Source organism: Gallinula chloropus (assembly GCF_964237585.1).
Source record: "Gallinula chloropus genome assembly, chromosome: 8".
Classification (NCBI taxonomy): domain Eukaryota; kingdom Metazoa; phylum Chordata; class Aves; order Gruiformes; family Rallidae; genus Gallinula; species Gallinula chloropus.
The window spans coordinates 10,745,801-10,889,979 of NC_140093.1; the positions used below are offsets into that span (position 1 = coordinate 10,745,801).

A 144,179-nucleotide genomic window follows, 5' to 3' on the forward strand; every position below is an offset into this window, starting at 1 on the left:
AGTCCAGCAGCCCTGGTCAGTGGAGATGTTCTGCAGTGAAGAGCTGAGGGTGCATCTCTCCCTAACTTGCTCTGCCACCAGAATGCCCCCAGCCATTCGATACTGGGCATCCCCAAAGTATCAGGTGAGCTGAAAAGACACATGAAAACACATGTGAGTACCAGCTGGACCCACACGTGGGAGCTGACAGCTTCCCGCTCCTGGAATGAGTTTGTAGAACTGGTGTCTCTGCAGACTGCACCAATCGATAGGAAAGATCTGCAGGAGTGGCTTTCAAATTAGATAAGCTTTGGAGCTGATGTCTGAATGATAGTAACAATATAAACACTTGACTGAATGCCCTCCTGTCATTGCATCCCTAACAACACTTGCATAAGACCATTTGTATTTTATGGGATCTTATTTTCTTTCATTTTATTTAATGATACCACTAAATAAAAGCACTCAAGAATTGTTGTTGCTTGCTTTAATTCATCAATTAAATGAGCAAGGCTATTAGGGTAGATATATTTTAAGATAGAACAATTAGCAAAGGTTAAAGGGAAAGTGCTCATTAAAAAAAAAAACTACTGAGTGTGCATCAAATATCTCCCCAATCTTTTAAAGGCTGAAAGCATTGGTGCTACAGAAGACAGAAAGGGTCTCTTGGCTATGCTATCACAAGCTGTGTCACACCATCTTTTCACGGTGCCCACTAGTCCTATTGGAAGTGTCTTACTCCTCTGATCGCTAGAAACCATGTCTAATTTCTAGTCTAAATTTATTCTTGGCCAGTTTCTACCCATTTGTTCTTGTGCCAGCATTGTCCTTCAGCTTATCTGTCCTCTGGCTGCTGTAATTTATGCCCTGTTTACATTTCTTTCTGCCTGGGCAATGAAGATCTATGAAACATGTCCATTCTGCTTTAGTTTGTAGCCAGTTTCACTTTCTTAATTGCTCTGGTGCCAGGGTTTCAAGCAACACAAGGGAGCATCCTTTGTTTTAAAAAGAAAAGCTTTCATTCGAGCTGTACAACATTGTGGGCAGATTTTCTGTTTGATTGTTTATGAATGCTCCATAGTTTTATCCCTCCCCACCCCAAACTGAGATGCTGAGGCAAATTTAAGCAAAGTCCATGTGAAATGCTTAAACAAATACCAAGAGAAAGAAGACTTTTCAGACCCTACGTTGTGCCGGGGGTCAGGAAAGAGAAGTGAGAGAATGGCATTAGACACTGGAGCCATCCAAGTGCAAGCAATAAGGCTGGGAGTAGCATGTAGCCTTTTCTAGAACAAATGCCTGGTGCCTGCCTCCTTGTGTCAACTGCTGGGTTGTTTTTGCAGGGAAACTTTGCAGGAGTCAGTCTGGCATGTTTAATTGGGATGAGAGCGGGTGCAGGCTGCACAGGGATCTCTTGCACACCCCATGTTCAGCACAGAGCGTTGGCAGTGCAAGGGGCTGAGGCTGGAGCTTGCAGGGGGATCCCTGGAGCATCAGTGAGATCTGGAAGTCTGGCTCATTTATGTCCATTTTGATAAACCCAGCTCACATGACAGTTGAGACTTGGTGATGAATAAACAAGGACCTGAAAGTTGTTGAAGGTAATGAAGTGTCTATGAAATATGCTCCTCCACAAGGACGTATGCTCCTTTCACTGCTACTGTCTTCAAGCTTCTTTACCTGCATCTTTAATGAGAAGGCAGACACTGCCCTGGAAGCTACAGATCTTCACACTTAATTTCCTAAGTGCTTGCATTTGTCATGAGGAAGTTGCTCTATTTTTCAGTCACTTCATTGTCAAATCAGTTTTTTCATGTGAGGGCAACTTCTTGCACCACTCATTTTACAGCAGTTGAGGAGGGCTGGAGTGGGTGTTAGAGGCAACAGTTTCTAGAAGTGTCTGCTACAGTCGACTGAAGAAATAATGTGTTTGGCATTTAGTGCTGAGAAGAGAACATGTATTATTTGCTTTCTTTAAGAAACAGAAAGATCCCAAAAGCCAAGCAAATGGGGGTCAGTTTGCAGGAGGTGTGTGAAAAGAAGTCAGGGAAGAGAGAGAGCATCCTTGGAGCCAGGTCACAACTAAGCTGCCCACGCTGGTGACGGGAAGCATAAGCCAGCCCTCCTCAAGGCTGGAACTGCCCATCATATTTTACTTAGGTTCATTTGGATGGGGAGGTTTTCCAGGAATTTGGGGCCTCTGGAGATGCTGAAGACAGAAGCATCAGCAGGACCCATCTCTGCTGGGGAGCAAGGACCTCAAGAGCTAGGTGGCTACAAATAATTTCGTTCATCCTGTTTCCTGGTGCAGAGGATCTGAAATTATCAATCATGATTTCAGCCCCTCTACTGCCCTGGCCCTCTTTCAACTCTGAAGGATGTGCTTTGGGCAGAAAATCCAAACGTGCCTTTGCTGCTAATGGATGGCTGGTCATCTCTGTGTGAAGTGCTGATGGTGTCTGTTGCCATATTGCCACCTGTACCCAGCACAAAGCCATGTTCTCCTTAATTACTGACAAAAATATCTCTTCAGAAGCCTCCCAATAATTACTCAAGTACCCACTTAAGTAGCTTTTAATTTAGGCTCCCCACCCCCACACTCATAATTTTCCAATTGCCAAGCACAGCTAGTCTTGTGTACAAGCTTCTGCCAAAAGAAAATGCAAATAACTTGCCCCCTGGTTTATACTACCTTGCATGAACTTCAGTGAGCCCATAGAATCTCAGGAGATTGTATTTTCAACAGGCTAGAGCAGGAGCATTCAATCATAATGAAAGATGAAAGCTCTTATTGTGAGCTTCCCTGCATCCAACAACACTTGGCAATGCTACAGCACCTTTTGGAGTGGGAGTGCTGCTGGCTGCCTTGCCAGTTCATCTCGTTACCAGAGGCTGCCCCTTGACCCTGCGCTGGGGTAGGAGTGTCACACAGCAGACAGGTGCCCCAGGAGTGCCCATGGGCTCCAGTAAATGCTGTGGGGCAGGTGGGAAGTATGAGCCATGGCCATCGTGCTGGGTGCCAGAGGAGGGGCAAGCTGACACTGTCCCTGGGGCAGTGGGGAGGGAGTGTGCCCAAGTTTGCAGACGCCTTTGTGCGGGTAGAGAGGGGAACTCGAGGCATCTTGTCCTGTCATCCTGAAGGACCTGGCTATGTTCAAAAGGGAAGGCTTCAGGACGTGACTTCGATTGGTAAGCAGGGTCCGTGCCTGTTTCTCCATGCCTGATGGAAGGCATTGTGCTCTCTGCTAATTTCTACTGTTTTACAGGGATAGTCTCTGGACACCAAATTCAATCAATGACTTGTCTGTAGCAGGCTCCAACAGCCATTTAACTGAATAATGTTTTTTGTGTTACGTGATGGAATAAGACCAAAGAGACACCAACTCTTTCCCTGAAGTGGGAAAAGAAACGTGCATGTGAAGTGGGAGCAAGCAAGGCCCGAGATGAAGAAAGAAATGATATTGTACAGGAATTCCTTGTCCAAAATAAGAGCACCAGAGAGGTCACGAATAAAAGAAGCAAGGAGACAGCGTTGCCTACGTCCAAAATCTATTCTTGGAAAGCCCTGGAAGAGTCTTGGAAAGTGGTTAGAACAGCTATTGCAGCTTCTGCTTTAAGCACTTCTGGAGTTCAGGAGTCTGAGTGCAGAAAAGGCCAAAACCGTAATTTGTGTCAGGGAGACACGTATGAGTGATAGAAGCTGGGAGGCTGTGATGGATGCCTGTAGAAGGAGTAGCCAAACAAACAGCAGTGGTGCTTTATTCCTTTGAAAAACGCCCCTTTATCAAAATTCTGGGAGGGAGAAGGGGAATAGGAACTTTAGAAGAGCTCTCTGTACAGGGACTTGAAGACCCAGTTTCATGCCCCTGCTCTGTCTAGTGCAGAAGCAGAGACTTGGATCTTGGTCTTGAAAGCATTGAGGCCACTGGTTGTACCACAGCAGTGTGCTTCCCTGCTCCTGTGGTGTTTCCTAGGGAGCTCTGAAAGGTCTCGTTTTCATCCCTCGTGGGAAGAAACATAACTCTGAACCCAAGATTTTCTGCAAAGTGGATTTCTGTTCATATTAGCTGTAATACTGACTGATGCCAGGTGAGTCTCAGAAGTCAGGCTGAGGGGGCTGTTTGTGCGGTTTGGTCTCCTGCTTCACTCAAATCAGGACTGCATAGAGCAAGCCTGGTAAGTCCTCTGTGACAGGCACATCAATAGGGCAAGAAGCTTCCAGATAAGTGGGATTTGCACTAGATGCTAGGAAGAGCCTTTCCCAGCTGAGGGTGGTGCAGAGCTGCATTCCTAAGGGAGTTGTGGGATTTCCACTACTTTGAGTCCCTAAGCAGGGATCAGACCAACCTTGTCAGCAATGATGAAGGTACTGCTGGCACAGTACAGGGGTGACCTCTCCAGGGTCCTCTGTGCCCTGTGTGCTGTGATATCAGCTCATCTGTTTTTGAAAGAGGTTGGCTCTTAGGGTGAAATGATAGAGAATCCATCACAACTCTTGTCATATTGTTCTCTTGATGAATACCTTTGCTATTAACAATAAGCATGAGCTTTGCATTGACTGATAGCTTCCAGATCTCGTTCTGACTTTGCTGGATTGAAAGAGCCCCTCCTTTTGAAAATGTTCATACTGGGAGGTGAGAGATTTATCAGTCAGGGCCAAGTCTCTGCTGTCATTCTCTTGGATACAGAGAATCTCAACCATTTTTCTTCTGTGGCCAGATTTGCAGCAACAGCAAACAATCAGTGGCCACAGGATGAACAGGCTAAATACAGCTGAGTGCCAAGAGTATTTTCACAGGGTGGCCCCATGCGAATCCCCTGTAGATGTGCTTATTATTGCAATAAAGAGACGTAACTGCTCGAGTCTCTCACTATGCCCGCAGTCTTCATAGACCTCAGACCCTCTTGGACCTACATTCTGATCCCTGACACTTCTGAAGTGTGGCAACCAGGCTCTGCCTTTTGTGGGACTGGTGTCTGCTAGATCAGCTGCAAATGTGACGGAGCTTTTCTGCTTCTGCGCCCTATTGCTCCACACATGCACCAAAGGGAAGCTTGGACTCTCCTATGGAGAAAGCTCCTGTTCAGCTGTATCTGTCTCATGATTCCCAATTCTCAGAGTAACTGCTTTCTGGGGTTAAAAAAAAAACAAACAGCCCAATCTTGAAGTAATATAAACTGCATGATTTCTCCCCAGAGGTTTGATCTGGCTGTGTTAAAATGAAACTTGTTTCTATGAACTCAGTTTCCACATCAGTTCAGTTTAGTCTCTTCACTAGACCTGCTGCGATCATTAATTACTACTGCATTAGTCTTTGTATCCTTGGCAAAGTTAGATTTGCTTCCAGTCCATTGATATTTTTATTGGTGTCTGGATTGCAGTAGCTGTGAGACTCCAGGGAAAGAGGACATGGGATTTCATTTTGCTGGGGAGATAGTAAAGTTGATTTATTGCTGGGGAGGGAAATAAATTACAATGCAAATAGTGAGAGGTGTGTTTGGAGGCCAGGGGTATGAGAGGGAAGTGATGTATTCACCCAGATCCTTTTTACCCAGCACTTTAGGTCAGCAGGGGATGAGGGAGTCTTCAAACCTTGTCCTAGCTATATGACAGCAGTAATCTCTTATTTACACTTAGTGTCGAGTATGCCCTTGTAATATGTGGGAGAAATAAGCAGGTTTGGTAAAATAAGATGCAGTCTGGATGTGTGTAACTTGAGGCATCCTGAGGGCAGGATTAATGTCCCAGCACTCCCGTTCTGCAGAGCTGGATGGCAGTGGGAGTACCAGGTCTGGTCAGAGTCACTGCGTTTCCTGTGAGCTCTCTGAACTGCGCAGTCTCTGCGTGGTGAGGGAGCAATGGGCTGCCCGTCTGAAGCGTTGTGCTTCTGACCTGGCAGCGTTTGAGATACAACCTGGCTCAGGATGCAAGTGCTGGGCTTCTCGTGGATTTGGAGGCTGGATGAAGGGACAAGCAAAGTTTGGGGTCAGGGAATTTTCCAAGGTTTCTTTAGGACTGGCAGATTCTACTGTGTGCAGGTAGAGAGATTTATGGGTCTAGAGGGAGTTTGTTAGTTCTCCTTGACAGTTTCTCTCCTTCCCTCCCCCTCTTGGCCTATACCACTGCGACATAATGTGCATTAAGGAGGTTGGTGTCTCCAAGCCTTGACTTGCTGGGGAGCAGACGATTCCACATCCCTGCTGGAGGAACGCGATAGGGGTTGCGTTCCCCCTCCCTTCTTTTTATCCTTCTCAATCACATAATCGGGCTGTTTTGCCTCAGCCAAGATCTAATCAGGAAGGATCTGTTTGACTTTCAGCAAAGTCAGCTTGATGGAAAGTTTAAATTGAAAGGCTTTTCCCGACATGCTTGGAAATGGTTTGGGTTTGAATCAGTGCATGTTACTACGTAAGGAGGTTTCAGAGCGTGGGCAGCTTTCCTTCCTCCCAGAGAGGGGTGAGAATCATTGGCAGCCCCTTAGACATCCTGAGCCCAGGGGTTTGGATGCCCTTTGCCTGAAACTGCACCGTGGGATCACACTCCCTTCTCCACCCAGACCACATCACTTTCAAGCAGGTGAGATGTAAAGCCAGACATGACCAGGTCATTGTCCATGGGAACTGGACACCTCTTTCATTATTTAAAGCATAGGCCAAAATTGGCTGCAAGTTGTCATTAAACAGGATTCAAGGACGTTGATGGGGATGGTTGCCTTCTCCTAGAGAGGGGAAGATTGTAGGAGTTGTCTTGTTCATGAAAGTGCTAGTACCCTGAGGTCTGAGAACTAGGTCTCTGATTCAGAGAGAAAAGGGCATGATGTGTGTGTATTCAGTCCCAGGCTCACAACTGGGGTGGTTCTGTGACAGCTGTTTCAGCCTCAAGCTCCTGCTCTGCATTGAAAGCACAAGGGATGTGGTCTTTTCCTCTTTCTTGCATGCTGTGAATGCAGATGTAACCTGGGATGAAATCTTAAGTCATAGAATGTGTTAGGTTGGAAGGGATCTTTAAAGGTCATCTAGTCTAACTCCCACACTTAGTTCTTCCAAGTCCACACTCTTGCTCCCAGTTCCTTACAGTTACTGTGGATCAGTGCCACGAGATGGGTGGCCAGGGGTAAAAAAATCCCTGAAGGAGTGAATGGAGGAACTTGCTGGGTGTTCGGAGGAGAGCAGTGAGGAAGAAGTGGGGGAAGGGAGGCAGATATTGGCAGGAGGCAAGGAGATACACTTAGGTGGGTGCTCCTCAGTCTGGAGCAGCTGGCTGTCTGTGGGTCCCTCTCTCAGGAAGACAGGGCTCAGCTCTACCTCGCACAAGGTTATCTGCAAGGAGAGTACCTATTCTTTCATTGTTCCTTGATGGGACACCCTTCAGAGGGGCCTCCTCCCTGCATTGCCTCGATGACTGAAGTGCGCTGTGGGAGCTCTCACTGGGGAGGTGTTTGCAGGCCCTTTCCCTTGGACTTCTGTAACCAGTGAAGCCACAACGGAAGTGCATCACTATGAGGACAGGAATGTTTCATGTCCTGATCCCACTGGGGAAGGCACTGGCAGAACAGATGATGAACAGGACTGTTGGGGTGGGAGCAGCTTTGCGATGAGCCAACCCATCTTGAACAAGCCCCAGGTCTTGCTCTGGCATGTCTGCAAGGAGGTCTCTCTTCATGAGTGGGAACAGTTTCAGGTGCCCCTCTGCTGCTACTCCTTTTCAGGCTGCGTTTCAGGGGGACAACCTTTGCAGCAAAGTGAGGGCAGCAGAATTGGCCCTGGGTGGTGACCCATCCTAACTTTTTCAGCAGATGCTTCCAGACCCCAGGAGACAAAGTCTGTTCAGTCATACAGGAAGCTTCTTGGAGAAAAATGCATCATGGATTTTTTCATTCCTAGACAGCCACTGTTGCCTTCGGTGAAGCAGAGCTTGCTTCTGTTCCCTGCCCCCACTGCTATAGGTGACAAGTCACTGAGGAGAAACAAAACCTGTTAAGTCCTCTCTAGAAGAGGAAAAGCATATGTATGAACATGTAAAATCTGAGTAGACGTATTTTTTTCTAGGCTCTGGTTGGTTTTGCTGTGTTGGTGCTGCTCATGGCCCAGTTTTTGCAGCAGTTGTTGCATTTGGCAACGCACGTCACTGCCTCCCTGCCACTTGCTTCAAGGCATGGGCAAGCCCCACTTCTCCCTAGGCTGGAGCTGGTGTTAAAGGCACGGGCTGGGCTGATGAATATTCCTCGTGAGGAGTTGCAAATTTTTTTTTAATTGAATCTTTGAAGCAAAAAAAAAAAAAAAGGTGAGGGGGCCCATTAAATAAATTATTTTAATATAGCAATCAGATGATGCAGCCTCTTCTGTGATTATTAAAGGGCCCAGTCAGCTCAGAGCTCAGCTGTGGGAGAAAAGCCCAGAAAGCCAGCCAGCTTTCCTACTCTGCTGCAGTTTTAGGGCTAGATCTCTCTCCCCAAACAGCATATTTTTAAGTGGCCATATGAATTCTTTACTAGGCATCCAAACGTACATAGAAACCCATGCATTGTAAACAGAATTACCCTGCACGTAAAACAAGCAAAATACTGTGAGGTCTTTTCTTTATCAGGTTATCCAGGCATGGATTTTTTTAAAAAGTCCACCCACGCAGAGACTGGGGAATGCCAAAGCTGCATGAATTTTAATTATGCTAGACATGCAACAAGGGGCTACCTTGTAAAGAATAAAGTTAATAAAACATGGATATGGGCTTAATTCTGCTTAATAAGCAGCCCTGGCAATGCACATTTTAGATGTAATTTACACAGCGTGGAAATTGGGTACAATTCTTAAGAGGTGTCTGCGTGCAGACTTCCAAACTCAACAGTGCCTTCCTATTGGAAGAGATTTGTTGCTATGCTGCTGTAAAACAGCGAATTAGGCCATTCATAATTATTGGCCAGAGATGGGTGTCTTTCTTTTCCCCATTCAACTACAGCAATACGCATGCACATTTTAAAGTGGTATTAAATTTAAATCTCTTCCCTAACTTTCATGGGTACATTTTCAGCAGCTATGCAGATAAAATGGCAAAAACCTGCATACAGTTCCATGAGTGGTTAGCTCTGTGTGTGTGGAATTAGGAGAGCAGAGACATGCCTAATGACTGAATCCGCAGAACATAGCCCATGGCTTTTGAAGGCTCTATGAAAAATAAACAGGATATTCTGTTAGCAACCCTGCGGGAATTATTGCACTTCGCTGAGGAAAGATGCCAATAACCTCCGTTTTGACCTAGATAGATCATTCTGTTTAGGAAGGTAAGGGAATGCAATTCTAGATCTCTTCTCTGTTGAAGCCACCAAAGCCCTGAAATTCAGCCAGGCCTTCATTTTAAACCTCAGCACCGAGGACAGAAGAGTTTGTTTATGAAGCGAACAAAGCCTTAGAAATGACAAGCTGTCTTGAAATGCTTATATCGGCCTCCTCCCTTAGTGAGTGCTTAATGCTCCTGTATGCTCAAGGTGAGTCTGATTGTCTCACATCCATGAGGAGTCTGACCCTCTGCCTCCTGCTGTGTGCAGGATGGGGCCTTCCCCCATCCACAAACTGCAGGAGAAGCCTTGGCGTGTCTCTCCAGCATGATTAAAACCCTGTCTGGCTTGTTCATTTTATGAATCAGTGCTGTTCTCTCCTCCCCTCTTCAAAGTGTGCACTGTGCAGCTTTCCAGACTGGGACGGGAGGTCAGGAGGGAGTCCAGGGGACAAGAGGCAAGGCAGAAAAAATGCCTTAATAATTATATATTATGTATCATATTTAGGTAAAGATGTTTTCTTTAAAAAAGGTGCCTTAAGGAAAAACGTCACACTGTCCCAGTTTGGTCAAACAATGCAACTTCCACTGGAGGCAGTGAGGGATGAATGCACCCCCTGGGTTCAGCAGAGGCTAGACTCTTACTGAATGGAGAATGCTGCACTAGCCTCAAAGAGGAATACCTGATACAGATGAAAATGGGAGATGTTTTAAGTCCTGTTTACCCAAACAGATGCTGAAGGAGAGAACTTCCACAGGCAGAAACCAAAGCACACGGAGGCTTTTCTGTTTCACTTGGCAGTCCACCTAAGGTAACACTTCGTCTGCAAGAATGACAGTGCAGGAGTATGATGAGGTTGGCATTCAGTTTCCCAGCTCATGTCAGTTCTGGGCGTGCCTGATGTTTGTGAAAGTGTGGGCTCTTCAGAAGATTTCGTGACATGGGGGTGTGATCCAGGGTGGTGCAGAGCAGGTGCACGTGGCAGTAATGTCAGCCCGAGTTCATGGCACTGTGCCCGCATTCAGAACCACACCCCTCAGACTCCTTGGCCATCTATAAATAACAACAGACCTGTGTGATAGCAAATGCAACGTTATGTTCAGTTTCACAAACTCGGTTTTCATTTCACTCCATCACTGCAGAAGTAGAGGGACCTGGGAGAAACATTTCTCTTAGAGTCACAGCAGCTTTCTTTTCAGGCCCACAAACCATCCCCAGAAATAGACTGTGATGCTTTATCACTGATTAAGATCATTTTAAAGAGCAGACCTGGTGTTCCTAGTTTACAGCTACACAAGAAAGCAAATTAGTTGCATGTCAAAAGAACTGAAAATTATCTAATGGGGGCGCGGGGGGAATAAACCTCTTTCACCAGAGATTTGAAGACTACAGGCAAAAAAGTATCTTTAAGTATCTTTATATATAAATGGAAAACCTCATTCTTGGGAAGATGTCAGATTTGCTCACATCCTTTGAAGATGAAGCTTTGGATAATTCACTGGCAGTTCAGACAGTGATTCTCTGTCCGCAAACAGCTTTCTTTAGGCCATGCCTGTACCTTGTGCTGCAACATTCTTTGATGTCAAGTGAAATAATCCGGCAGAGAAAATTAAAATATGAAGCATTTTAGTTACAGGAAAGGGAAGAAAAATCTTTATTGATTGGGAGAGTGAAATCTGCTCAAAAACGTTGGCAGCAGTTAAAAAGAGATCAACTGCCAAACATTTATATCTCCCAAATGGTTTTGAACATCTTCCTCCCCTGTTCTCTCCAGGAGAACCTGATTCCACCTCATTTTGGCATGCATAAGGATTAAGAGTGAAAATCAGGAAGTAATGCCAGAGTTTAGTTAATCTTTATGGACGTAGGTGGGTGGTTGCTTCAGTTGCCTTTTTTTTCAATAGTAGTTTAGAGCTGAAGTTCTTGCCATGAAGTAGTTAGTTACAAAGATAATTTTTCTGAAGTTGATAATTCCCAGGGGGGCACCCCCAGTTGGTTTAAAATGCCCACTTCAGATGGGTACATGCTTCACCCCTCCAACTTTGCAACTAGGTTGGTCTCCTGCTCCTGGTGCTCGCCGAGGCGTAGCCGGGGGAGCTCTCCTCACCCCAGCCGAGAACCCCTCTCCCCGCACCCTGACGGCCCTACGGTCCTCCAGGTACATCCTGCACGTAACTCGCTAGCTGTAACTAGAACCTGAAAGCTGGAGCACGCCATTCTTAGGGCAGCAACAGCAGTTACTCATCTGGATAACCACAGACGTATTCCTGCACCTTAAATTCTGTTCGGTGCAGTTTTGCGGCTGGAGGTGCGAGGGAGCCCAGCTCCTGCGGGTTGGCCCGGGCAGTGCACCTGCTGAGGGGCTGGTGCTCTGCCTGCCCACCGTTCCTGCCGCCCGGCAGTGCCCGCCACTGCAGTGGGCTCCCCAGACGAAGCACCGACAACGCCCCCTCATGCCCCGGCAGCGCGGCCCGTGGGGTGCCGGGGGCTGTCGCGCTGTCTCTGCTCGCAGAGACATCCATGGAGATGTTCGGCAGCTGAGGTTGCGCGGTCGGGAACCCACAGCAATGGCCGAGAAGGTGGCCGGGGTGGCTGCGCAACTCTCGGGCGGCTCCCTCGGAGGGGGCGGGCGGGGCTGAGGCTCCGGGGAAGCCCGGTTTCCCGCGGGGGGCGGCGGCGCGGCCCCGGGGCTGCCCGAGCGGAGGGGTAGAGCCGCCGCGGAGCTGCAGTTGCCTCCCTCTGCCTGCGCGATTATTCTCATCCGAACCTCGATCACGTAGGATTGCGTAGAGGAGGACGAGCGGGAGCAGCTGCAATTCTCCCCGAGCCCGGAGCCCAGCTCCCGCCCGACACCGACCCGCTCGGCCGCCGCGGGGCTGCGGAGCTCCCTGCCGCCTTGGCAGCAGCCCCGTGCGGCGTGGGCGTCCGAGGGGGCTTCCCCGGCCCCTCCCTCCCTCTCCTCTTTCCCTCCCCACCCCCTCCCGGCTCCCGGGCCGGACCGGAGGATGCGGACAGGCGGCGGGCGCGGCTCGGCTCCTCCTCGCCCCGCCGCCGTCGGGCGGCACCGCGGAGCATCCTGAGCCCCGCACGGAGCAGCAGCAGCAGCCGCACCCCCCCGCCCATCTCCTCCTCCTCCCTGCCTCGCATCGCTCCTCCCGCTGCCGTCTCCGCCGCGGCAGCCGGGCCCGGGGCTGCCCCGGTGCCGAGCGCTCCGCGGCCTCTCGCCGGGTCGGACGATGTGGGTTGCTGCCGTCGGGGAGAGCCGCTGCCGGGGCAGAAGCGGCGAGCGAGCTGGGGGAGCTGCGCCAGCCATGGCGTTGTGAGCCCGGGGCGCCGAGCTGCGGCGATGTGAACCCGCACCCGCGGCCGGGGCGCTTCTTTTTTTTTTTTTTTTTTTTTTCCTTTTTTTTAAAATTGAATTTTATTGTCTCCTGTCTCTTTTGCTTCTTTACTGGCCTGGTGCTTTCTCCCGTGGCTGCTTTTTCCTTCCCCTCCCGCCCTCTCTGCGAGCGGAGTGGGAAGGGGGGGAAAAGAGGAAGAGGAGGAGTGCAAACAGAAATGCAGCGCGGCTCGCCCTGAGCCCGGCCGCGGGAGCGGAGCCGCGTCCATGTGCGCGCACTGCCGCGTCGCTCCTCGGAGCCACCGCGCTGGGGCCGGGGCTGGCCGCGGCCCGGGGGGCCTCTGACTCACCCCACGGCCCCTCGCCGGAGGGTGGCCGGCTGGAGAAAGCGCCGCTGCCTGAGCCCGTGCGGAGCGGAGCGGCGCTGCGCCGCAGGGACCCGCGGATCCTCCGCGCCTCCCCTTCCCCCTTTGGACACAGCTGCCGCCGGCGGACCTTTGCAAGCGGGGCAGCCGCCTCCCGGATTTACAAGGCGCGGGGGCGCTGCCAGCCCGGCCGGGGGGTCTCTTGCCGACGGCCGCCTGCGCCGGGATTTGCGCTCCCCGGGGACAGACCCATGGGCGGCGGGGTCCGGCGGCCAGCCATGGTTGTTAGCCCGGGCGCCCTGCTCCGCCTGGCCGGCTGAGCCCTCCCCGGCGCAGGGACTCGGGGCTGCAGCGCGTTAAGCGGGGAGTGCCCGTCCCCGCGGGGCGCGGCGGCGGCTCAGCCCCAGCGCGCCCGGGCGGCGCCCCCCGGAGCGGAGCGGAGCGGCGTGGGGGGCCCATGAGCTGCGATGGCAGCGGCTATCGCCAGCTCGTTGATCCGGCAGAAGCGGCAGGCGAGGGAGTCCAACAGCGACCGAGTGTCCGCCTCCAAGCGCCGCTCCAGCCCCAGCAAGGACGGGCGCTCCCTCTGCGAGAGGCACGTCCTGGGGGTCTTCAGCAAAGTGCGCTTCTGCAGCGGCAGGAAAAGGCCGGTGAGGAGGAGACCGGGTGAGTACGGCTGTCCGGGCCGTGGGGCCCCGCTCCGCGGGGTGGGGCAGCCCCGGACCCGCCGCGCTGGTTGCTCCGGGGGGGGGCCAGCCGGCTCCGGGGCTCTCCCGGCACCCACGGGTGCTGTCTGGGGACAGGCTTGCTCCGCGCTCAACTTCTGCCTGGGTCGTGGCGGGTCTCCTGCCCACGGCTGGTAGGATGGGTGGGCACCGACCTGCCACCAGCATCCTGCCGCCAGCATCCCTCCGCCGCTGTCCGAATCGTGAATAAAGTGGGTCCTGTGTCAGGAGAGAGCCAGCGGCTCCATCCGTGCTACTTTAAGCTAGAATTGTATTTTTCCATCTTCCTGTAGGTATGCTAGTCCTCCAGCCTTTTCTGTATAGCGACAAGGAAATCAATAAATTGAGGATCAGTTAGAATTGTGGCCATTTGGTAACTAGATCCATCAAGTGTTACTTCTCAAGCAGAGTTGCATAGGGAATTTCATTAGCTCAGAAAGCTTTCCAGATGGCAGCTGCACGTCTGTTACATCCAACACTGAGCCTGCAAGGACCCAGAAATACATTTCAGGGTAGTCTTTTTCCCCCCTTTCTTTCCTTTGTGTGTGTGTGTGCTTAGTCTTGGTTCTTTGTGGAGAACTTCAGTCCTAGCATACGTGTTGCTCACATTTCCACGGTGAGGTCCCACCACCCACAGTTCCAGTTCTGAGCAGTGCTTTGTGCTCTCAGCTGTCCTTGGTAGGCGTGAGAACTCAGAACCTGGCAAGAGTACGCCCTCCGTGATTTCTCAGTGGAACAGTATTTACTTCTTCCTGCTGTAAATAACTACTCTAGTAAGAAAACAGCAGTTGGTTTGAGAAGCTGCTGTGAACATGTACTTTTCTTGGGTGTCAGTATCATGGAGCCATGCTCATTTACTTAGTTCTTAGCAGCGTACCATCAACCTGTGCAGTCCTCCTGTGTCTCCCATATACATTAATATTTTATCTGTTAATTAGCATCTTCGTGAAGCCCCTTCTCCACCTCTGAAGCCTATCAGTCATGACTCTACAGCAAGGTGTCAGACCTAGCTGAGGGCTGCTCTTCTGGTCTTTAGACTAAGGTACGTGACCTGTACTTAAGTGAGGAACAAAAAGAAATAGGGGGGAAACCTCTCAGCATAGAAGGCCACTTACCATTGTTAAGAACGGGGAAGGAACAGTTGCTCTGATGGATTGCTATCAGTGCCCCTGATTCATAGGCTGTGGGGCAAGGTCTCTATGTAGCCATCAAAATTCTTCAAGGCTTACAGTGCATGGGATTAGGCTGTGAAAAACAGACATTTTAAGAGTCTGTTTTAAAGCAGTTGCCAAAAGAGGATGCAAAACACCTGAAATACAGCACGACTTGAAATATTCAAAAGGGAAAAAGTTGCCTTTATATTTTAATTCTCCAGTTATGATGAGTGGTGGCTTGCTGTACCAGCCTATATATTGCTTATCCTGTGAGCACAGACTAAAAGATGGCTTTTACCCAAGAAGTATGGTCGTTTTGTCACTCTCTGTAGGATTAAGAGTGGGACCTGGGAGCCTCAGTGATCAAATCTTTTCCCATTCCTTTTCCTCTCCATCTGCTGTTGGATGAGGTACCTCATGGACTAAAAGGGTTGGGAAGTCTCAACCTGTTACCTAAATTTCAAGATGTTTTGTCTCACTAAACTTGTGAGTGACTTACAGCAGGGTGTGGTTGGTGAAGCTTTTTGTTGGTCCCACCGTAGTGCTCCCAGCTGCACAGATCCAATTCTGTTTCCTTTGGACTCACTAAATGCCTGTGAAGAATTGATGAATCCTAAGAATTCCCTCAACTTGGATGGACTTTCATGCTGAGGAAGGTGTTGAATAACTTACAGACCAGAGAGATTTTAGGAAGAATTTTTATTGATTTAGGAGAAGGATCGATGCTACTCAGTGCTGTAAAAATAGAGCTGTTCAGTCTTTAGAGCTGTCAGTCAATCACTCATCACCACTACCGTATTAATTTTATAAAATTAAAAAAGCAGAGGAATTAAGTTGCTTTGAAAAAAAAAAATCAGGTGTCCTTTTCTAGGCTAAGGACTGTGTCTGCTTTAGTTCCCTGTACCCATCTTTTAATCAGAGATTTATTTCACTGGTGCATCCCATTCCTGGACTGAGGTGTGCTGCTCATAAGGTAGCATGCTGATGGGTTTGCTGCTACTCAGGTTGTTTATTCAGGGAGTGTATTGTGCCCAAATAACTTATTCATTGCAGAGTCGCTCTTCTGCATAGGAAATGACATGCAAATGAATTGAAACTGGTTTAAAGAAATGTGCATACGTTGTGCAGTGACCCACAACCCCAGTGATTATGTCTACTTAATGATACACTGGCTCAGTAGTTTGCAAGTCAGTGAAAGGAACATGAGAAACATCCCTGTTCAGAAGGGGTACAATCCCATTTGGAAGAGGTACAATACTAGGGGAACTGACTTTACCTTTTTAAACATGACCTCATTTTGTGGCTATGGGGAGTAACTGTCAAAATACTTCACGTTCACAGAGCGATTTTCGTCTGTAGTACTCAAAAAGCTCCACCAAATGGGAGAGGATTCTCACCATTTTACAGAAGGCGAGACCAAGACATGGAGCAGTTACCTGACACAGAGACCTAATTCCTGATGCTCGTTCCAGCACGCCACGCTTTGGGATCCCCCCTGCCAGTGAGCTTACGATGCGGCGATGGTGGAGCTGGAGCAACTTGAACCATTACAGAAATATAACTCTGATGGTGGCTCATGTTCCCTTTGCTCTTTGTTTTGTAGAAATAACCCTGTGAGTTTGCATCAGTGAAGTGTTTTTAAATCATGACTCAAACAGCGCTGTAGCTGAAATAGTCAGTAAATATGTGTGTGAGCAGAGTTACTTTGCACTGGTTGGCACCTTGTGAAGCGGGAGTGACACTCTCCTGCGCTCTGATGGGAAGGAAGAATTTGCACCCGGTAGCAGGTCAGGTTTGCTCAGCGCTGGGCACGGGTATTTGCAGGTTTCGGCAAGCTATGGGGAGCTGGGTCCATGTGAGGACATCCTGTGTGACCAAAGCTGTGAGTTCCAGGGAAAACAGACTGCAGAAACGCCTCATCTGTCGGCTGCAACAGGCGCTGCGTTGCAAACCGAGCACTTGCTTCATCTCCCTGTTCGATAGGCAAAGGCAGCTCACACACATGCTCTGTGTTCTTTTGTTTCCCTTGCACATACTGTACTCTAAGATAGGACTTAGCAGTTTAAAATAGGCCAAGTAAGGATGCTGAGTGCTGTGGACTCGGCTGAAGATTTGGATGCATGTTCTTAATCCCATTATCATGAATTAATGCAGGTCATTGTATGCAGTTGTGCAGGTGCCAAGCAAAGTATGGGTATGTTGAACAGCACCTGTACAGTTGTATGTATCAAGTACAGCTAGAAAAGATTACATATTCTTCTCTGACCTAGTAGCTTGATGGAGGACTGAAAAGAAATTGCTGTATGCCATGGTTTGTTGGGGCAGGTTCCAAGAGGTGGATCCTTCATCAGAGAATGATTGATCCAAGAAGGGAACGCAGAAGACTAGACAAAGCAGCTCTCTCTGCATGACTTCTCTGCCAATGAATGGTTGAACCAAGGAATTGTATCCCGTCTGCAGCTTCTTCATCCCCTCTTCAGTGTTCTTTACAGCTGGAAGCCCTGGGCTGGTGGGTCCAGCTTGTTTGTGAAACCGGTGTCTGTTGCTTCACTGAATGTCTTTCTCAGGCAGAGCTCAACCCGGAGAGCTGGGGTGGAGTTGGCCTTCCATCATGCCATGGCCACTGAATGGCCTAGCTGAGGTGTTTGGGGGCTTTGCATGAAGGAAAACAGACTGGAATATCAGGCACAGCACCCTTGGGGGCTGGTGGGGACTTGGAGTGAAGCCTGCAGAAAGGGTGTTGTTACTTGTGAAAATCATATGTGAGGTCAGGCAGTGCCAGGCCCTGTGTAGCATCGTCTCCATCCCTTCAGGCATTGCTTCTGTAGATGAGTTTCCAGCTCAGCCTGTGGAGCTCAGTTTCAGACAGGTTTTTACCCCAAGAAAGAGAAAAAAATACTCTGCGTTGTTTTGGGTTTTTTCCCCCTTTTTTGCTTTCCCTGTCAGACACATATTTTGTGTTCCTCTGGGGAAAGATGCTTTTCCTTAAGGAGATCTAAAGGCTTCTTCCAAAGTGAAGGAAATGGCTCAGGTGTAGAAAAATAGGCAGTAACTTTACAACATGTTTTCCCTTTTCAGTATTTCTAATTTTGAATAATAAAAGGAGATTTGGAATTTAAACTATACATATGTAGATATTTTTGCAGCAGTGTAAGTAAAATATAAGAGCAACTTCAGTTGAAGGACACAGAAGGACTTTGTTCATTCGGAGATTCATTTAAAACATTTGAGAAGTCTGTCATCTCTGCAAGCTGTTAAATTCCCCCAGTTAAATCCTGAAGTCTTTTCTGATTTCATGCAGGGTGAAAATGATGATTGAAGCTCATGGAAAAAACCCACCTTTTTAGCTCCCAGTTCAATTTGTTGTAGTCCTTGCCTGCTTTGATGGAGCAGTTCCTTTCAGAAGAGCTGTACTATCAGCCTAACCTGTGGAATTTGGCCTCTCTGCTGCTACAGTGTCTTGATGCCAGCTACATTATCTTAGCACATAGCTGCTGTCTGCAGGAGGATTCAGGCTGGATCCCAGCACTTTTCCATAGTGTGGGTATGTGTGTCTGTGTGTGCATCCAGCCAAGGGCGATCCATCGCATTCTTCTGCCTGTTCCTCTGCAGAATTTGGTGCTGTGCCCCATCTCTAAGGAGGGGCTGGAGTGCATGGAAATGCTTGGGAATCCTGGTGTTGCCTTGACAGCAAGAGCTGCTGGAAGTACTATCTGAGACGAGGGCATGTATGCCCAGTGGTCAGCCAAACGTCAGCTCAGGTAACATCAAGGGGCAGGGGCAGAGCTGTGAGGGTGTGCGTCCTCCTTGTCTGGGGCAGTCTGTCAGCGAGGTCTGCCCTTGGTGCTGTAAGCTCCTTCTGCACCCGCTGGTGCTAATGAATGCTGAAGTAATCAGGAGGGGGGAAAGGCTCCCTCCTGCTCGTGACAGCTCAGCAGATGGGTTTCATTTTATCAAATTGATCCCTGGGGGTGGTATTGCACATGTTCGTGACTTGCAGATGTGGTGACTGTCACGGTGTGCCTGTGCTCGGTTACTGTAGGGGGGATCAGGCAGCAGCCCTGAGCTCTCGGGCTCTGAAATCTGGGGAAGAGCTGCAGACTCCTGGCTTCCTCCAGAGCATGGAAAACTTAGTGGCCAGCCTGCTTCACAACACAGCTTGTGGGAGAGCATGTCAGTCAGTAAGCCACTTCATACTAGTTCTGGACTGGTTGATACAAAAAAAACCCCTCACAAAGAAAAAAACCCCAAAACCCTGGAAGTCATCCAAGCTCCTAGAGGGATGGATATCTTCTCTCCCCATGGCCTCAGGGGTAGCTGTGCTTGTGGGAGCAGTGAGAATTATTAGCCAGCAGAGGAGGTTTGCCATTAGAGCAATACAAATGATTGATTCCTCCGTCATCAGCCAAATGGAAAAAACAGGTTCATGAGTGATTATTTTCCCTCCCTATAAAATAAAAGATCCATATAAATCAATTTATCATTGACTGGTATAACTGGTTTTTTTGGGAGAAAAAAAAGGTGCAATTTCATTTGCATGATTTTTGTATGTGTAATTTTCTTTAACTGTCAGGTATACTTCTAAATGAAATGTTTTAGAATAAAACCCTAAAAGCTCGAGTTCCAAAATTATCAAGATTCCCCTTCCCTTTCCTCTTTTTTTTTTATTTTTGCTTTGCTGCATTCAGCACAACTTTAGAATAATTCTGGTAGACCACTGCATATTTTAACAGATATCTATTCCAAAAAAATTCAGCAGCTCGACTCGGGCAGTGGAGAGCAGAGCTGCCATGGGCGCTGCAGGGATTGTAAGAATCTCACTCCTGTGAGAGACAAACACGATGATGAGTCTCACTATGTTGAGGAGCAAATGCAGACTCCCTTGAGCTTATCTTCCTTTTTTCCCCTCCCCAGATAGGCACACTGTGAACTCCCAGGTAGCACCGTGGTCAGACAGGCGTTTGTTCCACCCCTCTGCCACTCGCTCCATTTGATCCATCCCTCTGAACAGTCGTGCATATGATTTCTGGGAGTTTCCTACTCCCGCACAGTTGAAGCCAAGCTGTGATTTATTATTATTAAAATCAAAGTGAGAATTTTAACCAGCAAAATGTGTAAGAGATTGACATCCCTTTCCTGTTTGCAAGCTCTGTGGCTCGGCAGAAGGTGACCGAGGGTACAGAAGAGAGCAGGGCAGGGAAGGCAGCTCCAAAGAGCTAACCTTTAAATACACATATATTTCCATATGCTCCATGTGCTGTCACAGCATCATTGCCATGACTGCATCATTGTTGTGCCCTAATTTTGGAAGTCTCTGGTGAAGTGACCTGTACCAAAATCATGTGTACCTGGGTTGCGCACACGTGGTCCATCAGCGATTGGTACGTTATTACTCTGTGCCCCTGGTTAGTACGTGGTTTGTCTCTGTCCTCTAGCTAACCCAATATTAATACGTCCCTCTTTCTGAGCACAAAGCAAACACAAAACATCTGATGTTTTACCTTTACCCTGTTCTGACATGTAGTGGAATCCTGAAATAACGTGGCCTTTCTGGAGGCTGGATTTACTTTGCATCTCTGTTAAATGCAGTAGTAGACCCACAGACACACTTTGTGCCCCATACCCCACAAACACTGCTGGTGGGGTCTCCTGGAATTCATTAGATTTGAAAGGGGGTTGTGTTTTGAGGGAGTCAATGTAGACACTGATTTTTTGCAGCATGGAAGCAGGGCTGTGGGACTACAGCATCCTGACTGTACTGTCTCTGAAAATAGCAGCTACGACACATTTTTAAAATGGTAAACCAGAAGGCAGCTTTCTAGAGAGCTGTGGAACACGACTGTGGTATTCACTGTTCAGGCAGACCACTCTGGCTTTTCCAGCCCCCACGCTGCAGCGGAGACAAATATCTGCTGTGTTCCAAGTACTGAATTTGGGCTCTCTGGAACCCTGATGCAGCTTATGTGGCTGCAGAGAAAATTCAGCTGATGTGCCCTGTGATGCCTGTCGGATACCTCTGCTATCCCATGATCATTCTAGGATGGCTAAAGGTGACTGAGGGACAAAGCCTCAGGCTTTAGAGACAGCGTGGTGGCCTGAGCCCTTCTTGTCCCCAGGGATGAGCTGCTGGCTTGTTCCTGGCGTGGTGGGGAAGGCTGGCTCCATGCAGCAGCTCCAGGTGTTTCTGCTTTCTGTGGAGAGCCCACGTGGAGTGGGCTGGGCTGTGGGGTGAGGGTTAATGCTGGAACCAGCATCATTACTGAATGGGGCTTCATTGCTGTGTTCCTGCATCTGCTCTGTGGTTTTGGGTTTGTTCTTTTCCCCCAGTACCACGGGGAGATGACTGCATGGCTGTGCCTGGGGTCCCTCTAAAGAGATGCAGTATGGGGTTGTGCTACTCCCGGCAGAGCTGTTAAGTTTGGAGGAGTATTGAGCTCTTGTGCAGACCCCAGCTTAGGTTAGGGCAGGGAGACGTAGTTAGCAACAGCAGCTCTTCTCTCTTTTCATCAGCATGTGTATCTGTTGTGCCTGAAGTTGTATGTGGGAGTAAGGGGGGATTTTGTCCAAGGGACACCTCCTTCAGAGTCTGCCTTGCATCAGTGCCCCCTTCTCCTTCAGTGCAAGATTGAACTCTGAGATGGATGGTTCTTGGCAGTGTCATGTTCCCAAAGAGAAACGCTTAGCTGGGAACCTGTGGCTCTTCTCTGGCCAGAAGAGGTGGGTAGACATGGTGAAAGGAGGGGAATGGTTGTACTGCTACCTGTCTGTGCTCCCTGACTTTCTTTCAGTGCCTTTTCAGTACAGTTTTTTATGTTTGGAGTGCTTGACTCCATGGGCAGTAGAAAACAGGACATGTGAAAAGGCTGGTTGCCTCCAGTGGCAGGGGCTGGATTTGATGATGAAGATCCAGGGATAGATACAGGAGCTGCGAGGATGGAGAGCACAGAGCTTCTCCCCTATACTGCAGAAGCATCCGTGGAGTGCCCTGTGCAGAGCTCTTCCCTGTGATGCTCTGGCCTCACTCTCCCTCCGGCAGCACGCTCTGTTGAGGGGAGGTGTTACATCCAGTGGACAGCTACATGCTGTGAACGAGCAAAATATCCACAGAGAGGCAATAGAAATCTGTTACTGGTTCCTTTTCCCAGCTGAAAGCCGACTGCGGTCATGGTAGAGATGAAAAAACCCCTCAAAACATTCCCTTTTTTTGAAATATTTAAGCATTGTGGATTGAAATGAAGGAAGAAAAGAACCAGGTCTTGGGGTTAATAGAACATGCTCACTTAATTGATGTTTATCGAGAACAGTGTAGTTTGCAGTCCCCTCCCCGTGCTGGCTGCACAGATAGTTTCTTTACTTAGCAGTTACCACCCCGATTGCCCAAACCGACAAATAAATACATTTCCTTCATTCCCCAAAGCAAAACTGTTTGCAAGAGGTCAAGCAGCGTGAGACCGCTGCGAGTGAAGCCAGGCTGTAAAACGTCGGTTCACATCTTCCAGGAAATTGAAAAGCAGTAAAAATTAGCAAAAAGACACAGTGGTTTTGGCTTTCCAGGGACCAGCTCGGGATTGGGGAGTACATGGTGGTTGCTGAAGGATGCTCCGTGGGGACTTGGGAGCCGTTGGGCTGCTGTAGATGCAGGGATCACACATTGGCAGGCGAGGGGCTTGGACCGTCCACCTGCTCCCAGCTGGTCCTTTCCCTGACACAGCTCCTGTAACCGGATCCAGGTCTGAGCTGCTGGCTGTCTGCACCCTCCGCCCCAGTTATCGATCTGCAGCCGTTCGTGCGGGTGTCCTCTGGTAACGCTCCTGTGTGGGGATTTTCTGTAAGGGCGGCTGGAAGAGCTGGCAGAGCCTGTGTTATAACCACCAGCTCTCTGCTGGCTTTTTATAGTTTGGTTTTATGCTCTGCAGTATGGGGTCTGCCTGCTGGCTAACGCACAGCAGCCGTATTTAAAAATTTATAAACATTTGGTTTGGCTTTTATTTCATTTCCTTCTGTGCCACTCCTTCCTTCCCCGCTGCCTTACGCGTTTCTTCTACTGTTTTTCTTTCTGGTCCTTCAAAAATGCGGCTCTACTGTCCTAAAATAAATTTTAGGTTTTGGGGCTGGGGCCCAACAGTGGCTCCTGAATGGGTAGAAATGACCAGGTGAAGTTTGAGAGCTCCTGAGCCCTCAGGCGACGAGTGGCTCCTGGGCAGCTGGAGGAGTGGGAGCTGCTCAGGGACCTGTTGGAGAGACAGGTTTTCTGTTTTCAGTCCATCTGCACTGTGTCATCCCGAGCACACGCATCCCTGGGGAGGGAGTTTGCTCGTCAACAGCTCTCCCCTGAGACGGCAATGGGGTGAAACCTGCCTGTCTTGTTGGAGTCCTTAGGGCCACCTGACATCAGGAGTGAGATATTTGTAGTGAGATAGGAAACGTGAAACACCATCCTTATTTAAAGCAGGTTTTGGATGGAGCGAGGTGGGTGATGGCTTTCTCACAGCACGAGTGTTTTCATGAGGTTGAAGGAAACCTCTGGCTCAGATGGAAAATTAAAATCATTCCACAGGTAAAAAAAAAAAAAAAAGGTGTATTTTCACAAAGCAAAGGAAAAAAAAGAAAGAACTTAGAGTCACATGGTGAGTTTTGGCCATTTTTAGCGTGATCTTGCTCTTTGAAGTGTGGTGTTTCAAACCAGAGTGGCACACATACATTTTCTTTATGCATTTGAGTGTTGTGTAAGAGTTGTTGAAATTTAGTAACATTATAATTTTGGGTCAAAGAGTGCTTGTAAATGGCTATGGAAAGGCTTAAGATGCATTAATGCAATAAGCAAAAAAAATCCTCTAATACAACCTGACTGATTCAAGTTTTTAATTTTTCCACATCACAGGTTCGTTACCTATTAAATAAAGAAGTCTCACACCTTTGATCCCTTTGGAAGAATGCTGAGGGAGTGCATGGGGAAGAATAGCAAAAGGGGACATTATTGACTAATGCTGTTGAATGCCTGCAGGGTGACACCGGGACCCAAATTTTACCCCGAGTTGCCATGCAGTGATTACCCAGGGCTGTTCTGTGGGCTGGTGTTGGTAGGACCAGATACCCTCCCCAAGCCCAATAGCATCTTAAGTGATTAATTTCTGTTCAGTGCTTGTCCATAGCATGTTCTGTCTGTTTTAACAAATTTACTTTTCTAGGCATGCTGAGCGGGGTAGAATAATGATGTAGTTATTCCTGTAGAGTGTTTTGTTTGTGTGAGGGACTTCTCGGTGTTTCTGCAGTATTTCAGGCCTGTTGGATTGGTGGGGGGGAAGCGGAGAGATTTAGCATCTGAGAATAGCACAAATCACAGTGCCCTGGCAGGCGTGAGCAGCAGGGATGGCTTCTGCTCTGCTCGCGTGAGGACGATTAGTGAGCTGGTGCCCTGTGTCGGGTATTTCAAGGTGAGGGGAGCTGGGCACAGTGTCACAGAGCCCTTCAACAAATCTGGGGTGCAGAAGTGTGATAATGTCACTAAGTTGTAGTCTCCTAGAAGCAAGGGTGAAGGGACCCCCAGGGTTGACTAGTCCAACCACAGCCCTGCACTGACACCAGACATACATGCCCCAAGCAGGTGGGTTTTTAAACTGATTTTTACATCCTCACGTGGAGCAAATTCCAGGTAGAAAGAATTTCCTAATATCTAAACCAAACCTTTGTTGGAGACCAGGAAAAAATCTGCTTAATTCGCAGTGAAGAAGTTTTATGTTGCACATAGGAGTCACCAAAACAAACCAAAACACAGCCTTTCTAACTGTACCCGTGGCAAAGCGCTGGCACAAGATTTCCTGGGATTTCTGACCCATCAAACAGATTCTTAGGACATATGTGGATGATATTTGGCTCTGTAGGAGACACCCTCCATCTCTGTTTGTAGGGCAAGAGGTGCTGCAGGTGTGGGGAGAGGCTGGGACTATTTTTCCATTTCTCCCTCCTGCCAGCTCCAGATGGCAAAGTGGCAGCTCCAGGCATCATACTCCAAGCCTGCCTTCCCAGTGCTGGTGCTGGTGTGGGGAAGATGTTTCCTTGTTGTGGCCACCCTCTCAGGAGCTGGCACAGCCCATGGGGACCAGGGAGAAGCCCCTGAGAAGGAAGGGACAGACGCTCTGTTGATTCGTGGCATCATGTTTGCATCCAAATGAAATGTGCTCTGTGATTGTGGGTTCACACATAATATTTATGCTATCCTCCGTTTCACTCTGGGTGAATATGCTGTAATTTTGGCTAATTACACAATATGTCAGGAATAATTGCAGGGTGTTCCTCAAAATAAATAATATATCTTGTGTATTCTGCTATCCATTCTTATGAGCATGCTTTAACCTTCAGTAGCCAAGACATTGACTGTGCTGAGAAATGACAGCTTGGGAGCTTTAGCTACAACTTCCTTTCCATTAAACATCTCATTTTTTTTAATTCCTTTAACTAAAAAAGCTCACCCTGCAAAAATTCTGGAGCAGCCCTACATCTCTCCTTTATGCTTTGTGTTTCTGTTAGGCTTTGGTTTTCTCCTCACCAGAGCTCAAGTCAATACAGGTGTAGAAGATTGCTCTTTAAAGGAAAATGTTTTGAAATTTTGACTGCTGGTAAAACACATTGGATCAACAGAGCAATGCAAACTGTGTCCTGGGGGAGGTAAAGACAAACCCAGGAGTGTAGCTGTATGAAGAATTGATTTTTTAGTTCTCTGGTCAAATAGAAGAAGCTCGTGGGGAGGAGGGGATTCAGATCCGATGCTATATTTCAGTCTACTAAAAAAGAAACTTTGACTTTCATCTCCAGCTCTTTCAACATTTTTTTTTCATTAATTTTCCAAACAAAGTATTGTCTCAAAAAAGAAAATAAAAATTTTTGCCCTTTTCAGATCTCCTTCTCTCTCCCCCACCCACATAAATAAGATGGAGTTCGCATACAGTTTGTAGTTTCAGCTGCTCTAACTCTGAATTTTTTAACAAAATAATTTGCTAGGCAATTTCACCCAGAGGTAGTCAGCAATTCTGTGCCAAAATAACCTGTTCTCTCCACTTGCCAACCCATTACTTTCACCTGTGGTGGTCTCTGAAGACCTGTTTTGGCCCTGCAGTGCTGGAGGTGGCTGTCTCATCCTTAGGTTGTGTGCAGGGACTGCTCGGAGTGCGTAGCTCATGTATCATGTACAGTAGTTTGACATTTACCTTCTAGGAAAACCCATCTAAGACTTTGGACCTTAGGTGGCTGCCACATGGGGTCTGGTGCTCAGAGGGTGAGCAAACTGCAGGGTGATTTCTCTAACTCCTGACATCCGTAGGCTCCTAGGAAAAGGGGGGTCTGGGAGAGACACATAGTAGTGGCTCCATGATGCACCCTCTCCATTTTCAGTGCTTGATATGATTTCTTTCTGTGCCACTTACCGCAGACGTGTGGTGCTATCTGTGTCAAGCTGATTCCCTGGATGTGGGAGAGCCTGCATGAACGCCAGTGCATTGCAACCACATTCTTCCACCTACTCTACAAGTGAGAAATAGACTTCCCTGGAGGCACTCGTCTTTGCAAGAGCAAAGCAGGCGTAGTACAGACCTTTGCACATGTCTGCTCCTTGGTAGAGGGTGCAGGCGGGCAGCTGTGCTCAGTGCTGGAGGGCTAATTATTATTCCTCCTTGCAGGCATCAGCAGAGAAAGGAAATCACTTCTCTGGATGCTCTTTTTGCCTACAGGGTGCCATTCTGCTCTAGTGACTCACTGATGGTGACAGGAGGCGATTGCTTTGATGGGTGCTGTCATTGGCTTGAGCCCATCATCCCTCTGAGTTAGGGAAATGTCATTTTTGGAAGCTTGTCCTTCAAAGGCAGAGGCCATCCCTGCCAGCACAGCCTGTTATTTCATGTAATGCATCCTGCAAACACCAGTTGTCTCTGTAGTTATTAGCCCCGAGTGGAGATTTGCACTTGAGATGAGTATATAAGCGAGTGTGCCCTCTTGTCCCAGAGTCATTTTCTTCTCAAAATACAATGGCTGTAATTATGGGATGACACTAACCCTGTAATCATGTTGATCTGGAGCTGGTCATGGCCTTCATTTTACATCATCAGGAAAGGAGTTGGCATCAATGTTTGGTGCCCTCAGAGTCACAGACCTTGGCAATACATTTCTTAACATCAGTCAGTCTGTCTGTTTACATCTCTCCGTCCTATTCACAGGCTGGGTGATGTGGCTGCCTGTTAAGCTGAATGGCTCTATCTAAATGGAAGAGGTTCATGGCAGCTTTGCAGGGTGGGGCTGGATGCCCAGCTTTGCTAAGGAGCCCATCCTCATGCCTGGGCAGCTGCCCTTGCCCACCATGATGTGACCTCTGTGCAGGCAGCCTGAGGATGTGTCCAAATGCAAACACCCACCAACACTGCTCACCTCCCTCGGCTCTGTGATCTATTTGCCCTCTCCCTGCCTGGTCCTCAGGATGCTACAGTCTGTGTTGCCCAGTCCATCCAGACCAGTTTATAGGCTTCCTAAGGGACAAAGCATGTCCCTGCTCCAAACAATTTTGCTGAGTTTAACCACAGAAATTATGTAAAACATTTTGTGGGGCTGGGAAACATCCTCTTTGCCTCTGCCTGTGTGCTTTTCTGTACTCAGTGACTCCTGTGGGAGCTGAAAATGCTCAGCACTTTGCAGCAGGATTTCCTACCTCCACACTCGAGTGACACAGTTGGAATGTCCTCCAGGATCCCAGCGTGCGGCTCAGGAGGCTTCGACCTGCTCCGTGCATGACTCACTGCAGGTGCAGTCACAGACACCCGTGCACAGCGACTGCAAAAGGTTCACACTCTGCCGTGGTCACAGGAGTGACATGGGAGCTGGGCAAGGTATTCTGCTAGGGAAAACGTAGCACTTGTCTTCAAGGGCAGCAGCTCCTGGCACAGCTGCAAGTGCTGTTATTCCTGAGCCTCCCAGTTTGGGTGGATTCAGTGAATCACTGTAGTGAGTTGAGCTATTAAACTTATGCCTGCAGTGATTTAATTGGAGACAGCCACTTACTTCATCTTAACTCCAAACACCCATGAGAACTTGGCAGTTTCTGTATGGGAAAAAACCCCAACATTTCTCTCCCTCAGTTTTTCATCTTCTCTTCCTCCCCAAATTCTGTGCTGATGCCTGTCACCATAGTAATCTGCACAGGGCTCACTGATGCATTCTCATGCCAAGTTAATACAAGCCTTCATTAATACTGTACTTCCAAAGAAGGGATTTCAGTGCCCTTCTCTGTCTGTATATGTTTGCAGTACTTGGCTTATGGAGTATTGTGGAGCCCATCCTTTTCAGGAGAGGGGAACCACGGGTTCTGTGGTGGCACTTTAAATGTGGAGTTAATCTAAGTAAATTAGGAGCAGTTTATGCTGTGAGTTGAATGCTGGTTTTGGTGTGTGAAGAATTTGAGTGCTGGTTGGGTGAGTCATAAATCAACCTCCCATTATGACAGCTGCAGCCTGAATGGGGGAAAATAAGAATAATGGAATGTGTAAATTCCAGGCTAAAATGTTTAATTGCAATAAACAAATGTTTAAAGAACATTTAGGTGAAATATGCTCCATGGATGTACTACAGGTCCTGTGTTTGCAGTCACATCCTCAGCAGAACTGTTGCACGGGCACAGAAGAGAGTCAGCGGAATGCCCTGCTGTGTTTGGGAGATGCTTTCTCCCCTTGCCCCCCCAGTGTCCTTAACAGGTACCAGAGGGCGTGTTTCGGGAGCCTGCTGCTGGCATTTCTGGCAGCCTTGCTGTGCTAAGGCCAGGCAGAGGCGTTGAGTCAAAGCATCTCCTGCTGCAGGAAGAGAGCGAACAAACAGGCAAGTCTCCTCTCAAAATTATGCAGTGGGTATCTTCCTTCTACCTGGTTGCTGAGTTTAAAATGGCTGCTTGCCATCTGAGCTAGCAGAGTCCTCTGTGTGACAGCTCATTGCACGGGGAACAGTAACCCTTCAGAGTTCATGCCACAACCAGCACAGTGCCACTGGCACCCAGCACAGTACTTCTGGAGTGGATTTAAAAGCAGTTCTGCACCAGCAGCCTCAAGCAGAGGCCTGGCTGCCAACCAGAGCATCGCTGCGAGTTGCAAGAACCCTTGGAGCCAGTGGCTCAAGTCCCTGAAAGGTCACTAAGCCCTTCATCTTTCATGGGATCACTGACAAGCGGTCCCTCTGAGATCCCTACCATTAACTTGGGGAGTTCAGGTTAAGGACTTCTGTGAGTAGGGTCTTGTTGAGCCCCTTTGGGTTTCCCAGCCCAAGTAAGCGGCTGGTTTGCTGCAGCCTTGATACATCTGATACATCTGTAACGAGGGGCGTTCTGTGAGTTGCAAGAAATGAAGCTGTAGCAGACTGACTCCCACGATGGAGCCTCAGCTGGAAATCAGTGTCGTGCCCTATTCCTCTGTTCTCAAAAGCACAGGGTTTGGATTGAGCCACTTTGCAGAGCTTGAGAGAGTACAGGATTACTCACTGTGAGGTTTCTGCTGCTGCTTTGCTGATGGGAATAAGCAAGAGGTAGTAGTGCCCTCAGTGGGGCTTTGCTGAACGTAGCACCTGTGAATAAGCTCATAGCTCCTCAGCATTAGGGGAGGTACCCTGCTTGTGTGTTCACCATTTTGCAGTCAGTGGGGTGAGTTCTGTATTCATCTTAAAGAAAAGGTTATCAAAGAGCCAGGGATATTTCTGGTAAGAAATTCTTCTGCCAGTGGCCCTGCCAGAACTCTTGCTCTTTTCCTCATAGCACACAGCAGATACCTGTGGGGGTGAGGGATACAACAGTGGGGTAGCTGATTTGGGCACTGTTCCCTGGCCTTCTGCAAACATGTTCCTGGAGATCAAACAAAGTTATGTATGAGCATTCTTGCACCTATGATGCCCTTGGCCAAGCCCCAGGAGAGTGAAAAATCACCAAGGAGCTGTACAATAAGACAGGAAGCACAGCAGCTGATGATGATGAACTGGGATGACTTAAGGCTCAGCAGCAGGACAGCTGAATTGAATAATGGCAACATCACATTACCATTTAAGTAGAGACAAGGAGATTTGCAATCAGATCATGACTTAGTTAGCCTCAGCTGTGGCACAGGACTCAGAAAGTTAAAAGCAGGGCAGGTAAAGCTGATAAGTTTTGCCTGTGGAAAGGGGAACCAGCAGGCTGTTCTTCAGGGGGATGTGCAGTGAGTTGGCTGTTGGATGGCTGCTCTCAGAAGAGTTGTCAGCTGAGAACTGTGTCTTTACCTTAGAGAAAACCTCTAGTTTGGCAGATGCTGCAGACCAGGAGCAGAGCTGTGGCTTGGCTTTTGCTCCCTGCTAGTCTTATTGGTCTGTTCTGCACTGTGACTGTGCCTGTTGAGGATGCTTTGTGAACAAGATCATCTCTATCTTCTGGGAACGCTACATCAGGATGAGGAGAGGGTATGCTGTGCCCTTAATCCTGAGCAGCTGTGCATGAGCAACCAGGAGAGGCCCTTTAAAGTAAGTATCCTGAAGTATAACGGTGTTGCTTATAAAATAAGGGTAAAGCTAGTACTTCTCATGTTGCGTGGGAATCCTAATGGCATGGGGTCTGCACTGGGAATGTATCAGCACGGTGTGGAAGTCTCTTGTGTTTAGCTGGTACTTTGCAATCAAGGCAGTCATAGCTTCTTCCTTAAATGTGTTCTGAAGTACTTAACTTTGTGCTTAGGGAGACGCTAAGTTGGTGCTGAAGTCTTGTCCACATTAGTTTGGTTCTGTGTCTCCAGGGAACGCTGCTCCTGCAGCAGAAGAGTGCACAGAGAAGCCTGAGTGGAAGGAATGGGTTTATCCCAAGTGTGTTATGCTATATTGCTCCTTTTAAAAGCAAGTGGATCTCAGCCCCTAGTGCTGTACAGGAATTAAGTTAGAGAGTAGGTTTGAGTTTTATTCCTGGTGAATTTTGAGAATTACAGAAAGGAATTGTGTGTGGCAGGGCTTGTGCTTATCTGGGCTGCAGTCTTTTTAAAAAAAATGTTTTTATGGTTTATTACTTTCTCTTATTAATTGTAGCAAGGAGCAGTATCTTTGAAGGAGCTTTAGATGAATAAAGCATCAAGGCTGTGGGGTTTTATTTTAATTTCTCCCCCCAAGTGCTCCAATAAGCACTGGGAATATTGCTTGCTGTGCAGGGTTGTTCTCTTCCTTTCTTTATTTAATTGTGGAAAGTTCTCAGTCTAATTCGTTGCCTTTCTGCCTTCTGTTCTGACTTACTGGGGTGTCCTGCCATCCTTAATTGTCAAGGAGACCTGCTGGTTTTGAGGTTTTTCTACAAACTGAGGTTTTCAGCATGATTGCTGCAGCATAAGGGATAACCATGCTGGAAGACTGTGATGAAGCTTCTGTGTAGATGGAAAGAAGTGGTGTTAACATAAATGATAGGAGAAAAGCAGGAAGCCTTGTAGAAGTCATGTGTAGAGTTTTGTCTCTGGCCTAGCAGGAAAAATTCTGTCCTGTGACAATGTAGTTCCCTTTTCAGGTAATGACTCTGAGCTTTGGGGTGAAAGATAGGTAAGTCTTTGCTGGTTTTGCTTAAAATCCTGTTTGCAGGCCTGCCAGCCATGTTGTTTGCTGTGTGAATGAAAAATCCCAATATCCCACTTCATGTCCAGACGTGAGACAGGCAGTTCCCTGGTAGGAAGCAGATCTTCTGCTGGCTGTTGTCACCAGTGTAGCTGATTGTGTTCAAGCTGGTCCCTCTGCAATCAGTGGAAGGATGCAGGTGGCTTCAGGACCTATGGACCTGGCCTGGCTTCCTTGTTGATTTTTGGGGTGCAAAGGGAGGAGCCCAGTTCAGGTGTAGAGATGGCTATACTAGGTGAGATTAAATCACATGTTGCTCAGACAGCTCCCTGACTCTCCTGGGCTGTGCTCTGCATTGGAGGAGAGCTCTGTGCTGGCTGTGTGTGTCTCTACTCATGCTTTTGTCTTTAGTTCAGATTAGCACCCAAAGGTGCAGCTGCTCACCAGCACTTTTCTCCTGTAGAAAGATACTCAAAGAGATGCAGAAACCAGGGAAGAGAGACCTGTGTGTCTCAAAAGTGCTGTCTGATCCTTGGTGTCTGGAAAAGGCATTCGTTTGCTAGCACTGCCTCCTAAATGAGTCTGGGGAGCAGGGATGCTCCTGCTGAAGAGGATCTGTGTAGTGTGGAGAGACAGGAACACTGCTGCTGTCAGACTCTGTTAGGGCCAGGAGGAGTGTGGTGGGTTTCTGTATGGTGTAGAGCTCTCTGTTTCACTCCCTTTGAGTTTTACTTTGGGTGTGAGTCTCAAACTTCAGCAAAATGAGGTCAAGTCAGGAAAAAAAGCATATGCAAGGTAAGATTTTTCCTCCAGCCTGTCCCTAGGCAGACAGTGACTCTGAAAAACCTGGGATTAGCAAGATGGCATTAGTTAAAGCTGGGATCAGACCTGACCATGTATTTGTCAGATCAGTAGTAAAAAGGGACGCTGGGACTTTACCTGTGTTTTACTATGGTGACACCCAGCCACCTGGTGCAACAGCGTATACCTGTAAAGCATGGATGTAGGATGTCAGGGGATCTTAGGTGATGTTTGGCTAAACTCTAAAACTAATATGAAGCTACTAATGATGAGCAGATTTGGCCTATATTTGCCTTAATGGGCTTGTTGTGGTTTTGCTCCAGCTGGCAACTAGGGACTACACAGCTGTTTGCTCACTCCTCCTCCCACCAAGGGGATGGGTAGGAGAATGGGAGAAAAAACCTGGGGGTTGAGTTGAAGCCTGTTTAATACAGTAGTAATACAAGTGATGCACAAATGCTCACCACATGTGAAAAGAGAAAACCAACCACTCAATGCTCAGTCTGTTTGAGCTGTGATCCCACCTCCCTTCCTCAGTTATAGCTGGAGTGTGGTGGTGTGTGGTAGGGAGAATCCCTCTGGTCAGTCTGGGCCAGCTGTCCTGGCTCTGCTCTCTCAGCTTCTTGTGTACCTGGCAGGGTGTGGGAAGCTGAGAAGTCCTGACTTAGTGTAGACACTATGAGTACCTAGCAACAAGTAAAAACATCAGTGTGTTATCAACAGTATTCTCACACCAAATCTGAAATACTATACTAGCTACTACAAAGAAAGTTAACTCTGTCTCTGCCAAAACCAGGACAAGGCTATTTAGTAAAATTTTCATGTCCTTCTAAAATAATTTGTATGATCAAAGTATAGTTGGCACCCTGAAGAAAAAGAGGGCCTTCTTTTCTCTTACAGAAAAGAAGAAAAGGGAGAAGGTCAGGGTTTCTTTTTAATCTCCGTTCCTCTTATCCTTGAGGAGCTTTAAGACAAGATCTCCCTTCCTCCCCACCACACAGAAAGCCTCAGGCTGCAGGAGACTCTTCTGAATCTCTCCTGCTGGGACCTCTTCCATTTTGTGCAAAGTGCTTAAACATTAAAATTTGACCGGAGAGTAAAAATGAACCTGAGACTCATTGAGGGACTCAAACATAGGTCTCGTATCAGAGAGGGCCTCTTAGTGCCTGTACTATTGTGATATTGGTGTGGTCACCTGTGCCTGAAAATCCAGCATTTCATTTCCTCCAGCTTTGGTGTGTTTGTTAGAAAAACAAGTTTAGTAAAACTTCTGTATTTAATTTTGGTAAGAAGAAAGCAAAAGCTTTAGCTCAATCGAAGTCTTGATGTGCCATACTGGCTTGACTTGATGCTAGCTCTTACAGATGGCCAGTACAATTGTCTTACTGGCTGTCCAGGAGTCGTCTTGCTGGGAGAAAGTCTGCCTGCAGTCTGTAACATGTTGGTTGCTATGAAATCACGTTTTTAAGACAGAGTAGAAACCAGCTAGCTGATATGGATTTATTCAGTGGCTTTGGTAACTATGAAATAGTACCCAAGCCTCCCCTGGCTGGTGGAGGGGTTGCTGCTGCTGAAATCTTTGCACCTGCAGCCTCTCAGCATCCGAGGTTCCCTGCTTGGGGGGTGGGGGGGCTGCCTGTGCAGATGTGCAGGCTGAGAGTGCTGTCCTCAGATGGAAGTTGTACAGCACGGTGCAAAACCGTTCGAGACGGGGGCTCCTAATGGAAACACTTAACACGCAACGTGACTGGAGTTACATAACGACCATGGCTTATTAAACAGCCTCACTAGAGGCATGGGAGATGGGAGGCTGATGAGATTTCAATATGCTACACTGGATTTTTCCCTGCCTATTGAGCCAGCAATAACTAGGTGTTATTTATTTACTTTTGGTGGGTAGTCACATAAAACTGCAAACTCCCATCACGCAGGGAAGATCTTTGCCATCCAGTAGCGTGTCTGTCTGTGTGCAGCCAGGGAGCTTGCTCTCCAGCAGCACTGCCTGTGACAAACTGAGACTCGCATGATTAGAATCGCATTTATTTTTGACCACTTAATTGGAGCTTGATCAGATGGATGGCAGGGTGACAGGCAGTCATACTGCAGACCTCTGTCATGTGGAATTGAAACTGTTCCTGCTTTTTTGGGGGTTTCCTTTTCCTCTTCGGCACAGGTATAAAACGTTGCAGAGGCAACGGGGAAGCCCCAAGCCAGTCCATGGCTGGCTTATGATGTATGGGACATGGGAGGGACCCTGCTAGAGTCAGTGATTCTTATCTACCGGCGTATGTGGCACATGCCTTGGGAGGGAGAAACATGCAGGGTTTTAAGAGGCGTTCTAAGGTGCCCGTAAATGCTTCAGAGGTCATTTTTGGGGGTGTTTTGCATCTGTTCTTTTCAGGATTTTGCTCCCGAGCCCCACACAGTTGGACTCATGCAGCCTGATTCAGCACTTGGTTTCTTTTGGTTTTACATCACCATAATATCAGTGTTTGAAATAGATTATTTTCTGTTGGCATAAAACGGGAGCCGCCCGGCAGCGAAGCAGCCATACAGAACACAAGGTAGTTTGCTTTGCAGGCAGAGTAAGAAACAATAAGCAAATTCTTTGCAACGCTGCTAGCAAATGCTCTTCTGAGCAAGTGGCATGTTCAGAATACAGAAGCTGCCTAAAGACTTTGATTTGGTAGGTAACTTTCAGTGAAGCGACGTTCCATAAATCCGTTACTTCTGCTGCACCAGCTATGCATTGCATTTTGCCTCCTCATCTAAACTCATTTTATTTGCCTCTACGTCTATATATGTATTAATATTTTACAACCATGCTTGAAAGGAATTACAGAAAGCTGTCTTACCTGCCAAGCACTTCTGCATTTACTCAGGGCTTAATGGGGGTCAAGCAAATTGGGTCTCTTGCTACTTGGTATATCTAATAATAATAATTATTTTTTTTGCAGAACCCCAGCTGAAAGGAATTGTGACAAGGTTATTCAGCCAGCAGGAATACTTCCTGCAGATGCACCCAGATGGTACAATTGATGGGACCAAGGACGAAAACAGTGACTACAGTAAGAAAAATTAGCCTGTTTTGCAACCCAATTACAATCAAATACATCACCTAGCAGGTCTCACTTGTGCAGCTTTATTTTTGAAAAGATCAAATTAGGGAGAAGCCAGCTGTTCTCTGCACATTTTTTTCTGTCTATCCTTCCCCTTTAAATCTTGCCTGTATAATTTCATATGTTTCCTCTCCGATCGTCTTCCCTCCTGCCCCGATTCTGTAACTGCCATCTGGGTGGGGTGGAGAATAAAACCCATGATTTGAATTGCTGCCAGAGAGAAAGGAGATTATATTTATACACATGCCACGTGGGTAAAGGATACGGGGAATTCTCTCTCCAAGGAGAAGAGGGGGGGGGAAAAATGCTTTCACTATTTTATCCAGAAAAAAAATTAGCAAGCATCAGGAATTTCCAAGCTGGAGAAAACCAGCTCTCCACTAAGGTTCTATGCAAAGGCTGGAGTATCGAATGACCTTTCCAAAGGAGTTCATCTTCTAAAACCCTGTTCAAAGGGGTTGGGCTCATGCTGTTCAACAGAGGACTGTGAAGTGCAGCAGAGCTGTGCAGGCTTAAAAATGATGCTTGTGTGCAGGAGCCATATTGGTTTAAATAAATGCAAAGCAGGAGCCAGTTGTCTTTTTGCCACAGTAGTAGTTTGTCAATGCCAAAGCTCCTCAAAAGGTGCCGAATATTTTCTGTAGCATCTTTTCATAGGTGCTCCTGAGTGGGCTGTAATAAGCTCAAATCCATGGTGCCTCAAACTGCATCAGCAGACTAGGACTCAAGTCTTGATTTGTCATCCTATGTTGGTTTGAAGCTCCCTATGCCACTGCTGAAGGAACATCTTATGTGGCCTGTCCAGCATGGAAGGTGTCTACCCAGTCACTACTGGAGATGAACAGAGGTTTATCTGTGTGGTAGGATTGAGGAAAGCAAACTTCATGTACTTTGAAAGGAGGAACCTAGATCCTAGCTGGATCAAAGGTATCATTCCTTCAGGAATACAGGGCTTGGGCTGCAGGTGAGGACTGTCTGCAGTGGTGCAGCATGCATAGCAGAACACTGACATGGTCCTGTGAAGGTGCACTTGGACAAGGGTGCAGGGTGGCTGCAGCCCCACACCCATGGTGAAACCTGAAATGACCCAAGAGGCTGCATTCACCAGAAACTTTACTTGTTGCAGATTCAGGTGTCAGATTTTAGTCCCCTTTTTCATATGCTGGTGTTGAACAAATGAAATACCACAGATGGCAATGACACAGGACAGTCTGTGGACTTCCACACATACTTTTACTCCAAGAGACTGCATGGGTCTAGCCTACAAGAAGTGATTTTCCCAGATACCAAGTTCTGAGCTGGGTTCAGTGGGCTTTAGTGGGTGAGTAATGACCCAGTCTTGGGTCGTATTAGCTGCTCTTTCTTAAAGAAGACAAAGGGTGTTCTCAATCTGCTGAAAATCCCACTGGAGGCCTATTTGTCAACGACATGGGAAGAGCTGCTAGAGATGACAGGGATTCATTACCCTCATCTATCAGTGAGGACCGAACAACAAAGTAATGGGCTTAAATGGAAGCAGGGATGAATTTAGGTAAACAGCAGAGGAGAATAAAATGTAAGAGCTGTTCTGCAGTATTTCAAGCTGGCAGGGAAATTCAGGGAGGCTGATGGTGGCTGCACTGTGGTGGGTGTAGAGTCCTGAGTCTCCATGACAGGGATTGGGCCCCGTTTGCTCAAACAGCTCTTACATATCCCATTAGAAACATTAAGAGATCAGTTTGGTGCTTAGTACTTTTGAGCCACTTCCACATGGTTGTCTTAATTGGAAATAGATGGACTGAAGGGCACTTCTAGAGTGTAAAAATTTCTCTGGTGAGATGGCAGCCTTGCCTTGGCAGCTTGGTGGGATGGGAGGCTTCTAGCTGAAGTGTGCCAAGCCACTTGCTGAAAGTCATGGACTATGTTGGAAACTTTTAAGTGAGGTTTCTGTGAGATTGAAACAAAAAAATTCCCTATCCTCTGATCTCAGGGGATATCAAAAGAGGAAAATATCCAGTGTGGTAATATTTGGCTCCTGAAAATGAAATGAATAATGTGCTTTATTCAGTTCTGTTTAACTTTTTTGCCACATGTTCTCCCTTATATATCTTCAGTTTGAGTCAACACTTTATATTATATGAGGCTTCCAGTTATAGCTTCAAAATAAAATCACATTCTTCACTTTGGAAATGCCATAATAAAGCATGCTGACTATATTTTTTTCCTGGTCTGTTCCTCCAAACATCTCAAATTTTGACCAGGAATAAAAGTCAAGCCTCATTGTCTCAGTGAACAGCTTACAGATTTACTTCATTGTTATTTTCTGTTTTAAAATACTTTTCCAGAAGATTCCTGAGCAGCCAGTCAGAGGTCTGTGTGCAGGATTTCTATCCAATGGCAAAACTCATCAAAGACTAGATAAATTATGTTTTCCTATCCCTGGAGAGGGCTTGGATAGTTCACATCCACTGGCAGGGAAGGGCAATCTTGATGGCCACAGCAGGATCCTTTCCACTCTGGATGACCATTTATTCTCCACGCAGAAGCCATATTAGCACAGTTAAATATATGGTGAACACTGTGTTCCATACATCGCCTTGTGTTCTGTAGCCATCCACTGATTGTTCAAATTAGCATTATGAAAGGAAGCTTAATTTTCATGGAATACATTAGGTTGGTTTACACTGGCAAAATAAACCTTTAAAATGAGACACGACATGTCCCTCAGATACGTCTGATGCAATTAAAAGTTCTAATAAAAATCCAGTTATTTATATAAGAGGAACTGCTAATATTTAAGCAATTTTTAAATTAATTATCTGGTGCCCATTTTATGTGAGTTCTTGAGAGGCTGATGGCATTTATTTTCCACCTCCTCTCACTTAAAGAAAAAGGGGAAAAAAAAAAAAAGCCCAGAAGCCAAGTTCTAATGGCATTTGAATGGGCAGCCAGCCAGCATCCTGCCAAACCACGCCTGGGACATCTGTTCCTTATCCCATGCAGTGAAAGGCACACCATCTTGATGCAAGCGAGGAGACAGGTTCTCTGCCTACTTGCACTGGGGTATATGAAGGATTCTATTTTAACTGGAGCGCGGTTCCTTGGTGTACGAGGCCCTTGGTTGTGGTCTTAATAATGTTATGTATGAACCTGAATTTGGGGCAGCGTCTTTAAACTCCAGTGATCTCAAATGGGCTTTTGGAACTGACTGTTGCTGCCAGTGCTTGCATCACTGTTGCCCTTTCTTGTACCGAACAGGGTTCTGCCCCTTCTTACTGAGCGCAACTGGTCTGTCTTTGCCAGTGTGATCTTGCTCAAAAGCCTCAGCAACTGGGTGGCTGAGGGCAGGCCAGCTGTTTTGAATGGGTAGAAACAGCCCAGGTATTGCTTAGGACTCTCCAGCCAGAAACACAGGAAGATTAAGACAGGGGAAACCTCTGGCAGTCTCCAGTCCAACGTGGTACTTGGAGCTGGGTTATCTTCAGCTGCACAGAGTCTTGTCTAATTGTTTCAAGTGTCTCCAGGAATGAAATATTCCATAGCTTCGTGACAGTTCTGGTGCCAGTGCTGCACTGTTCTCATTGTAGAGAGTTTTCTTTATATCTAGTCACAATTTCTTTCTGAGGCTTTTGTCTAGTGCCTCTTGTCCTTTCATTGTGATCCTCTGCAAAGAGTCTGTCTCCAGTTTTTCCTTTTTTCAGCTGAGCAAACCAAATTCCTTTAGTTTCTACTCTCATGCATGTTGCATTGCAGCCTCTTGATCATCTTAGCAGCCTTCCTCACGCTGCCTCAGGATCTTAAAGCTCCCTATCTCCTGGTATACCATGGCTGCTGCTGCCTATTGCACCCTCCATTAGTTCTTTCTTATTCATGTGCCACACAGATGTCATGCTCCAGAACAAATCACCCAGTAGAAATGATGGCTCCTCTGGCTTAACTACCACTTAAATCAGCTAAGCATATGGACCACATCTTATATATGGCACATCTTGTTTTGCTCTTCCCTTTCTGTAAATAAGTTAGCCCCCACCCCATAGCTGAGTACGCCTTCAGATTTTAAAAACGCTATGCAGTAGAGTCCCAAGGAGCCTGAGGGCTGGCAGAGGTCTTGCTGCTCGAACACAGAGCACAGCAGGGTTGTTCCTGTGCTCCCTTAGCATGTATAGGTGGAAAGAGAGATTCAGAGACACGTGGGTATTTACAAGTGGAACTTATTATCACCTTCTGCCTGATGAATGCTTTGAATGGTCTGTCACAAGTTTTCTATGCAAGACAAATTGGCTGTTGGGAATGAATGATGATGCCCATTTTGTTTCATTATTAACAGTGAGATGCTCCATTTTTCAGTGGGGGGGGGGGATATTAGGGAAGGGGAATTGCTTATAAATAGACTTGTTAATTGCAGAGGGTGTTAGACCTTGATGGTAGTCAGAAAGTGATAGAAATATAAGCTTGCTTTGGTTAGTGAGCATTTCAGTGGTAGAACTGTGCTCTAATGCAGCTCTTTAATAAGGAGTAGCTATGCTGGGCTGTGTTTGTCTCATCGGACTAGCACTGTCCCTGACTCCAGTTCTTCACAGACTGGTACCCAGGCTGGCATTACCTGATACATGCTCACCGCTCTTTGGGACATGGAGCTGATGTTGATCTGGACTCAATTCCCTCCTGTCGTACCAGGATTAACACTAGCCTGGTGCTATGGCATTTTGAATGGGCAATTTCAGCAAAAGCTTCTTTATCCCTCAGGGCTGGTGTTAAATTAGCAGTAGTTTACTTCCCAGGGAAAGAAGGGTTGGGAGATGGCACAGTGAAAAGGATGACAGTTTCTCCTACAACTGTTACATGAAGACCCTTTTGTGCTGTGCTTGCTCCAATGTGATGTGTCAGGCGTGAAACTTTGTAAATGATCTATAAAATGAAACAGCGAAAGGATGATGTCCTTAACGGTCAGCTGGAAGATAGGAATGCTTTGCTCTGTGCTCTGTCACTCAGTCTTTCCTCTGCACTCTGACGATTAATGGGTCCCTGGGCTAATTTGAACACCCCAAAGCTTTGAGAAGTTTGAAGCAGGCTTTTGAATAGTCAGGGGCATTAAAAAGCAATGAGAAAATGAATGTGGAAGGGGAAACCTAATCTCATGACTAGGGAGTCAGAAAAAAATCTTGTTTCTGGGCAGTTGTGTGGGAAAAGACCTTGACTGAAGTATTTCTGTTGTGTCTGCATCTATGTTTCTGCCTGACCCTATGTTCATGTCTCTATCCTGAGCTTCCTGGAACAAGGTCTTAAGTTAGCTCTTTGCAAGCTGAATCACAAGGGGTCCTACAACATCTGGACACTCTTGTCCTATAAATTTCAGTGAAAATAGTCATGCCAATGCCTCAGTGCAGTCTATCAACAGTGGCAGTCCTCTCCTTGTTTGAGCCCATTCTGTCAGAAATGTAGCAAAATCCTGATAATATATTTATGTATATGCTGATGGGAAAGGTTCTTCAGTGAGAATCAGGCTGTGCTTGGGATCAAACAATACATTAATTGTGAGGAAGCAATTGCAATGATTTAAGTAAGATTGCAGTAGAATTGAGCATTGAAAGGTCTTGTCCACTTCCACCCTATACAGTTCTGCTTCTGAATGAGCATCAGTGCTCTGGTCTGGGGGTGGAGCAGTATCTCTTCCTCTTAACAGCAGGGATCCCAGGGGCAGACACACAGTCAAGTTAATTTTCATCCTTCTGGCCATGGTTGCTCTCTGTATACTCTTTTAGCACATGGCAAATGTGACTACTCTCAAATCTGTTTCAGGATCAACAGAACTGAATTGTGTTGTTGCGTTTGCCACGGGCAAAGACGTGTATGTGTGCAGTTACTGCAGCTCAGCTGGCCTGTGGAAAGCTGTTGAGATGTGCTAGCTCGAGTGCACGTCTGAGCCCTTGGCATTGTGCAGGCAGTGATCAGACAGACTGATGGGTGTGTTAAGGCTTCTGGGACACAGCCAAATTCAGTACTTTTTAAAATTTACTTTCAACATTGGCCTCATGGCTGCAGACCTTTCCTGTAGCCTGAAGCAGGACTTTTGATTCTAGCTCAGTATCTTTTGTTAAGAGTCAGGACTGGGATGGGCTGGCCCTGGGGCAAAAAGCAGCTGTGGCCACGCAGGGTCATGTCTCCATAACCTTTGCTTTTCTTTTCCTTCTGCAGCCCTTTTCAATCTAATTCCTGTGGGTCTTCGCGTGGTGGCAATCCAAGGGGTGAAGGCAGGTCTGTACGTTGCCATGAACGCTGAGGGATATCTCTACAGCTCAGTAAGTACTTTGCGCTGTTGGGTTCCTGGAGTGGTTTGGTTTTGAGGGTGGAGAGGGAAGAGACTGTGTTGGGACTTACAGCTTTTTCTGAAAACGGTCACGTATCATCAGACCTTTAAAAGCAGGAACGGGGGGAGCTGCTGCAGCGCCATGCAATATTCACTTTAAAGTGTCTCTGCAGAGATTCGTGGCAGTATTTCCTGACCTGTGAAGATACACTTTCTGTTCCTTTGAGTAGTTACTTAATGTAGGTCACGTTGTAGAGGAGGTTGTGTGGTTGGCTGGTTATATTCTGGTTCTGTATTTGTGAAATGCTATGGACTGAATGGAATTACTTCTGAATTGTGCCTGGATAACTGATCATAGGTGGTGCCTCAGTGGTCCTTGTTCTGCTTTTGACTGCAGTGTAAATACACAGACATACTCTGACTTCATTAAAATGGTTCTGGACTATTCTGTTGGCAGCGTGTTTCAGCAGGGCAGAATTTTCCTGTATTTGTGTGGTCTCTTCAATGCACATAAAAGATAAGTGAGGCATTTTTTACTGACTAATTCCCCTATAACTTTCTTAGATGGCATGAAAGGGCATGAGGTTATTCATAAGATTCTCATTTGAAGTAAGTAATTGATTTTCACAGTGAATAATTGATTCAGTGATTTATTAAATATGGCAGCCCTTTGCCAGAATTTTTTACGCTTCAAATAACTTTCCTGTAGTTCTACATAGTAAAAAGTGATAGTTAATAATACACTCCTCATTTCTGTAGTTATGATATCTTTAAAGTGTATAACCGAGATTCTAATCTCATCTGCCTTGGTGTAAAGTTACAGTGCAGTGGTTCTGCACTTGTCTGGGCATTTACTTTGCTTTAAAAGTGTACATGAGGATGGAGATAGGACAGCAGTTTGAGCTCTTGCTCTCGCACAGTTTTTCCTAACTCTTACCATCTGCCTTTGTTCCTGGTCAGTTTTAAAGTGCTTGCTTGTGTGGTTGTGATTTTTTTCCCCCTTTCCCTTGGGAGGTAACAAGGTTCTGTCTCCTCAGCAGCTCAGGGTAGAAAATGGCAAGTGGATGTGTTAGTATGCCTGGCGAGATAGGTCTCAAAACTGGCTGCTTGTCAAGAAGAGACAGAGAGATCAATCTGGATCTCTGTGGATGCCAGACGCTTCCTGTTCTTTCATAGCCCAGTAAACATAAATGACTGCTTCTAAATAAATTACATTGGTTTACTAACAATGAAAACTTCCTCTTTTTGTAAAGCTGTTGGAATCCTAAAGGTAGTACAGACCATGGTGTGGTGTTGCATTATTGTGTGTGCTTCTCTCCAGGTGCACCATCACAGGGTCAGGACTGATCTTTTGCTCTTTGCATGTGTAGTGCTGGGCATAAAGGGTTCTGTCCTGGTGACTAAGCTCCTTGTACCACTGTTGCTCTGTAAATGGGGACTGGAGGAAAGCAGTTTGTCAGCTACATCCAGCCTGGAGGAGGGCTCTTTAGAGCAATGAGGATTCAGCATTTTCTGTGAGGGAGGGAAGGGCATGGGGCTCAGGGCAAAAGTAGAAATGGAGAGTTGGAAACATAATGTTTGACAGCTGAGAAATGAGAGAGGATGCAAAGCAAAAGTATCTCTTCCTGGAAGTAGTGAAATGGTACAAATAGCAATAGGGACATACCAAGAGATGGTGGGCATCAGGAGGACCATGTGTCCAGGAAACACATCTGCTAGTCCTATGTCCTAAAAGGCACCAGAACATACATGAGGGTGATTTAATGGAGCCTGCTTATTCACAGAGAAGTAGGCCTGCCTTAAGTAGGAAGGTTCATCAGGGAAGTCACTATGATGGCTGGTGGTTACGAGTGGGCCTCACTACATGCCATGGCTTGATGACATTCAGCCCTGTCTGAGTTAATAAGAGTTAAGTTGTTCATTTCAGCGACATGATCCTAGGTTTCTGCTTGCAGTGAGTGAATGCCACTGTCCTGTTTCATTGTGCTTTGGAGGAGACCCCAAGGCAAAAAATAAGACAACGTGTGGATGAAACATGCTAGAAGCAGCCAGTGTGGGTCAAACTGCTTGTAGCATCAGAGAAGGGATGAGACCAGGTTGCTGTTAAGAGAACCAGACGTGACTGAGAGGAGCTCAGCCTGTTGAAGCACTTTAATTTGGATGCTGCAGCTTTCATTGTGGGGCCAGGATCCCACTGCAAGCCAACATTTGGCATGGCTCTGTCGGTCTCAAAGGCTGTTCCAGGGAATTGCTTTGGCAGGACTGGGCGGTCTGTTCCTCTCTGGGGCAAGCAGGGCTGCCTGCACCTGATTGCTGCCCACACCAAAGGACCTGTCTCTGTTCCTTTACTTAGCAGACCCTAAACTACAGCTTGGCTCAGTCTTGGGCCAGGTTCCTTCGGTGTTGTGCATGTACCTGGGTTGTTTGGTTTTTTTTCACTAGCCTTTTCTGAGGGATTTCTTTTTAAAAAAATGGGTCAATATTCCCTACAGATACTGTTCACTCACATGGATCCATTGATAAATGATTTTTTTTTTCTGCTGCTTGGCTGCCTCCCCTGCTGTCTGTCTGAGGCCTGTCCCTGCTAGGATTTCTTATAACACCCTCAAACCCAGAACTGCTTTTAGATAATATGTGACTGTCCAGGGAAATGCTTGATGGGTTGGGTTGGGTTTCTTTTCCCCCCCTCTTGAGCCCAGACTGTGGCTGTAACTGAACATATCACCACTATGGGTTTGTTTTGTTTTTGTTTGGTGGGGTTGTTTTTCATGATATTTAATCTCTGTGCGTCAGCTGAGACCTTGGCTGACATCCTCTGCCCTGGATAAAACCAGAGGCTATTATCAGCCTGGTCTCTGAGATGGCTTGTGCCAGCTCCTCCTGAATTTGGGCCAATGGGCTCTTGAATGAATGGGTTTAGAATAACCAGCCCTTGGAAAAAGTATTCCTCGTGCTGATCCCAAAAGCAGGCATGAGTGGGGTACTCTAAAGCCAAACCTGGCAAAAAGCTCTTTGCAAGATCCTCCTATGTGCTCGGCTACATTGGTAGCTTAAGCAGTGAGTTTCCTTATTTCTTCTGTTCAGTTAGGGATGGATAAGCGATGGTTAGGTCCCTTATATGGACAGTTAGGTCCTCAGATGGGTAAGGGACAATGGGGTTAGGTTGCTGGGTTGAAGCCAGCCATAGATCCCTAGCCAATGCATTTGATGCCACAATCTTTGTTTGGGCAGCAGCTGTTTATGACTTTTGTGCGTTGTTTACTTACACTTGAGACGGGATTATATTCCCCCACTTCTCCACGCAGACTGGTTTATTGCTACTTCTGCTAGGGAATTCGGTGCTTTTAGTAGGAAAGAAAATCAGGTCTTGGTCTGAGGCACCTGGCCTCACAGACAGTAGGGTACAAAACACTATCTTCATAGCAAACTTGCAGAGTCATTGGTGTGCTCCCATTTGAGATTTCTTGTAATGTAGAGCAGCTCTAAATTCCCTGATGATGCCTGAAGGTTTTTATCAGCACCTGTTCTGGGGAGTGACCCGACTCTCTTGAGAATCCACTGTTAACATCTTATGCCAAAGTAAAAATATGCAGAATGAATGAAGGGCAGTGGGTATTACTTGTACTGTCTTAACGCTTGGGAAGCCGAGACTGAGGGCTGGTTGTTGCAGAGGAGAGGAAAACATAGAATAAAGAGGTACGTCCTGCTCCAGTGAGTTTACAGCCTAATCGTAACAGGAAAGACACAGAACATGCTCTCCTGTCTGGGTCTGGAGTTAATAGTTCTACCACCAAATTAATTCCTACTCCCATATAACCTTTCTCTGAAGTTTCTCTCCTGGCTGCCCAGCGCTCTGCATTATCCCTGCTGCAGCCCCTCACAGGAGCATGGGGAAGGGAGTGCCTGTGAAGTGGTTTGCCTGAGAGGCAGATGCTCATAATGGGGCTGTAGAGCCTGTGCAGGCCCACCCAATCACTCCAAGAACACTGAAACTACAGCTCTCTGTACGATGGTATGTATAATTCAGTGGTGTTACAGCTGGGATTGGTTTTGCCCCAAGTGCATAACACTTCTCTTCTAAACGTACTGCTCTCAGATATTCCTTGTTGTTTAACTCAGAGCTCTAATTCTTTTTGAAATGTCAAATTGTGATACATAATTTATTGGAAAGGCTGAGGAAAACCCTAGCAGAGGTACAGAATAGGGGAGAAAAAAATGGGTCGCTGACGAGAGCTCAGTATGCTTTTACAGTACAAACCTGTGAGTTTGAAATGCTGAAATTAGAGCTCGAATCACTTCAAAGGTTCTTGCTAATAAGGGAATGATTATGCACAATAAGAAAAAACCTAAACAGCATTGAAAAAACCCAAGTCACGTTAAGAGCTCAGTGTGTCTTTGCATTTTCTTTTTCTCTTTTTTTTTCCTGCTCTATCATTTTGCATAATAAACACGTCTTGCATAATAATAAACAAGCATCTGGGGGAGTATGTATATTAACTGTAGTTTTTAATCTGCTTGCGATGCTATAACTATTTTGCTGCAACTCCTCTAGGGTTGCTGCACTCTTATTTACATCATTTCAAGGTCAGGGGCTGGAATTGATAATGCTGCATTCTCTCCCCTTATAGGCTCGGGCTGTTAAACCTGCCCCTGCCAATGCCACTCCTTTAATTCCTGTTTAACCTCCACTGGTGCTAGTTGATGTAGTCAGAAGCACAGGTAGGCAGGTATCCTGAACTTTTCTCCAGTTTGCAAATTTTGCAAGCAAGCAGGCTTGCTGGGGGGATTCCCTAGTTTACATGCCTCATTAGGGAGCCAGGTCAGTGGAGAGAGAGAAATGTCTCAAAGGCAAAGCACAGCAGGAGCCCAATGTAATGTGCTTTTAATTTCCCTCCAGAGTATCTACTCTTCACTGGCTGCTTAAAAGGGGCTCTCTGAATGAAGGCATTAACGGGGTGATGTAAAACTCCTCCTGTCCCCTGGTTTATTCATAAATGTGGAGGGAGCAAAATGAATTCTCAGGGAAGCAGCTGTGCTGAGGGGAGCCAGCCCCTGGAGCAGATTCCTGCCTTGCATGGAATGTTCTTAAAATACAGCTCTGGGCAGGGACCTGGGCATGCCACCCCTGTAGCATGGAAACTTACAGCTGTCTGTAGCAAAGCGGTCCTTCTGTCCTCAGTGAGGTACTGCTGCCCACCTTGCTCTGCTTGGCTCTCGGGAGATCAGCAGCAGCCCAGCTCTCTTTTCATGCCAGCAAAGCGAGCTCCCACCTCCTGTGTGTCACCGGTGCAAATTGGGCAGGACCAGTGCTGGCCCACATCAACTCAGGGGTTATTCAGAATGTTGTAGGAGCTAGAAATGGGTATGACCTCATTTGACATGAATGCCTGGACTGGTGGTCAGATGAGGAGAGCTGGGACAGTGCAATACTGTGGCTCTCTTTTTGAGGAGGTTTCCCGTTTGGCATCCTGTTGAGGGACTGCTATTTCCTGAAATTTCCTAGCACAGCACCACGCTGAGGCTCCCATGGGGAGGGAACTGCTATCTGCCTTGTATCAACATCTGGAATGAGTTGGGTCAGACTTAGCTTTTTGCCTATTCTGGCAGGAGATGGTTCAGAGGACAAAATCAGTAACAGCAGGACCAAATCCTGTTTTTCTACCTCACTATTCCTTGTCTTACATGATTGTGGTGCAAATTACAAAAAGTATACTTCAGTAAGGAGTGCTTTCTCTCAGCCTTGGCTGTGCTGGATATTTAGGAATGTTCTATGTTCCACCTGGCGTCAGGCTGGAGGAGCAGGAATCACACATGTGAGGAGTGGTCTGGTGTTGGAATACATTATCTTTGCTGAAATTTCATTTTGGAAGAAAACTGGGGAAAATGCTCCAGTGGTGCTGACTAATCTCATTTTGATGCTTCCCCAAGGAAACGTTACAGGGTCCCATATTGAAAGAACTTGAGTGGCTTCTATTGCATTACTGCTCCTAATAAAGTAAGGACAAAATGTATGGATTTTGGTTGAGTATTTTCATACAACGTGATTTTCTTGAAGTGTGGAAAGGGGAGGAGGTAAAACACTGGCAGAGGAGGGGTTGCCCTAAATTGTAAGGAAGGCAAGAGTACAAATTGCTGAGATGAATCAGTTGTAGCTGTCATCTTGTGCACAGCATTCCTTCTGCTGGTTGCCTTGAGATCAAATGTACAGGCCTGATCTTAGATAAGCAGGTAGACAAAGTCTTTGGGTAAGGTATTAAGCAGCAGTAGAGCTGGACCATCTTTCCCCTGTGCCTCATGTGTGATCAGTTAACCACTGTAGGGGAAATGATGAGGGGCTAAAGCAGAGTAGTCAATGGCAATACAATGCTTGAGTTGGATTCTGTAAGGAAACACCAGGAAATATCTAGATTGAGGTTGGGGTGGTGTGTAGGGAAGCCCCCAGTTAGCAGAGATGACGTGCAAGTGGAGCACTCATCCCAGCAAACACGAACCAAAAGCTGACTGTCATGATGTCTCTCTGGAGAGGCAGTCACAGCTCAAGTCTCTTTCACTGCGTTCTCTTTGCATCCTGTTGGCTGGGGTTGCAGGAGTCAATATCTGAGCTCCTCTCCTGTCCCTGGGCTAATATTTAGCTTTTCCTCAGACTCTCCAGCCTGCTTTCCTTATTTTTAATGCCACTTGTCCTGTGTCTTGTTTTGTGTAAGGGAAACCTAGAGAAAACTCCAGGACATGAAGGATGACAGTGGGACTATTATTACCATTTTATTTTTTAGTAGAGGGAAGACAAATATTTGGATTCCTGGGTCCAGGACTCTGATATGAAAAGAAATGAGGGAAGTTTTGAGCAAGGTTGTGCTTGGCTGAGGTCAGGTGTGTGTTAACGAAGTGATTTGATCTGTGTTCTGATAACACCAAACTCAAATATAGAAAGGATAAAACTAGTGAATGGTGCTCCTTTGCCAAGCAGTGACTAATGGCTCTGGAGGCGAAAGCAGAAGTTACGACAGTCATAGAAGAAACCCAAGAAAAAAAACCCTTCCTGACTGTGTGCATGTAATTATGACTGGGAGCCAAGTGACAGAAAACTTTAAATGGGGAATATTGTTGAACTGTGATGCAGTTTTCCAGGGTAAAGCAAGAGGGGTTCAAAGTACCTGGGCTCCTGCAAGCCAGACTGGCTGAATCAGTGAGGAATGTAGTGTACTGCAGTGGAGAGGCCTGGATGGGATCTTGACCCATCCCTGCTCTGCTCTAAAAGGGTAGCATCCTGGCTAAGCATTTGCAAAGCAAAAAATATTTCTGAAGCCTCTGGATGATGGGAACTGAGTTCAGTTCCCACAGTTTTTATTACTGTGGGTCCCAAGACAGAGAACTGGCTTCTGGTACCTGTAGTTACATGGCACAGTGTCTCACAGGAGTAAACATGCTCAGCAGGAGCTGTGAACCTGTCCTCAAATGTGCTCATACTAGATCTGGTTCAGCGAAGAGCTGAAACTGCACCTCGATGCTTTCCTGAATCTGTGTTTCCCCTGGATCTTCTCTGCCACAGGGACATGGGCCGTGGGGATTACCAGCTACTCTCAGTTGCCTCTTCTGGCATCTTTTCTGAAGGAGCCACTCCTTACTGCAAGGAAAACTCCAAGTCTACCGAACTTACCCTGCTGTGAATTCACCTGTGAAACTGAGAGCAGGGTGAAGGGATCTGTTTGTACTACCGGCAGCCAGTCACTGCTGTGATGCGTTGCGTGCTGACAGCGCGCTCAGCTCTGCAGAGCGCGTGGGATGGCTGGCGGGCTTGTGCCAAGGAGCCTGCAATCTGCGTGAGCAGGGAGGAGCCGGGGGGCACCTTGCCAGTAGTATTGTCCCAAGGCGTCCTGGCAGCAGGGCAGGCAGGACATAGCTTTGGACCTGGTCCAGGGCTTCCTGAACCATGCCTGGTCTTTCTGTCTGGCCTCATGGTGCACCAGAGGCCCTGCAAGGCCTGTCTTCTGTATGTGCTGGCTGAGGCTGAGTCCAGATCTGGCCTTGTGACAGAGTGTGAGAGCGTAACCGAAAAGCAGTGTGCATTGAAGTCAGAGCCCGTGCATCCTTCCTCACTCACTGTGTCTGCCCACACAGGGGCTGACTTTGTTTTAAAAATATGCCTGGCCCTCCTGGAAGGCTGGAAACGTCAGCCCTGAGAGGCAGTGGCTGAGTGTTTTGGATCTGCTGGTTGCTTATTACTCGGTTATTTAATATTATCCAACCTGTAAATTTTGAATGAGTACTTGCTGTAAGACCTTTCTTAATTTTTTTTTTTTTTTTCTGGAACAGTACAGGGGGCTCTAGGATGGGGCAAGTTCTTTAGGTGTCCTCAACAGAACAATGCCACAATGGTGTCTTCACTGCAGTAAAAGCTTTAACCTGGACCCTCTGCAGAGCAGGTTGGTTTAACAAACATCTGAAACCCTCTGTGGAGTGGGTTGTTTTACTCATTAACAATTACTTGGGCTTAAATGAGCACACAAAACTTGCTCAGGGGCTACAGCAGGCTCTAGGGCTCGTAGCTCTACCTCATAGCAGCCAACATCACCCCTGTCTTCATCCCACCTTGGAAGTCATCACTGTGTGGTGTTAGAGCTTGGGCACCACATGTGCTTATGGCATCAGTGATTCTGCTTGGCCCTTGTGCCTGGGACCCCTTTAAAGGAGAAGTGGGTGGATGACCAATGTGCCCACAGCTAATGGCCACCTGCTGTAAAAGATGGTGCAGGGGGGAAGGGAGCATAGGATACAGTCACAGATTCAGGATTATTAGAAAATGGGAGATTGAGAATTGTGGTAACAAAGTCACGGCCTCTCCTGCATCATCAATAGGTGGAGAAAGTCCTTGCTTTGCTGGAGGCTGAGCCAAGATGAGGTGGTTCACAGCAGAGTTTGGGCTTGTGGCCTGTTCCTTATTTTCCAGGTTTCAATGAAACTATATCTGCTGCACCAGCAATCATCTGTTAGACATCTTATAGCACTAGATAACCAATTATTTGTGGTTGGAATGGTACCCTGTAGTCCCTGTAACCTGCCTACAGCTAGGTTATGTGCTTGATCTTTTGTGACCAATTTCACTTGTGGTTTTTCTGTTCTTCAGTTACACCTTCAGATGACTTCTGCTCATTGCTTTGTTCCTGTCATCCTTTTTCCTCTTCCTCAACCACTTTTTATTAGTGTCATATTAGTGTGTCTTAGACATACCCAGACCAAAAAATTTATCTTGGTGGGTGGATACTGCATAGACTGTGCCTTCCCTTACACTATTTGATTAAAAAGGGCACCTTGTTTCCTACAGATTGCATCCCTTGTTGTGTGGAGGTGGCTACTTTTCTGTGAAAAGCCTGACAAGCCCCAAAACTTTTACATGATATTAAATTAACTGTCCTTCTCTGAAATCAATAAATCCCTTGTGTGCGCACACAAATTGCAGATTAATTTGGTGACTTGACATCTCAGCCATCAAGAAGAGAGTAAAGAAACTAGGATAGTGTCCTGCTGTCTCTGGTGTAGCAGTGATATCCAAGGTGTAGAGGATGTCAAGCTTTGGGAGCAATGGTAGTCCTTCATGCAGCTCTTTTCTGTTAGTTAACCAAATCCCAGAAAGTTACAAGTATTTTAATACTCACAATGCGTTCTCTAAGCCCCTAAATACATACCTAGGCACCCACCCCATGCTAAAAGCTTTCTGAAATATGAACGCCCTCTTGACAAATAAGACACATCGTGATGGTGGTAAGCCTTCCTGTCTGTTCACCACTTTCCTCCGGGGAAGACTGAAGGATTGACTTCTCTTTATAAGAAGCTTCCCTGGTCAGCTCCTCTGCAGGCTGCACATCAAATGCATTATTGATAACAGCACTTGGGAGTTGCATGCACACATTAGATTCCTGAATGCCATCCGGAGCACTGCGGAGAAGTTCCTGCAGCTGGGCAGAGATTGCTTTCCTCTGAAGTCTCTCTAATAGAAATCCGCGTGAATCTCTTGCACAGCCCTTTCTCTTCCACCACTAAATCACTGTAAGCATGGAATAGAAGAGAGGAAAATAGAACCTCAGGGATTTTGATCAAAGCCCTCAGGTGAGGAGGCACCAAGAAAGATAATAGCCAACTCTCTAGGCACGTGTAAAGTGAGATGAGTAAGATTTAGCCTAATTCTGACACACTCACAAGTGCATTGCCTGTGCTGGGCTTTTGCTTGCCCCAGCAGGAATCTCTCCAAAGCAAGCAAAGGTCAAAGGCAGTTGTTTGTATCCCTGATGCAGTACTGAAAGCCCATGCACTCGTGACAGTCATGGTGTGCTTTTTGAAGTGACTTGTTTTCCACTCCTGGTGGGTTGAGGATTCGCTGTCATCCATGTTGCTCTAAGTTGGTTCATGTGCACTGGAGAGAGGTGTCCCCATTCATCCCAATGCTGGACAACTACTGCTAGCAGAGCTGAGGCAGCTAATGAGTTTTGGACCGTGCTCAGTACACTATGAGCTGTTGTTTAGGGTTGGAAAATTAAAAAAACAGTAATGTCTCATGTCTGGTAGATAGAGTGCTGTTAAAATGTGGTTTTACCTAAAGCTGTGTCCCATGATTGGCCTTCAGGGATGTGCTGCTCTGGGGGTGTCTGGGTCACCTGGATCATTGACAGTGGGAGGAATTAACTTAGCTGGGACTGCAGAAGCCAATGGTGTGGGCCTTGGAAAGAATAAGTTATCTCTTACCTATGAGTTGCTCCTGGGCTTTCCCACGCAATCAGATAATTTTCCACTCATGCTGGGAAGTTTCATCACATACTTGAGGAAGCTGAGCATAGAGGAGTGATGTGACATGCCCAAGGTCATGTGTGGAGACTGGATTGATTAGGCCTTCTGTTCTTCCCGATCCTAATTCTTTGCCTTAATCACAAGCTTTCTTTTGTATCACTGTGATTATTCAGGGAACTGGTGCATCAGCAGCACGACTTGTTTGTGTAGTATCTTGTATCAGAGCAAATCAGTTTGCTTTGAAAGCTGTGCACTGTGTAGGCAGGGCTTGCTTCCCCCTCTCTGTCTTCCCATTTTGCTGCTTTCTGGCTCCTCAGCATTTATGTCCCTAGCAATCTTCATTGAGGATAATGGGAGCAGGCAAAAGAACCACAGGAGAGTCATACTCTGCCAGCCATCTTCCCTTGCACATCTTAATACCATATGTCAAGTCCAGTTGCTCAGGGCTCCACAGATATCTCTTTTTCAGCCACCCAAGGAGCTGGGGCTTTTTACAGTGTTGGCTTCACAAGATGGCAGGTGGAGAATTGGAAACAGCTCCTGGGAAGCTCAGGAGTGCGGCAGTGCTTTGGAAAGAAGCATTTGTAATGTGCTGATGCCTTCAGGAGCTGGACAGCCAGGTCTTGCAGGAAAACGAGTTGCAGTAATAAAATCAGGCATGGACTTTCAGACAGTTTAAAACCCAGCTTTGGGCACTTAGTATATCTCCTTGCTGTCACTGAGATGAACATAAGGGTGGTTGTTGTGGGTCCGTTTAACTTGGTGTCCAGCTGTGCAGGTGACACTCAGAGTGACAGCTAGTAGAAACCAGTAACAGAGGCAGCAGCTTAACAAGCTGTCTGACCACTGAGAAAACATCTCCCGTAGGCTGTGCAGAAATATCTGTTTTTTTCAGAGCTTGGTTGGGTACCAGAAACCATCAGGGTGGATTGCTGGGCAGTCTGTCCAGCATTGGTGGTGCTTCAGTAGTGCTTTCTAAGCCCTGGTATGGTGCCATGTTCTGTGTCTTCCTCTCTCCAGGGCACCTTGTGCCATCCAGGCATGACCAAAGACTTAATGAGAGCTGTGGGCCAACCTGTGTGCCAGCAGTTTTGTTTGGAGGTGGACTCTGTGTGTGTCTCAACAGAAAATGTTCCATACGTTTTTTTAGAGGTGGAAGTATGACCATAAAACATCCCACCACAAGGCAATAGCTGTAGGCATGGTACAATTTCTGTGCTATTGAGCAATATTTCAGTTTCTGGTTTCTCTGGCACTAGGATATATCTAGAGCAAAGCAGTTGATGTAGTCAGAAAACTGAGATGAGAGTATTTACCCCAGCATACTTGATACTGTAGTCTGCTCAGTCATTTGGGTAATATCCAGTTACTGTATGTGTGCTCATACTACTACACATATTGAAAACCTGTTCTATTCTGAGGCATTGGAATATGAATTTTCAATAGATTTTCTCTGTTAATAGTGTTTTAGGATTTTAGTGAATAAATGGTAATCTCTTTGGAAACTGGCAATCCTCATGTCTAGCTGTGAAGTCATAGCAAGACCTGTATTCCCACCAGAAAGCTCAAAGTGGTTTCCAGAAAAAGGAGAGAATTATCCCCTTTCTTACACAAGAAAACAGGTGTAGAAAAGGGAAGAGTCACACTTCTCTTTGGTTTGTAATTCCTTAGTTGCAAAAGCAAGCTAAGGACCCAGTCTTCCATAGCCTCAGTTTCTTGTGTGACACTGGCTAATTCCAAGAAGTTTTGCAAATTTTTCTGCTCCTCCAGGGCAGTGTTGGCCACTGGATTCCAAGTATGAGTATCTCAAACTTTTAATGTTGTACCAACCTCTGTTTTTGCAGAGATCTGAAAGATGACTTATTAAAATATTTTAATTACAGTTTCTTGCATCTCCAGGAGCTTCTTGCAAAGAAGTTCTTTGTGAAAGTTTATTATTCAAATTTGGAGCAATGGAAAGAAATCAATTTCCTCTTTTAAAACTACCATTTTTTTCACCTACTCTATTTGCTTATCACTTTCTGCCTTGCCAGGATTATTCTAATCAGATCTCACATATAAAAAATAATAACATAAAAATAATTCTCCTCTTTCAAGTATTTGGGAGGCTTAAGTCAATTAAGACATTGATCAGATTCTGCTCCTTGTTGTAGCTGTGAATACAATGGAGGGTACCTGGTGTGGCTGGGGAAAGAATTGTGTCTGATGTGTGTCTTTTATCTTGGGAGAGAGGCCAGAAAGGAGGTTGAAACCAGCATTGTCCCTGGGGTTTTGCCGTTAAAAATGTGTTTGTGGGTACCAGCTGGGATGTGGACCTGCAAGGTGTGTGTATAGCCTAAACCAACGGGAGCAAATGGCAAGGGGAGACTTGCGTGGCTGCAGGTTGTGCTGCAGGTTGCTGATCCAGCAACCAGATTGGCCAGGCTGGTGCTCTGCCACCACCTCCTTCACTGGGCTGTTTCAGAGAGGAACCAAATGTCCGAATTGCTCGAGTGGTTTTGCAAATCTGTCCTCAGCCTAATGCACCAAAATAACAGCCTGCAGCAAGGCCAGCACAGCTTCTCTGCATACAGCTTATTTCTGATTTGGCAGCTGTTTGAGAACCTTATTTGCTGTACATGTCAAGACTGATAGCGCTCCTATGGGGGCTATGACCTTGACCAGCCTTTCATTCTTCCTCTGTAAGCTCATTACAAGCTCCTAAATTGTCATTGGGTTTTGCCATGAGCTACAATGAAAGTGTCTTTCTGCTAACACTTGCCACAAGAAGGTAGATTCACCTTTCAGCATGAGGTCTGGGCTTGTGGACACAGTGGAGAAAGGCTGCTCTGATACCAATTCTGACTCCCTGTATTGCAATGGAAGTGTTTCTATTAAGTTTGACAGAAAATAACTCCATATTCCATAGGTGGGATCTTGATAGTGGCTGAAAGATGACTGTGGATGTGTGTTTGTACTGAGCCAGGAAAAAGACAATACATAGGCTTCTGATGGCAGTAGGTATTTTGGATGTCCCAGGCACTTGAAACTTGTCTTTAGTAATAATACAGGCCTGCAGGGTTAAGTGTCCCTCTTTGCAGACAAAAGGCAATTCTTGTATTTAGGATGCTAGCAGGGCAGTTTGTAGGGCTTAGCAGCCCGCTCTGCCACAGTGCCTTGCTTTGACCTCAGGATTCGCTTCAGTTGGCTAAACCTAGACATTCAGCTCTGTCTTCAATGTGCTGGCATATCCTGCATGACCTCCAGAAGACCGTGGATCTCCCATAGGTCCTGTGTCCCTCCGACCAGCCATGCACATGTCTTGCATGCCCCAGGACAACTCAGATGACACTAGAAACTTAAGTTTAGGTAACTAGATCAAGCCCTTAATTTCTCAGCCTCAGCTCCTCATCTATATGGTAGAGATAAGATTTCTTTCCTACTCCCACAGAGACAGTGTGGAGATAAGTGCATTGGTGATTGACAGGTACTCGGGTGCTATGTTGAGGGCACTGTGTAAGAGCTTGAATAGATAAGAGAGTGACTGTATGACAGCATGAGGGTTTTTTGCTTTGTTTCTTACCTCAAAAGATTTTCTCCTTCACGTGTCCTTTTCCTATCAGGTTGTTAGTGCTGTGAAAGAGAGATGAGCTCACGTGAGCCTCTCACACCCAAAGCCTTCCCAGGTTGACATTGCTCCACATCTAGCTCTCTTTCTCTCGAATCCAGGCATCCTGGCCCCATTTGACCTATTTGCCTATTTGTCAACATGGGTTGGCCCATGTTACTCAACCAAAGAAGTGTGCATATACCTCAGCAGCAGTTAGAGGCAGCTTCCGTGTGGGATGTCTCTATTATTCGTTAAAAAAAATGAACCAACCAAGCAAAAAAGAACCCACAACAAAAGGAGCTTCTTGGTTTTTCAGGTCTGCCAAGTTGGAATGGTGCAGGGAAGTAGGGAAATCACTGTTTGACTTCAAAATGGAATAAATTGGCCTGGCACCACCTGAGAGAATAAACCCATAACCTAGCTATCTTATTTTTCAGCTAAATCACAGTTCTGGCACCTAGTTACTTCATTGCCAGTGGTGCTGTAAATACTTGGAGCTCCCTGTGGTTTCAGCGGGATTTCAAAGTAATCACCATCCCCGCAGTTCTTTTCCTTTTTATTTACAGACTTCAAAAGCTCTGTTTTATGCTCATTATTTAGGACTCTGTTTCCTGACATCCATTTGGAGACTGTCCGAAAGAAATTTTCTATAACCAAGAGATCTTTTCAAAATTTTCTCTAAGGGAACCGAATACTGGAGTCTGTGGGACATAAGAGACCGAACTATCAGAGTTTCTTTAGATAGTCACAGCTATAGAACCCATTGGAATCTAGGGCAGGGTATTAGGTCATCTCCTTTCTTAGGTCTCCCCTGAAAAACTAAAACCATTGTTCTCTGTCGAAGAGGACTCCCATGTGCACTGGCAGAGGTGGGTGTATTGAGGGCAGCAAGAGGAAGCTGCGGGGACCTCCATGCTCTGCGACACAAGCTTCAGCCATGCAGCTGAGGGGTGTGAGAAGAAACTTGAGTAACCACATACATTTTTCCAGAGACTCTGTGAGAAAGCCTGCAGCATGCCGTTTTTAGGTCATTATGTCCTTTTATTTATCTTCACTTTTGAAGTGTCCCCTTTATGCCTGTAGTCATCAGTCATATGTTCAAATACTCGGGTATAATCTGCTCACAGTCGTGTCCCTTCATATTGTAAAATTCTTTATGGTTAACGTTTTCTCTGTTCCTCTGAACAATATATTGATGTAATTATCAGCAGCGTACTTCCCCTTCTGCAGCTGTTGAACCTCGAAGCATTGAAACCTCCATAAAGTGAGCAAAAGCCAACAGAAGCTTTCTGAGTGTATTTGCAAGTCAGTGGTGTTGTACAGATTCTCCATTCCCTTTTACCAAAAATGTGATTAACAGAAGGCCATGCATGATGGCCATTGTTCCAAGTCCTCTCATACATTGTTAGTGCTTGGAGTCAGGAACCCTTCATGTCTACCTAATTCTTACTGAATGTTTCTCTGGCTGGTTCAATGGCCTTATACAGTAACTAAGACATTGAAGATACAAGCACATCCTGAATTCAATAGGAAAGCTCTTGTGTCTCCAGTTACTCTTCTGCTCAAGTACTTGGCTGAACTGAGGAAGTATTTTCCCCCAGAAGATCCTGGGGGACTAGCTTTTGATCTAGACCTCAGGGCACCTCTTGTGCCCTACAAAACTTGGCAGCATCCATCTGGTGAAAATATCCCTCTCTGCATCTTTTTAACTCATCTCTCTGTAGGAGCCATCTGTCTGTCTAATCTTCCCGAGCACTAACGGATGGCTGTGCTTAAGAGTTTGACCATCCAAATAGAGTCCCCTAATGATGAAGCCAACGGTGCAAAGATTGCTAGTGCATGGTGAGCTCTGTGCAGCCTTCCTACAGCTGCTCGCTTGCTTTCTTTCACCACTCAAATCTGCAGTGTAATTTTTAAAATTAACATCCCAGTTGCCCCTAATCTTGTGATTATAATGCAAATATTGACCATTTTTCCGTTGAAAAATTTGGGGAGGAAGGAAGGAGGAATGCCTCGGTAGAACTACATTGTCAGCTCTACAAAGCTAAATCCACATTCAGTAGGACAAAGATGAATTTACATACTCAGAATGGGTAATTGCGTAGGGAAGAACACAGTGTGCATGCTAGGTAGGTAAATTGCAATGCTCTGAGGCTGTCGGAACGATAAATGTTGAGGGGACAAACCAGATTTACGTATTTGAAAAATTGTGCTTACATATAATTCTTGTTCATTTAGATAAATCAGCTGATGTATTAGCTTAATACACAGCAGAGACAATAGTCTGACTCTTCAAATATATATAGTCAGAGAAAAATAAAGATTTAGAAACAATTCTTTCAGTAAATGGGGGGATTATCCACAAATCCAATAAATATCTGCAGTTTTTATTTCCCTTGTTACAGTATTTTCTAGCTGGAAAGCATTCAAAATGATGCTATTTCCTGATTAGGTACCTTTTTAGAATTCCCTATCAGCCATTTTCCTCTTTTTTTTTTTTTTCAGCCGTTTCTGGTTTCTAGGTAATAAAAGCCATTGAATAGTTTTTGTGTGTGTGACTGTGGTGTCAGCAGAAAATAACTGTCTGGGCCGCAAAGGAGAATTTATTTAACCTAGTCTTTAGATTACAGTGAAGAAATGAGAAGGAGAAATGTGTTCTGGGACGTTTTCAGCCTTCAACAATTCAATAGCTATGCCTTTTTCAACCTCACCTGGCTGAAACATATGCTCATACAGAAGTTCAGCTATTCAATTGTGTTTGTGATATTTTTTTTTTTTTAAGATCTTCATTGCCCAGAACAATGACATCTCAGTAACTTCATCAGTCCCTTTTCTGCTTAGGACATCCCATTGCCTTTGTTGTTGGAATACCTGCAGATTTCTTTGAGAAAGTGTGACTGAACCAGCCAGTTTGACTTTTCTGTGGAAAGCAAGCTGTGAGCCCTCTATCAAACTTGGTTGAATCATTTTTACCTGGAGCAATATTTTAATGAAGCGACTAGGCTGTGATTGGAGGGGTTACATCCATCCTTTGAGGAGGATGGTGTCTGCTGAGTGACTGCTTGTATTCCCACAGCAGTTTGGAAGGTGCCTGCAACGTTCCATGTGATGTGACAGAGCAGAGCAAATAGGAGACCAATTAGATGTAGGCACAGAGTGGGGCAAAGCAGGTCTGAGAGTTAGTGAAAGTGTCGTAGATGTTTGTGTGCAGGAGAGAGGAGGAGAAAGGCTCAAGCCTTGAGGTGAGTCGCTGGAAACACAGCACCACTGAGAGTTTCAGATGAAGATGAGCCTCATTCTCTGAGTATCCCTGTTAACGTCTTCCAGGAAAATATTGGCAAGTTTAAAACAGGAAAAAGAATAATATTCTCCACATCATATGTGATGGCTGTTAAAGATGCCACAGGTTGCCAGGCCATGTTCCTACACTCTTCATTAGTACCTCCAGTACCAATCCCACCAGCAACAAACCACCCATCTAGGTGGACCTGCAGCAGAAGAGAATGTGTGTTTAAGAAGGTCTAGGACCAAAGGGGTAGAAAAGGATACCCTGAACGAATCTCTTTTGTTCTGTAACCTCCAAGTACCCCTCAAAACCAGTGATGGGGTATCAGCAAAGCTATCTAAGGACTCATGACTGGGCCCATTTGAAAGCAGGACAGCAGTTAAAGGAACTTCATGCAAGTCCACTAATGGCACATGGGTTGTCTGCAAGACCTGAGCATTTACTTAGAATCATGATAAAAATTTGTCAGACTCCTGCCTTAACATGTTTCACACAGGCTTTTCTCTCAACAGCATGTATGCCAAGGGCATTAGCCCACAGGCCTTACAAACAGCGGGGTAAACTTTTTTGGCAGCTTGATTTTTCCAGCTGGACCCAGGGCTGGAAGCAATGAGCACAAACTGAAATACAGGAGGTTCTGTCTGAACATCAGGAAACATTTTTTTACCGAGGGGGGTGACTGAGCACAGGAACAGGTTGCCCAGTGAGGTTGTGGCGTCTCCCTTCTTGGAAGGATTGCCTCCATCATTTTATTTCTGGCTTCCCTAGTAAGCTTTGTGCTCTTTACGGATGTCTCTGGAGATGGTTTGTAGGATTCAACTGAAGTAGCTTCCTAGCTATGGAATCTAATCAAGGACCACAGAGTACAATAGAGTTATGGAAGGTCTTTAGAAGGCTTTAAAGTGCAAATGCAAAACTCAGTGAAACAAGTGCAGCAGCAGAGCAACCTGGTGCATTAAGCAGAAAGGTTCAGAGCCATCTGCAAAGACCACTAAAACTTACAGGGAAGGCAGAAATCAGAGAAAGAGGTAATAATCAGTCTTCAATGTCTCAGAAGCATACGGGCATCTTTCCACATTATGCTACACAAATGTCTTTTGTATTGCAGAATCAGCCTTTAGGTGATTAAAAAAAAAGAGGGAGGCACAGCAGTTTTAATAGAGAGCTCAGATATAGACTGAAGCTCTTAACTTGCTTAAAGTCCTCATTTTGAAGGAGCAATCTGGTTACCATTAAAAAAAAATCTCCCTTCCCAAAAAATTTTGCATATTGGCATTAATAGTTTCCTTTTTCTGCTCCATTACATGTCTTTTTTTTCTAAGAGGTGAGAAAAAAGTGACAGGAAGGACACTTTGATAGGAATGGTAGCGAAGACTTGGGTAAGGGAAGGTGGGTGGTAGAGGAGATTCGTTATGTGATACAAAACCTATCACTTCCGTGTCCAGATTCTTCTCTGTCCAGCCCAATACCACCCTAATAAATCTCCACCTCTTGGCTAGTGTCTGCATCCAGGCCATATCATTAGTCACTGGTGACAATTACTGTTAGTCCTCACTGCCAGTATAGAAATTCAGTCTGAGCAGCCTGGCTGGGCGAGAAACCAGTCTCTGTGTGCTGAGAAACGTTTGCTGCAGCGATGTGTGGTCTAGGAGTTGGTACCTCTGACTGTTGCCCAATGCTATATCCATGCTGTGCTTCCATGTCTTGGACAACATTTGCTGGTCTTGTGTTACCAAGTGTGTCACTTCCCATAGTGACATTCCAGAAGCTCAGAGATCCTGCAATCATCAGTAATAAGAATGTTGCCACTTAATTTGCACCGCTGATTCAGAACAAGGAGATAACCTTCCCAATGATCTGCCTTTAAAGGGAGCTCATTTGTTACTGTTACTCAGGGAGAATCTTGTTGAGTTTGGAAACTGCAGTGTTAATTAAAAGGTCTCCAGAAACCATCTGTGAGTTTCTATTACAGCTTGAGATTTGTTCCCACTGATTCCTGCAGTGGGGGGAGAGCAGGGGTTACATACTGATGGCTTGTAATTCCATCCCCATTTGTGTATTGATCGTTGTGGGCACGTTCACAGTACGAGTTATTAAGGTCAGTAGTGCCATCTCACTGTTCTCCCTCTATGGCATTTTCCCCCAGTGACCCAAGTTGTCCCTGTAAGGATGTTTTCTGCTGTTACGTATCTGACATTTCTGCAACTGTGCGTTTATTCAGCAAAATTCCTCCAGACATGCTGTCATGGATTGTTCCAAGCCACAATCCAACAGGACAGAAGGTGCCTGAGTTAACTTCAGCAGTGAAATTATACAGCAGAAGGCATTATTAAAAGTGGATCTTTAGTCCAATAAATCCTCTCTTATGAGTCAGAGATTGGAAGGAAATCAGAGAAGGGCAACAGAAACAGTTCCAGAGCTGAGGGTTGGGTTGGAAGGGATGTGTTAAGGGAGGGAAAGGCATCAGTGCTCGATAAAGGAGAAAACTGAGGATGTAATGTGCTGTACTAAGAAATAGGAAGGAATGTTTTCAGGAAACCAGCAACGAATGTAAAATATTTTAGACTTCTATAGGAAGTTCTAGTTCAGAGATTTTAGCTCTGCAAAATGGAGGTTTCCAAGCATGTAGTGAATATGGATGCAGGTATGTGATTTAAATCAGTCTTTGCCCTGCCAGGGATGTGTCCTTTGATTTAGCCCATAACCAAGAGTGGGAAGGGCAGGGGTTACTAGTACCCTCCCTTTTGGTACTTACCTGTATGCAAGAGACGTTTTTGTTCCAACAGAAGAAAAATCCCTCTCATTTGCAAAGGATAACAAGTAATTTGGGAGCTGAAGAAAGCTTTTCTTTTCCAATGAGTGTGTGTTAATTAACTGTCTGTCTCACAAATGAAGTATTAGTAGAAGGTGCTTAAGTAAAATGCCCTGAAGCTGCCACTTTGCTTCTTAACCATCTTCTCTGGGAAAAGATGTTGGGATCTGCTGTGAAACCCAGTCACAGAACTGAGGAGATCCTGCAGCAGTCCTGCAAGAAAGATGCTGGCAGGGTTTCTATCCTAGCTCTGTTAGATCTCTTGGCAGCTTTTCATTTCAGTGACGACAGTATTCTTTTAACCCACCTTTTCTACCTGTTGGGTTTCTTGGAAGCATCTTCTCTGGTTTGTGCTGCATATATTCTAGGATGCTGGATTTTGGATTCATTGTGTATGTCTAGTCTAGGTACATCTGATCTTAAAAACTACTAGTTAAAGGAGTTTTTAGGCTCTTGGCTCTGAGGGTATGCTGATGTTTTCCCAGTTCATTAGGGGAACAGCACATGCCACCATCCTGACTTCAGACTGTTGGGCTCCAGCATGGTGGGTATGTGGCTGTTTTCCTTTTGCTCTCTTTGTTGCTGAAGGTGGTGAGCATTTCCTTGTGCCCGCTCTGGGCACTGGCTCTCTGGTCTCCATTTTTGACTTAGCATTAGGTATTTTTTTACTCTTCTTGGTTATTGCCTTTTACTTATCTCCCATGCCACTTCTTGTGAGAGCATCGTGGTGATGAAGGCAATGGGGACTGCCCTGTGAGCACCCCCTGCTTCCCTCAAGGGGACAGGGCATCTCTGTGCCACGCAGGAAACCAGAAAAAGGCAGCAGAGTTGCAGGCAAGGATTTGTCCCAGCTTGTCAGCTACCCATCAGAACAGACATCAGCAGCGTGTTTCAGTCAATGCTTCAGCACCTCCTTTCTTCATCTCCCTGGGAAGGCAGAAAGGACAACCCCAGCTCCATTTTCACCAGGGAAAGGTGAGAATTACTCACTGCAGCTCTGGGCGAGTTTGTATTGGCATGATTGAAGCAGGCTGGTAATAACAGCAGGGAGTCCGAATTGCTCTGCATAGGGTGACAGCACCATGGAGTGAGTGTCCTTGCCCTGAGCCTCAGGGATTTCTGGCTTGGGGTGGGAACCTCTCCATCTGCTCTAGACAGGATGTTTGGTCCCAGTGTTAGCAGCTGAGGGCTCTGGTAATACTACTCCATACAGAACTTTGCTAGGGTGCAATGGCTTGCACAATTTAATTATTTTAATTGGACTATAAGAGGGAAAATAATTCCTCCTTTCAGCAGGAATAAGCAGGATATGGAATGTCAGAATTTTTTAAAATGAGCTCTGCTGAAGGCAGAGGTGCAGAGATATGTAGTCAGCGTGCTTTAACGAGATTTGGCTGTAATTTTGTGATGAAATTATTCTAGGTTAAACTCAATCACAAAGGAATGTGTTTCATTGTATTAAGGCATATTTGAGACTCAAAAATCTCATTCACAGTATTGGTGAGATAAAAACTATCAGAAATTATGTCCTTTTGAGAGATTTTTAATTCTCCAAATAGATGTTGGAGAACAAATACCACTCCTAATGCTGGGACCAGATACACCAGGATGTGATAATTCATGGATTTCTTTTTCAAATAGTTATTAAACTGAGAAAAAGCAATGCAGATTTGCAAAATATTGATGTTATTATAGAAGACTTAGACATAGAAAGCGACCTTCAGCTGAGAGATCATGGGTTGTTTCAATTCAAATTAAACGGAAGGCTAAACATTCAACTGTAACTAAGATTTATTATTTCATAAAAGTGAAAGAAACTAATTATAGAGGCAAACTAGGCTGCAGAGCTCCAGACTTGAATGCAAAAGTGGCTTGGATTTCTTTTTTTTCCGCTGTGAAAGAGGAAAAGAACCTATAAAATTAATATACCAGACAAAGGGAAAATCTGGTAGGGAAAAACTTAGTCTAACAGATTAAAAAAAAAAACACACACAAAAAACCCAGCACCCTGAAAGATGAAAAAGGGGATATTTGAAGCAGGCAAGAAGTCCACAAAAACACAAAACGTGATGCAGTGAAGCATAAAGGACAAATGAGAATTACAAATGCTGAGAGGATGAGGAGGAATTAGACCACTAAAATAAAAAAGGAAAACATAAGGGGAAAATAAAAGGAAACAAATAGTAAAACACTGTTTAACCAGTAAAACCAAAGCAAGAAAGAAGTGACCTCATTTGCAGTGAGGAACCAGCAGGGATTGAAGGTGATTTAAAGGGATCCCTAAATAAGTGAGCAGAAGACAATGCTCCTTCATTTGCCTAGCAGGGAGGGTGCTGCTGGGGAGGATGGAGAAAGTGACTAGAAAGAATGAAGCAACTGTATCTAAGGATGAAATAGTGCCCCAGACTGCTGAAGGGTCCAACATACCAACGTGCAAGTCTGCTGACATACAGTTTTGTGAAGGCCATGTGGAAATGTGCTTTATGCTGGGGTGTGCAGGAATTTTATTTAAAAATCAGCAAAATAAACATCATGGGGTCATCCTTTTGATTTAAGCATTATTCAAAGAGGAAAGAATTCTTTAAAATGGTGGAGATGAGAGAAAATGTAACTTGCATTTAATAAAGGTAGATTGTGCAGGTCACTCTGTTGCTGGTCTTTGTAAAATAACTGGCTTTATAGATTAGTGGAATGCAGTAAATCTGAGTTACAGGTATTTCTGTAGAGTGTTTGCTGTCATGTCACATGTGTTACTAGTCCAGTTGGGAAAGGCAAGATTAGCTGAAGAGAGGATTGCAGAGTGTGTGAGCATCCCTGTAGTGGAGATGACAACAGGTTGTGCTCTAAGGATGACTCTGGCCTGGCTGCAAAGCTGCTGAATCTTAGTGAGGGAAGTGCATGGTGAGACCAAATCTGAGAGGTGCTGTCACTGCAGTGGGCAGCTGGAATAATCCATGGGGAGAACTGGACAGTTCTAGGGCACTGGAGTTACAGAAACAGCCATTCAACCAAAGGTTGCTGTGTTCTTGGACCAGATTTTCTAATAACCGCTTAATAACTGTGCTCTGAGTTACTAAGTTTGCTGGAAACAGCAGCTTAAACCTCAGCTGTATTATGTACATCAGGCAGTTGTGAACTGTTAGGGAAATGCAACTCAGAAAGTGCCAGGTGACCGTGCAACTTGTAATAGGCACAGACTACCCACAGTCGCTCAGGACATACTGATAATGCTAAAGGAATCATTGCAGAGACCCTGTCTAACTTGCACATGCATGTCTGATTAATTGTATTTAAAAAGATTGGGCAGACCAAGTTCAGAGAAGGTCTTTTCATATGATCTGCATTCAACTGATTTGTTTAGTCCCCAGCAAAACGGAAGATGAGAATACATTATAATTACTATATAAATTAACACCAGGGGGTAAATACCAGCAATGTTTATGCTGAAGGCCAAAGCTGGCACAAGAACAAATGGTCACTGCCTGGCAGTGAATCCAACCCAGTAACTCATCTAAAAGTGAAACTTGATAGACCTATGAAAGGGATGATGAGATATTGCCAGGAACAAGGAGAGTACTTTCTTTCTAGTAATCTTCCTCTGTGCTGGAACAGCAATTTTTTATAGCAAAAGGTCCAATTATGGTGAAATTGTTTTTTTAAATGGAAGTAATTTATAAATGACACGGAGGACAAATTATAAATGGCAAAAGCCCTGTAAATATTCCCTTGAAAATTGCAAAATGCCTATAAATGCACCTGTGCAGGGTGCTCTCTGTGAACTGGAACATGTGAAAGGAAGGGAGTTATAAAACATGGGTTATGGTGGTACCAAAGGCCGTTGCAATGTAAGCCTCTGTAAATGATTGAAGTTGATTTCGTGTTGTTAAACTGAGGGACTTTTCCTCACCACCCTTTGCTGAGAGATGCAGATGTTTATGATGTTTTCATCTCACTTGTGGCTCAGTGATTAATATTCTGCAAGTTGCTGAGCTTATGGATACCAGCGATTTCCTGCTCTACTTAATGTACTTAAGTCAGACTGGTTTGTTTTTCTTCCTCTTGCTAATATCCACCTGGTGAGTTAATTGTGTAGGAAAGCAGCCAGTGAAGACAGAAAATGCAGAAAACATGACATCAAGCTCAGCTGGGAGTATTCGGCAGTTCAGACCTACGTGCATTAGAGAAGGGAGCATGTAAGAAGCTGCAAGTCTGCAGTGGCAGAGGAAGCTGTTTCTGGTGGTGTTCCCTCAGTGCAGTTCTGAATTGTGAGCAGGAGTGATGGGTTCTGTCCTGAGCTGTCCTGATCTGACTGCAGGAAAAGGCAAACCATGTGCACGTTGTGGTCTTCCTCTCCCTGTGAGGGCTGGGTGTCATTCTTGAAAGTGAACAGATAGTAATTTATAAAATTTGTCCCTCTCTTCCTCAATATCTGTTGCCATTCTGCTAACTGATGGGAACTCAGGCGATGTTCTTTGGTTTCCAAGACTAGATTAAAACCAAAATGCTGGAGGAGAAGTATGTGACAGTGTTTGCTTATTCTTGGGTAAGAATTATCAGGGTATGGCTGGACCCTCATCATTGTGACTTTTGTCTCCAAGCAGATCATGTGTAACAGCAGCATTTGGGAGTGCTGGGCCCAGTACTTTGGTTGCACATTTCCACTTTGTATAAATAAATATCCAGTGGTTCAGGGTTCTGAACAAAAGCCTTAGTACTTGTGACAGAGAGGTTTAACAACGAGGCAGAATCCTGTACTGAGACTGGACTGTATTGGTGTCTTCTGGGGAGACTGTTCTCCCATTCACAGAAGCATTGGTGGTTGAACTAAGAGAGACAGTGGTCTTTCCCTCCAGCCCATCCCTGCTTTCTTCCAGGTCTGGTTTTCTTCATCCTGGCAGTCTCTGTACTAATTCCTCCTTCATTTTATCTTCTGAAATTGGGTAATCTCAGTAGGTCCCTTTATCAATCCCTGCCCAGTCAGTCCCAGTTTACCTCTTACCTTCCTCCTTTTCCCACATTTCCCTTTGTGTCTCAGCTTGCTGGACCAACTTCGCCTCATTTGTATTCAAATTGGCCAACTCCTCCATTTTGTCAGGATCCAGCAGAGAAGATAGATGAAAAGAAATCTCTCTGCTGTCAATTCAGAGCAGTCCTGGCACATCCTGTAACCATCCAGAGTCGAAATTGCCAGGAATTTGTTCACTGGAATGCATTCAGTTTGGACAGAATCAGTAGGAAATAACAGCTCTTGAACTATAGCACATCTCCCCTGTACTCATGTGTGAACTGCTCATTTTCACAGATCATCAGCTTAGCTAAAGCTTGGGTGAATATTCTTTACTCTGAAGGATGAAGATGAGGGATGTTTCTGCAAACTTCACCAGAATTAACGTATATTTTTCTTACTTCCCCCCCCCCCACCCTGAAATGTGTGAGCTGTCACAGCTGAAAGTTTCCAGGTGAATTCATCTTGAAATAGTTGAAATTATCAATCAAAGAGTTAAAACTTGGCAAAGTAATAAGCGTTTGAAAACGGGGGGTTATCATGGGAGTTGTCAGACAACTGTAATAATAGTTTCACCTACAACAGCAGAATTTGGTAATGCAATGTAATTCTGAGGCATCAGCACTGCACGGATGAACACCATTAGATAAATGGGACCTAAGAGAGTGCAGAACACTAGTACCTTGGCACTTAATAAGGCTGTGGTTCTACTTTTATATCCGTAAGGGTTCTACGAGCACAGTAACGAAGTGGAAAACAACTTGTTACTCCTAGGATGCAAATGTAGCAGAGCCCATGCTGAGGGCAGTCAGTCCCCAGTGCTGTGCCACCCCTTAGCCTCCTTGTCTGGCTCATGTTTCCACCTCACAGCTCAGGTTTGAGTGAGATTTGTGGCAGTGCCAAACTGATGGATCACCATTCCATTTTCTGAAGTGCCCTCACTGACAGCATGGATTGTGCCAACGAATCTAACCGCTGAAGTCCAGGATAGCAACTCCAGGCCATTTATCAATTCAATTTGAGGCTTACAAGGTAGAATTTCTAACTTCTCCCAGTGTCAATATCAAGACTACAAGATACCCATCCCCAGCAGGTTTCCTCCTTGTGTACCTCTCTCCTCTGCTCAAGTGTAATGAACAGATTAATCCTGGAGCCTGTGTGTCAGTTTAGCCTATCATTACTGAATAGACAGAAGAGAAAAAGCATGGGACAAAGGGATCATATGCCTCCTGGTCATGCTCACCCTCTCGCTCATTTTCTTGACAATTTGTTTTGTTGCCCTTGGTCTGTCCTGTTGCAGGTAACATTCACTCAATATGAATTCGGTTTCTGCATTCCAACACAGCGCATCTAAAAATGCAAAAGTAGAAAAGTGAGGGGGGCTGTAGCAGAAGAAAAGGTCTTTGCAAATTTCCACCAGCTGGGGAGTTGTCCGGGGCTGTTGGGAGGTTGTTTGAGACTCTTCTGCAGATCTGTCAAGTCCAGTTTCTGCTTATAAGCTACACTGAAAAAGACCTGCTCTGTGGGCTACTCAGTGCCATGTAACAATAGACTATGAAAACTCTTTTTGCTGTATGGCTAACGGCTAAGAGTCAGGATGAGACCAGATGCAGGGTACTTCCTTTTCAGATAGCTGTCAGAGACCTTGGCTCTGGCCAGCTCCCGTATTTTCCAAAACGTTCTGCGAGGAGGAGATTCCATGAGTCATCCTGGTCATGGTGATGAGCTGAGCCCACACAGAAGTGTTGGAAGTGCTTTGCTGTGACAGTAGGTTATGACTTTCTTCTTGCCGCAGGGAACCAGTGTTGCAGTGGGATAATGTTAGTGGGAAACGCACAGTTGTTTCCACTCACTCTCCTGCTTAAATGGGCTGCAGTTTGGTTCAGGGAGTTCAGTCCAGGCTCTTCTTCATCTGGTCTCCTCTTTAGAAACATCACTGCCTAGACAACTAGAGAGCTTCTGCATATGTCTGGTAGTTTGGGAAGGGAGGCAGTTGTCATGGTTATGGATGCTGCGGGAGAACCAAAATAGATGTATAGAAAGACGGTGATAGAAGCTGGCGCAGATCCTGTCTTTTCTGTACATGAGCTGACAGGATGTAGCATGGAGGAACCACCTGTGTCCTGGCTCCCTCCTGCTCCCTCAAAGACAGGGCGAGCCACGTGGTTGGCCTTGACAGCTGCAGGCGGCAAAGGAAGCCGAGCTGTCTGAAAAAGGAGAAGTCATTGCAGTGAAAGTTTCTGGGGAGAAAATAGACAAGTGAAGATGTTAATTTGTTAGAAATAAAACACATTTCTTGAGGTTTATATTGCAGGAAGTGAAAAATGTCAGCGTCTGAGAGTGTAAAACTTTCTCATTCCTTCAGTTATTTCTCTTCCCGCTCTTGGAGGGAAATACCAAGACATAATGCTGTCTTTCATCTTCTCAAACAGGTTGCCAAATGCTGTTTGTTTTTAACAGTATCATTTTTACTGTTTCTCATAATCATGAAACACTTCCTTGGGCTTTTCTATACAAATGCATCAAAGCTCCAGGTGTGGGGAGTTCCACTGAAGGCACAGCAAGCTGCTCCTCAGTGGGTGGCTGCTTCAGGTGGCCAGCTGAGTGTAGAGGGGAAGCAGAGCACCTCTGAGGCTCCTGCTGCAAAGGTCCACCCAGCCCCTGGAGAAGCCAGCCCAGCCTGCACATCACTTTGTGAATCATGTGTAAACCACTGCAAGCTGTGAATCTCAGTCACAAGCCCCTGAGAATTAATGGGCAGAGCAGTTCATCTCTGCAGCAGGCATGTAGATAAGCAGCTCAGTTCATCTTCTCCTCCAGGTTTGCAGTTGTACCTGTAGGGCAAAGGAAGTCAGAAGACGGCAAGCAAAGGCACTGGGAGGAGGTGGTGGGGAACTTCAGTCGAGGATGGTGTAGGGTTTTGGACAGAGCCTTGGTTGAACTCTGTACCCAGGACCTCACTGGATCCCCAACAACAAGAATTTTGATGGAATTCTGGCTGTAGGCATCAGGTCCTGCTGTATCATGCCTCACTCCAGTACTTTTCCTCTGTCTGCTACAAAGCATAGAACTACCTGGACATTTGCTTGTAACAGCACTGGAGAAAGGATTAAAGCAGAAGGGTTGTGCTGAATGCTTTCTAACCCAGTTCTCCCTTTTGAAAGCCTCTTATAGTAGGGTTTTAAATTGGTTTAGGGACAGAGCCTGAATGTGATAAGATGTTAGTTAACATGATGGGATAATCAAGTCACTTTGATTTCTCCCCAGGCAAACCTCTCTGCAGTCTATTAAAATGAAATATGATGCCACTGCCATTTCCCTCAGCTGTAGTCAAGGAGATATTTGTTTTAATTCAGCACGAGATTGCCCCACAGGCTCTGATTTCTACTATCCATATTGACGTTTGTAATTTATTGCCCTTTTACAATACACACTAAAAGGATGTTGTATTTGCCAGGCTGGCTTTTGAGAACTTCATCTCTGAATCAGTCTGTATAGGATACACTGAAATTGTTCTCTGTCTGTCGTTAATGTAGTGTGTCATACAGTATTAACACAGGCTCCGTTCGTTTTTCAGACAGCCGTGGGTTCAGTAAGGAACACAAATAGAATACAGCATATTCACAGAATGTAGTCATAATATCCTGGATGTGATTAAAACAGAGGGGCCCCTCTTGTCCCAGCTTGTGTTAAATGGTCAGCATGTTTCTGATTAGCTGGTGCTTTGCCTTCAAATATAAATGACTTGAGGAGGTAGGTTGAACCAGCTCATAGATGATGGTACGTGTTACTGTCATGTTTCATCCAGCAGGGATGCATTTCATTAAGAGGTGTATAATTTATGAGGTATGTTGGGATGAAAGATGCTGCAAAATTGCAAAACCCTGTTTTAAACTCCCAGTTTAAGCAAGCCCATGAGAACTGTAACTCTCTGAAGGTTACAGGCATGGATGCCACGTGAAGCTGTGCTCAGGTCAGAGTAGGTGATGCAGGCACCTGCTTCCACTCTTTCATCTAATACATTTTCTAGTTAGCAGACCTGAGTTTCATAGACCTAGACTTTTTCAAAGGGAGAATGACAAATTGACAAGATGTTATATTTTTCAATTAGATGAATTGAAACAAAAAATTCATTTTGGCATTGATATGTCATAACATTGATTTGATTGAAAATGTCCTTTCTGCTGTGACTGGTTCCACTTCAATTTCTCCCCTTCCTGATTTGTTTTTTTGACTGGTTAATACATCAGTATCTTGTCTTGTGCTGAATCAAGAACATTCCAGACATTCAGAGAAAAAGAAACTTTTCCTAGCAAGTCTGGTGATTCACTCCCACTGTGACATTCAGCCTGTGATGTGAGGATCTGCAGCCCCCCATGTTGTGTTATATTCTGGTGGTTATGTATTTCACTGCTTTGTTTCTTCTGGAGAGCAAAACAGTGGTAAAATGTGGCCCCACCACATGATGGTACCAAAGTATTATTGCGACTAAATATCCTGCAGGGTTTTCTGGTTTTTAAGGTGAAAGAAGAAAGGTAAAAGTAAAATTGCTGGATGCAAAAAGAGCTGTTGAACTAATTCAGATGAGATTCCTTTGGGACATCGCTGAGGATTTATAGTTGGATCTCGCTGTAGCTCAGTTTGTTTAAGATACTTTAGTGGAGAATCAGAGATGCCTAAAACCCCTTCATCTTTCCTATCTATCTCTTACTCTTGCCCGTTTCAAAGGCTTGGCTTATTAGAAAAATACAATAAAAGACTAATTGCAAAGAATGGGGGATTTTAATGACTTCATTTACATATAAAGAATTAGTGGCAGAAAGAATTAGCTGAATGCTTTTTCTGGGTTTTCATGTCAAGGAAATGTAAGTTTGAGCAGTGCAGTTTGGAATACTCTGGGATTACATTCCTCTCCTTTCCCTAGCAGCTCGTCCTCATTCATTTCAAGACACTTTTTCTCCCATGAAATTTCAAGCATGAAGGGAACTTTTAATGTTTTCTTTATACTTTTGGTGAAAAGCCTGCCATTTTTGACTGCAGATCTGTTTGTCACATGGTGTCAGGAGGGGATAGTGCTTGTGTACTGAGAGCCTGAGGAAACACTGACAAGCCTGAGGAACAAGGTTGTCTTCCCTAGATATGTCCGTTGCCAGTGCCTACAGATGCAGGTAGACACATTCTGAAGTCTGGCCTCAATAAAACTGTTGCAGTTCATCTTTCATCACCTTGTCACCAGTACTTGGCTCCATTTTCCAAACAAAGCACCAGTGGAGTGTCCCACCAGTTTGCGAAGTTATGCATTATTTTAAATTGTCTTTTTCTTGCGGAAGCTGAATAGACTTTTCTACCTCATCAGCATGGTGCTTTGTTCCCATCCAAGTGGCAGACTGAAGTGCTGTCCCAGCTGCAGGACACTTGCCATGTCCTGATGTGGTGGGCCAATGCCACCCCAGTGGTATATCTTACTGAACCTGGAGAGCAGACAGCTCCCTTCCCTGCCTTGGTGCAGGACAAACCACAGTTTGGATCTGGCGTGTCTTTGTACCACATGTAAGACACCATACATACTAATATCACTACCTAAATACAGTAGTTTCCTGTCATTTCCATAGAGGTCTCAGGAGGCTTTTTACTGTTCCTGGAAGGCCGCTGTAGTCCCCACACTTCATTCCAGTGATTGAGCCTCTGGGACATGATGTGCATTTTCTCCTTGCTTTGCGATCTTGGCAGCCCCTCTGGTTGCTCCATTCCTTCTTATCCACTGCTGGTTAAGAATCCCAGTTCTCCATTAAAACTGCTTTCCTGTTTAAAATACAAGATTAAAAGGAAGTCATAAAGAGCTTCAAACTCCCACTTGGTCAGATACAGTGGAAATGGGAGTTGTTTTATGTAAAACATAAAAGTGCATGGACAAAATGGAAGAGGAAAAAAGCCTCAGTGACCTCAAATAAGTAACAGAAGTCACTTTGGATGATCACTGATTTAACTTTCTTCCTGAGGCTTGATACAGCCACTGGATTTAGAGTCTCCCTGTTTGACGAGATGTTCAGAGCAGAGTGGGTGGATCAGACTGTTAAGAACTTTTGGCTGAAGGAGTGCGAGGAGCTTGTTTCAGTTTAGGTGATAAATGGAAAAAAATCTTGCCAAGTACCCCAAATGGACATAGTATGGACTCACAACATCTCTCCTCTTGCTGTCTCTTCTCATACTCCACTTGTCCTTCATATGACCTCTGTCCCCCGGCGTGCTTGTGGGGTGACCTCCCATGGGACTACTGTATTTTTGACACAGTGCTGCAAGTTTGAAGAGCCCTCCAGCTTCTCCCTAAAACTTGAGCTTCACCTGTGCTTCTGAGAGTTGGGAATTCAGATTTCACTGGGACGCCCTTCCCTGCTTCACAAAACTCAAGAAGCATCTTGCATACATTCATCTGTATTCATTTCATGCTTATGGTTTTGAAATATCTGGGGGGATGAAAGCTGGGATTCTGGAAAATGCTAAGACTTTTTTAAGTTGCCACTCCATCATGGTGGGTTGTTAACCTAGTCTAAACAGAGAGAAATGTTGTGGTTCTGCAGAGATGCTTCTATACAGAGCTTTATAAAATGTCAGTGTGGACCCAGATGCTGAACCCCCAGCCAGCTGTACAGTGTCTGTTTTTTGTGGGTCCCTCCTGCAGCCACTGATGAAGTTCTGTTGATTTGAAATAGACCACATTTGATACAGATTCATCATGCAGTTCAAGAATATTTTCCAATCCTGATACATTCTAGGTTGGTTGGGTTTAAATTATACAAGCTTAAAGATACAAAGAAAAAAATGTCCTAAACCCAAAGATATTTATTTGGTTGTACATCAAGAAGAATGGTTTTTCATCCTGCGTTAAGATTTCTTCCGATACATCCATAATAAAGCTCAGCGAAACAAAACAGTATCTCTTTTCATGTGCGCTGATTCATCACTGACATGAACATTGTTCCTCTTTCTGTCAAGGGAAGAGATGGCTCAGTCTTTGATCTTCAGAGTGGCTGGGGATGGAGAAGCTCTCAGAAATCCATAATCTCTCTCTTCTTTAGCCTTATCTATGTTGAGAGAAGGTTCCTGCAGGTTTTTCTATATCAAAATGACTGTTAACTTTGGTTGAAGGTTTTGATTTCCCTCCCACTTCTAGAAGTCTTCCTACTCTGTGGTGGATCTCCACGTATCCACAAAGAGGTGTTGGTGTACCACGTCAGGGTGAAAATTGGCATATGTAAATTCTTCCAGAATGATACCCACAAAATTAAGAAGAGTCAGCTCATTTTTCTTCTGATCTCCTGACCTGGACTGCAGCTCCTGTAGTTCATGGTGACTATTACAGTGGTTTAGCCAGGCAGGAATTAGTAAGACATCTTGAACATGTAGGAACTGCAGCATGGCTTATCTCAGAGATGGGAATATGGACGTAAGGTCCTTCAGTATAACCTTTGATGAGGCATCAGAGTGTCCTAGGAACAAATGGTAGGGAAGGTTATGCACTGTGTTCCTCATGTCTGCCCTTCTACAATTACAAATAACTATGTCATTGATTTTATTAAATACAGATTCACAGAATATCCACTCGGAGTTTGACAAAATGCCTCTCTAAAAAGACCATGCTTAAAGAGCATAATAGGAAGTGCCAAAGACCACAATAGCAGTGTTAATTTTATGACTGCAGAGGACGGAAATGAGACATTACGTTCAAACTTCGCATAAAGAAACAATATTTTTATATAAATGGAGACCGAAGCTCAGAACATTTTGACTGGATATTATTTAGTGGCTCTTGTTCTCTCCCAAACAGGATGTTCCAAACACAGACAGATCCTTTATCTAGAAGAATATATCCATCAGAGAATCCACTTGCCTGCCTCTTCTGTTCATAAAATGTGTAATTCCTCAGTCATCATTCACACGTACTGTTACATTGATTTCCTTGTCTGTAGTTGATGAAAATGGTTCCATTCAGGCTAAATTTGCAAGGAGGAACAAGGATATGCATGTGAGGGGGGAACAGAACTGAGCTCATATACTACATTAATGCCCAGAGTTTTCTAGCAGTGCAGCTAAACTTTATATATGCGGACAAAATGATGCTGGTAGTTTAGTTAATTAAACCATCTCCAGCCTCCTGTTATAATACCCATTAATCCTTAATACTAAAATAACGGAATGTACCCAGACACTGCAAACAGCTTTAGGAATTGTGAATTAATTAACCCTCAACCCACCCTATCTAGCTTGGGATGATAGAAGGGAAGGGAAGACAGAAGGAGGGAAATTACCGCGTCATGCCTTCTGTATCACCTCTGTGCTGAGCCTTGGTCCTCAGCAGTGTCAGGACACCATTCATTGCCTCTTACTGATGGGTTTATGAGTAGTACATAAAAGCATAAGTAAAACTGGTATGTTTTGTACTGGTAAGGTCCCTTAATAGGTATTTCCAGTAACTATTTGCTAGGTGGAAAAAAGATTAAGAAAAAGTAACAACAAAAAAACCTTATGATTTGTGTTGAAGTGGAGCTGCGTGGTACATGGGGGCAATCCTTTGGGACTCGCTGATGTCCAGTGGTCTCCTGTGGTCAGCACTGTTTTCATCTCTGTTTTTCTTGACTCATCTTCCAGGCAGTAGGTCAGGATAAGTCTTTGCCTAGACCATCTCTGCTATCCAGAATCAACTTATGCAGGTTCTTCCTGCCTGTCATCAAGTGTCATTCAGTGAGTGAAGTGATAAGGGGCAGCTGGAAAATCATTCTGTTCCATGGAGCTCTCAGTGCCACACAGTCACGAGAGCTTGAGAACAGTTTGGGGGAAGCCAATAAGATTGGGGTGCCCAACTCAATTGGAGCACTCAAACCCAGGGAGGGCCCACACCTCAGACCTTCCACTGCAGTTCTGCAAGGCATATACTTTGGTTTTGATAAAGCACTTTTGAATAGAAGCTTCTTTCAAGCTTTGGGGTTTTTTTTAGGCAATGCTATGCTTTGCTTATTTGGTCCACTGAACAAGAGCCTGAGAAGAGACATGTGTATGTCCTCTTGAGATTACTGTGTGATCAAAGTCAGGCATACAACTCCCTTTCTTGGGCAGGCAGGGCTGGCTGTAGCTGGGGATGGGGACAGGAGGGTGGATGTACGAGTGGGGAGTGTGCACTGTGGGGGCTTGGCAGGTGCAACCTCCCTCCCTGACAAGTTAATCCAACTCTGCTTTCTCCAAAGTGGAGAGCTCATCTGGGTAGCTGCCCCTTGGCCCATCTTCACCAGCAGATGGAAAGACCAAAAACAGAGGGAGGATCCTCCTTGCAAAGTCCCAGTACAACTCTGGGCAGGGGGTTTAAAGCACTGGGAAGGAACAAAGTGCTCTGCCAGCACATGTGGGTGTTCTCGGTGGATTTGGGAAGAATCTCTATGGGTGACAACTAGCAACCTGTACAGGCTGTGGTTCTCAAACACTACCTATGAGCCATCAGACGGGAGAGATCACAGCCAGTTCATTTGATGTTTGAATCAAATGAGGCTACATTCAATAAAGCAAATCCAGGGAGTGTCGCAGCCCCCTTCTGCTGCTGCTGCTGCCTGTGGGTTTGTTGTCAAGGTTGTTAAACAACCTTGACAAATGTTCTTAATAAGTGACAGGCTGCCTTGGCAGGGTTTCCATGGACATCAAACGTGCTGCTCGAGGTTAATCCAGCCATCCCACTCCCACTTGGGAGGGATGGGAGGAACTCCTCTGGCAGAGCCTCCTATTTTGCCAGACCAGGGCCACCCTGCAGTGGGGATGTCCACATGGAGCCATGGAAGTCACAGTCCTGTGGATGCAAATGGCATGTCTGGTAGGGTGGTAATGTTTCTTTGCTTATTTATATTTTTTAATCCTTGCAGCTGCAGCGTGTCAGGGCAGACCTGCCAGCATCATTTTTCTGTCCTTGGTCAGTGTGTGACTTTCTTTATGATGGCCCTTTATAGGCCACATTATCTTCCCTTCTATTACTTAAAAATCTATTGCCTTTTTATGCATCAGTTCAATCTCCTTTTCTGCAGTGAACTGCTTTGTGATAGGACGTGGAGGTTCAAAAATGCTGCGGCTGTGGATTTGGCTTCCCCAGGAGCTGAATTGATGCAATGACTTTTTATTTAAGCCAACCTCTAAATTTTGAGGCTACAGAGGAAATTTTCCTTGAGGCAAGTTATGCCATTACTGCCATGGTGGGAGCAGTTGCATGTTCTCTGAAGCAGCTTGTGGTGCTCAGAGAGGGGATGTTTTATTGGACGCCCCCCTGGATCCGTTCTGATGTGGCAACTCCTACATAGAGTAAGAGAACTTGCATGAATAAAAACTGTCTAGATTTGTCTGCATCCAATACAGATATTAACTGGGAATCGCTGATGGCTAATAAAAATAGGGAAATACAGTCTGAAGAAGTCCTTGATGATTTTGACACTTTGCGCCCTTTTAGACATGAGAGAGATTTTCTAGTCTGTCAGGATCAATATTGAGCTGAGCTCTGCATTACTGGTCACACCGTTGTTCATTAGCACAGCACCCAGAGGCAGTGACCTGAAATTACCATGTCACTAGATTTTTCGAAGTATTTTTTCCCTCTTTCCTTGCTCTTGGTTCAGTAGCTGATATCCTCTTGGTCTCAAGCAGAACCCAAATATTAGTTGTATACAGTGGTAGAAACCCTCAGAAGCTCAAAGGGCATCCTTTTCCCTCCCTTCTGCCCTGAATGTTGGTGTGTGGCAGCAGATGCCCCTGTCCCAGCTGAGGACTGAGGCTGCTGGAGGGTGAGATTGTCAGATTGCAGAGCCTTTGGATTGCAGCTCTGCAGTCTTATGTTTAATAATGGAATTTACCTGCTATTTAAGTGTGCAGGATTTACGTTGATGAAGCAGCGTAGTATGTATTTGCCTTTGCAAATTCAGAGTTTCATGCACATACAGGTTAAATTTTTAATGGTTGAAGTTGGTGTAATCGTTTCATTGGATTTCCAGCCCTCATGACTAGCAGGTAACTATCACTGGGTGAGTGCCTGTATAGCACATGTATGTAGCCATATTCCTATGCATATGCATAGGAAATACATTCCTATTTCAGTCTCAAACAAGGATTTAGCAGCCGTGGCAGAGCAGCAGCGAGGGTTCCTCTTACTGAGAATTAAATTACTTTCCAGAATAAGCTGCAGTGGAACAGTCCCCAGCACCCTGTGAGGCAGTGGCATGCATAATTAAAAACCAAACTACTCGTGTCAAATAAATGAACAGAGCATGTCTTGTCAGCTTCCTTCTTTGCCTTTTTGTTTCTGGGGTTTTTTTTTGTTATTGTATGTGAACCCTTGCTTTGGAGTTCGCAAAACTCAATCATTTGTGGTGCCTCTTGCATCATTAGTATGGCAAACACAGCAAGAACCAGCCTTCTTGTGATAATAAAAAAACAAAGCACAGCCAGTGCCAGACTAGGTCAACCCTGTATTCCCATCTCATCCTGTAGCTTGCCCGTTCAGAATAGACAAAAGTTCTCCTGCAGATAGAATGGAGATAGTCAGCCAGCCCTTCCCCATTTGAGTGCCGTCAGGTAATTTAGCTCTCTGTCACACTCCCTGGCCCAGTTCCCCCTGTTACTCATACTCAAGGGGTGGCATCTCACCCACAGGCTGCTTCTTGGAGTGAACCACCTGTTTCCCCCAGGGCTGTGGGGGTAGCACCCGTTCCCCAGGAGGCAGTATGGCAGAGCGAGCTGGCAAGGTTTGCTTCCTGCCACTCCTTGTGCAGCCCTCCAGATTTATCCTGGCAGGTCTTGTCTCCTCTTATATCCCCACAAGCTACTACCTAGGGCAGGCAACGCTTGGTCCCATGCTCTAAAAACAGTACCACTGGGTTTCAGCATGACCCTCTTGTTCTTTCAAAGACTTTGATCTGAAGAACAGGCAGCAAATAACGATGGTGTGACACAGCCATGGGACCACCTTGTACAGCCCAGAGCTGTGGGCCAGGGGCTGTGCAGGTGCATCAGGGCCTTTGCAGGGGGTTGTCTTCTCTACTGACCTGCAGGGACTGGGTACATTTAGCATCCTACCTGTTGCCCAGGCTTGAATGCTCACCCAGATTTCTTTTACGCAGCTCTCCAGAACATGCTATCTCTCTCCTGTCTCCAGTCCTTCACCAATTTTGTCTTCAGTCCTGGAAAAAAGTGACATTTGACCCAGGAGAGAGAAAATTGCAAATACAAGAATCTTACGTGCTGGTTGGGGAAAGAATCCAAACTGATCAGCAGTCCAGCATGTCCCCTAAACATGCTCAGAATCGCACAGAAATTTCCCTTATCTTGAAAATCAATGAAAGCTAATTAACTAGAGGTTACAAAGGGTCCTTGCTGATAAGCCAAATAGACACTTGGCTCCTTCCATTCACCTGCCAGGCTCATTAACAAAATCTGAACCAATTCCAGGAACCTGCTTGCTGCTTCCCCTCGGGGCTTGCCCTTCCTTCCCAGCTCTCATAGCCCACCTCTATCAAATGAAGCACTTTGGGCAAATCACTTAGCTAGGCAGCTTTCAAACCCTCTCTCAAAGGAGAGCTGGGTTGTGAAGATTTACCTGAAGATGGGTTAGGAAAAAAAACATAGAAAGCAAGGACACAGAGGGGCTGTTCCAAGGGGAAATAGTTATTAAGCAGCTGGAGGATGCAGCAAAGAAAGCTCTGTGTAAAGAATTAGCTGCATGACTGTCCATCCACTTTTTACAGACCTTGATTTTTTTCACACTTTAGTGCCATTATTAACTGCCTGAACCCATATTTCAGAACAGAAAAGATTCATGTCTAAGTTTGAAAAACCCAGACCTTACTCTACTCTCAGTCCCATCGCATCTACACAGTGACTGCAGTCAGGACGCAGGGTGACGAGCTCTGCTCGCTTCTTCCAGGACTCTGGTGTTGCATTAGTATAAAGCATATGAGATGCTAAAGCAGATCATTTCAATGCAGCTGCTGCAGTTGGCAGAGCAGCAAACTGCCCAGAGTAAAGGGAAGGGCTGGGGATGTGATGCACTATGATACTAATAAGCTCTTTGAGAACTTCCCACAAGGAACTTCTATCTGGGCAAAAGGTGGATTGTTAATGTAAGGTGAGAGGACACATACTTGCAGAACTCACCCTCAGTGCATAGCAGAGTGCTGCAGTTAATTGGGGAACAGACTCTGAGGAGTCTTGAGCAGTTTGGTTTGATTCTGGTTCAACCCGATGTTTTCATTAACAGTGCGTGTGATAGGAGACCGTGCTCATCGAAAACTGTGTGGATTGTGCCAAATTTGGCTTCACTTGGGAGGATATTGTCAGAGTACAAGTATCACTTTGATACATTGGAAAAGTAGTCTAAAATCAATAGAGTAGAATTCAGTAAAGATAAGTTTCTTGTGAGCTACACTATGGAAAGAAAAACTAAGTGCACAGATAGAGAATGATAAATATTGAAAGCAGCACCACTGCAGGAAAGAAACAGGAACTTACAGCAGACCACAAATTGAATATGGATTAAGATTGTATGGGAAGCTTATAAAAAAGTGTACGTTTCATTCTTGCTCTGGATGGATGCCATTGGGGTGGGGTTGTTATTCTGCTCCTCAGGTGGAGGACTGGAGCCAGTTCTGGGCACTGTGCTTAAGGAAACCACAGGAAAACTGTTAAAAGAAAAATAAAGGAGGAAAACAGAAGTCCAGAGGAAAACAATAAGTCTTAAGAGGGGAAAATATGAAATATTGGTAGGATGTGCTGCATTTATTTTGTTTTTTCTTAGAAGGGAGAGGGTCAAGTATGTCACAGAGGCATGAAGGATGGCAGATGGGCATGAGAGCAGCTTTCACAGACATTGATCTTGGGATGGTTGTGACCAATCGTTCTGTGTGACCATTGTGGGAATGGTGAAAAACACCAGGTTTACCTCTCAGCGATTAAGAAAGAGCTTCACTAGCTACGGGAGCACTGGACTGGGTAGTTAAAATATCGTGTCTGTTTACAACAGTGTTAGGCAAAATATCTGTAAGGATTTGGTTTGGTATATTTGTTCCTGCCTCAGAGCAGATAGACATATTTGAGGTCTCTCGAGATGCTTCCTGGCCCTGAAGTCAGTGATTTATATGACAGCAGTATTTTCACATTAAAATGATGCTTGACTGCTCAAGTGTCTTCTAAGCAACGACATTTGGAATAATATTCTGTCCTCATCTGTACATCTGCAGTCACTGAATTAATTTCTATATATGCAGAGCAGGCTGTAGGCACAGGCACGTCGCTGACCTGGGATGGCAGGCAGAAGACAGTTTGTATTTTAACTCCATTCTATTCCTCTTCCACTTTTTGAGACCTGTTTGATTACCAATGGCATTACAAGTCATTGAGCACTCTTAATAACCCCAGTTAATCACAGAAGCACATTTCCCCTTGAAAGAGTTCAAACGGTGAGAGCGAGCATGGCCAAGTTTAATGCCTCCACTGCAGAGGATGTGCTCCTGGCCCTGACTGCCAGGGTTGCTGCAGGGCCATCAGGACCAGGCAAAAAAGAACTGCAAGAACTGCAAGTTCTTAGTGCCTGTACAAGATGGCTCCTCCATAGTCTGTTTGGTTGCTCACATGAGGCTGCACATTTTCATGTGATTTTGGACCATGATAATAATTATGATCCAGTTTTGCACACAGAACTTTATTTACTGTATATTTTTTGTTGCATTAGATCTTGCCACATCTTGTTATTACTACTGACCCCTGTGTATATAACTTACCGTGATCACTTTCAAGTCTTCAATAGCACTAGCAGTTTGATTACTTCTATACCTTTATGTGTCATCTTCTTCATTGACATTACAACACAGATTTCCAATAGTATTTGGATGTGGAAAGATGCTTAGGGAGCTTTGTGGGATTTACAGATGTGCTTAAATGACTTAGGTGCCTAATTCCCTTTGACGCTCAGTGGGAGCTAGGTGCCAAAGCTGTTCCATAGTGTTAGTAAACGAACTGCATGTCAAAACTGCTAAATACCTGCCTTGGGAGCTGGGCATCGAAGCATGTACTGTACTCTGGTACAGTCTGTCTATGACAGTAATTAAAGTAGGAAAAACTGATGCTCTCAGGTCTAAAAACCCAGGGCCAGATTTCCACTTGTGGCCAGCTACTGTGATGTTACATATACAGATCTGCATCCATTAAACCTGGGACTTGCTACTGAACTGATGGCAAAATTCAAGGAACCACTCAAAAGCAATTAATTTTAATGCCAAGGGCCTCTGACCCTCAAACCCAAACCCACATCTGGCACGGAAAATGGTGTAGATTGGTTCCAGGACAAATTTAGAGAGGTACAAGCCTCTCTGCAAAGTAGCTGTGGAGCAAAGGAAAGGAAAATATTATGTAAAAAATGAGGTGATTAATATTCATGCAGGTGCTAAGGAGTGACATTTTGATTCCCTAACACCAGTATTAGCATTTTGCTTTTTGTCAGCAAACCTGAATTGATTTTTGGCTCAGTTTTGCCCTTTGAGGTAAATCCATGGTAATAAAGTTGTACTTTCACAGCTTACTGAGTGTGTATGTGTGCGTTAGAAAAAGGTGGCTGTTTTGATATAAAAAGAGAGTCTTCATAAAAAGCAATGTAGCAAGAAACCTTTCAGTAACAGCCGTTCCTGTTAGCCACTGGTATGTGTTTTGATGGTGGCTGGGTAGCTTGGGGCCAGGAACATGCAGGATAAAGAAGAGTCCATCTTCCCAATTTCAGATGGCAACTCGAACGGGTAGGAGGACTGTGCAAGGACCAGCAGGATGCTCTGTTACAGCTCTGTCCTCCAGGAAAAGCCAGCTGCAGGGGCCGTGCCTGCGGTGGGACTCCCGCAGCACAGATGTCCCCAGAGTAATTACTCGGGAGCCACGGTTGTGAGAGGTTATTTGCCCTGCTGTTGAGGTTATTTGTCTCGGTTTAAAGAGCTGCACGGTGAAAATACCATTATTGGCAAATGATCTCAGAAGAATGAGTATCTTGCAGCGCAGTTGAGCATTCACTGCCTGCTGATCAGTTGCGGGACCTTTACGCTCTGATTAGAAGCTGAGTGTGACACTTTTTGTTTTCAGAAACTCCCCATTTAAATTAATCAAGCACAGGAGCACACTCCGGCTGGCAGAACTCTCAGGAAATCAGCTGGGAGCCGGGGTTGATATCTCCAGCTCTCATCATGTTTCACTCTTAGTGCCATTGCTTGGTGACTCTTGATTTGAAAAATATTGGCTTAGCAGAAATGGGCTTGTCACCTGTCCAAATAGCCAATCTCCGATACTCTGACTGTCCAAAGGATTTTCACTAGGTGTGACTGAAGGGTTCATCAATAATATAGAAACAGCATTTAAAATACAGAGGGAAGTTTTGTCAAGGCATCTTCAAGGTCAAAGGAGATCAGAAAAGTTTTAACCATCCATGGGTAGTGTATTTGTCTTCTTTGAAAGTATCTAAAATTGTGATTAACATTATACCTGTCTTGGCAGAACAGCAGGGAAAGCCTGCTGTCATCCACAGCCAGCCACAACCTCCCTAGAGGTAGAAGTAGAGGACCTCCAAGTGTCTTCACCTAATGCCATCAGACCAAGGTGGACATTCATAATCTGATGAGGTCCTTAATGTTTCCTTCCAAGATAGAGACAACCACTTAGGTACCCGGCGTTAGTTTACCATCTCAGTGGTTTTTTACCAATCCCACACCATCAAAAAATATTCAGACTTTGAGAGTCATTGCCCTAAATATCCCCTTACTTACAGGAGAGATGACTCTTGACATCATAAATTCCTTGGATAGTCTGTTCCCTGGTTCCTGTGCCTGCAAGCATTGAGGAGACCCCCACGCTGCAATGAAAGTTTCGCAGACAGATTAAACTGCAACACCGCTTTCCTTCTCTCAATGAGTATATGAATTTGGCCAAAATCAAACCTAAAAAGCACAAACCGTGTAACCCCTTGGCACAAAACTTGCTGTCTGTGCAGAGAGCCTCTATTAATATGTGCCTTTTTCCTAGAGCTGTCAGGTCCCCTGCTTTGTCACAGAGCCACCCTGGTGTGACGGGACATGGAAACTGGCTCTGCCAGCCACACTCCTTCCTCTGTCTCCTTTTCCATCCACCATCCATACCCATACCAGGCTCCACCCAGATAATTTTTTAAGTTTGGGGATGATTTTGGTTTAGGGGGGTTTTGCCTGTATTTTTTCAGGGGTTTTTGGTGACACATGGCTGTATCAGTTTTAATAAAGGGAGGACAGATGGGAAGTGAGGGCCTGAGCGCCTCTGCTGGACCCTGAGCTGAGTTAGGCATTTGCTTTCTGTCATCAGTGGGAGTGTTACCTTTGCTGAGCCCAAGGTCTGTTGTCTTGGGAAGACTGTTGTTTGGGTAAGGTGGGAATTGTTGAGCAAGAGTTACTGAAAGTCTCTTTTCTGACCTGCTCTTAGACACAGCAGCAAATGGAAGAGGGGAGATGCCTCTATCTGCTTGCAGTGGTCCCGGACATGATGGACCCAGTATCTGGGGAGCAATGATTTTATGAAAGCAGTTTCCTAAAAGAAAAAAAAAAGCTTTTGTTAGTCTGTGTGCACCAGTGCTGTGGGGTTGAGGATATAAGTCCATGCTGCCAAATTAGTGGTATTATTATGGTTGGGTCTTTTGGGAGAGAGAGGGGAACAGTGGTTTTGAGGTTGATTTGTATTCAATTTCCAATTACTTTTTCCATGTGAGCATGGGACTGTCCACGGTGCACTCTCAGGTTTGGGACTGCCATCAGTGCATGCTGCAGAGGAGAGCAGCAGTGAGCTCTACTTTCCTGCTCTTTCCTTTTCTCCTATGAGAGGTGACAGCCTCCTTGCACTGGGGCCATTATGTACAAGCCCCATTCAGTCCCAGCGATGCACTATGGGTCTGAATTTCTGAGTATGGCTGCTCCTGACTGTTGCTCACTGCATGCTGCCTCTTTCTTTCCTTAGAAACAGCTTTTTGTGGAAATTAACTTGTTTGGCCAAAGATTCTCATTGTTGCCTTCTGGATTATTTTCAACAGAGTGAGTTGACAGCAACAGCAATAAACTGTCATGTGTTTGGGCAGCAGAAGCATCTCTGCACCACTTACCAGCTGTTGCGAGGGTTGCATGTGGTGTGGAGGAGTTGGGGGGTAGACCCGGGGGTTCCTGACTGCAGAAGGATGGCACTGGGCCAGGATGCTCCTTTTCCACACCAAAATCTCCCCCAGGCAGAAGCAGAGAAGTTTGGCCATTGCTGAGGTTTCATCCAGGGCAGAAAATCTCCACAAATCCCACACAAGCAGCTGCTGTACATGCGTAGGTGGCACAATATATACGAGTCAGCCTGGTGTATCTAAAATGCAGAATGTGTTGAACTCATCCAGCCTTTCTGTGCAGCGCCTGTACAGTACTGATGCACTAGGACACGCTGAATATATATGTCTGCTGCATGTGGTTCTATTTCCCACTGGGGAGTGATGGGAATGGATAAGCCTTAGCACAGTGTGGCAAGCATTCCCCCATCCCATGAGGCGGTGGGGATGGCATGGCTGTGGGGTCATCCTGCTTAGTTGGGGGTGGGTTGGGGCTCTGCTGGTTCTCAGGATGGTTGGAGAAGTGCAGAGCCTGAATATCTGTTTCTTCAGAGGCTCTTTCTCAAATTCCTGCCAACAGCACTGAGGGAAGGTGATGAGGGATGCTTATCTACTGAGGGATTCACGTGTGAGAGCACGAGGGGGATGGAAAACCCCCGTGCCATCCTATGGTGGGCATAAGGTGCTTTCTTAGCCCAGGCTGGACCAGTTCACAGCTCCTGCTTTGGTGCTGTCCTGTGTGATTCCATTGCCAGCCATGGGGCCTCTGTCACTGCTCTGTGCCGTGATGCAGGATTGCAACAGAGCAAGTAAGAGATAAGTTGCCTGACACTTGCTTCACATGTGCAGCACTTGGAGGTTTCTTGCTGACTGCCAGGGCTGAGGCTGGCTATGTTGGGAGGAGATCTTGACAGTGACTTTGGTCCTGTTACTTTCTTGCTCCATCATGCCAGCAAAGTTTCTCATGAAAGAACAATGTGACCCTTTCTCAGTACACTTAAAAAGCCCTTTCCCCACCTCACACTTCTGTATGATGGGAGCGACCAAAGAGAGGTTGCTGCTTAGAGTCAGTTGAGGTGGAACAGAAGGGGGTTTGTGCTAAATGTTTATAGAGTATGGTATGGTGCGTGTGACCTGAAGGACCCAGCAGAGCAACTGAATTTCTGGGTGATCTTGTTTGTCTAAAACTGTGGCTCAGGACCAGAAAGTTCCTGTGGTGAAATAAAAGTGCCAGGGAATAAAGGAGGAATTCGAAGTGGGAAAAGGGTAACATAAGTTACGAATTGAAGGAAGGGGAAGAAGTTGGTATAATGTGGCATTGTGCATATTGTGAGACTGAAGGTACATGTAGTTCAGGGATTTTAGAGCAAACTAATACCCTAAAAAGCATGGGAGAGAGCACATCCCTTTCCCAGTCCAAACAGCCCTAAGAAGAAACGCCCTGCAGGGACATCCCTGAAAGGGCTGCTGTCGGACACGATGAGGATGTTCTGTGCTTCCCTGCTGTCCCCAGCACATTTGTCCCAAAAGTGCAGTCAGTGCAGTTGTTCTGCATGACCTGTGAATGCCAACACATCTCCCCAGTGCCTGTCCCTTTAGCTTTCCAATGGCTGTGGAGCTGCGGGATTGCCTGCCACACCTCTGCTATCCCCGGCTGCTCTCTGGTCATCACATTGTTATAAATTGCCCAGTTTCAGCAATTCCCCTTACAAACACTCCGGAGTATCTGGCCACAAATTTTCCTCACCCCATAATAATATTCTAGTCACTGTCTGCTCAGGGGTGTGGAGCAGCTAACACAGGGGGAATTCGCTGTTTGAATGCTTCGTATGAGGATGACCCTCATCCTATTCAGTTCAAAATAAGCAGCAAGAAATGGCACAGTTAGTACTGGGACAAGAAGAGGCCCCTGAAGCACTGTGGCCATCCCCCATTGCCTGTCATCCCCTTCCCCAGTTTGTGTTTTCATGTGGAGCTGGGGGATATCACAGCACCTCATCTCAGGGCCTTTTGAGGAGCCAGAGCTTAGAGGGAGCATGGTGGTGAAGCTGTGAGTTGCATCCAGAGCTCTGTTTTGGCTTTTGATCACCGGGAGATGCATGTGTCGAAGTGCAGCAGCAAGAATGACAGCGCGCTTCATTCTTTTGCCTACAGGGACAACAGCCCATTGCTTGAAGCACATGGTGTTCAGGAGCTTGCCACATTGATTAAGGGAAGGCATATCAGGCTTTGACAAGTTACACTAGAGGCTGAACATTGTCAGCTGTAGAGTACATGCTAGCACATATACTGCATACATAAAAAGGCATTTATCTTCGCAAAGGGAGAAGCTGCTGCTGACGATAGGGAATTCATTTCCATGGACCTTTCGGGGCTTTTTGATGTGTGTGTGCCTGGCATTGCTGCTGAGTGACTTTATTGTTTCCCTAACATTGATGCTGCTACTGCTAGAGTCAGAAAAAAGAGATGGGCCACAGCAATGCTGTGCGTCGGTGCCGGGGTTTGTGGGCTCAGAAGGTGCTGTGGAGTGGAGTCTTCCTGCAGGCTGGATATCAAGGGCAGCATTTTGTGGCTGCAGGGAATCCTGCTCTGTCTGGAGTACCAGTGCCTTCTCATGTGGGCTTGAATGGGGCAGAGAAAAGCCTCTACACTGAAAGCAATGGTCTGGGATTCAGAAAATCCAAGTTCTGACTCTGACACAGCCTCTCCAAGGATCTTACGCAACTGGCTTAATTTTTCTGTGTCCTTTACCTCCTCACCATGGTGGTACTTTCTGTATCCCTCACAGGACCCTTGTGTGAGAGGTAGCTGAAAACACTCAGTTGCTCTGCTGATGGGCACCATTTGATTCCCGAAGGGGACAAACCTCTGCCTTTACTTGTGGCATTGGGTCGATGTTGCTTCTGTGCCTCTCAGCTGCCTGTGTAGGTGTGAGCCTAGAATGACACAGCCAAGTATTGCAATGGTCAAAACTGCGTTTGGTAATTTCTCCCTAAAGTACAATACTTTCTTTTGCCATCTTCTCCCACCCACTCCAAAATCTAATGGAACACAGGTGAATTTTTCACAAGCTGAGACCTGACAGCATCACAGCCTCCCCAGAGCTGGGCAGCAAAGTGCAGTCCTGGACCTGTTCTTTCAAGCTGAGCCCCATCAAGATCCATCCCATCCTTCCCATCCCATTTCCCTGAAGCCTCTCGCAGCTCAGACCCTTCTTGCCTATACTTGGGGAGTTGCTGGAACACTCAATGCCTGCCACACTTCTGCGCTCCCATGGGAAGCTGAATGCTTTCCCTGAGTGCTGGAACACCATTGCTGGATTGGGTGGGCACCAGCTCCCTGCTGCTGGGAGCAACAGGGAGCTTTCACTACAAGTTTGCACTGGTTTTATACCTTTTCCTCAGTGCTGCTGCTAGCCAATGCCAGACTGCTGGTCTGGCTTAGTACAGCTGTTCTTAAGTCAGTTTTAATAAGCATGTTTGAAGCAGAGATGGCTCGCTGGAGAAGTCGGTATCCTCAGGAACGCTGCCCCGTCACACAGCATGCCTGTCGTGAGCGTATGTCTGGTGTCAGGATGAAACCCACAGTGCTGGCTGCGAGGCTGCGGCAGGGAGAAGTCTGCCAGCTGCCCGTGAAAAGCAGCTGATGGATCAGTGTTGCCAGCGGACATTGTCCCCTGCATCATGGCCAGTAATTGGTACATGGGGCTGCGCTGTCCTTTTATAATAATCGCTTCTTTTATCGCCCTCTTCAAAGGTGGCTTTGCATACAAGACCAAGAGCAAAACCATAGCTCATTACTTGATTGCATAATTACATTCTGCTACAGTGTAATTTGGTTATGGCGGTAATTAAATGGATCAAGGTCAGCAGTAGGGCTCAGGACACAAGTAGGAGGGAGGGGGGAGCGAAAGGCTGAGCACTTCTAGTGCAGAAAACCACCTTTTTGGTGTCTTCTTCAGCTCAGGTTAGTTTCTGTGGTCTGTGCCTTGTTCCTCTGCCCTCACAGGCAAGATGTGATGTATGGCTTTTCCTGTGGTCCTAAGGTAGACAGCAGCTAGTGGGGTAGGTAGTGGCTAGTGGGGTGCAAGCGGTCAGTTTGTTTGAAAAGCCCCACTTGCCTTCCTTGAGGAGCCTTTCACAGGAGTCCCTTGAGGCCCCTGAGTCTGATGGCTGCATAACTGGGGCTTTGGGCTAGATTGTGTCTGGAAAGCAGATTCGTAGCCCTTGCAGCAGTTTGCTTCTGAAAGGGCTTTGTGGTATGAGTAAGAGGGGAAAGCAAGCAGAGGGTTGAAAATGGGGCTTTGTTGAGAATTGGTGGTGTGCCATAGCAAGGACTGGATCAAATAATTCAGGAACCCCATTCCACATTGTGTGCTCTCTGTCCTGCTGTGTTGGCTGTGCTGCGTCTCAGTGGCTGCCCCCTAGATAGGGACAATATTAGGTGCACAGAAAATTTTTTTCCCCCTTCCCAAGATCAGGGAAGAAGGAAAAGGGGCTTTATTATACATTGGGACTTGTAAAAAGGAATGTACATCCCTCAGAATGGCAACTGAAAAGTAAGCCATGCCACAGAGTTTATGGGAGTTGAGCCCTTCAGAACAACCTAGTCTTTCTACAGGCTTCCAGAGCCTGATATGAATAAATAATTTAATGGCTATTAATGTGAATGCTGCTGAATTTGAATCTCAGTTCCTATCATATTAAACCCTACAGCCAGCTCTGCCCTTAAGGAACGTTCTTTCTGCAGTGGCTTTGTATCCATGCAAATGTTATCTATACCCTCTGAAGAGGCTAAAGCTAAAAAATGGCTTTTGAAAATGTGTAGAGCCAGGATTATCACGCCTGGTTTTTTATCAAGTTTACGCTAACGAAAAAAAAAACAAAAGAACAAAAGCCAAGACTTTTCAATATCAAAGTTAAATTTAGAAAGCAAGACTTCTTAAAGCATCCTTGTCAGTTGAAAGCTTATTTTTTTATGACTGGCTTAAAAAGTAAAATCTCACAGCTCTCATTATTTTTCTTTTGTGCCTCACACGCCTCATATTTTTTTACTGCCCTCTTCGAAGTAAAATGATCCCACGGCGCCTGTACCTTCTGCGTGTTCGTCTGAGTGCACAAGTTTGCTGTGTGTGTCTCTGTGTGTATTAGCAGTTTCCTAATATGCTTTGGTTGGGTCAGTAGAGATACGGTAATGTAAAGCTAGTGAATGAAGTCCAGTGATTTCCTAAGCATTCTTCCAGTTGCCTGATTGAATTTCTGCTTCACAGGTTTCCACCTTCCAAATGTTTTTGCGTTGTGAAATAACGCTGACAGTCGGTTGTTTGTGGCTACACTGTTTGCTGCCCAGTGTGGCAGATTTGGAGGGGGTGGAAGTCTCTGTGTGCCTGGTGCTGACCCTAACACCACAGACTATAGGGGTAGAAGTGATTGTTCATGTTCATTACTGTGAATACCTCACCAGATAACGGATTTTGCTAAATCATTCTGCTTGCATAAAGCCCCTACCTTTTTTTCTGAGTTAAATCAGACATTTTGGGACAGGTTATCTTTGTGCCTTTTTCTCCCAGCACCAGAAGTTGTGTTCCCACGGGACTTGTAATCTTCTCCTTCATTTCCCTCGTTATGAAAGTAATCATATCCATTATAATTGAAACATTCATGAATCAGTGTTTATTTCTTGAACATATTGTGTAGTGCAGCTTTAGTGGTTCTTAGAGGATCCAATTCTACTCATTGCTGCACTAATGATTCAGGACTTAGCTTTGATGAAAACACGAAAACTGTGAAATACTGTGGATAGTAAGAGAGAACTGTTATGGCTGTGAGCAAATGGTTTCTCTTTTGTGGGTCTTTTTTTTGGTCCTTTTGGTTTTTTCTCCCCCTGTTCAGCAGAAAGCAGGAATGACAGGTTTGTTTTTCAGTGATACAGTCAGGACAGCCCTGAAGTTTCCTTCCCCCTCTCAAAGTGTTTGCTAGAAAAGATGAACAAGATTTCTTCAAAATTTGTCATGCCAAGAAAAATATTTTCAGACCTCTGACATGCAGTAAACTCCAAGCTTTCTGCAAGCAAGGTACCAAGATTCAAATAGGTGGGCTCAGCAACTGACTTTTCTTGGTATTATTGTATTAATGTGTCTGTGAGCCTTTTGCGGACATTGGTGTAAGTGCTTTTTGGAAGGCTTCTTGATACTATATACCTAGTGTGTGTGGCTGTGAGGCATTTCAGATCAGAAAGAAACACCCTGAAATGCAAACTCCCTAAGACAGGTGAAAAGGACCTGCAAACTGGATTCCTTCTGTGTGAAGCTAAACTAAAGTATGCCCTCAGGAGTTCCCCTTAAGTGCCACGTTTTCAGATGATGGGACCAGGTGGCAGCCAGACCAGACTGAACCCATTCTGAAATGTGTAACTGCAGTGTGAGGGGCCAGCCCCTGCAGCCAAGGGTGTCATTCTGGGCGTTCGGTCTTGCACTGTGGGCACAGCTTCTGTAAAACAGCATCCCATGTTTACAGATCTGATGGTGAACCCTGGATCTCACTGAGATTGCATGCTACAGTAAATAGCTACAAATAGGAAATAGCAGTTTTTAACCCTGGATTGCTTTGTTGATAGATTTTGGGCCATATAATTTAAAGGCAGTTGCAGAGTCTTCTGTATACGAGTAATACAATAAAATGGTCTCCCGCTTCACTGTGCGTTGTGCCAAATAGAGTCACTGTATTATATTACTCTCTCTAGAGTGACTATATTATCTTAGATTGGAAGTTGCAGTCATTAGTTGGCTTCTGAACAGGATCAGATGCCAAAGCTAATCTGAGTTCTCTAGCAAAGTGTGCAACAGAGTGAAAAATTTCACTATAGCCACTACTGCAAAATCCCTGATGATATACTTCCATCTGTCTGATTCCTGGGAAGCAAAGCATCAGCTACAATGGGTCACTTGGCTGCATACGCTGGAACAGTCAAAACTAAACAGTGGCATAGTTTGGGTCCATTTGAAATGTTTGTGCATTGTCCACGGGTTATTTCACATCAAAAGGAAACCAACAGAAAAAGAGCAAGTCAGTTTGTTAGCACCTATGTGCTGTGGAAATCTGTTTGAGGTATAAATGAGCCCAGTTTTCTCTGTAAAGTTGTTTTGGGCTGTGAGATTTGTCAGCTCTTTCAGGCCATGCAGAAGTACGGTGGTCAATATGTGGATGGGACTTTTATCACAGCAAAGGTGGCTGATTTTTCTGAATTCCCAGAAAATAAATGAACAAAGGGCTGTCTGCACTTCATGCCAAACAGTTTCTTTCTCCACTTTGTCTTCCAAAAGTGTTCCCAGAAGCTGGAAGCTCATTCATTCCTCAGGCTGAATGTCCCTCTATTATATACAACCAACAACAGGCTTTTCATACCCAATGAGCATTTAAACAATATTAGATGGGACAGTAGCCCAAAGTGTCTGGCTCAAGGACACAGAGCCTGGAGGAGTTAGGACCAGCAGAAGATCCTGCTCTCAGGAATTAAAATCCAATGCCTCAGCTATGCGACAGGTGTTCACCAACAGGCTCTCTCCGCTGGCAGTAAATGATGCTTGGCACCAGCAGAAATGTGCCTGCAGCCCCTCTTCACAGTCTTTCTTCTTCACCTTTGTGGATGGGTGGAATGATGAACAGAAGGATTTGAAGTGTGGGGCACATAGTTTGCTTGGCAGCAGTATCGCAGCTCCCAGCAGAGATGGGGAGACACCTCAGGGTCACACTGGCAGATTTTAGGAGTGTGATTGACCTTTTCTACTGGCTCCATCAGTGGAAACAGTGCTGGCACCCAAGGCTTTGAGGGGCAGATCTTGGTGGGTACCCTTTGGATCTCGTGGTGGGCAGCAGAGCTGTCCTCCACCCAGGAATATGCCATGAACCTTTTCTCTGTGTAGGTGCTGCAGCAGCTGGTACAAGGGGGGAGGGAAAATCCACAAAACTTCTGACACTTCATAACGTTTTGTCTTGGTTGTAAAATCCTGCCTGTCCAACACCAGCTCACCCCAGCTTCAATGGATGCTTTAGTCCACAGGACTTGCTATTAATTGGCCAGTTATAGCCAACCTGTCACTAAGCTGTCAAAATACTAATAATCTAGCACCACTCATTTTCGGAATAGAAGTTTTAGCAGCAGAGAAATTGAATTTCCAGCCCTCCTTGTGACAGCTCTGAAATCGGTTTAATGCAGGAGAGATCTTCCCAGCATTAGGATAGATAGGAAAAGTGTCAGAGATGGTGCGTTTCCAACTGAGTCTCGCGGTTTGAATTTAACAGTCAAGGCAAGGAGGATATCTCAGTACATCAGCAGCTTATGGCTGTAATAGGCCTGGTGAGATCCTTGGCAACTCCTCTTATCTTCTGCCCACGCGATGTGTTACTTTAAAACACCTGAACTTTGGGGAAAATTGGTCTGAGGCCATTTTCTTCCCTCAGCCCTGCGCTCCGTGTCCGGCTCCGCACCGCTGGGTAAGAGCAAGCACGGCTTTGTCTCGGAGCTGAAACACCATCCACCAGAGATCTGCCTTACAAGGGCTGCGTCTCGCTTGCGGTCCCCTTCTCCCTGACATTGTTGTAATTGCATTACTTCATTTATATGAGAAAGAGAGGGCTTTTGCCAAAGAAACTGAGCTGAAACCCAGGGGAGGTAAGTTTCTCTACTAGCTCTTACACCTCTTGTTTTACAGAACACGCAGCAAGCTGGTCAGTCTTTCAGTGCTCAGGGTCTCAGCACAGAAAAAAGAGAGAAAGAGGTCTCCCTTCTGCTGCTGTCAGGGTGAGGGCATTTGTATTAAATGCCCAAGCATTCACACTCTGGTTTGAGCCTTTGAGGATAAGTTTAATAGAACTAGTAGCATGATAAATCTAATATTGACTGATAATTTTCCTCTAAGAGGTTCCTTCTGAGTACCAGAAGAAAACAGCACCATGTTTATAAACGCATAATCATTATTTTAGTTTATACATTATTGTTGTTATCAACCATAATAAAAATAGCAACATCACAAAAATAACCAAAGGCCACAAGTTAGTTTATTGCTCACACTTAAATCAATGCCAAGGACGATTCTCTGGGCCCACAGAGAGACCACAGGTTCAGAGTATCCTATCTGGCTTCCTTTCTAGGCTTCCTACATTATTGTTTTTCTTCTTAGTTATTTCAGGCTTTAGCAGATGAGGCAGTACGATGCTAATTTAGGAAATGTGTTTTTTCTTGTATGCAACTAACAGATCTTCATCTTGTCCCATCTTGTCTCATGATCATTATCTTTGAATGCAAAGATGTATTTCTGGATACTGTTTTGGAGTGAGCAGAGTTGATAACATTGTTACCAATTTCAGACACTTTGTCAGCAAAACAGAACGTAGGGAAGACAATGGATGAGTTGGGATTTCCAGGTTAGAAACTACCCTGGGGTTTCACCAGATCTCCTGGCTGCCAGGAATGCAATACTAGAGACAGTGCTGTCAGAAAACTCCCTTTTGTTGGAAGCAGTTGCTTTCCTAGAAGAGCAAAGCTGAACTGGATCGGCCACGGGCATCACCCATGCTGTGATCACCACTCCAGTTCATAGCAACTCCAAATTTTAAAAGGTTTTAAAATTCCAGCTTGAAAGAAGATCTAAAATTAAAAAAGCAAATTGATCAATCAAAACCAAAATATGCCTTATATTTTAAGAAGAAGGGATGACAATTTATTCAATCCCACATGAACTTGAATTCCATCATTAAGATAGAGTGAAGCAAAGGACAAGATATGTCACTTGCTCTGTGTGAGTTGCTTGATGCACAGACTTCCCCGAATAACACTGTGCACAGAGCTGTGTAGTTGTACCAAAATCTTACTCCTGGAGCCTGTTCTCTCACCCATCCTACCCAGGCTCTCCTGGGAGCCATGGAAGTGAGCAGCCCAACTTGAATAGTCATCCTGAGTTGTGTTCTTGTCAGCACTCATTAGGATGAAAACTGTGTTCCCATCAGCAGCTCACCAAAGGCCAATGCAGTGAATTTGGGGATTTTTATCTTTACAGAGCACTGGTAAAAATGTGCCTGCATCGTGGGCAGGCCAAGAGCTGAAAGCAAAGCACAATACTGAGGTATGGTGGGATGGACAGGTCTGAATTTGGATCCCCAAAGCTCCTTGGGTTCATCTGCTTTGTAGCCAAATGTGAGACTATAACACATGTGGATCTACTAGAGGCTGGTTTGATCTAGTTAACTGTTATCCAGGGCAGAATGGAGTTCAGGACATCTTGCAGAACCTGCCACGGGTTTGGTCAATAGTCTGCTGTGTACCCAGGCAGATGTCCTTGTGGCTGCCGGGTTACCCTTGAGCACATCCATCCTGTAATCACACCTTTATCTTCAGCATTCACAAACCTCTGCGGTGGCATGGATAATTTAATCAGTCCTTGAACACGAAAAGGTGCTTTAGGACAGTTTGTGTCCACATGCAAAGATCCACAGCTTAATTACAGAGCCTCATCCAGCACTTGATTTTTTCACTTGTCTAGGAATATTGGGTCAGCTTGCAAGACTTAGCAGACCTACACTCCACCTCTTGCTTGGGTGTTTTGAAATGAAGCCAACTGAGCAAATATGTACCTTGAGCACTGAGTTCCCACAAAAGTGAGGGCAGATAGCCCCCTGGTTATATAGATTGCTTGCTAATGCTGCTTCTCAGCTCCCAGAGCTGGGGACCAGACCTGCATCGATGGTGATTTATTTGAAAATGTGCTCACTCCAACCCACAGATGGTCCAGGCGGAGTCAGAATACTTGCAGATACCATACTGTCTCATCAAGTGAATCTCTGCTCTGCAGCAGGGCTGTACACTCCCAAGTAGCAGCTTGTTATTTTAAAGCGTATCTGCTCGCTCCTACTTCTAAAAGGCCACCAAGAAGACTTGTCACCAGTCTCTGATGGAGCTAGAAGGGGGAGGAAGAGTGGAGTGTGAACAGTAGAATATCACCTGCCATCTGGACAAAGATGTGATGAGATGTAAAGTTTGGATGCACATTTGCGGTTCTTGAGCACATGCCAAGAGAGAACTCAGCTACAATTACTTTAAAGCATTTCCAGACAGATGCAACCCTAGGTCATGGGAGAAGCTACTCTGAGGCAGGACGCTGAACTCGATCAGGCTGTACACAAGGCATCACTGCCTCTGGGAATGCTGCTGTGATCTGCATGGAGCTTATCCTGTGAACAGGACCTACATGGGTCAAGAGTTATTCTTGGAATAAGAGTGTGCAAGGGCCAAGTGCTATGGTACAGTGTCTGTGGTCCCAGATTCTTAGATACTCAAAGACATTTAATTTCTGAATTTCCACAGGTTTAAGTTGGGCATTTGCATTTCATCTGGGAGCCCTGATGTCTTGAAGCATCCGGTGTCTTTGTTTATCCACATGGGTCTATGCTCATTGATAGCAATGCTGACCACCTCAGTGCTATTGGCATCACGGGGTGTTAATTAAACCCTTCTCTGCCTGAGATCAGTGAGGAGCATGGAATGGGCTTTACTGGGTGAAGAGCACCATAAAGCAGGTGCTCTTCTGCAATGCTGTCCTTTCCCCTGGGATGGAGCAGTGCTTATGCAGACACAGTGAACATGATCCAGTTGATCCATGCTCTGCCTCTGCAGCCACTATGAAATGGCACTGCTGAAAACTCTGGTGATATTTATGGTTTCTACTTCCTACGTTTTAAATGACTTTGTGAGCTCTAAGTATTAACACTAACATCAGTCCACACCCTGAGCCAGATTCTCTGGGAGAGCAGCCTGGCCACGCTGCAGACAGTGGGACAGTTTAGTGCCTTTACCCATCTGAGGATCCAGCTCAGGAATTGTGCAGAACATAAAAGAGAAACCCCTAAGTGCTGTAAACAAAGGAAAACTGTTTCTCTGGGAATGTGTGTGTGTTGGATATATCCACACTCATAATTAACATCTCTTTCCTAAACCGTGGCACAAACTACTTGCAGAATGGGCTTTTTCTTTTATTGCTGCTAGTTTCAGTGACTAAATTTATTAAGTCATTAGGTTTGCGTATGGATGTGTATATTTACTATTCTGCTTTGGATTAGACTAAAAAGAGGTCCTGAGAAGAAAAAGAAAGCAGCTCTTTATTTGTCTGGCAATTTGGAGAATGTTTGTAGGGAAATGGCAGGCAATACCCTGGTCTGGTCCAGGGGGATGCTGAGTGAGCAGCTGGGTTTGGGTACAGTGGTGACAGCCTTCCCTCTGGCTTCCTTTCTGGGCCTGAGCATTGCTCACACAAACCTGTCACCATTTCTGCCATGCCTGGGGACATCAGGGGCTTCTGTCCTGGTCAGAGGTTGGTGTAAACAAACAAAGGAGCAGTTTGCTCACTCATGATCAGTGCCCAGGAGCACTGTGCTGTTGCTTAGAGGGGCATCTTTCTTTGCAGCTCCCAGCTGAGGATGCCAATGGCTGGTATGGGCAGGGGCTGCTGCTGCTCTCTCTTGCTTGGAGCAGCACCAGGGCTGTGCACTGCCCTGGTAGCACTATGGCTGCACTATTGGATTGGCATTTTGTGAAGGAGCTGAGCCATCTGAGGGTACAGTGCATTCCCTAGATACCCTGCAGCCCCACGTCCACAGGCTTGACAGTGGTGCTTCTCCAGAGATGGCTGTGGAGCTTCTCCAGCTTTACAGAAGCGCAAAGGGGAGTCCCACCAAGCTTGCTATACTCAGGGACAGGAGGCTGGGTTAGAGTTACCAGACCAGGGCAGGTGAAAGCTGAAGTAGATTAGAAAAATATCTGTCCTCACAAATCTCTCCAGCCTGTGCTGAGGGGGCATGGGGCAGATGGGGCCAGACCTTCCCAGCACCTCCCTGGAGGACCAGACTGACCTAAGTGATGCAGAGATAGGCTTGTGTCTAGAAATCGCATCCACGTTTCCATCTACCTCCTTTTTCTAAAACACAAATAGTTTTGGGGGCAACCCATGGTACCTTATACTTTCCCTGAGCAGGTCTGACACACTGGATGGCAGTTGCATCCACGTGATCCCAGGTGTCACTGCATGGGGTCTCCCTAAGTTTCACTGTGGTATTTTGTTCCAGGCTGTGCCATTTCCAATAAAACTAGTTAGCACAAACCAGACCTGGGTTTGTATTTCAAAGCAAATCTAATTACTCTTCTTACTCAAATTGTCTTTTGTTCAAGGGATGGGATTGAGATCCAGGAAACAAGTTGCTGGCAGATGCTAATCATTTTGCATGTAAATGACTAACATTTCTTTACAAATATTTCATGCAGGTTTTTAGTTTAACAATTAAAATAAAGATCTGCTATTTCAAACAGCTTTCAGTAATAGCTGTAGATGTTTAACAGAATACCCCAGGCTCTAACTCACCCAATAACATGCAAATAAATATATTTATTTACTTTGTATGCAAAAATGATTTAGTCAAAGAGACGTATTTCGTGGGAAGATAAAACCAGACATGTTTCCCTTATTTTCCCTCCAAATCACAAGCATACTTTTTAATGAGGGGAACTGCTGGGTTTACTGAGTGAGCTGAGTTGATGCTGTTGATGACAGGGGACTGAGAGCTTTGTGGAGTTTGTACAGAAAATAAAGTCAAAATTTATTTCTTTGATTAAAGACTAAAAAAAGACTGGTGATTAAAAGATGAAGCCATCTGTCTTGTACCTGGTCATGCTCTTTCTGTCAAGGAGAGAGTTGGGAAAATAATTGAGTGAGGTTCATTATAAGCCTGTTTCAAGAGGTCCCTGTACCAAGTGAGAGAATGAAGTGGTTGCTCTTGACCCAGGGCTTGCCATACCATTACCTCTGGAGAAGGATGTCCTTACATCCTGTCGGAAGCACACAGGGGGTGCAACCTGAGGATCCCTTTGCTGGTTTTACCCACTCTGTACCTGTGGGATGGAGAGGAAGTATTGGACTCCAGGTCTGGTCTGTCCATTGAGCACATTTCATCAGCACTGAATTAATTTTCAAAAAGCAAACCAAACAGCACAGCTTGCGTGCCCCAGAGGTCTGGCCAATGGATCGGTGGTTTTCCAAAGACACCTTCAATTATGCCCAATTTCAGTCTGTGTGGCAGTGGCCTCTGAGAATTGCATTATTAGTGTGAAGCCTGCTAAGCTAACCTGCACTCCCCTCTTTCTTCCCAGCTCTTCTCCAGAAGATGTTGAAAAAAACATAAGATTTTCCATGTTAAATAGGTTTAGAGGACACTCCGAGTATCCCCAGGCTGTGCTTGGGAGAATGGCCTGTGTCCTCTTTGTCTGTGCCATCTCCTTTCTGGTCAACTGGTTTTTCTTTCTCCATCTGCCTGCTCTTTGTGTCGTGTCTGCCCATGGTTGTGCCTGCACCACAGATTTCTGGTCCTCACCCACGGCCTGTCAGCTTGGCAGTGGGATGAGTTGTGTCCCACTGTGTGTTTGTCCCTACGTGGCATCGTGGGACACTTGCTGCTACATAAGGATAATAATCTTAATAATACTAATGAGTAAAAATGGCATAATTTAACTAGAACTTAGCTGTCAATCTCCAGGTTTTCTAAACTGCTGAATGGGCAGAGCTGGGATGTTTCTTGGTGGTGGTGCCGTGGTTAAGTGTCCTGAAGTGCTGTTTCAACTGCACTGTGGGAGACAAAGGATCAACCAGACAACTCACAAAAATAAACAGGATAGTTTTGTTTGCTTGTGGGGGAGCTTAAACAGTTAAAGGAAATCACTGTTGTCTTTATTTTTATTAAATCTTTATTAGGTTGATGTCTCTATATACCTTTGCCTTAAAATAATGTAATAGTTTTGCAGTTTTATTGGTATAAGTGGATATACAGTACGGCATCTGCTTTTATGAACTACTGCTGCGTTTCATAAAATATTATACCACAGTGATTTTAAAGTAGATCTTTACCTGGAAACTTGATTTTCAATAACTTTAAATAAATTCCAGATTTTTGTTTTCTTTCTGAAACAATGGTTTCAAAATGCATTAGTTTTCATCTTTCTTTATTGAAAATAAAACCAGTCTTTGTTCCATGCTGAAATTAAAAGAGGTGCTGAAAATTCAGGTATCTCGTGCACAGTAAATTCCAAGTTTTGGTCAAGTTGGTAGCTGTGCTTCATGGCCTACCACCTTTTCAGTCTCTCTGAAGGGATTTTTCTTGATAGATTTTTATTGATGGGGTAACAAAGGCATGGGAAAGGGGATTGAGCTGTCCAGTTTGGTTTTAGAGATGTTCTCCATTGTAGGGTTTGCTGCTAGGCTGGGCCTCATGCCAAGGAGAGCCCCTGAGCCAGCTGGTCACAGGCAGCTGCTGCGAACTGCCCGGCTCCTGGGTGAGCTGCGTCTTCTGAGGCAAGACAAAGCCTGGAGATAAAGAACAGATTTAAGGAGCGCTTAAACACTGATCTTCTGGGAAGCTACTTCAAACACTGTTTTATAGTGCTCTAAGTCATCTAGATCTCTCTTAACTTGTTTCGCTCTCTTCTTAAAATATTTACTTTTCCAGCAAGAAGTCTCCCTCAGACAGGGCAAAAGGACCCGTTGGGCTGACAGTGGTTTTATCTGTGTGGTGCTAATGATTGACTCAAACTTCACGTGTGCAGCACAGCTCCAAGCTTGCTGCTGCGCTTCATCTTCTGGCGCTTCAAGCCTGCCTGGCTCCGTAGATCTGTTGCATGCTGGATTTATTGTCAGAGCAGCAAGACTTTATATAAACCCCAGAGTGCTCAGGAGGACATACCTGAGTGTTGCTGAATGTTCAAAATGCTCACCCGTAAATGAGATCTGCAGGAAATACGTGGTATTACTCCAGATGCTGGTCATGGGTTTTCCATTAGCAAGGTTGGAGAAGGTCCCAGAGACTTCTAAGAGGCAAGGGCTTGGGAGAGAGCATTGCTCACCTGTAGCAGCACCTGCCTTCTCTCACAGGGCTCTGAGATACCTGGCCTGGGTTCTACAAGCAGGGATTTTGTTGTTAAAAGTTTTTTCTTCAGAAAATGTATATTTGTTGTGGGTTGAACTTTTTTGAAAGAATGTCATAGCTTTAAGGAACTCAGTGGGAGAATTTATTTGGCCAGGATAAATTTTCTGCTCAAAATCCAAATCTGGGGAAAAAAAACCCCAGCAGCCAACCAACACCTACATCTGGCTCAGCAAAAGTTTGGGAGCCTGCTGCCAGAGTGCCCTGGCTAGCCCGCTCTTTTAAAGTAACTTTAATATTTCCCTGTTGTTACAATCTTGAGAAGTTAGTGGGACATGACAAATTCTGATCCATAGCTGCGAGTAGTTTCCTCCTTGAGATTTTCTGCAAAGCCACACAAGTGGCAAGTTAAAACCCCACAGCTGGCACTGGCTCGGGATGTCTCACACAGGCCCATGTGTGTCCTCTGTTCCTGGGCAGCTGTGTGACCAGGTCTTAGTATCTGAAGAAATACTGGTGTCAAAAATCTTTAAAATTTCTTCTTTCCCTTTATTGAAAGACTTTCAGGCTTTGTGCCAGCATTTCCTCCTGTTGCTTTTGAAAAGAAATAGTTTGCTTGCTTTTGTACTCCCGTTTCTTCGAGTCCACTTAATAAACCACCTTTTTCCCATAAGAATTTGAAGAAGCCTCAATGTTTTAGACAGCAACCATTGCACATTTCTTGCCCATCACAGGGAAGGCAAGAGCAAAGCCAGGGGAAGGCATTGGGAGCAGCAAGGCTGCCTCTGCTTTGCAGTTCTCTTTTTCTATTTTGTTTAGTATTTCAGGCTGAATCCTGGCAAATTCCTGACTTTTCCTACACGTTTTTCGTGCCTGTTCATTGTAAGTTGTTTTTCAGACCAGAGCTTTGCCGGGAAAGGAGAGCCTTCCCTTTCAGTGGGGAGTTTTCTAGATGTGTGTTATTGCTGGGAGCTGGCATTGCTGGTGCCTGTTGTTTTCTATTGTTAAACTAACTGCAGTGCGTGTCCGTCGTGTATCACTCGGCGATGCCTAATTTGGGAGATCAGTGATTAATTCCTTCCATTGCTTTTTCCTTCTCTCTGTCTCACTGCAGGATGTTTTCACACCAGAGTGCAAATTTAAGGAATCTGTCTTTGAAAATTACTACGTTATTTATTCTTCCACGCTGTACCGGCAGCAGGAGTCCGGACGAGCGTGGTTCCTGGGACTCAATAAAGAAGGTCAAATTATGAAGGGAAACCGAGTGAAAAAAACCAAGCCCTCATCACATTTTGTACCCAAACCCATTGAAGGTATGGAATCTGCCTGCTCCCTCCATCGGTGAGGTATGGGGAGAGGGGGAGTTTGTTGCTGCAGATTTTGGGCTTCCTGGATGGGGGTGTTGGGCTGCAAGACCAGAAAGTAAGGACAATGTTTGTAATGTTTCAGAAAGGTGCTGGGCTGCACTGTTAGCATTTAATTTGCTATAATTTCCACATAAAAAACTTTGCACAGCATCCCAAAGGGTTTTCTTGGCTTTGGGGTGCTAAAGGATGAATTTAAAAGCCCAGTGATCTGGGAAGTTTCTGGGAAAGGAACACAGCTCTCAGGTGGTCAGCAGTTCAAAAGGAATCTGATCCAGCTGTGACCAGTGTTGAGTTCTCTGTGACGATTTTTCTCAACATTATTCGATGGGTTTTAGAGACAGGATGTCTCTCCTGATTTATACTTTGACACTGTTTACAGTCACAGGAGAGAAATGGGTCCTACCAGCACAGCTGTGGATGTACTTTATATGTCTACCCTAAGATGACTTAAATTTGTTTTTTCTCCTACGCAAGGACATCCTGGTTAGTCACTGGGGGGTAGAGAAACCTTATCATAGATGTCCAAAGTTAGATGAGATGCTGCCACACCATATGTCTTTGTCACAGCATGAGGCTTCAGTGAAAGTCATGGAGTCAAAGATTTTCCCTCCTGCTGCTGACTGTACGCTACCAAAGTGTGCCACAGGCTTGTGCCAGGTCATTTTGCTTTTTAAGGGCTGTCCCCTGATCAATGGAGAGATGTGGTGTGATGAGCCCAGTACTGAGCAGGTACTAACCTGCTTCTGGAAACAAGGAGACCTCTTTCTTTCTGTTGCTTGGAAAACAAACTAGGTATGCCTTTCTGACCCCATCTCAGACCTGCCAGTGGCCACCTCAGGGACGCAGGAGCCTGGGGCTGGCCTTGGTTGCACAGCTCTGTGTCCCCTCTTGCTACCCCCATGTTGGCTGCTGTGTCAGGGCTAGACCATGGAGAGAAGGAATGAACTGATGCATTCCTGACAGGTGCTACTCACAAGTGGTGGAGGCCACAGCTAAGTTCATGCACTAGGAGCTGTTTTAGCAGCTTCCAAGTTATGGTGCAGGGGCAGATGAGTTTATGTGTGTGAGTGAAAGGCCAGTTGGGGAAGATTATCTGTTGGACCACTGAAACAAATCATGAGTGACATTAAACTCAGCATTCACAGAGTAGCTGTGTGCTTTGCACAGAAGATGGAGATGTTGGAAGAGCAGAGAACAACCTGGAGCCTCTTGTCCTATCCTTGTTTTCAGCAGCTTTTGTGCAACTGGGAGCCTTTTCTTCTTGATCTGAGGCATTAGAGGGATGAGTGGCCTAAGCTCTCACTGAGTTTTGCTAAGGAACAGGTCTGCTTCAGGCATGGGTCTGGCCACCACTTTTCTGTCTCCTCCTCTCCTGCTTTGGGAGGAAAGTCTTTTGCAAGCGTGAGCTTTCACATCTGTGTTTCCAGCTCCTTCTGGTATTTCTTTACTGCCTGGCTGGGTGCTGGCACTGATCAGTGGGTTCCTTTGAATCCCAGCTTCTTTTTTGCTGTAGCGTGCGTGGCGTCTGCCGAATGGCTCAGTAGTTGTCTGTCTTCTGCATGTATTAAACTAGGCCATTCCTGTGGCTCTCCTTATGGAAAGCCTTGCCTTAATAGAGGTGCCTGACCCACAGCAGAGTTCTCATTGCCACGAATGCCGCTCTGGCTTTCATTTTGAAAAGCCCAGCCCAGCCCGAGCGCTTCCCTTTCCTGCAGTTGCACACTCCCACGCCTGCTTCAATCACAGCTGTCACATAACCTCCCGAGCGAGTGAGCGCTTTGGAAGTTGGCAGCCAAATTAAGGGCTCCTCCACCCCTTCCCTCCTCCACATGCTTTGCAGTCAGCCTCTGTGAGCGCTGCTGCATCAAAGAGCTGGCAGTCTCCCAAGCCGAGGCACGTGTCCGCTTCCCAAAGCATTCAGCTGTCTGGGACTGGGACTCCAGACAGAGGACTCTGTTCCTAAGCCTGAGATTCATTGTAGGTAGCAGAGGCTTGTGGGGAGGGTTGGAGTAAAACACGCTCAGCTCCATGTGACTTCTCTGTGCTGCATCCATCAAAGTATCCGTGAGCAGTGCTTGCACACAGAGATGTTACAGAAAAGGGGCAACTCCTTCCCTGCTTTAACAGCATCTGTCTCTTTCTCTTGACTCTAAGGAACTATTCAAAGCGCCCCCCTGCTATATTTGCATGTCCCTTCTGCTAAACACTGTGGCATGCCCCAGGGTGGGGGCTTTGCTGCATATTCAGGCCAATACTTTGCAGTTTCCATCTGCATTAATGCTCCCAGGATTCCTTTTGCTCCAGTACCACCACCAGTGTTTCCCTTGCCACATGACTGCTGAAACAGTAATGTATGCAAAGAGGAATCCAGTCTTCTGGGAAGGAGAGGTGTTACATGCATTGCTAGGAATCACTTCTCCCACTACTTCAGTGGCAATTATCACTGAGATGAAACTTCCCCGTTGTTTCCCATGTGCAGAAGAATTCTCCAGCAGCTTAGTGAAGGGAGCATTAGGGAAAAGGCAGCACAAAATAGCCCAGATTGCTCCCAGAACTCATTTGACTCTTGTTGCTTTGTACTCCTTTCTGAAACTGTAAGTAAGTCCTCTGCTCAGAATAGCAAATAGGCAGTAAACTAATAAATAAATATTAAACATCCTCCCAGATACCTTCCAAGGACAAGATGTATGTACGTGTGCGTATTACCCAGCAGTATCTGTGTATGTATGGTGTATGCTACCTGTGGCTTTTAGCAGCTACAGCTTTGTGCTGTGCTCTTCCCATGGTGTTTTCACTCCTGTAGATTGTCAGCATGCTGGAGATGTTCAGTGTGAGAGTCGCTAGATACCAGTTAGAAAAGTTTTGGGGTTCAATTGGTAGGAGGGTTTGGAGGTTTTTTTGTTTAGTGTAGGTAGGATTTGTTTGTTTTTGGAAATAGCATTAAGCTTAATCAATATAAAAGCACAAAAAACTTACCAAGTAATAACAGGGGAAATGTTAAGTTCCTCTCCCATCTGTGTGCAGGCAAAGCCAAGGCAAACAGCCTGGCAGGCAGCAGCTAATGTGCTGTGTGGTGCCAGTTTTGGTTAAAAACACACATATGCGACACATTTCTTTTGATATTTTTATTTCCGATCACTCATCATTCGAGCTAAATGAGCCCTTAAAGTGCAGACATGTAGATTGAACCAGACTACACAAGAAATTAGCTCGAGTATAATTGTCACTTGGACACCAAGCAATCTTTTAAAGCAATTTCAGTCTCTTTAAATATCTGTGGTGATTAGTGCTGGACAAACACTATCATCCATGGTGTCTCTTGTTCTTTTAAACATCCAAACCCATCTCAAAAAAAAAAAAATGGGAGACTTTTCAAGTCATTTAAATGCGAATTTTATCAGATGCTTATCGTGGGTGTGCTCTGTTATTACCTTCTCCTTGAAAACATAATTTCTAGATTGCTCTCCCAAAAGACCTATGTTTCATCTCTCAACTGGCCCAAGCCAGAATGCATTTGGGGTGGCACATCTGGCCACCAAAAGCAGAAGATGATTTTTCCTCCAAGTCAGCAGAGCTGCCCCTAACTCCAAGCTCATGGTGCTTCAGGCTTCATGACATGAACATGTCACAGATATGAAGGTGACCTGTTAACAAATAGCCTGATCATTTACTACCACTGATAAATAACCATGTGCAAGGAACAGCAGCCAGATCTTTCCTAGGGCATTTTCCCATAGATGCAAGATCCCAGTTTTGTTAAAGAAGAGTCCTCAGATGTTGCAGAGGAATACAAGACACTTTTAAGTAGGAAGATGTGGTAGGCTTAGCGAAAATGCTTCTAAGGTATCACTTTAATCTACAAAACATCCTAAAAAGTGTTCCTTAAAAAAAAAAACACAACCCAAACCCAACACTCTTTCTCAGGCTTTGTTAATGCAGCTCATCTTTTGGGTATGTCTTTCAAGTGGTCAGGCTTTGGTATGTTTTCAAGCCCACACTAACTAACTCACTTGTTCATCTATCGAGCTCTTAATGGTTTTATTAGATGGCAAATGCAATGCACTTTAGCCATGCTTTTGCTCTGCGTTTTGTCATCCTGTGCTGTGTTTCTTACCTGAACAAACTGATTCCATCTGGCAGCATCCTGCACATTTAGCTGCCAGATAGACGGTGAGTTCAGATGCCTCTGAAATGCATCAGCTGGGACCGGGTTTAGAACACAGTAATTAGAGGCAGAAAACGAGGGTGCATAATCACTCGCTCCCTCCTGCCCCTAGCTGCTGCTCAGACAATTAATTCTCTCCGCTGAAGCATTAGCTGATGCAGCCACTGCTGCAGATACTGACACCCAGAGCTGTGGCATCAGTCAAGGGAAAGAGCCCGTCTCCCGGGTTGCCCGTCTCACAGGGTTTGGGGCAGGGAATGGCAGGAGTGAAGCTGGGCAGGTAGGCTCTATCTGAGGACCTTCTGTAAGCTTTTCTCTGTATTCTAGAGAAAGGAAATGTGTTTTGTTGCATCCCCTCACCCTTCTCAGCTGGCAGAGGTGTCAGGTGAGAAATGCTAGGCTAAAAAATGACAAATGGTGCATGTTTCCCAAAATCAGCTGGTCCCTGACACCCAGGAAAGCTGCACAGGGTGATGTTGGTTTCACTGTGTGTGTGGTGTGCCAGTGCCATGCCTGGGAAGCAGATTTGAAGCTGGGATCCTGTGTCAGTGCATAGGAGAGAGAGATTAAGCTGTTCCTGGGTGACCAGCAGCCCCCTCCATGCCTTCATGTTTGGGAAGGATGCTTCCTCTTTCCCTTGTCTCCTTCCTGACCAATCCATGAGTGGTTTCTTTGTGCAAATGTGATTCTTTGTGCATGAGCATGGCAGGCACTGCTGGCTGGTGGAGAAGAAAAGAATCAAAAGCCACAAGAACCAGCCGTGGGCACAGCTCCACTGCTGCTCACCCCCTTCCATTTATGCCTGTGGATCTTCAGCAGATCAAGCTAACGGCAGTTTCCAATTAAAGCATGAATATGGATGTGTTGATTAGAATCTGGGACATAGGAGCTGATTATCTGATTGAAGCTCCAAAGCATTAGCTTGGCTTCCAGACACTAAGGGCTGTATTTGGCTTGGTGTGTGGGTGTGGGTGGGTGGGAGAAGCAAGGCAAAGCAGGGGGGGGGGACTCTTCTTCTAGCCAAATTGCTCATCCTTCCAAAGCTGCCTTGTGCTGTGTACACCAGCAGACCTCCCAAGCGTCTGGGCATGCCAGCTGTCACACTGCTGTTAATTTACCTTGGTGCAGGTGACACACACATGCACAGGGACCCCAAACAGACCTGTCAGTGGCTGCTACTAGTCCTGAGCCACTGAGATGCGCTTTAAGGCTGGGCAGATCTGTGCACTCAACAAGCAGTCCGTTTGCAACCCCCCCACTCTCCCCTGTCCATGACTAACGTCTCTGTGAGTGAGTCACACTGAAGCTTCCTCAGTACAAGGAGTAACAAACCGAATCCAAGAGCCGGTGTTGCACAACATGTCACACTGTCCTTCAAAGGACCGTGTGTCTGTCTGCACACACTCACACACACACCCCCATGTGTCACTGTGCAGCCACCGACAAGCGATGGCCACAGCTCAGTACACACACACACAGACACCTTTAATGTAGGAAAATATCCAGCCACTGCCTTGTGCGTGATGCCATGTAAATGCTGTGTACACCCATGCTGTAGGTGTATCTAAATACTGAAAATACGCTTGTCCTGTGCTGCTACAGATTTTCTGGCATGTTCTGTTGGCACAGCCTGTCTGGTACAGAGGCTTTGACAGCTCTGTCTGAAATGCACAATGTGAGCAGCCTCAAGCCATGCCCCATGTCAGTACTTGCATCATGCACTAGACTGGAAGATAAACTTATAATTCCTGCCCTATTTGCTTGCTAGGTACAGGGTTCCCTTAATTTTTTTCTGCAAATGTTGTTTACTTCTGTAGCCTGATTTATATTCATTACTCTCTGGGCCTTGTTAGCTGCTCAATGTTTTTGCCCAAAGGCCATAATGAGAGGCAGGGAGCTGAAGAAAGGCAGCATGCCATGATGCTGCTGCTGTGGGCTTTGCTCAGGCTCAGCCCTTGTGGTTACACATCTGGCCCAGCCCAGTGAGGTGCTGGGGATGGAGGCAGATTGAGGTGAGCTAGTGAGCAGCTGCTAGGGGGAAGAGCTCATGGGGGTCCCTCCAGCTCCAGCCTGGGACCAAAGAGGCTTGTGCCAGAACTATATATATGGGGTGCTGGGGCAACACTAACACAGCTACCCAACTCTGCTGGGTGAACATCACGTCAGAGAATGAGGTCAATCACAGAAGTGATGTGCATCAAAGGGCTCTACAGCTCGGGCTAAGAAATCACAAGGCCACAGGTTCCAACCTTTTCACAGTTACTCAGGCGTTTACTAGGTGCTTCTCCAAGCAGGCAAATTCACTACCACCAGCTTGTTGGGTGACTCTCGCCAAGGTATGAGATGCAGCTCAGCAGCTGACAGGGGATGTGGGATCCCTGGTTCTCCCTTTACCAGCTACACACTTTCTTTGCACCATTCAGACAGCACCGGTAGTCTGGGCAGCTGACGGGCAGTCCTGGCGTTGCTCACCCTGGCCCAGACCCATGGGACAAATCATTCCTTTCCTTTTTTTCCTCATCATCAAAAAATGGCTCCAGCAGCAAAACCAGTTTGCAGATTGGTACCTGCCTTGCAGCCGCTCTGGGAGGCCCAGCTAGAGTGTGTGTGTTTAAGCTGCTTTGAAAGCCTTGCATGAAAAATGCTCTCTGTGAAAAGGAATATTTTTTCACTGCTGATATATTCAATGCAATATCCCTCCTATTAATACACAGTTGACTGCACTTTATCTCTGTCCTGTATTGTTGCACACTGCTATAACTGTTTATCTAGCTAGGAGTAAAATGCAGAGCAATAATGTCATTTGCAGCCTGCCTCTAATTGCCAGGATTTATTTGCATATCAGGGAAGGTTATAAATACAAGTGCTTCCATTGCCTTTTTATACAAAGGATAATATTTTTTTAATTTCTTCAGCTAATTTTTGAAATTTTGTTCTTGTGGATTACCCAGAACCAAAACCTGATGGGCTCCATCCCCTGTGGCTGAGGTCTGTGTTGCCAGTGGTGATGCTGACAGCTTTATAACATGAAGCAATACACAGTAATTTCGTTCTATCCTAAATTTTGCAAGATCCAGGCACGACTTCTGCAGTCTGAAGCTACCTCATGTTCTCAATCCCAGTGTGCCTGCCCTTGAGATGCCTCACTGAATCACATCTACACCCCATCACGTTTGCAGTGAGCTCATCTGAGATGCTCCCTTTGGTGAGCATCTCACTGAGCCACTCAGCATGTGCCCCTGCTCTGGCACACCTCACATGATACAAGGACAACCATGAGGACTTAGTCCGCCTGGTGAGTTAGATAAATGCTTTATGCAGCACAGGACATGAGGATAGGCCATGTCCTAGGCAGATGCTGCCTTCTCAGACAGTCTGGGCTCCAGCAGGTACCTTTTTTTAGGGTACACATTGCTTAGCAGGGGCTGGAGAGAAGGTGCCCTCCATCCACCATGTTCTGAGGTGTTTTTCTGGGTGACCATGCAGAGCTGAGGTGGCTTCTGGCTTACTGTCACTGAACTCATCCCCGTGTGTCAGCTCACAGCCTTGGCTTTGGCTGGCTCTCTTGAATTAGAAGGGAAAAAATAAGAAGTGCCGAGAGCAGACCTCAGCTCTTGTCCAAAGGAGCCAAATGGCTTGAGTCACCACTTCCAGATCCAGAGCTTAACACCCAGAAGGCTTGGATGGCTCAGATGGAAGCATAGTTTTGGTTCAAGACTTTCAAGGGCTTCTTGTAGGAGGTTAAGGACAGGGGACCAAGCAAGTCTCAGACCTGTTTTTAGATGATAGTCAGCATCTTGAAACAATACATGGTGTGTTTCATATATATATGATCATAACATAAAATAGCAGTAAAGCACAGAAAGCCTGGAAAGATTTACCTGTAAGAAATCCCATGTTTCTATCTGTGTCTTTGGAAGGATCCAGAGACAGGGAGGCCCTGACAGGCAGCAGGACCTGCTGCTGGGTCACTGAGGTTTCTGTAAGAGTGGGTGCATTGGTATTGGGGCTGGAATTTCAGCTTCATACACAAAGAAATAATTCATTATGGTCACTAATGTCTGTGACTTCAGAGCTGTTAATGGGTGTCTTTTCTGTTTGCAGTGTGCATGTACAGAGAGCCATCGCTGCATGAAATTGGAGAAAAACAAGGACGCTCAAGAAAAAGTTCAGGGACACCAACCATGAATGGAGGCAAAGTTGTTAACCAAGACTCGACATAGCTGACAAATACCCTCCCTTCTTCCAACTCTTCCCCTCCCACCCACCTACCCACCCCACCTGGCGAAACCACACTGAGACGACAACTGAGCAAGGCAGGACCTACCGGTAGTGGCTAGAAGTCCGAACTCCGGAATCTCTCTTTGTGTAGGACGAGGAAATCGAACCCCAGATCCTGCCTGTTGCAACGTTTTAAAAAACAAAAACAACAAAAAAGTGAAGAAAAAAAAAATAATGTTTTAAATCAGGACTCCATTAACATTTTCAAAAGCAAACTGTTTGCTCTGTGATCAAAGGGGGAAAAAAAAAATCTCATCTCTGCATAATAATAATAATAATAACAACTAATAAATATAATAATAATAAAGATGTTACCTTTAAAAATAAAACAAAGCTTTTGGAAAATTGAACTTAGCATATGATGTGCGAGAAACACGTGGGAAACAGCCCGGGACTGTGCTTTCTGTCTTATACTTTCACCTCACGTTCACACCACTGTTTCTTCCATCCCTGCTTCCCTGGGGATGGATGGGATTTTTCACAAAGCAGGAAAGGTAGGGATGGATTATGACTGTGTTTGCTCTGCTATCAATAAAATATGGCCTGTCCAAATTAGGAGTCTGACAGTTATGGGCAACAAACTAGCTACTCTGTATTCAGCTTTTCCCATCCGCATTCAAACACTGTGTAGTTATTTGTTGCTAGTGTCACTGTGCGAGTATGTTTGACCCAAGTCTGGCATTTTATGCCTTTTTATCATAATTATTTATATTTATAGGCTTGTTTTATTGTATTAGTTGCCAGGGGAATTTTGGAAATGGGTTTTCAGGTCTCACAGGATGAAGTGATCGTATTAGGGAAGAGTTAGACGATGAAGGGAAGGAGGGATGGCTGCTTGCTCTGTAATACAAAATGGAGAAAGTAACACTACCAAAATCCTTGCTGTGAAACAGGAAGGATGAGGCATGCACTATGTGAGGGGGTGGCATGGATTTCAGTGACAGGAAGAGGGATGTGAGGAGGGAGTAGGTGGGGAGTGCAGAGGAGGGGGGTGTTGCTCCAAGGGAATGTGGGTGGTTGTACATGTCCAGCTCTGCCAAGGTGAGGTGGTGCTGCCACTGCCTGTGTTAAAGCTCCACACACACACCTCATTTTACACGTGTTCAAAGGCAAGACTAAAAACCCCTCTAATCCCTCTGTTCTGCATGGGATGTTGCAGCAACCTGGGTACGGGGGTGCGTATGTGTCTTGTGCCTGCTGGGGCTGAAGATGCTAGAGAAGCAATCCAGGGTACTGATATCACAGGCAGAGCTAGGCAACAACAAGGAAGAGGGTGATGAGCTGAGGGATGCTCAACATTGAGCCCGCCTGAACCAACTAGGGCATTGGTGGGGATTGACAAGTCTCTCCATACCTGGCACGTTCTCCTTGTCGTTTGGGCATTGGTGGTGAACCACACACCCTCACTCCCATGGGGGGATACGGAAACAGGGCAACAGGGAGCGATGCCCTTACTCTGTCCACACACATGAACTTCAGTATCTGACCCCTTCCGGCACCCAGGGCGGCAGCAGCAAATCGTAAAGGTGATACAGTTGCTGGTACAAAACCAGGCATTGTCCTGGCTGAGGTGCCTGGGAAGTTCTTGCTGCTCAAGCTGTGATTGTAGCTCCTGTGAGAGGTGAAAAGCAAATGAATAAACAAATTCCCCAGGGTTTGGAGAGGGGGGTAACGTGTTGGAACAGCCCATTACACAAGGGGGGAACAGCCCAACACCTTGCTGTTACAAACCAGTCGGTGGTATTTGTGGTGGGCATAAATTACGGGCACATAGGATATGCCAAAAAAACCCACCTTAATTCTGGAGGTTTCTTTGCTGTGGTGGCCAGAGCCTCAGCCAGACAGTGGCAACATGCTGTGAAGCTGCTGTGGGAGACGGGGAGTGCCTGGGCTGGCCACGATGCTCTGCTAAGCAGTTGCTGACCCGGGTGCCTCTGGCCCCATGACACACGCCGGTGCTGGTGCATGGCAGGGCTCAGCGAGTGGCTGTACAGGCACAGAGCAAGCAGGGAAAGCTAAGGAGAGAGCCAAATTTCAAGGTTATGGAAGACTCCCAGGATCAGCATGAAGGAATGAATTTCAAGCATGTCCTTTTGTGTTTTGAAAAGCTGAAATCTTGAAATAAAGAGCCTCTTACCATGGCTCTGCTGCCTAATGCTGTACCTATGGGCATGCTGTGGAGACACAGGGGAGGCACCAGTGAGCCTGTCAGCACACACCAGTGAGGTTTATCTGGGGCTCCCACTCATGTGGGAGTGACTTCTGTCATTGGAGCCTCTACTCCCACAACACTAATACATCTTCATTTTCGGAACACACCCTGCCCCATCTGATACAATCCATTGCTTATGCTGCAGCTCCCTCACAAACTAGAAAGCACCCCAAGTTGGGGAGAGAGGAGAGGAGAAGAAGGGCTTCTTACTCACTGGAGAGGTGCAAATTCAAATAAATGGAGCTTCTAGACCAACATGGTGATCTATCAGGTCCCTGACCTAAACCACCAAACACCCAGGCCATGGTTCAGGCACTGAGCCACAGCCTTTCTCAGCCATCCTCCTGGGAGGAAAGATCAGCACCTACTGCAGAAGAGAGCACCCATATCCCACCTTGGTACATTTCTGGCCTCAGGTGTGGATAATTTTCATAAATAACTAGATGTTACCAGCATGAGAGACCAAAAATTGCTGTGAACTTGTGTGCAGGACACCCATTGCCTAAGGCCCCAGAAAGCCATGGGCAAAGGCAGATCCAGTCCTGCCATGTGCTTGTACTTCTGTTGTGTGTCTCCTCACTTCCCACGCTGGGCTTCTGCCTTGGTAATTTCCTTTGGCCAAATCATTGCAAGAATCCCTGGAAATGCCACATTCAGGCCTAAATGTCAAAATAATCTGTTCCTTTGGTCCATTGTGTTTGAGCTAATCACCACCATGCAACACACACTGAGCAAGCCTGTAATGAGAGCTAATTAATCCTGCTCACACCCAGTGCTACTTCAGAGCAGGTCTTCTGCCATGTGTTGTGAGCGCTGGCTTTCCTTGCTGCCTGCTCAGTCCTGGCAAACCGTGAGCCACATATGGTGGTATAAACCATGATAAACCCCTCCTGCACACATTAGAAAATGCTGTGGGCTGACTGACCTTCATGGAAGATGCAAAAACCAGCTCATGGTGTAACGCAGGGACTCTTGGCATCCATATAGCCAAAAATACCAGTGAGGCTGCACAGCCCAGCTCCACAGTGCCCACCTGTACCAGCTTCTGACTGGGACCTGCTCAGCTCTGGGTACCCCAAATCCCTCCAGATGCTTGGGATAGCCCAGGGAGATCCACAGCTTGCAGGTACCATGTCAGATTTCATTCATTATGGTTTTTAACTCTTCTGTTTCTTCAGCCACACAAGCCACATCCATTTAGGGCACTTCGTGACTCAGTTTAACATGATGGTGACCACAACTCCCAACAAGTCTACGTGTGACACTAGCAAGACAAATTCCCTTCCTTTGACATGGCATTGGGCAAACACCTAGCATGAAAATGGCCACGAAAAGTAAACAACAACAAAAAAGGATGTTTTCAACTCACCCAGCCCATGGCAGCTGTTAACTCTGCTAAGTCTGCAGCAAACCTGCTCTGGCAGGAGGGTCGGACTAGATGATCTTCTGAGGTCCATTCCATCCCCCAACATTCCGTGAAACCTTTGCCCTCTGAATAACAGACGCTGCTGTGGGAGAATTAGGACATTAGAAGTCCAGCAGAAGAAAACACTTCACTGCACAGAAATACAAGCACAGTTAATGCATTCATTTTGTTTCACCTTAGTTTGGTTCATAACTGTGATGTCAGCACTGCTCTGTCCTCACATGCTATGCAGCATAGCTCCTCTCACTTACCAAGGGCAAAACCTGCTAAGGGCTCCAGTTTGGACCATCAGGAATTTACCAAGAAAAAAAAAGCAGAAAACGATATGAGCATGACAAGCCTGAGATACTGAGCCAGCAAGTTATGCCACAAGTGTCAGCACTGGCATGTGACAATGTGCTATAAAGTGAAGTTGACACTCAACAAAGCAATTTATGAAAGTTGTCTGTCAACATTTTTTGTGTTTGCACTCAGATGGGGTCTGGCTGATAGAGCCCCACGCAATCCTTCAAGCTGTCACGGGCCTGGCTTTACACCTTTTCATTTCAAACTGCACTGATTGTGCACCGTGAGTGTCACCATTCCAGAAAAGACATCGTTGCCACACTCTCTGAGCAAAGCTGGAGCAAGTGTTGGTAGAAGCTCCCCAGGCTGATTAGAGCTAGCAGGAAATGAAGTGTGCCATCCTTCCTGGTTTCACGCCAGCAAATCTGCAGCATGTATGTATGGTAGACAGGGGAAAAGAAAGTCTTTTTGAGGACTAGAGTTCCTACAAAAAGGACATTCAGAATTATTATTAGTTACAGAAAACACAACCAACCTTTACTAATGTGTGTACAGTAAAATACACTAACTTGAACATGGGGGAATGCCGGCCCCAAAACATGTCCAACACTAGACCTCTATTAACTGAGGCATAGCTCAGCCCTGGTCCTGGATGGCAGGGCTCAGTCTGCCATTTTGCAGCAATGGAAAAAAACAAAAAAAAGGAGAAAACAAGAAAAAAGAAAAGTGAGTATCCTCAGGGCCAGATTCCCCTCCCAAAACTGGAACAAAATCTTTACTTGCTGCTATGGCATGACCCACTGCAAGCAAAAAAAAAATCAAAAAACACCACTGCACTGCACTTCCTCAGTGAAGCAGAGAGGTTTCCTTGGCATTCACATCTTCCCTCTCCCACCTCAATGCTTCAGCCTCCAGGGTGATTGAGAGCTGTTTCCATGGAGTAAAAAGGCAGCAAGGCTTACATCCTCCTCACCAGCACGGCGTAAATCTTGACTGCACTGCTTTGACTGCTGAGCAACAAGCCTGGCATCAAACAATTTCCCCATGGTCTTAGACTCTTTGATTAAAGATCAAAACCAATTCCCATCGCCAAGCTGATATATATTTTGGCATCATGTTTACGCACACTAACATCCCAAAACTGCTCAAACCTTCATGGCTACAAAGTTAAAGCTAAGCACCATTTCAGGGCAGAGCATTTCTTTTCATACTAGCATAACTAACTGCTGCATGTGCAGAAAGTTGGATGCCTCCCCAGCCTACCTCCCTTTTGGTCTTCAGGCACCTTCTCTTTGGTAAAGGAGGCATAGGTCAGTATGGCTCATTTCACCAATGCAAACACTATGGATTGTTCCTATGGTGCAGAGAGCTCACACAAGATGCAGAGCTTTCCCACCTGAGGAAACTGGAGGATCAGTGGAGAAAGATTTGACTTTCTTGGACTTCTGGAAAGGACAACTCTGGTCAAACAGCTACTTGGAAAGAGAAAAGGGTGTGTGTTTTATTCAAACCATGCTGTGGTACAGGCATGGGGATAATTAATCTTTGGGAAATGCCATTAATATTTACTGAGCAATACAAATGGATCTGGCTCTCAAAAAAAAAATAAATAAAGGCATTACCAATTATGAAGAAAGTGCCTGGGTATAGGATCTGAGGAGAAGCACAGGATAACCCTCCCAAGAGTCTATTAAGAATGGGTTATATATTGTTCCATTTTCCATGCTCATTACAATCACTGCCCAATAATAGCTGCATGCTGTGCCTTTTTCTATTCCAGTACAATTTTCCCCATGGGAACTAAATATCTCAGTTTAAATACTGAGCAGAGCTGGTAGAAGAAGGCAGTACACTTCTGCTGTGCTAACCCTGTGTGTAATCTCCATCTTAGGTAGCTGCTTCCTACCCTTCTTTTTCATTGCTTGATACAAAAATTAAGGAGCAGCACAGGTGAGGATGAAAAAAATTGGTCAGACAGTCAAACTAAATGACATTGTGAAGGTCAAAGTATGCCAGACTTAATGTCTCTCAGAAATTAAGGATTTGATGAATTTTAATTCTTTGAGCTCTGAGAAAAAAAATTGCAGAGGGTAAAGCAATCAGTGGCTCCATCTTAGCACCAGTCCCTAAGCTAGGACTTTGGTCCAAGCTCCTAGGACCAAATATATTAAGTCTCTATATACAGCTTCTGGCTTGGCTTCTGCATGCAGTGATGCTTTCCCTTCTCAGGGGTCAGTTTCCCTTGGAGCTTGTCCTTACTGAGTCCTTGGGGCATCCCAGTCCAAACAAGGCAGTGCACTTTCTTCTTGGGCAGCAGTGGGATTCCTAGCCAGGGACCTTACTCGGGCTTTCAGTCGATGGCCTGAGCCAGAGGAACTCCTCCCAGGGTCCTCCCCATGGAACCACACACCTCTTCCAGACATGCCATGAAAGACAAGAAAACAAGGCTCAATGTCCTAGACACTTCTGCTTCCAAGGACCTGATTTGTGCAGACCTGATGGCACGAACCCCAAAACCTAGACACAGAGATGTGAGCCCTCTTGTTACACTGTCCCTGGTCTGTGCCCATGGTGCCTGAAGTCTTGAACCACAGGGAAACAGCCCTGCCCAAGGATGTCATGAGGATCACAATGTTTTGGCATCTGAAGTTGTCTGATCACATGATAATGGGAACCTGCAAAGGCAAAGAGCTGCTGCTTTGACTGTGCCTCGGAGGGTCACTTACACGCTGTGACTCTGACACCGCCCCTTATGAATTCTATTTTCCATCTTACTGCACAAGCTGGCAAGTGAAATAGTCCCAACTCAATTCACCGTTAAACAAAGAAGCCAGCCAGTGCATAGAGCAGAAGCTTTGCCCGACATTAACTCAATTTGAAGATCAAGAAGAGGTGTGTTTAACTTTGCATTATCTTCATTTTTAATTTCCACTATTTTCTATGCCTCCTGCTATCAGACAGAACAGGCAGCAGAACTAATAGGGAGTAACACACTGGGAAAACATTGACTTCTGGTGTGGAAGCAAAAATCATTACCTCACAAATAGATGGATATTTGTCTGGTGATTCTTAGCTCAGTCATACATCTACAAAAGTTCCTCAGGTCTTCATATGGGTGTTTTCCACATGAGTATGCAGCGAACCTCCACAAGGTCACATTTAGGGCGCTGCAAGGCTTGCCCTTGACCAGCAAGTTCAAGGGATTCTCCTAGCAGGGTCAGTGGGCCACAGTGTAGGACTTAAATCTGAATTCAAACTCTGCAGTCGGTGGGTCTAACCAGAACTTCCCAGGGAAAGCTCCCCATGAGCACTTGGAGACCTCAATTTGCCGTGGAAGGGATCTCGTTCAAATTCGCCATCTTTTCATTCTCCTTCCATGTTTTTTCTTATAAAACCAAATTCAACTTCTAAATCCCATGCTCACTCTCTTTTCTTGAATTTCCAAATACAAAAGCTGGACTATTTCAGAATTTTATTCCAGCTGTAGGACTGACTGGGACTTTGAGAAGGCGACAGCATTTAAAACAAGAAAAAAAGATAATTATTGGATAAATCTGATTGCCAAGAGCACAATTACCTACCTCTAGACATGTCTACACCTTGGAGTGCATATCCATGTAGAAAGTTAACGTTTACTGTTGCAGCTTGAGCCCTGCTTATTCAGTAAAACCATTTTTCTGTTCACAAAGTTGTTCCCTGGGAGAAGCTTCTACAAACGCATCAGCAGGTGATGGCTTCAGAGACCGACCGGATGCACTCCTGAAAGTCAAAGCTGGGGGTACTTTAAATAGAAAGACAAGATAATCGATGAAGTGAAATCTTTCAAAGGCAACATGAGCCAGTTTCAGGTGGAGGCTTTGCCTTGTCTTTGTAAGACACGTGCCTGCTCCTGCTGCTCCTGCAGATCTGTGGGAATAAGTTTTAAGTCATGGTAGCTGACTGGCAAACAACTGGCACACAAAACAACCAACCCCATTGGTTCCATATTGCCACCCACCTGGGTTTTGCCTCTTTTTTTTTTTTTAAACTTTAGGGAGTTGAGAATCAAGCTCACCCCAGGGCAACTCCAATGAAATCTATGTGCAACCCTGGGAATTAATCTGGCCCAAGCCTCATTTTCTCTTTAACTGCAGGAGCCAAGGTCATTTTCCCATCTGGATTTTGCAGATGCTTCTGCACATACTGATGAGTTACACCTTTTATCAAACCTTGACCATCATTTTCAAGGCTAGAAAATGATTATACAGTGTCAGAGGATCACAGGAAATAGCATGAAGAGTCTTTGCTATGTACCACTTTTCCTGTATTCCTCAAAGCCATATGCATTATCTTTCCACAGGACAGTGCAAGACTTGGTCCTCCTTTGTCTCCAGAATCTCTCCCTTAATGCTGGATGACACCACTCATCTTCTGTCTTAAGGAAAGCTCCTTTTTTTCCACATCTGTAGGATTTATCTAACAGTGGTAGGATTTATCTAACAGTGTGAGCAACATATTTTTGCTGGTTGAAGGACTAAGAAGGACAAACTTGTAAGCATAACTTTTTCTTTTTGGAGGCAGAATGTGTCTGTCTGTCTGTCTGTCTTTAGCTTTGTTCCTCTCTTATCTCCCCAGTAATACACCTTGTGCTAGTACATGTGATGTCTGGATGTATCTGACCCTGCAGGAACCTCTGATGACAACAGAGCATCTTGCAGCCAGGCTGCCTTAGACCTTGACTTAACACCTTAAAAACTGCTGATGAGCACCTGAGGGCAAAAGCCTAATGCAAGCATGCAATTAGGGCAATCATCCCACGGTTGAAGAAAAATAGATGGACCCAAAAATGTGGCAAGAATTGGCTACAGACACCCTCTATGTCACAAGGTGGTCTCTGTCGGGCATTCTAGCTGAGGATCTACTTGATACATCCAGCAGTACCCAGCCCCATTCCAGTGATGAAGACGTGCTGTTTGGGCACAGCAGTGATTGTAAGTAAATATATTAAAGAGAATGGGTCTGTGAAAGCAGTGCTGACCTAGAAGCAGGTGCACAAGGTAGCCTTGTGCACCCCCTTTTACCCTAGACTTAGTATAACCATGTCACCTCCTTAGTCTATGGACTAGGGTGCTAAAACACACAGATGCCAGCTACAAAGTCATAACATTGGGAAATTTGTGGCTTGTGATATTTTAATATCCTGAGCAGAGGATTATTTGCTGTTTAGTGCGCTTTTAAATGTTCTCCTTCTGCACAATTGATAGCTTTACTGCTCCTGGACAGAATAACAAACAGCTGTGCTGGTAAAACAAGAGATCCTTCAGATCATCTCAGGGCAGCATCTTGGCAGCCCTGGAGCCACGGTGACTTGTGGAAAAGGTGAGTGGTTGTGGGGCAGTTTTGCTAGCTGGTGCAGGCACTTGCAGCTGCTTAGAGCTCATGTAAAAAAGATTAGTGAGGGCAGAAAGGACAGATAGAAATCAGAGAGTCTTACTTTTGTATAAGAGAGACTAGTACCTTAGGACCAGAAGTCACAGATGAGCTTGACCAGATGTACCCAGCTGGGCAATGGAAATGCTGCTGTAGTTTGCTGGAATTTCATGTGCCAATGTTCTATTTACATGATGCAGCAGAGAGTTCATCCAGAGGCTGGAGACCAGGTAATCAGATTCTATACATGTTTACTTCTTGATTGTTTATTCAATAAGGATCACATCAAAACCCCACTGAAGGCAGTGAGGGACTCTGTTGACTCTGCAGCAGTCTGAACGAAACCTGAAGCATTCAGAGTTTTAATTTGCACAACTGGAATTTGGTAATGATGATTCCAGAGGTCTGTATCAAATTATGAGCTCCCTTTGGAGTAAGGTGTTCATCATACTTGCCTGAGGGTAACCTCTTATAACCTGTTCCAAATAGCTGTCCTGCCTGCACTGACACTTCATCAGAAGAGCTAGGAACCAGGATCACCTACTAACCTCCTTCCATGCAAAAATGTTTTCTTGGCTCAGGCAGAGGAAAGTATGGCTGGCAAAGCTGGCAGAAAGGATGGAGCTGCAGCTCAAGAGAGTTGGGAGCACTCAGGCTGAACTGGAGAAAGGGCTCCAAAAGGTTTTGGGTGAAGTTTCAGCTAATGTTGTGGGGTCCCTCTCTTCTGTTTCCCCTTCAGGACAGGACACCACAGGCACTCCTTCCTCCCTTTCTCCTGCATCCCCATTCCCCTCTGGCAATACCTGAATGCTGTTACTGTCTTTTGCTGCAGCTGCTGGGGACCCTGCAGCCCACAGCAGGGCGGAGAAACTGCTACTGTTGGTAACTTCTGGGGGAAACCCCTTCTGGGTCCAGCTCCACACCAGCCAAATAAAAAAGTGAGGCCTGTGGCTGGCAACTCTTGATATGTGTAAAGGCACCAAAGGGAATGATCTGTCAGGGTTTGGATATGTCAGATATGGAGCCAGAACTGGTTATATTGTCTGTTGACCTCATGATAATAAAGATCTTTTGCTCTGTCTACGTAAGATTGAAAATCTAAGTACAAATTTTTGGTGTAACAGTATTCTTTCAGTGAGAAGAAATACAGTCTCTGATTTGTATTCCTCTGACTTGAAATCATTCATTTTAAATGACTGTTTGTTCTGCTAATTTAGAATCTGGGCAGGCATGGAAACAATTTATTTTGGTTTGTGAAAGGAGCTGAGCTTGAGTTTGTTAAGTGCATATATACTTGGTTGCTATGGGATGCAATGCAACTCCCTGCTAGAATCAGACTTCTTCAGTGGCAGGAGCTCTGTGGTGAGTTCTGTAATGGTACCCTCAGTGAGGGATCCATCCTTCACCTTCCCTGGGCTTGGAGCAGACCCAGTGATAGCTGGGTGGGTATGGCTTTCCTTCAAGCAACAGCTCCACATACCCTCTGTGGAAGGTGTGAGGGTAGCATTTGGTCCTACAGCACCCCAGGGCACCTGATAGGTGACAGGCTATCTAAAAGCAAAGGGCTGTCGTCCTCTAACTGCCACAGCAGTGGGGCAGCCCAGTATAACATGCCCTAAATGTGTTGGCCAGATGCAGTGGCAAAGAAGTGGAGATGGCTTTGTCCCTCTCTGCCAGTCACAAAGCTGTGGCCACATCAGCTGCTGAGATGTCACATTTTGCACTCACCTCTCCTCAAACTGAAGCATCAGCTGGTGTCCAGTCAGAGGCTGCTTGCTGAGGCTCTTCCCTGCAGGCTTAAGGTCTATGACAGAGCCAGGGGCTCTTTGCAGCATTTCTCCCACCTCCCACCTTCTTGATTAACCTGCCTGAGGAAAGCAGATTGAATGTCAGATCTGTTCCATCTCACTTTGTCTCCTCCACAAGAGTTATTGTCTAAAAGTCACTTAATGTACAAAACCTAGATGGTTTGGCCAACTGAGATAGCCAAAGTGACTTTCATACCCAACCCTACGTGATGCAACCCAGACTAATGTTCACACAGGAGCCCAGTCTGGCTTGGGCCTTCTGACTAAACTCCTCTTCCCAAATGGAGACAACACTCCAAATCCCAGTGCAAAGTGTCCTCCCCACTGCAACAGAGAAGTCTTTACACTTCTCACAGCCTCACTGAAAACTTAAGAGTCTTGCTGCTGGAAACATGGAAACTCTTTCAAAAAGCCTATTCATGCAGATAAAACAGGATTTTGACATCCCTAACAATGCTACTATCCCAGTAAATAAATTATCAGCATTCACTTATAATTACTTTTGTTATACTTGGGGAATTTGCTGTGAGGCAGGCACAAGTCAGAGAGTTCTGGTGCCTGTTAACTCTATTTTCCCTAATGTCTAAGTAAAACCCTTTTTTTTTTTTTTTTGAAAAATGCTCCTTATTATTTGTAGCAGAAAAGTAATTGGTATTGAACAAAAGCTGGATAATACTGTCTTTCGTGATACGCTGAGCAATGACTTGGACTACAACAGTGCTACATGAAATGATGATTTGTTTAAATAGCTTCCATCCTGGTTTGCCACTAAACCTCAGTAACAGCACATTAAATACATGCATTTCAGTACCCCAGCACAGACACTCTGTTCTGTAACTGGGAATATTTCATCTTACCACTCTGAGGACTCTTGCCAGTTGGCAGCTTTGCACGTGTGCTAAATTGCTAAATTTTTAGCATTTACCCACTTATCTAGTTTGACACAGAACGCTTGCATGAGGCAGAGGGACTTGGGTCTGGGAATATGGGCACTGCACTTTCAGGGTTATAGACACTTAAATTAGGACTCTGCAGTCAGCACAGCAATGGGGCCCTGGCAATTAAGCTGGAAAACAACAAAACATGTTAGAAGCTGGGTGAATTGAAACCATAGCCACCTAGCAGCAGAGCCGTTTGCAAGAGAGACTGCACTGTTGGGGAGAGTCATAAGCAAAACCCGCCTGATTTACTGCAGGCAGCTCATACCCTTTGAAATCAAAGAGCAAATCCATGCTGTATCTTTGCACCAGCCACCCATGGGTTTGAAACTGGGTTTGGCCCAAAACCAGTAAAGAGTTTGCCTCCTTATCTTGGATTCAGCTAAACTAGTGTGGCCATTGGCTGCTGCCAAACTGGGACTGGGGCTGTCCCTCATGCTCACGCCACCTCTCATCTGGCCCCTATTCAGTGCTGGTCTGAAGTACTGAACCAAAAGAAAACTGTTCTCTGGCTTAGCCTTTGAATGGACTCACCCCACGGGCAGCTAAGCACCAATGCTGGCACAAGGGACAGGGTGGGAGGATGGAGCCAACATGAGGACGAGAGCTGGCAGCAGGTCTGCTGCCATGGATAGCAGATAGCCCTTCCACCATCTTATCCATAGTCTCTGGCCACGTCTTCAGCACCTGCTGTCCTCACTGCAGTCACAACAGACAGATCAGGAGATTGTGGAAGATTTCTAGCCACCATCAGATTAACTCACAGTCCTAGGCTGGCTCTTGCTCTGAACCTGAGACTTTCACTGTTGACTGGTATCAGAAATTAACAACAACTCATGAACACAAGCACATTAAAGCTGTGCAGTGACTATGAAGACACAGAGACACAGGCATCTCACCACAGTTGGGTGCTCTGAGCATTTCCAGCACTGTTTCTAACTAGCCCTACCAGAGACAGCTGGGACCATGGCAAACCCCTAGATCCTCCAGCCATGTGTCCACAGGTAGTCTGCAGAGAGAAATGCATGATGGCAGCCTGCTGACAGCCTGCCTGGTCTTCATTACAGCAAACAAACTGCCTGAACTTCGTAGCAATGTTGTGCCAAGCTTCCAGCTGTGCTCAGCTCTGTTCTGGGTGCACCAGGAACCCTGTTCCAACCATTCCTGTCCTGCCAGGTTGGCGTCAGAGCAGGGACGTCTGGTTTGGAAAGTGGCCCTGAGTATCAAGTGCAGGAAGCACAGACTCAGCTCTCTTCCGAGGGAGGAAAATTGGCTTCTAGAGCCCCCCACAAAAATAAATAAATAAATAAATCTCTTTATTCAAAAGTGAGAGAGGCTTGTGGCCAAAATTCCCCATTTTGCAGTATTTCAGAGAGCTCTAGTCTTTGTTCCGGACTGAAAATCCAGCCCAGTTGGCGTAAGTCCCGTGGGTTTCAGGGCAGCTCTGATTTCATTCTCTAACTTACGCTGCTGAAAGCAGTGGCTTCTGAAAGGTGAACAGCTTCTAAGAAATGGGTTAGAGCCAGACCTGGCTGTCCTTATCACTCTTTCCCAGGGCTTTTAGTGCTAGTGGTATGTGACTAGCTAGCAGGAAAAAGCATCCACACTAACAGCAGAGTCCCAAGGACCACTTGAGGCAAAAGCTCCAACCCACCTCCCAGCATAGCCCTGTCTGGGGTGCACAGTAACGTGGCAGTAAGACTGCTCATAAGATCCTCCATAGGGTAAAGGCTGAACTACACCTCTTCCACTGAGCTCTTCACCTTTGTGATAATCCAAGTGAGTTTGAAAGGATCATTTATCCTCCATGCAAACCAGCATTACCCTTTCTCCCCATTGTAAATAACAGCATATTAATGACATCAAATGAAATAGCAGGTCTGGTGTTTGAAGCACCTGAGTCGTATAAGGGAAAGAGATGTCGCTAACAAATCTGTTCTGAATCTCCCCGGTTCACAGGGTTTTGAATACCAGAGTAGCTGCCACCTGGCTCTGGGTGTCGTCTTCCACCAGCAGCCAGGTCTGCCTGCCCTCACCCCCTGCTCCCCATCCATCCCTGGGGAGGAACAGTGTCTAGTGCCCGCTGTGTTGGCTCCAGATCAAGGCAAGCTGGGCTCTATTCCCAGACCTCCCTCTGCTTCCCGATGCTGTACAACTCAGATCCTTTCTCCAATCCTCCATCTCCCCATCTGTAACAAGAGTGAGCCACTAGTTTCTTCTTGACAGCTCCAGGTAAACAAAGCAAGAGCAGAGAGAGGGAAAGGCTGGGACTATCCAAACTGTTGCTCTATATGCAATCACTTGAGCTCAGGAGATAACGAGAACAAGGCTCCAGCTACCTCCAGCTCTGGTTTTGAAAGCAAACACCCTCATTGTTGAAGATGTGCAAATTTAAATCTTTCTGCACTCCTGCCTGTTTTCCTATGGTGCCTGTGAAAATTACAATCTTGTCACTCGAAAACAAAAGTGCTTAGCTGGCAAGAAAGACTCCATAAAGAAGGCAATGGAAGCTGTCACATCTGTACTGTCTGAACACCATCTGTCTCCCAAGTTTACTCTGAAAGAAAGCAAATCGCATCCAGTTCCCTTGCTATATATCAGTAAAATGCTTAGCAGTGGCACTTGGAGAAGGAATGAACACATTTCAATTAGACAATGGCATCATAAAACACCAGCTTAGTAAATAAAAACCTGGAGGTTAACATTTGTAGAGATTAAGCAGTCTGTTAAGTAAAGTTTACCATGGCCTGGTAGGGTTTTTGTAATACATAGTTATATACATGTAGCATCCAAAACAGGCCCCTTAGCTTACTTTTCAGACTGTTATTTTTGCTTTAAGCATATATGACTGCCTCTCAGGAGTTACCTGAGATCCAGAGACTGGTTTGGAGCTACAGATACCTGCAGAAACAGATGTATCATGTTCGGTAGAGAAAGAAAGGACAGCAGAATGATGGAGAGTGAAAGTCACAGAATGGTTTAGGCTAGAAGGGAGAGTCACAGAATGGTTTAGGCTAGAAGGGAGCTTTAAAGATCGAACAGGCAAATGTTATTGTTGCTCAAGGGGCTGGTGACAAATGCTGGAAACAGAAGGTCACTGCTGCAAGCGGGCTGGCTACCACTCAGAAAAATATAATTGCCAGGTTAGATAGAACTGAATCCTGTGCTAATGCCTTGCTGAGAGCCCTGCAGTATATGCATCACCACTGATTCTGCAACTGCTATGGTTATGAGGATATAACTTACTGCTTTCCCCTCTGTACATCTCCAAATAGCCTCCCAGATGTTTGGTCCTGTAAGGATGGAGTGACAACTGCATCCACTGCAAGCCTAAACTGAGAGGTTTTTTGGCTGGTTTTGCAGACAGCCTTTGCACCCAGAGCAGAGTAAACCTGGTCAGACTTCAGGTTCTTCCAAATTCAGATCAATGTTTTTGTTTAAGATAAAGCAGTACAAATACCTCAGAAAGGCTGCTCCTGCAGAGTGCTCCCAGAGTAGCAGGTCCCTGTGGGCTCAGGCAGGTCCTTTTCAGAGGAGTGGTGTCCTCTGCCTGCTTCAAGAAGTGGATGCTCAGAGCTCCCATCATGGTGGCCCTCTGTTGACTTGGGACAGAATTCGTTCACAGCACCTCAAGAATCTTCAGCGTAAAAGTCACCAGCACATTGACACTGCAGCGACGTGGGCCTCACAAACAGCCAAAAACATTGGTCCCATTTTATATAAGTGGAAAGAAGTCTCAAACACAGTTTGTGGTGATGCATTTGCTATCACACTTCAATAACAACCAGACCAGACCCACCTGGTGCAAGTACTCCAAAGAGCTGCTGAAACCTGTCAAAACACCCCTGCACTACAGTACTCTCGCTCCTGTGCTGCCAACCCTCCTTCCTCCATGCTTTTTCCCCCTGCTTCAGCATCATTTCCCTCCCTACCCCTCCATGAGCTGAGAGATTATCTCAATTATTCCAGCTGTTGTGCTACACCACACTGAACACAATCAAAGCTAACAAAGCATGCTTCGCTGGCTCCATTGTCATCTGGCACTGAAAGCTGAAGATCCTAAATGAACAGTACTTAAGCTGATGTCATACTCGAGGGAGTTCAGCAGAGAGGAGGGGGAAGAGAAAAGAAATAAAGCTGTGGATTTTATACAGCTGGGGTTTTTATTATCATTAGAAAACTTGGGAGAGGTGTTGACAGGATGGGACCGGGACAAAGCTGTGATTCTGGGGTTGTATCAGTCTGGCAATCTTTTTGAAATGCAGCCTTCTTAGACAAATATCCCCAGGAATACCTTGGATTATGAATGCAGATTTACCTGGGTCTGTGCTCATGTAAGGTCCTGGATAGTGCTGCAATTTCATTCACTTATGCTGATACAGGCAAGATGCAGTCTTCCACTTCAAACACCGTGATTAACACAGCGGCATCTTCAAGGCATCCATCTGAAACCAAATGAAAAGAAGAAGAATGAACTGTAAAGCAGAGCCCAGATTATACATGCTTCCAGCTCATTTCCCTAAGCAGAGAACTTCAGACTCACCATCATCAGGGTGGATGACAAATAAGGGCTGTAGCATTAGGCAAAAAGAAGTCCATCTGCTCACCCTGCTCCACCCAAGTTTGCAGCAGTCACTGCACAAAGATGCTCCAAGTGGGAAAAAGGAAAGGGAGTAATTTGCCCAGGGGCTGGTAGGGATGGGACTGCCTCTGCCTGTGGGTTACAGGTATGTTGTCCCAGTCTGCCTCTCCCTTTTTGCCTGCTACACTTCATTGCAAAAAAACAAGAATACACCACATGCCCATGAAATGGCACTCCCTTTCCATGGTTGTTTTTTAGGTGCTACTGAAGTCCACACCAGTCTCCTTGGGATGCTTAGCTGGAACCTTGGGACCCTACAGAGTAAGAGAGCAACAAATTCCAAAATAAAAATGATCAAACCTCTTCACATCATGGCCCACATTCACTTTTACGGATTTCTAAGATATACAGTCTTTTTAAAAACTTAATGTTGACATTCCCATATCCTCTCCCAGATACTGAAAAGGCCAGAAACTTTGCAGGCTTTCACGTGATGCCATGTCAGTGGGCTGAGAGCATTTCTTTGCTTCTTAGCATGAGAACCACAGCAAACTCTTCTCCATTATCATCCTCTAGTATTGCACCTAGGGATGTACATTCCAGGGACACTCAGAGCTTCACAGCAAGCACAGAATAATCTCCCAAAATCTATGCTCATGTTGCCTAGAACAAAAGAAAAGACCCCCCTCTGTATGGTAGATCTATGGCATACAGCTGAAGATGCCAATCTCCATCTCATACAGAGCAGTATTAAACATAAACAGAGCAATTTTTTGCAGTAAATCCATACACACTTGTGCAAGACATCAGGCAAAGACGATACCCACACGCACACGCAGAGCTCTCTAATACCCAGTACCTGAAGCGTTAATCCAGCACAGCAGAAACAAGGTAATCTCTGAAATGAGGACAGTGCTCCAAGAACAGATCGATCCAGGGTTGCCCTTCAGATCCCAGCTGCTGACAGACAGCAGATTGATCCCAGTGTGGTTTGAATTTCTCTCCCGACAATTCAGACAGGCGAGGGCCAGGAGCTCTGTAAATGCATAATCTGTGTCTGGCACTCGCTGGCTACACGCTAAACAACGATAAAACCTTTGGAGCAAGCTGTTTCCCCTCCAGTCGGTTAACATTTGTATCCAGCTGAACTCCTGGGGTGATAAGTACAGCGGGCTTCCCCCTCTAAGGCAGATAAGTAAAACATACTGTAAAGAAAAGTACAGGGTATTGGCACATCTCTCCCAGAGGGGCTGTCAGGAGCTTAGTGCTGCAGTCCCCACAAATGCAAGGAACAAGAAGGGCATTTTATTTTCCAGAGAGCCTCTCCACTCCCTCTCTCTGCCTTCCTCGCTCATAACCCATCCCTTTTTTTGTTTTGCATGCCCCCCCGGGTTGGTGAGCACAGAGCCGGGCCTGACACCAGCCACAGCAGTGTCCCCCCGGGTTGGTGTACACAGAGCAGAGCCTGACACAGGCCACAGCAGCATCTTTGCTAATTCTCAAAGTGCCACCTACAGTTTATGCGAGTGCATCTGTGAGAGCAGCACACGCATCCACCAGCAGCGAAGGAGACAGGCTATAAATGTGTGAGAGAGTGTGTGTGGATATATATATCTATATGCATATGAGTACTGAGACATGATCAAACCAGCCTGTAGCTTGCACATGAGAGGACAGAAATAAGCCTGGAAACGCCTCTGTTCTGGGGAGCGGGTCCTCTGCCTATGAGGGAAATCAGGCATTAGGTACACAAACTCTGCAGGAGCCTCGCAGGGAAGGAAATAGGGATGTTCTGACTCCACCTCATATACTCCGCAAGTGGCCCTCAGGCCCTAGCTCAGGAGGTGTGCCACAAGCACAGAAAAGGGATCTGATACCTATTTTCTTTCCTGATAAAATATGCCAGGGGATTCAGCCCTACCTGCTCCCCAGAAGTGCCACGAAGATGATCGCAAGTGGGAGCGAGTGCTAGAGCGGAGCAGTGCAGAAGCTTCAATAGTTGCAGTGATTTAGCAATCACCACCACCACCTCCATCCCACTCCCCCAGCAAAAGGGCCCTGCACAGTAGGGAAGCTTTTTTAGGCAGTAGGGAAGGCAAACAGGGCAAAGAAAATGAAAGCAACAGCCGAGAGGCTTGTGATTTAATCAGAGCTGGCTTTCTACTGCGTGCTTGCTCTGTTTCTTCACTTATTTTTGAGGGAAAATATCCATGTCTATAGAAAAATTGGAAGGTTTAAAAAACCCCTTAAACTATTCCTTGCTCCTTCAGTATAATTGAAATAGAAAAAAAAAAACCAAAACCACCACAACCTAATTTTCTTGCAGATATATATTAAAAGAAATAAAAGGCTTAACTGGTCACATGTTGTCCTAGGGTAGTCATGCTAGCCAGGGAGTTCACAAAGCCATCCCTAGATCCATGAAGAAACACTAGCCCAAACACTCATAGGAAGAGGTTTTCCTTGGAGAGCTGCTTCCTGCATCCAGGTATCTTACAGCTCTGTGCAATGGCTTTGTCTTTTCCTTGGGGTTTCATCCAACACAGAGAAGGCAGTTGGAACTGATGCCATCAAAGAAGCTCCCCAAGTTTGTTGAAGAGCCTGATCCTGGCAGGAAAAAACACCCTCCGGCTTAAGTAGATGTTTGCGGGAAAAGGTTTTGGAGAGGCTTGAGTGCTGTGCTCTGCTCTAGAGCTACTCATCCTTTCTGCTCCCTGCTCCAACCAACCCCAGAGAACCCAACAACACACTGTTTGGACATGGGCACACTTGAAAATGACTATTTACAATGATTTCCCTCAGATTGACAAGAAAACAGGAGCACAGAATTGTTTTTAAATGCACCCTGTGGCTAAAAGCCTGAAAGCGGCTGGCCTCTGGCCAGGCTGTGAGAATGAACAATGATATTTTGGGGCAGAGGCAGCAGCAAGCCCAGCTTCTTCCTGCTATTATTTGACTTTTTAAAACGTACTTAAACGGAGAGGTTGTTAACTAATTGGATGTCTTTCAGTTTGACCCTTAGCTTTGGCTCATGGTACTGTAGATATATAAACAGCACATTCCCAATATTCTCTTCAGTCATCAGTCATTTGTCTTACACACCAGTTTGTTTCTTTTGCTCTTTTCTTTTTAAATTATTATTTCTTTGCTGTAAGTTTAAGCCTTTTGTCAGAAAGAGAAGATGGAAGAAACTTTTCTTCCTTTCTGTTCAAGAGAAACACTCTTATTCTGCCTGTTAACTGATTTTTCAGCTTCTGAAGAAGTAAACAAAATATTAAAAAGTCAAAATCAAAGATGAAATATTGAGGTTGTCCTGACTTCTTGTTTCCTTTACAGATCTGCCATCAACCATTTGAGATTTTCATTTCTGTTCCAAAACAGCAAGCAAGAAAATAATTTACAAATTCTTCAAAACTCCCACAGATATGGGAAAAACATTCCCACTTAACCATCTGGACAACTCCTCTGTCTGCTGCAGTTTATGATTGTTATGATCAGACACCATCCTCCTCACTGGTGAGGGCAGGAGCCAGCTCCATCCTGCAGGTGATGGGACATCACCGACTCCTCCAGTGAATGGTCCTCTTCCAACAGGGCAGGTGGCTGCAGTGCCATATGACTTGTCCTGCACCAATCCATGCCAACAAAGGACATAATGTCACTGAAGGCTGGCCCAACACCACCAGGAATGGCAGGGGAAGCTCCTTCAGGGTGGGTCTGGCAGGATTTGAGGTTGGGTGAATGTTTAAATGGCTGCTTCTGGGGTAGGATCTCAGCACTTTTGAGCAGAGAGAAAGAAAAACTGAACAAGTCTTTGGTTTTGGGGTTTTTTTTCTTTCATCTGGAGGGTGGTCATTTATCTGGCAGATCATTGCCAGGCACTCTACTCTCCTGGTCTTTTTCTGCTATAGACAGACATTTGGTGGGGGTAGACAGAAGGAAATTAAAAATGCAAAAGGAAAATTTGACCAAACTACTCCTACTTTTTGAAAACCCAAAATACATGCATGTGTGAGCTGGCTAGATGGGAGCTGAAATCCTAGGTAGAGTCACCCAGCAATATCCTTATGTGTCCCCTTCCTTCTTCCTTCCATCCACTACTGTTAGTTGCAGCCTCTGGGTAAAAGCCCCAAAGAAAAGGGGGAGCCCTCAGTCAGGGAATTGGCTGGGGGTGGTCCCACAGACTCACAGCCACACACTTCTCTGAGACTAAGCCAGCCTGTTCTGGGAGGTACTGCAGATGAAGACAACCACATGTAGCTGAAGGTCCCCACATTTAACCACAAGTGGGTGTGGAGAATCTGCTCAGCCAGCATGTTGCTGCAGTGCTGAAAGGCAGAGAGGAAAACTATCTTGCAGCAAGCCCAGCTGCTCTCTGCCTGAGAGATGGCTCTGGCAAAGATGCTGCAAACCCTTCTGCTGAGGCCTGTGCCTGGTTACAGCTGGGTCTGATGGAGTGGTAGAGAACAGAAGGGTAACAGAGTGCCTACAGATTTTCTGAAAACAGATGAGTACAAGAGACCACAAAATCCATTCAAATGGGGGACAGACTTCAGAGGTGTCAGAAATGGGAGACAGAGTGTCACATGAAGCTCCAACAAGACAATAAGCCAGAGTCAGATCTTTTTTTCTTAGAGATCACAATGAGCCATAGGGAACAAAGCAGTAGAAAATTAGACTTCATGAATTCCAACTCTCATGCATGGACTCCTCTTTATGACAGGACTGAGACTACCCAGCAAAAGAGAAAATTCAGTTGGTGGGAAGGTAGGTTGAAGCTCAGGAATAAGGTATGGGACCAGTACACAAAAACTTGATTAAAAGGAAAACAGTGGTTCATAGGCTTTCTTTAGGAAAGATTAGTCTCTCGATCTACCCTGCTCGTGGAAATGGCTCTGGGTGCCTCCATCCAAGCAGGAGGCAGGATCAGGACCTTCTACCCTGCCTTGTAAGAAACTCACCAAACATGCCCTGGGGAGCTGTGCAGATAAACAATACATGAAACGTATGTGAGAAGTGTGCAAGACTGAATATATGTGGGAGAAGAAAGGAGAACATGAGAAACCAGACATCTAACAAAGAAAGAGGAACAGTGATCAGGCAAAGCACTAAGATGAGAGAGAGTTGTTATTAGAGGCAAGAAGTGAAAAGAGGCAAATTAAACACCAGTTCAAACCAGAGTAAAAATAGCACAGCAGGAAAAGGAAAAAGAAAACACCTGCAAAGGAACAAAACTGATGTTTTTCAGGAGGTGCTATCACACTTACGCATCTGCTCAGCCAGCTCTGTGGGAGAGCGCATCCTGGAATCAACTGCAGGACAGCGAGGTGTCCCAGGGAATGGCCCTAGCTGTAGCCCACCCTGCCCAACATCTGTGCTGTCCTGGCAGATAACAAACTTGGGGACTGCTGTTGGGTCACTGTACTTGGTTAATGTTTTTATTTTTATCAAGACAGAACAGGCACCGCTGTTTTTTGAGATACCTGCATCTCCATCTCTCCTCACCTGCAGAAGAAGATGGGGTCTGGGACACTGGAGCTAAATCCAGCTAGAAGCAAAAGTTAAATCCAGATACACAGCTCATTGGTGCAGAATTCTGCACACAGCGGTGTCAAGCAGGAGCATCTCTATTAAGATACCTCAGAAAGTTAAGACAGATGCAACATCCATGTATTTACGTGTGATCCACATCCTGGTCACAAAGTTAAGGCTAGGAATAAGAACAAGACCAAAACTTCACCTTGGGACATGACCCCCCAGCTCTGCCCCATATTTAGCTGCATTTGCTACAAGATGCATCAATCCCTGGTTAGAGCTAAGAAAACTGAGAGCAAAGCAAAGCAGGAATCTGTCAGTCCCACATGACACAGGGTGCAAAGCAATGCTAATGCATCACTGCAAAAGTCACAGCTGATTAGGTGCATCTGGGGTTGTCTCCCTAGTCCCTTCTTGAAGAGGCACGCTAAAATCAGCCAGGCTGCTCATGAAAGGCAGTAGTGAAGGCTGTCAGTACTGCAAGTTCAGCACCAAACAGGCAGAGACTTTTCAACCCTGAGCTGTCACAGTGCCACCATCTCAATGTTGGGAGCCTCTCCTCCCAGCACCGTGTGAGGCTGGATGCCTCTCTACAAAACCTTCTGCTTTTGTTCAAGAGCACACTCTTCATCCCACCTCCCTCCTGCCTTCTCTGCTTTCATTTCTCACCATCATCCCTTTGGGTCCCTCAGAAACAGATTTGACATGAAACCTGAGGGGATGCTTTGGCTTTGTCCTTGCCCTCAAAACTCAAATGCAAGTGTCACCTACACATATTCCAGGAATGAAGCTGGTACTGCTGGTTCCTCTGGCTGACAGAGAGACTTCCTTTAGCATAAGGCACCGAGTTACAGGTCCATGCTTGCAAGCCTACCCTGCTCAATCCTCATCCCCTGTGGGATTAGTCTGGTGGGAAGGAATGTCTCTAAGGGTTTTAGAAAGTTTTTGTGCTCCCTTTTCTGCCTCCAGCTTTCCTGCCTGACCTTTGCTGGGTGACCCTGCAGTTCAGCTGCCTCTCTGCAAACTCAGGATTAACAGAACCACTCTGCCCCAAGGCAGCACTGCCTGAATAAATGCATTAACAGTTGTATTAGGCATGAAAGTGATGGCAAATGGGATGAATATGAAAGATTACTGCATGTTTGATTTCTAACTTTACCTCCTAGACTACACTGAGTACCCTGACTTCATCAAAGTGCTACTCATGCTGACAGCCCCTGGAACACGGAGGCAAAGTCAGCCTCCCATGAACACTCTTCTCAGACCTGTGTGGAAAGACCAGCCCTGGCCACTCTGCTTCCCTTGCTTCCCCACATTTCCAAATGTGCACACACAGCTGGAGATCTGAGCATCAAGAACACACATTTAGGTGCAATCATAAAAACACAGTCCTTTCTCTGATGGTATATTATTCTGACAATTTCCAGGTGTAAATACACACCAGTCCAGCTATTCTTAGGTGAATCCAAACGTTAGAACACCAGCTATTTGCTTTAACATGACCACAGGTCTTTGGGAAAAAGAGAAGCTGTATTCACGTACCTCTGTGATAGACAAGCGAATTGGCTATTTACATGGGAAGTAAAAACATCCACTAAACATTTTTATGCCACAGTTTTATGCTGTGGGCTTTTTAAAGAATTATAGCTTTACTCCAAACCCACCTCCCTTCCCTCTCCGCGTTGCTGTTTCGCTTTGCGAGTGCTGTAACACCGTATTTACTGATTCAGCTAACAGTTAAGGAAGGTCGAGCTGACCTTGTCGAGCACACGCTGTCTGGGTAGGGAGCCTACTGGGGACCATATATGTCTGGCTAATATGGCCTCCCTGTGTGGTAAGCCCGCTACTTGCCGGAGTTAATATTCACACCCACTCTGTGCAGGGGTTGCAAATACCCAAGGAACAATTAACCTGCCACAAATGCTTGTTTCATCATTTTTAATCCAAGGCGTTGACAGAAAAAATTATGGGTTTTTCCCTACTTGGTTTAGAATAAGCAGCAGTGAAGGCTACAGATTTACTAATGAAATGCTTCCTAAAAGAAATTCTCAAACAATGAGCCCTCCCATCTGCCTCTCTTCACTGCCTAGTTTTCATGCAGCAAGGAACTCAAATTTCACATGACTTATACCTGCTTTTGAGGGAAATGCCCTTTTAAAACATGCCAATGCCTACTGACTGATGCAACTGCCTTGCACTTAGAAAGAAACAGTTAAAAGAAATACATTAAATCTCATGCCAGAGCCAGACCGGCTGTCTGAATTCCTTTGAGTCAATCAGCACATTGTTGCTGCTGTAAATCAAAGGCAATTCTGCAGCACACCACCATTTTATCAGGCAGGTACTGCCCTGCAGAGGTAAATGGGTATGCATATTAACTGCAAGAATTTATTCAAAGTTCATAACATTCTGGTGTTTTGTTTATAGTATAAATAATAAAACATGTTATTTTAACTGACATACCTTATATAAGCAAAGTGCTGAAGACGTATATGCATAGATATATACTATGGATGTATAGATACATCTCACATACATATTTATTTCACTACACAAGATGATGGGATCATTGTTATATCTCATGTAAGACTGGAAACTATTTTCTATAGATCATGATGACAACTTCTGTTGGAAAACTGCAGGATATTAGCCTTGGATGCTCTGAATAAATTCTCAGCTTTTTAAGGAGCTGCAAGAAAGTTAAAACTGCTCCTCAAGAAATATGCACATTGTGAATAATGTGATTTTCCAGGCCAGTGTAACTAAAGGCTGCAAAGCAGAGGAAATAAATGTGCAAAAGAAAAGACTGGAGAGCACCCTAAGAATATTTATATTGTTAATTACCAGATAGGAACAAAATATTCGTGTGTTTTATTATCACTGTATGCTTTGATGTCATATCAAAAATGAAACAAGGCTTACAATTGCAGAAGGTTTCTTCTTCTACAAATCAGTAGCTTACTATGAATTTGTCCACTGTGGTGCTTGCTTTTTAACTATTAAAGGGATGCTTGGGAATCAGACACTTGGCTTTACTGCAAAGCCAGAGCATGGCTGAGATGCCTTTCCTGATTTAGGATTCCAAGTGTTTTCAGAAAGTAGGTCCTGCTGCATCTCTCACTCTTCTGCAGTTGCAGGAATGTCAACAGGTTACTTGAAGCTCCAGTATGAATGTCAGGAACCACAGCAATACCTAGCTAAACCCAGCACTCTACCCATGGGGAAAGGGGGTTCAACTGCTTCTTTCTTGATGCAAAAGCACAATCCACACTGAGTGAACTGGTAATTTAATCCTCTACCAGATCCTTTATATGCTGACAAAGAGGAATAAGTACAGCTATAGAGCTGCGGTAGTGATAAAGAAATGGCTCTAAGAGCACCTTTCACTGGATCAAGCAGTGGAGTTCAGCTATACAAGCCAAAGGCCCACAACCCGAAGAATAAAGCAAAGGTACTCACCAACTTTTCCTTCAGTTGGTGCCTCGGGTGCTGCACTGATCCTTGCACCTCTCATAGGAAGTGCCTTGAATGCTGAAAACAGTGGAAGCCAAACTAACAATAAATTGCTGTTACAGAGCCTAAGGCAACTGGTGAGTTTGTGGACTGGTGCTTATGTGGTCTGGTTCGTTTGTGGTCTGTGCAACTGCCCTGGGTATGCACACAACCAGTGAACTTCATGCTAGAGGTTTCTGTAGACACTTATGTGTTATATAAACACATAGACCACAAAGATGTATTTTTCAATATAACCCACGGCTATCCTATACGATCTAGATAATTCAAGGGCAGGAAAGCTATATAACATAGTATCTTTGCTGATAACAAAGCAATAATCCCCTTTCTGTGAGGAAATGACAGGTTTGAAATTGCCTTGTGTTCCCAGGCTTTAAACTTGGCAGCATGTCGGTTCTTGTAAATGTTTCACTTCAGAAGAGTCTGAAGTGAAATCCGTTATTAGCAGCTAATTCACTGTCAAGCACATGGGCAACAGCACTTGGACACGAGCGATGAAGCACCAGCTGTTAGCCTGCTGCAACTCCCCTGTGTTAAAGATCAGGGGATTTTCTGACATAGGAATTTATTTCTTGTATGGTGGGTCACTTGTGGTGAGAGCAGATGGCCGAAGTCTGGACTTCCCAGAGAATCTCTTTTCCCTGTCTACTGCAAAGTCCTGCTATCCTCTGTCCCACAGACAGAAGCAAAGGTGGCTATTTTGCTGTAAAATGACATGCTGAAAGGGGAAATGGGAGTGGTCACAATTAATGTCAAAATTCAGAAAAATTACTGTTGCATTGGTTAAAATCACATGTGTCTGCTACCTAGGGCAATCTTCCCTGCTAGCCAACATGAAGGGGGCATTTTGATTGATGTTAATTTCTGATAAACATAGAGTTCTTCCATAATGCTGCCTTTTAGTTTCTTTTTTTTTTTAAACGAAGTAATTCTCAGTAATAAGTAATTAAAAATAGCTTTATAAATATCACCATGCTCTTAAACAGGAAATCACTAAAGTCATTGTACAGCTGATCTGCTGCAAAATGATTCAGTCTTCTATTTATAATAACATCTCCTTAACTAATTAGCAGCACTTAGCACTCACAGACTGTTCCCCAGGAGGACCCAAAGACCTTTCCTGGCCTGGCCCTGTGTATTTTGCACCATATTCTCACTAGCTCATGAAGGCTTTCTGTGGTCTGTGCCCTCAGGAAGTAAAGATTCTCTCATCTCTTGAGTACTTTTGTCAGAGCCAATCTGTTATTCTGCCATGAAGTCACGTCTCTGGACATACACATGGTATAGTAGCACATCGCACCAAAATTCCAGCCAAAGTCACCAAGCCCTCATGCCTACTGGTTATATCATCATAAAATCCTTTGCAGGGACAGCATAGAAGTCAAGAGTTGTTCAGCAGGGATAATATTAGATCTTTGTCTATGCCTGAGTGACAGAAAGAAAAGAATTTCCATAGTAGAGGGAGAAAGTAAAAATATTCTGAAAATTTGCCAAGAGCAGGAGGGATGCTTTACAAAGAGGTTTTGATACCAGATTGAAGCAAAGGAAGGGAACCAGGAGGAAAAAGACCTAAAATATTTCCCTTTGCTGGGTTGTCTGCCCTGGGAAATAACAGACTGAGGCTACACTGGGAACCCAGCTCAGACTGTGAGGGAAAATGTTATGGAGTGAGCAAGGTTGGCTTAGGGAGAGATCAGAAACCATGTGGAGCTAGCAGTAATGAAGGAGGGGTAGAAATCCCATCCCAGATTTGACACTCAGGGAGCTGCAAAACTAAGTGTGGAATAAAAGTCAGGTAGCTCTTCAAAAACAGTTTGGGAAATGCAGGAAAGGTACAAGCTGTGCTGGTGCCTGCCTATAAAGATAGGACCTCTAAGAAGAAGGCTGCTAGCATTTGCATTGCCAGGAAGTATGCAGAAAGCATTGCACTGTGCTCAGACTATTTACATGGTGATTTTTCTGGCTTCAGGAAGTGTTCAGACTGTCCCTCTGAAAAACCCATTCTGTATTTATAAGGCTTTATGAACTTGCAAAATCTTTCAGAAATTCTGATCTGTGCATAATTTCCCTTGCTTTTCTTCAAGTGCTTTTCCTCTCCATAAAAATGTGTTATTAACTTTCAAAATCTTACTGCATGACTGTTAAGTTCAGGGGAGGCTTCAGAGCATTGAGATGAAATGTTGGAAACTGGTCCGATGGAACTGAAGGAAGAAAATGTTCTGGGAAATAAGAGAGGGCAGTAGGAATATAATCACTCTGCATATGAAGAACAGAAACATGGACTTGTTTAACAAAGCAAGCACACACTCTTGTGTTCTTCACTCATGGGAGGAAGGTACAGTGTAGCCAAGAGGGAGAAGAAACCAATTGTTGGCCTACCTTTGAATCGTACTTCAGACTGGGTACTGCAAAACCCATTCACATACGTTTTCAGGACATGTTGTTTCATGGCCAATATTGAATCTGCAACCAAACAAATGCACACAAGCATGCAGACTTTCCCCAGTATGGTGCTAGGTTCCCAGTGAGCAGATTTGTCACATGTCAAAAAAACACAGTCCCATGAAACCACCTCCCAGCCATCCCAGGTCTCAAAGATTTGTGGGTGCCAAAGGTAGAACAAAGCAGTCACATTCCCCGTGTAATACAGACCAAATGATTCCAGTTAGCACATCTTAGATCAGTAAAATAGTTCTAATTAGTACCAGTTTATCATAAGGAAAGTCATCAAGTTGTAAGAAAAATATCATAAGCAATGGAAAAAAACCATAAGCAAAAAATAATCTACTCTGTCTCTTGTCTGTTCCAGTACTAATTCCCTTCTTGCTGAACATTTGAACTCTGCCTTTAGATTCAATTTTTCTAGCTTTGGAAACTGTAGAAGTGCCTGGGTGAGATTCTCCAACCTTTGTGACAGGAAGGAGTTGAGACTAGCTGATTATAACAGCATTTCTAGCTTGAACATCTCTGCATCTCTGAAAATACTATGAATTTTGACAGGTTTTCAATACATTTGTCCACCCACAGAGCTGATGTCATCTCACTTGCTGAAGGAAACTATAAAGGAGAGATTTCCTTTGGCTCAAAGAGACGTCTGAGTAGTAGCAAAGTCTGTTCTTCTCAGGCATTTCAGCCAGCAGGGAATAGCCTGAGAATCCACGGGCTGTTATATTCAATCAGTGGCCAGAAACAATTAGAGAGCTCGGCTGGGTATTTCTTCAGCCTGCCTTGCTCAGACAGCCCAGCTATCACTGGCACAAAGAGCCAGAACTGCCTCTCCCTGAGATATGTTATTAAAAAGCATCCCCTCTTCCCCTTTCACAAGGTTATCACTGGGTATGAGCGGGATGACACAGCTGACCTAGTGATACAGAGGGGATGGGAGTGCTAATAAAATCCAGGTCCACCAAATAGGTTGGTCTCTTAACTGCTCCACTGCTGTCCCCAACATACCTCTGGCCAGCTCAGACACAGCCCTGTTCCAGGCACTTTCTCCTCTCACTGCATCTTCTCCTGTATAATATTTTCCCCATGGAGGACTACTCCCTGATCAAAGCAGCTACAATGCCATGTGTTTATCTGTCTCTTGCTGTCTCTTGTTGCACCAGGTGCTTTGCATACTCCTACATCTCAAGACAGACTCCTGCCTTCATCCCCACACTGGATCCTGTTGGGCTTCCCTGCAATTAGACTTTGTCACCTACATTAAGAGTGGTGATACTGTGGGATCTCACTCTACAGGGGAGGAGCCTTTGCACTGACCTGTGCCTTGGGCAAGCCACCAGACTTACACCATGGTACTGGGGGCCAGGTTCCCCAGGTCCTTCTGGTGCCATGCAGCTCGCTATCCCAGCCCTGGTTGTAAGGGAAGGGAGGAAAGTGGGGACATCTGATTTCAACTTTTCCTACCTGCAGCTTGGAAATATAAGGTCTGTAAAACTAATCAGTGTTTTAAATCAGTTGGTGAAATTTTACTCTGCAGGAGCCACAGTCAGATAAATGTGGAATTAGAAAAAGATGGATGTAGCAGGTCTGCTTAATCCAGGTGCTTTCCCTGAATAGTGATAATTGGGGTTTAGCATGGCTGTATGTATAAAATCAAATTTAATCTGTAAATGGACTGCCTCCAAACTTACTGCCAACCCACCCTCACATTTATCTAGGGCTACTGTGATCATTTCATTGAAATTGGAATTTTCATCCTGCAAATTTCTTCTTTCACCTTTGATGACATTTTAATCCTTTCCTTCACAGAATGCAGATTTAGACTTCCACTCTGAGAAGTGGAGCTCCATGCCTGGTCCTGTTGAGGGCTACAAAAGATCACTGTAGTTCACCTCACCTGGGGCTGTAAGACATGCTTAATCCGCAGCTTAGAAAGAGAAAACCACCTGGTCATGCCCCAAATGTCACTGGGGCTGCTAGCAGGAAAATGTACCTGAATATTCAAACTAAAGGAATAGCCTGTTCCAGCAGGAACAGCCCTGTGAGATGCCAATTCTAGTTGGCCTTGATATCCAGTGGCTTTCTCTGTTATGGTAGTAGCAATACAGCTCATTAGCACTACAGCATGTAGGTATAAGTGTAACTGCAACAATTAGTTATCTTAACTATCCCAGTCATGAGCACCTGAGCACCATTGCCTTGGATAGTTAGAGGACCTGAAGAGGACACCTGAAATACATCCTTGTCTTGTAATGACATGGGAGATCAGAGATTCTGCAAGTGGTTGTGATGTAACTTTGCAGCACTCAGTATATGCCCTTGCTGTTTGTTTACCTGGTGAATTTGTGTGGGTTAATAACCTGTCTACTGCAAACTGTGCTCCAAAAGAAGGATAAATCCAGCAAACCAGAACTCAAACCTCCTTGGCCAATGGTTGGTACCTGTGACTTGACTCCAGCTTCTGGATCTGTTAGAAGACCCCTGGCATCCCAACATGTCTGGTTTGGCTCTAGCCTTTGACTCACTTGCGGACCCCAGACGTGGTTTCTGAACTCCAGAGAGGCACTGGATAATGGCCTGAAACGCCTCTCAGAGCAACAGGTGCCCTCAACTGAGGAGCTTTAAATCAAATTGCTGGTCCTATACATTGCTATGAGCATACTCCTTGTTTTCAGGTCAAGCAAATCAAGTGAGGAGGCCTGGGAGGAATGAAAGATATCCATATTCATAAACTTGTAATTCTGAATACAATTATGATAAAACATAGGTCAATATGCATATCTATATATACATTTCCCTACATAATGGTCATGCAATGTTCACTGCACAGTTGCTGCCCACATAGAAGTATGCTGAGGTTTGCATGCTGCATATTTTGCTGAGTCTATTTCACAGCAGCAATTCTGTAGATACTGATGGGTTTTTTGAGGACTTTTGAGTTTTTTCTGAGAGCAGGCTGCTGCAGTGTGACCCTGAGTTCTAGGAACTGTTAGTGTTCTGGAAGAAAGCCAGTCCTACCATCTTCTGTCTAGGTATTTCCTCTGGGTTCGCATCTCCATTCTTTTTAGGTGTTTTGTAATTCATTTGTAATTTATTGCTTTATGAGGATGTTGGAAAATATTCTTTTTAAAGCAAGATGGGCAAAAACCAGCTCTGGGGTAATAGCTAAGGAATCTCCTTGTTTACATTGGGGAGAAATTTGCTGCTGGTGTTTCTTGGATGATTAAGCTCTTAATTTACAGGCAATTCTTGTTCATAAATATTAAATGACCGTCCAAATAACAAACTTTCCAGTGATGATTTGATTTTTAGTTTAAATAAGCCACTAACTGTTATACCAATAAATCTAATCTAGTGTCTTAAGAAAACAAACAAAAATCTCTTACCTCACAAAAAGCATCCTCAGAGGATTAATCTGGGTCTCTTTTATTGTCTCCTGATATTTAGCCACTCTCCTCTGTGGGAGCTGTGAACTTGGCTCCCTTCAGGCCAGCACCTGGGTCAGCTGTTTCCTAGCTCCAGACACAGTTGGTATCCTTTACCACCAGGTTACGTGGCTGATACCATTGGCAGCGATGTTTCAGACTCTCCATGAGACTCTTCTAATTGTTGCCTGCCAAGGCAAATGCTTATATGTGTATATGATTAAATATATACCTCTTGCTCCTCTCAGCCTGAACGAAACACTAACTGGGGCCCATGGCTAAACAACAGAGAGGGAGGTGGATGCAGTGGGAAAAATTAGTGACAAGGATGGCTGGGGCAGTTTGCCTCATCATTTCCATCAGAAAACAGGACAAGTGCCTGCACAGTCTTGGCAAGTGAGAGCTGGGTTCCTGCCTTGTAAATCAGGAGCTGCATTGCAAGGGAATTAGGTTTAGTTGTTGTGCATTCCTACGGATGTGATGTTACTGGAGAAATGGAAAACAAGCTGTTTATGTCATTTACAGGCACTGGGTTTTGGTGTAGGCTAGCTGTTTAAACTCAGCCTCCATTCCATTTTAAGGCTTGGAGTGGCATTCCAGGCTCCAACCTCCTCTGTGGGCTTGGCACAAATATTTAACCAGCCAAGAGTTCAGCTCCAAATGAATGAAACGTTCCTGAAAATAAGGAAAGCAGCCACGGCCTCAGGGGGATAAGATGCGTATGATGAGTATCAGCTGTCCTGGTGGTGCAGGGCACACATGCTCATCAGCCAGGATCCAAGCTAGATGCCTCTCTTTTTTACTCCTCTTTTATGTTGCCTTTTCAAGTAGGCTTTTCTTGAGTGCTTGTAGGGTGAGAAAGGCCATAGGAGAAAAAAAAAAATACATGGCCTGACAGCTTCTGAACATTTGCCAGCGATATTCAGCTTCTGAGATTTGCTGATTTCCAGCCATTCCCCAGTGAAGGTGAGGAAAATGATAGGAAATTCAAGACTGACAGCAGGAATATCCCTGTCCTTAGTCCCCTTTGTACATACTGGAGACTAACCGGCCCCTTGAGACATCCCTAGAAACTATGGACCAAAGTTTAATGACCACCACCCTAGAGACACGACTCCTCTCACAGGTCTCTGCAAGCCTTTTTAGGCTCCTCTGATTTTTACATGTTTTCCAGCTTTGTGCAATGTCAAACTTTCTATCTGTCTGACTGACAGCTATAGGGAAGATTCTCTATTCTCTTGGCCCCTTTCACTGGACTAAATTGTTGATCTAAGGTCATGTTGATTGACCAGCCGTCCAAGAACTTTTTCTGTGTTGCACTAGTCACTCTTACTTAATTTCTATTAGTATTTGTAGAAATAGATTTAGGAAAAAAGAAGAAGGATGAATATTGCTTCCACAGTAGCCACTGTTCAAGTGATATATATATTATTTCACAGAACCATTTCAAATTTCACCACAGGTGACATAAAAATAATCTGATATTGTCCCTTTACTTTCAACCAGTGAAGAGCCCAAGAGCTGCTGTGGTTACACCATTTTTTTGAAACATGTCCTGGCAGCCCTGGGGTCTCCTCCTCCCTTCTGACCCTGTACTTCT

The 144,179-nt window shown here is 45.5% G+C and overlaps 1 protein-coding gene across 1 annotated transcript; it reads left to right on the forward strand.

Moving 5' to 3' along the window:
- Window positions 1-13,423: 13,423 nt before the first annotated feature.
- On the forward strand, window positions 13,424-110,943 carry FGF12 (fibroblast growth factor 12; the record flags this gene model as incomplete). Its single annotated transcript, XM_084267660.1, has 5 exons — window positions 13,424-13,622; window positions 35,163-35,273; window positions 41,499-41,602; window positions 102,303-102,501; window positions 110,825-110,943. 5 exons carry the CDS (start codon window positions 13,424-13,426, stop codon window positions 110,941-110,943), a joined length of 732 nt encoding a protein of 243 aa, XP_084123786.1.
- Between the last annotated feature and the right edge of the window lie 33,236 nt (window positions 110,944-144,179).